This window comes from Drosophila bipectinata, chromosome XR, assembly GCF_030179905.1.
Source record: "Drosophila bipectinata strain 14024-0381.07 chromosome XR, DbipHiC1v2, whole genome shotgun sequence".
Classification (NCBI taxonomy): Eukaryota; Metazoa; Arthropoda; class Insecta; order Diptera; family Drosophilidae; genus Drosophila; species Drosophila bipectinata.
The window spans coordinates 9335516-9479694 of NC_091735.1; the positions used below are offsets into that span (position 1 = coordinate 9335516).

Sequence of the window (144179 nt, forward strand, 5' to 3'; positions counted from 1 at the left end):
CGACCTTTACCCTGCGTGCAAATAAAGGAAGGATGAATGAGAAGTTTTAAGTGGATAGCTTTAAAACTGAGAGATAAGTTTCCCAAGAAACATACAGAAATCAGACGGACTTGCTTATATCGACTTAGGAGCTTATCCTGATCAAAAATATATATATGTACTTTAGGGGAAAGGAGATGTCTCCTTTACTTCCGCTTTACTTCTCCTTTTCTTTTTTTTAATTCTTATTTATTCTTATTCAACAACTCCAAAAAACTACATTGGGATGTACATACATATGTATGTACATATGTACAAAAATACTTCCTGTATATATATCGAATTGCTTTTTTTTATATATGTAAAATACTGTTTTGATATTGTGTTATGAATATCAGAATCAATGACGACGCACTATGGGGCCAACGAACACTTTTTGAGGCCTTAAATAATATCAGTAAATCGAATAAGATTTTTAACTGAAGTTATTTTTAGTTACAGCAAAGTTACAGCTTAGGGACCTAAAAAGCTAGTATAGAAAAGTGCGCGTGTCAGCGCCCTCACCGTTCACAAAAACCACAAAAAATGGTATATTTCGGAAGTTTTGAAAACCTTTCAAATAAAATCATCAATATCCGTTTACATTACAGGCAGATAAATAAAATATTTGGAGAAAAAATATGGAGAAAAATATTAAAGCTAATGACTTAAAAATATACCAAATATTCTATTTGATATTTTAAAAATTTACAAAAAATTTTCTCTAGATAAAAACATAAAAGTTTGGATAAACATTTAAAAACATTGGATAAAAAAGTTATTCAATCAAGAATGTGCGACAACAGAGCCAAGTAAAAAAAATGTTTTTTTTGCTGTAACACTCGAGGTTGCCTCAGAAAAATGCGAATTGCTCAAAAAGTCCACAAAAGTGCAAGTGTTTTAAAAGAGGAAAAAACACTCTATAAGACAGTATAAATATTAAGGTGCAACTAGGTGAAACTTTTTTTTTCTCTATTTAAAGTTGAGGGTTCCCATTGACATTTATCCTTTAAAGGGGTACCCATATACACGATTTTTATATATACCCATATACACAGATATAATTTTTCGATTAATTTTTCGATTAAGATCTTCTATTTTCTTCGAAAAATCGCAGCTGATTCTCACATACATATATGACTTACCAAAAAAAATGTTGGGTACCAAAAAAAAGGTCATTAAATACTTCATTGCATTTTGCATTTAATGCTTTGTAATTTTCGTGGTACACTCTTTCCGAATGTCTGATCAAGTTTATAGTGCATATGCATACATAATTTTTCGTTTGGTTGTGAGAGTCGAAAAGGTTAAACTGTTTTTTCGAAAAATATGCCCTGGTCCAATAAATTTTCGAATTTGGTCAATAAACGATATTGCTGTCGAATGTTATGTATAGGTACTAATAGATAATTTTTTGGTTGGTTACCTTCCTTATACCAAAATGTGTTCAAAGAACACTGTAATATTGTTTTATTGTTTATTGTTTGTTTATTTTTATTAAATATTTTAGACATTAATTTGGTTACCTGTAACATTAACCATATCACATGTAAACTCGAAAGAACTTACTTTATAAACCTTAATTTCCTCTTTAAAATTAATGTTTACAATTTTTTCGTATATACACACAGAAGTTTGATTTCGATTATCTCAAATGAGTCAATCTTGTTACTTCTTATCCGAGTAAGTCATCACGACGCCCACAATTAAAGCAAGGACAGTAAATCCCTGTGCCGCAATTCGGGTACGCATCATTAGCTGGGACATCTTTCGATTTCCAGTGCGAAAGTTATAGAGTCCAGCTGTTAATGCTGCTGAGGTAGCCAGACACCCTAAAAGAAAAACAATAATATATTGGTTTATATAACCTACAGACGATAAAACCAAAAAGCGCCTCCCCTTACCAATGGGTACAAGAGGATTCTCCTTTATCTTGCGCTGCAACTTTTCTTTCGTAGTCTCCACCTCGGCTATTGGACCCAGGTCTTGGCGCAACTGTACCCAGTCCAGCTCCTCGTCGGACAGGGGGATATTGGTCTTTTTGGACATTTCTAGCAGAATTAAATATATGCTACGGAGCTAGAGAGGAACACGCTCATTCATTGGCATTGGATTTTTTGAAACATCGATATTTTATAGACACTATCGATGTTTTTGTCACCTCACCGGGGATGTGCCCCCGAGAAGTCGATAGCTTTAAATCAGTGGTGCCCACACAAAACATTCCAGTTAAGCCTAGTACTGAGTTGACGAAAATCCGCTGTCGAACGAGTGACATATAAAAAAAACGGTGTTAAAAAGGAAGAAGAAATTTTTGCCTCCTAGATTTTGCGGGTACTGTGTTGACGAAAATTTTTGTTATCGAATTGAATGGCGTTGCCGGATCAAAAAAAATAAACAGCTGATTTTGGGGAGTTGAAAGAACTAATTTTATTTATTTCGATAGGTAAAACATTTTGATTTTGACCCAGTTTTTTATTTCTTAATCAGCTCCTTAGCGGCGAAATACATAAACAAAACACCAACATCCAATCGTTTTGAATTCATTTTTGCTTTTTTTGTTTTTTGTTTACAAACAACAGCTGTTCAGTATTACCTTTTTTCTTAATTTTTTTGGTCACACTAGCTCGGTAGCTGAATAAAGTGCGATATCGTTATCGGATTTTCAACAGCGGATTTTCGTCAACTCAGTACTAGGCTTTAGCAATTGTAGTTTTTTTCATTGATTTTTTTTGTAGAACGATGCCAGAATATTGGTTTTTTGGCCGAACCACCCAGAGAGGATAGATTATGTCTCACTCGCTCATTTTCGCTCAACTCTCACGAGAGAATCTCTAAGAAATTTAAGCCTCTCCATCGATTCTATTTGAATTAAGGATGTAGTCTCATGTGTGAGGTTGAAAAAATCAAATTTTTTTTTTCAAATATTTCGATAGTATTGTTTATTAAGAATGTACTGTTAAAGTTTCAAATAAAAATATCAAATAATGACAGAGATACAGCCCATAATCGAGAGCGCGCCTACACCGAAAAGTATGAGTTTCTCGGTAGCCTCTAAACTTTAAACGCGTTTTTCTCGGAACGACATTTTTGTGTGCGGCGCAGGTGATTCACAAAATTCTATGGTACCGATGTAACTCAAATTTGGATATGTTGTTCTAAAAACACCTCTGTAACACCTCTGTCCCGTACTAGAATCAATTATTTTTAACGATTAGTTTTTTTTTTTATCATTAATTTAAGATAAATTTTGTAAATTAAAAAAAAATTTTTTTTTTGTGTGTTCGCCATTTTGTTGTTTATTGATGAAAATATTTCATTCTAGTACGGGACAGAGCCATAAGCTTACAAAACAATAATCTATTCTAATTTTTTGTTTCGGATGACTCTAGCAGTCGAAATCACCTGCGCCAGGGACCTACCTTTTTTTTTATATGCATACTTTGGCATGCTATAAAGTGTATTAAACTACACAAGAATAAATTAAACAAAATATTTTCAAATAGTTTATGATGCTTATAAAAACATATGTGAAAATTGAAACGATCGCATTATTTTTTATTACAAAAAAAATTTTTTGAAATAACCTCTAAAAAGTAGGCCGGAACATGAGACTACATCCTTAAGACGAAAACCAAAATGGCTATCAAAATTGAATATCCTAGGTATTTTATTTATTGATATATGTATGTACATATACAACATTTTACAAAGCTTAAACAAGTTAACGCACAAAGGGAAATGTATCATTAGCAGCCTATGCATTTAGATGCATTTTTTATTAATAAAAACGTTGCTGCCGAATATATAAAATATAATTTTAATGTTAACGAAATTCGTATTATTTTTATTCCAATTTTTTTTTTATGTATGCTTAAATATACACGTACAGTACATACAACATATTCTGTTCCAGTCCGACTTACATATGTAGATTCTATCATAAAACAATGGCCATTTTTGTTGTGATAAAAGATTTTATTTAATATTTAAGATAGATGTAGCAAGCAAAGCGCCATCTGTTGTTCACTAAAAACTAAGAACACACAAATACAATATCGTTGTTTCAGCTCTTAAAAACTTTTTGTGAGATTTTTTTAATCAAAATAATCTATAAATATATAATAATAAATGTATTTTGGTGTTTTCAACAGTCCGGCAACTTTCATTTATATTTGTTTTTCTGTCTGGCAAGGTCTAGCCAAATGGATATTTTTGACTCTCTTTGTTAAAATACAACGAAAGAGGAAAAAAAGAGAGAGCTGGGAAGTACAGTCAGACTGCGAACACAAAATGAAACATGTGTATTTATTGAGCACTCTTGTTAAAGTGCCTCTGTATGCTATGTTGGGTATGTATCGGTGTAATGTATTGATGCATATAAAAAAAATTTATGTATGTATGTATGCTTCTAAAGAAATTATGAAGGTATACATACTTAACAATGTACATATATTAGGTGCTTATGATGTACAAAAAACGTTTTTTAATATAAACTTACGGTATTGGGCCGTATAAATATCAGTAATGACATGTACAAACATACATATATGTATGTATCTATGTAATCCCTTTCAATATTTTGAATCAATCAATGAATATAGACCAAATGTGTATATAATTATTATAGAACATGTATGTACATATGCATTGAATGGTACATAAGTACGAGTGAATTAAATTTACAGTCCGAAATTCTCCTTGCCATCCTTTTCCACCACCTTTTGTATGTAGATATATACAGTGTAAATGAGAGCGAGAGAGATGCGATAGATTGCTTGCTCATAAACTGTACTCCAAATGGACTCTTTCTGGCTTTCACGCTCTGCCTTTCGCTCGCTCCGGTTTTCCTCCGTCGCTTAGCGTACACACACAACAGCCACCCGCTCCCACTCATACTCGCTCTCTCGCACACTATTGCGCATACGACGCATACAGAAGATTGCTGGGCTTGCTGGCTTACGAAGCATAGCATGGCAAAGACCAGAGACAGCAATTCAATTCAATAGCCTTTGCTTTGCATTCGTTGTTGGTACTCTGTGTGTGTGTTTTCAATCAGGCGAGCGGCGCGCGAACGAACCTCATCTTTTCCGCATTGCCACCAACAAAACACAGCGATACAATACACAGCGTTGCAGAGCTGTTTGTTTATTTTTTACTAACTAAAAACAAACGCAAAACAGATTTCTAGCTTACCCGCGTTGCTGATGTCACAAAAACCCATTCATTGCGTTACGGTTGTTTTTTTTTGCGTGTGGTGTCGTCGTAGAATCAGTGACTTTCGATTTAACGAGTGGCGTTTGCTTTAAATTGCCGTTTACTTGCATGTATATACTTACGTACAATAATCAATAAGATATACAACCTGAAAACCTAAGCTCCAGCGTACGATAAAAGTCGTAGAACAGTATTAAAGGCTGTCTGAAGAACTGGCTTGGACTGCCATTGCTTTCGTTAGTGTGTGTAGTGAAAAAAAAATAAAAATAGTGAAAACACGATTCACCACCGGATTCCAAGCAACTGAGACAGACTCTCGAAACGATCCGTACGATCGGAGTCATTCCTATCGCTTAGTAATGGAACACTTTCATCAAATTCAGGTAAGATTCGTGCAGGTATACCACTGTAGTCATATTAACGTTTTGACACAAACACAATTGCACGCACGCACACAATATAAATATGTATATGCACATACACTAGCGTGAAAGAAACACGCTGTTTGTTTCTTAGACTCATACCGCGAACTTCGCTATGTAAAATTAATATTATTTATTTAACATATTAAATACAGTATTAAATATCAAACTTAATTTATAGTGACACGAGAACTGGCCCTTCGACTCAAAATTTTGGCCGTATGCCGTATTATACAGTATAAATTTTTCCCGCCAAAGTGGCTAATAAATAACTATTCTGAAGATGAATTCAATAATTGCCATTTAAAAATTTATAAATTTATTGAACACACTCTTCTTTTATACTTTATTTTTTTTTATATATATTTTATAGAAACGAGCTAGTTGGTATATGTGTGCGCGTATGCATACAAGCAAAAGCGACGCTGTACAACCAACATTTTATTTTGCGTGCGCATCTAGGGCCGCCATTTTTTTATTAGTTTGTATGAAAAAATACATGCATAGTAATATGGATATATTGTATTGTGACAGCGCTTTTTAAGCTTTAAATTTCATTGTAACTTGTTAAATTTATAATCCATACCATTAAAAAAAATTATACATAAAGAAATCCTAAATTTTAAACGATTTTAAACAAATGAGCATTGTTAGCTTGTATGTATGTAGGCATATAAGTTTGTAAACCTTGCGTAATCTCAAATTTTATATTTTCCGCATGTGCATAAAATAAGTGTCAAATACAAATGCACATAGGTATGTACATATGTGTGTGTTGGGTGTTTAGTGGTTCTCTTATGCGACACAAATTTTTGCGAATATACGTACATATAAATACATATGTATGCATACATATTTAATATAATAGTAAAATTTTTTTTACAGTTACTGTTATTTATTCGATAACGTTATTCTATATAGCAATTCTTGTGTCAATTTTATATGCTCCTATATATTCTCGCTCGAAGCTATTGAGCTTGGCTGTTATTCGATCGTCTAACCACTCTGTGGTAGCGAGCTTTAATGTTTAAAATTAAGTATATACATATGTGATTAATTTGTTTGACAAGATAAAAACAGTGCAGTTCTTTTGTATGTATGTATGTATATGTATGCTTATTCAGTTTTTATCTCCACGCCAACAGCTGGTTGAAAGCTTTATTTGTAAACAAAAAAGTAGCCTTGCTGGATTTATCTATGAGTTTTTTTAGTTTTCTGTTGAAAAGATGTCTACACGAACAAATTCAAAGGGGTTGTAGTTATAAAAGTTTAAACTATAATATTTTTTTTATTCCTTTAAATTGTAAAATGTTAAGTTGAAAACAGATTGAAAAAAAGTATTTAATTTTATCCTATAACTTTTAAAAACACATACATATGTATATATATATTCATATATACTAGATCTCATTAATTATCTCATAATATTAATAAAATTGTTATTAAATGGAGTGTTGCTTTTATTTAATCATACCGCTAACATTATTGCAAAATATGCTATTAAAATTATTGTTAACTAAATACATATTAATGTAATAAACCAAATTATTAATTTTTAAACTCTACCACTATCAGCAGCAACTGGCTGCGCAACAACAACAGCAAGTGCAACAGCAACAACTGCAGCAACATCAAGTGGTAGTGCAGCAGAACCAGCAGCAAGCACACCAGAATAGCTCCAACACCACGGCCGGTGTTGGCACCCAGCAGCTGTTTACGTACAAAATGGCCAGCAGCTTCCCAAATCCAGCCACAACAATGGCCCAAGTAGTAGCCACCTCAAACGCCGCCGGAACCACGGGCTATGACTACCGCCTGAATATGGCACAGGCAGCAGCCGCCGCCGCCGTTCCCGGTTCCCAATGGTGGTACTCGGCTGCCAACCAAGGTCAAGTGGATGCCAACACAGCTGCACAGTTACAGCAACAACAGCAGCAACAGCAGCAGCAGCAGCAACAACAACAGCACCAGCAACAACAACAACAACAAATGCAGCAACAGCAGCAGCAACAGAACGTCATAAATTCAGCTGGGGTAAGTTATCAGATACCCATGTTGGGTACTGCAAGAACTGGATAAGTTTATTAATATCGGTTGGTTTTGGTCGACAGAGTCCAATGATCAGAGGAAAGGCAGACGCCAAGCCTAGAGGCCGCATGACCGCCTACGCTTACTTTGTACAGACTTGTAGAGAGGAGCACAAAAAGAAGCACCCCGATGAAACCGTGATATTTGCTGAGTTCTCACGAAAATGCGCTGAGCGGTGGAAGGTGAGTACGCAATTGTCCGTATTGTAATTTCCTGATTTCCTGACGTTGGATCACTTATCTTTAGACAATGGTAGATAAGGAAAAGAAACGCTTTCATGAAATGGCCGAAAAGGATAAGCAGCGCTACGAAGCGGAAATGCAAAATTATGTTCCACCTAAAGGGGCGGTCGTTGGTCGTGGCAAAAAAAGGAAACAGATTAAGGACCCAAACGCTCCAAAACGTTCATTGTGAGTTCGTAGCAAAATGAGTTACCATATTAACCTAAATGTACATACATATATAAATAGGTTCGAGAGAATACCACCATAAGTGAAATATTTCTTATTCGATTCTCTTTTTATTTTTTTATATAAAGGTCTGCGTTTTTTTGGTTCTGCAATGACGAGAGAAATAAGGTGAAGGCCCTTAATCCCGAGTTTGGTGTCGGCGACATCGCAAAAGAACTGGGACGAAAATGGTCAGACGTTGATCCCGAGGTGAAGCAAAAGTACGAGTCGATGGCAGAGCGAGATAAGGCTCGATATGAACGGGTATGTTATTTTTTTTTCGATGTCCGATGAGGAAAATTATTAAGTGTATTTTTTGGCTGTCTTAGGAAATGACCGAGTACAAGACAAGTGGGAAAATAGCTATGTCTGCACCTTCAATGCAGGCGTCGATGCAAGCACAGGCGCAAAAAGCAGCGTTACTTGCCGCCGCTGCACAGCAACAACATCAGCAGCTGGATGAACAGCACGACGACGATGACGGCGATGGCGATGATGACGAGAACCAATAGGTTTAGCAGTAATACTCTTCACTATTTATAAAAAAATGTCATTGATCATTACGATCCAGAAGGCATAAACATGGTAGCGTTGGCTGATCTATTATCAGGTTGGCAAATGTGTGTTGAATATATATACATATATATATATATATATATATATATATATATATGTAATATAAATATAATTATTTTTTTTTTCTAACAATAAGTAATCAAATTTCCATGAATTACGAAGGAGAAATCACAAAGAAACTTTTTGTAAGTTCTATGTTAAGGTGAATACTATTAAGTAAGGTTAGATTAAAGTAACGCATCTATCTGAAAACCTTATTTGTGCTTCGAGCTAAGTTTCTCCTAAAAACTAAGAATTATTTTAAAAACTGAAGAAATCCATTGTCATTCATTCTCAACAAGTACGAAAATTACCACTACATTTATAAATATTGGTACATATTTCCCATTTATTAAAGATAGATTCATATAAATGAATTATAAAAAAATGCGTTTGCTCATTCGAGTTGTCCGCCTCTAAACGACACTCGAGGAAACGTGATAAAGTCAAAAACTTAACTCAGTGGCGGGTAAAATCTCTATTTTTTCTTTCCATCTTTGCGTGTGCTTGTGTGTAACCACATCAAATCCCAAATCGGATCAAAACTAGCATTGCTTTTGATTTTATAACTATGCATAATCCAAACAGCATCTGGAGGTTCTTGCCCTTCGCCCCAATTTCTTTCCCTATTATCCACTTATTAGTTGTTGTTTTGAACTTTTATAAGCGACATTTTAATATAGCCTTGGGAAAAATGGCGGTAGTGTTTATTTGTAAATATATGCTATCAATTCTAATAGCTAAGAAATATTTACAATTTTCTGGGAGAAACGAAATTTGATTAATGAGTTGGCATAAAAAAGTATACTTACTATCATGATACAATTATATAATTATATTATTATATTAATTATATATAATTGTATCATGCTTACTATATCAGACACGGAAAAATATCTTGACTTGGCCATGTACATACAATTTGAAGTATTATTTAAAAAAGACTATCTAAAAATTAATGAGAATCGGATTGGTAATGCAACGTATTTAAAATATGTAGTCTCAGTGCCCACCTTCAGCTTCACATACTTGAAAAGTGTGGTAAGAGAGTCTGGTATTTCGTATTAGGAAAAAACAATCTTTGGCAACTACTACATGCCGTGATTCATATGCAACGTAATGATGGTGTTTATTATTTTTGACCTCCTTCCCCAAATAATTACACATGGAAAATTTAGTTTTTTTACTTACAGAATAAATCCTTAAATAGTAATCCTTAAATAACACAGTGCGACAAAAATAGAAAAGTTGGAGGAACTTTTGATTATAATCATTGTTCACTGTCCCTATGCCTCTCAGTGATTGCTAGACCATATTTTAGAGCATAGATGGGCAAGCCCATGGCTCCTCGGGCTCTCAAGGCTCCCCCCGTTATTCGTAATTTTTGGCGCCAGCAAATCGAGGCAGACGATCGAGTCGCGGGGTCAGTGAGCCGTGAAGATTTACAAAAACAATGCTACACAAATTCCGAGGCTGGTAGCGAGCCGAGTTCGACCCCGCGGTCCCGAGTTTGCAACGCACAACGCGACGACAACCATCGCGAGAGTGGTGGTTGTTGTTTTAATTTGTTGTCTGGCCGAGCTGCGGCTCCGACCGTTAGATTTCGTGCCCATCTACATATGTTTTAGACTCTAAAATTTAGAGAATGCATAGGCTTTAAATGCAAATGTTTAAAGCATAAACATTTTCGTGCAAAATTCACTTAATTAGTCGAACTCTACTATATAACATATTAAAGTGTTGATCAGTCCATCTATCTGTCTCTGCGCCAACTTTTATTGGGCTTGGATCTTTTGGGGTTTTATAATGTAAATGTATATATGTATGTCCGTCGAAATAGGCTACATCTGCATCCCAATAAATAGCCAATCAAAATGGGGCACATTTAGTCTTTGATTAGACTAGGTCAGTCCATGTGGAATATGTTTTGTTTAGACCTTTATACTTTTTAAGGATACTCTGTTTTTGAAAACTTTTTATGATAACGGAAAGGTTTTTTGATGATAGTATACACTTCTGTTCGAATCAAAGCTTTCTATTTTTATACCCTTGCAGAGGGTATTATAATTTTGGTCAAAAGTGTGCAACGCAGTGAAGGAGACATCTCCGACCCTATAAAGTATATATATTCTTGATCAGGATCACCTCCTGAGTTGATATGAGCATGTCCGTCTGTCCGTCTGTCCGTCTGTCCGTCTGTCTGTTTCTACGCGAACTAGTCTCTCAGTTTTAAAGCTATCGTCTTGAAACTTTGCACACACCCTTCTTTCCTTTGCACGCAGTATATAAGTCGGAACGACCGGGATCGGCCGACTATATCCTATAGCTGCCATATAACTGATTGATCGGAAATGGTATAACTTTGGTGTTTTTAGAGTTAGAGAGTTCAAATTTGACACTAGAGCTATTTTTGGCAAAACATTACGACATGCCAAATTTCAAAAGGATCGGCCGACTATATCTTATAGCTGCCATATTACTGAACGATCGGAAAAGACCCAACTTTCGTGTTTTTGAAGATAGAAAGCTGAAACTTAATACAGATTCAATTTTTGGCGAGTTGATCCAACCTATCAAATTTCATTAGGATCGGCCAACTATATCCTATAGCTGCCATATAACTGAACGATCGTAAATGGTACTTGGTAGTAATATCAACTTTCGTATTTTTGAAGATAGAAGCTTGCAACTTTTTTTTAGATTTTTTATTGTAATAAATTGGTTTTATTATGATGTAATCATAAGGATCGGCAAACTATATCCGATGTTTGCGATATTTATCCGGTTTTAACTGCAAGGGTATATCAACTTCGGCTCCGCCCGAAGTTAGCTTTGCTTTCTTGTTTGAATTTAATTTTATTTTAGGGTGTATAATCTAGTTAATTGTAATTTAAAACGATATATATATATATTTATTATGTATATTTGAAATATAATATATATAGTATATAAATATGTATTAATGAAATTACGTATCTAAGTACATACAATATACACCTTAAAATAAAAAAAACATGTTTACATTGTTACATTATATCTTTTCATTCATTAGTTCATAGAGAATGACTCGCCACCGAGATTATATTCATAGAAGATTCTAGTTTACATTTTTAATTTAAAAATTTCTTTAATTGATAAATCCCATAATATATTAAATGATTATGAAATTCCATATCCCCTGTGAGTTTTTTATAAGAATAAATCCATGAAATAAATTTATAAAAATAAGATTCATGTAAGAAAATTTGTGTAATCTTAAATCGGCCTGTCTAATTTATTTAATTTTTGTAATATAACTAGATTATGCCTGTATTGAAGTTTATACTGCTGTTTTCTTGTTTTCAATCTTTCTTTTTTCGTATCTCGTATTTCGTAAAAACGAAAATTACACAGGCCGACAATTTCCATTTTTTTTTCCTTCACGCATAATTTCAACTGCTTCATAACCTTTAGGCTTCCCTCAACCAAAGTCCAGAACAAACATAGTTTTCATCACCCATAGTTTTTGCGGAGAACCAATTATGAAGGCCGTGTAATTGCGTTGACCATCATTCTTATACCCTTGAAGAGGGTATTATAATTTTGTCCAAAAGTTTGCAACGCAATGAAGGAGACATCTCCGTCCCTATTAAGTATATATAGACCTTATCTACGCGAACTAGTCTCTCAGTTTTAAAGCTATCGACTTGAAACTTTGCACACACCCTTCCTTCCTTTGCATGCAGTATATAAGTCGGAACGGCCGGGATCGGCCGACTATATCCTATAGCTGCCATATAACTGATAGATCGGAAATGGTGTAACTTTAGTGTTTTTAGTGTTAAGGGGCCCATCCACAGGCGAGCATGTTGGGCGAACATGTTGTGCTCGACGAAATTTTTCGTTCGTAATGTTTCAATTATTATGCGCCCTGTCTTCAAATTTCAGGCTCTACTAAATTAAACAGTTTTTCATATGTAGAACTTTCCATTCGAAGAAAGTTTTTTAAATCCATAGGAGACTTTTCATGCCACTCTTTAAAAAGCTTCGTATGTGTGAATTTTAGCCGCTTTGCGTACCATTCCTTCATCCACATACTGTGCTTCCTTTTTATACCCTTGCAGAGGGTATTATAATTTTGTCCAAAAGTGTGCAACGGAGTGAAGGAGACATCTCCGACCCTATAAAGTATATATATTCTTGATCAGGATCACCTCCTTAGTTGATATGAGCATGTCCGTCTGTCCGTCTGTCTGTCTGTCCGTTTCTACGCGAACTAGTCTCTCAGTTTTAAAGCTATCGTCTTACTTACTCACTTATCGTCTTAAACTTTGCACACCCTTCTTTCCTTTGCACGCAGTATGTAAGTCGGAACGGCTCGGATCGGCCGACTATATCCTATAGCTGCCATATGACTGAACGATCGAAAATGACCCAACTTTCGTGTTTTTGAAGATTGAAAGCTGAAACTTAGTACAGATTCTATTTTTGGTCAGTTGATCCAACCTTCCAAATTTCATTAGGATCGGCCGACTATATCCTATAGCTGCCATATAACTGAACGATCGGAAATGGTATTTGGTAAAAATACGCAACTTAGGTATTTTTGAATATGGAAGCTTGGGACTTTTTTGTAACTTTATTGTAATAAATTTGTTATATTATGATATTATCATAAGGATCGACCAACTATATCTGATGTTTCCGGTTTTAACTGCAAGGGTATATCAACTTCGGCTTCGCCCGAAGTAAGCTTACCTTTCTTGTTTAATTTGAGTTGGTATATATTCGTTTACAAAATTATATGTTATTATACGACCTACATACATAAATTTTATAAATTTCTTTACCTAACATATGTTTCTTTTGGACTTTGGTTAAGGGGTGCCTAAAGGTTATGGAGCAGGTAAATTATGCGTGGACCATTTTTGCTGTCGGCCTGTTTTATCGAAAAAAAAATTTCCTGTTTTGTGTGTTAATTATAAGATGTTTTTCGTTGGAATTGACTAATCTGTAATAATAGTTGAAAATAAATAATATATAGCTGATGGTTTAGGCTTACAAATCTGAGGACTTCGCCCTAAATTTTGCCTAAAAGCATGCTGTATACATACTTACATACATATGTACCTACATAAGCGAGGAAAGCTGTATTTAAGTAAAATACACCCAGCGATTTACGCGCGATTGTTGGTTCTGCCACTAATCGCGTAAAAATGGTAACCGCTAACTAAATGACTAATGACTAGACTTGCAATAATTAATACACATAGAGTAATCGCAATCGCAATCGCAATCGCGTTAAAGTGAAAAATCCGCGTAAAAAAAGAAATTTGCGCTGCAAAAATAACCGCGTTAAAGTGAAATCGCGTAAAAAGAGATCGCGTAAAATAAGGACTGGGTGTATATAACCAAAGATTATAAAGTACATAGATGGGACATCAGGGCCCACAACGGTCAACTTTTTGCGTCGAGCTTGTTGGTGAGGGGGGAAACGCACATGCATACGATTCTATTTTTAGAACTCTTTACATGTACCCGCCAACAAAAATGTGAACCTATGTGTGTATGTGTGACTGCTCGCACGACGGAGTAAAAATGTTTTGGCTTCCAAATTTCAATTTCAATTTCTCGTTTCTGTTTTCGATGCGCCGATGTGGTAGTTGGTAGAACAAATAGTATTTTTGATCGCCACCGATCGAGACAGGATGGTAGCGTAATGCATAGAGTAGTTAATCTATGTGTAATTTTTCTGTGTTCAAATCCTCGTAAGGACTTTGAACTTTTTCGTTCTTTTATAATTATTATTTTTTTTTATTTTTCCTTAATTATAATATTTTTCTTTAATTTTCAAATTGTAAAATTATTTTGTACTTTATTATGTCCGGCTAATAAAATTTCAAGGGAGTCCTTCCGGCATTTTGTCATCCGAAACGTCCGTCACTTACAAAAATTGTAATAGAATTCAATTAAAAAACATAATAATAAAATAAAAAAAAAATAATAAAAAAATAAAAGTAAATATAAAAAGAATCATAAAACTAAAACTTTATCAAAATCGAAACAACCGCCCGCTAATGAAGTCGAACCCAGGACCCCATGAATAAGGACCACGCACTATCCATCTAGGCTAACCTCGAAGTTGATTTTAAGATACTTAAAATTGGTGTTAAAGGAGGCGCTAGAATCTATACCAAAAACACAGTTGACGAGTAAGGATAGTAAAAGATATTTCTGATCTCTTTACTCTTACATTGGTTCGATTACAACGTTTCAAACTTTCATCGTTCCAAAGATGTTACGATCTAAAAATAGAATTCTCTCTTTCCCTCTCTCATCTGCCAGCCGTTTGTCATGGAACCCGCTCTCAAATGTTTTCATTATTACAGCGGGTTCCACGACGGAAAAAATGAAAAAATGAAAAAATGAACCCGCTCGTTCCAGCGGGTTCCACGGCTGGAACCCGCCATAGAAAATTTTTCTTTGTATGAGATGTCCCATCTATGTACTGTATAATCTTTGATATAACAAATGTTGAGGGCCTGGGGGAAATTCCAGTACGGGGTAGGAATATAGCCCTGAGGCAAGAAATGAAATGTTAGTGAAGATTTAGTTAGTTTTAGTTTTGGTTTAGTTTACGTAATTCTAAAGGGAGGTAAGAAACTTTTTGTGGCAACGAAGATTACGTAACACACAGATTTTCGGAAACAAACAAAGAACACTTTTCGGGTATTTAAAAAACAATGAACAAACACATATGTATGTATGTATGCACGTAGTACTTATTACGTACCATATGTCCGGAATGACCACAAAGCTTTACAAAATTTTGCGTGAAGCATAATGTCAGGGAGAGCAGTGGTCGAGCCGATCCCAAACCAAATCAAGCTCGATATACTCCATATAAAAACAAGAAAGCAAAGCTAACTTCGGGCTGTAGCGGTGGTCTGAAGGGGTCACCAGAGTGGATCTCAAGGATGGTGATCATAGGTTGGGAGGGCTAAACGCGACCACATATACATCAGTGGTATCGCCTCGCTCACACTTTCGCGCTTACACACCCCTTTTCTCTCTTCGATAAAATTTGAAACTTCTTTAAATTTCTACCGGTTCAATCTTACAATTTGTTTGTCGCTAGCACGCTCAATTTCTGGTCTTTAGATTATTAATGTGTAACCCGTGCGATCCGTCCGAAGCAAGACCACCACCTCCTAAGCCGACGAGCAAGAGCCGGACACTACAGCGTGCCCAAGCAAGGACGAGTCCTTCTACACACACACCGTTACACGTTACAGTTTTTCTTATTAATAATCATAAAGAAAAGTGGCGCCCAACAGTGGAGCCTCTGTGAGTACAGTAAACACTCATAGGGACTTACGAATAGAATTTCAAATTTTATTTTTTTATTAATTTAGTTTTCCCAGAGGTTTGGCTAAAAGCCGAAGTAGTGAGGATAACAGAAAAGATGATATTAGTATAACTTTTTCTGTCCAAAGCTTAACTCGGAAAATAGCTACATATTCTTCCAATAGCCATCGGAGTTAATACAAATTATTTCGTGAATACAGATTACAAAACTGAGGTTAGTTGTCTGTCCGGCCAATAGTATCACCCATGGAAGTCTCTCCGATTCCTAATAGAGGTATCATTAGTCAACATTTTACAGGAATTTAGTGCACAAGTTCACGAGCAGTGTACTAACCTAAATTTACTAGTGAAAAATTAACTTCTAAATTCTATTTTTTCTTCTAAAAAAAATAAATAAAAATCCGATAGATACAAACTTGGTATCAAAGACTACATTTTTAGGAAAGGCATTGACCAAGTTCGTTAAAAGATTAATTCTACGAATTTTCTGAAGATTAGAGATGATTGTTCTCTAAGCAGAAATTCGAACCTATTGTAACTTTTGCGTTGAAACTTTGTGAGCGAATGAAAGCCTTCGATACGCGTGAAATTAAGCTTGAGTTCAGTTCAGATATCTTTTTATTTTCCTAGAACAATTTTTTTGTCGTTGAATCTTTAGACTTTTAATATATATAAAAATAGTTCAAAATGGGTTTGGACCGATCCCCTGATAGGACAGCCTCGGGAGATAGCTCAAAGCCTACATGTCCTCTTTGCAAGGGAGAGATAGAATCGTTAACAGAATCTTTAAAAACGCCGTGTAATCACGATTTTCATAGGCGGTGTATAGAATCCCACTTCCAGAAAAGCAGACTCTGTCCGGTGTGCAAGTACCAATGTGGTCCATCGGGAAGTAAAGCGTCAGAAGCGCGCGAAACCCGTTCCAGATCTCGGATTCAGCAGTTGGAACCTAGTAAGAGTGTAGTTGTTAGTGATCCTTATAGTCAAGGCGACAATGGCGGAAGTTCCACCGAAATAGGGCAAAACCCCAGTGCTTCGCTTTCTACCAGCTCGTTGGAAGGTGATAGGGTCGCAAACGTAATGATGTTATCGGAAATGGAGAAAAGACTCTCAGCCATCCTGTCCGAGAAACTAGAAAACATTTCAGTTGAACGAAGGCGAAAGACCAAGAGGAGAAGGTGAAATGGTTACGGAGAATAGAGACTCAATGAATCTGGGAAATATTTCCGCAAACAGGATTAGGTCAGGACCGACCATAGCGTCTCCAGGGTCACACCATAGCAGAGGTAGTGAGTTAGAGCAAAGACCCGATAAGGTAGCTCAAATCCTAAATGGTTGGAAAATAAAATACTCTGGAACCGGGGTAACAGTAGACAATTTCATATACAGAGTCGAAGCGCTGACCCACCAAACGTTAGAAGGAAATTTCGGGATACTATGCCGAAATGCAAATGTTTTGTTTGAAGGAAAAGCGAATGAATTTTACTGGAGGTTTCAAAAGTCTGTTGGGGTCGTGCGTTGGGATAGATTATGCGAAGCCCTACGAATGCAGTTTAGACAGGGAAGAGATGACGGCGACATCGAGGAATTAATACGAAACCGGAAGCAAAAACCCAATGAAAGTTTTGATAGTTTCTTTGACAGCGTATCAGTGTTGACTGATCAGTTGGAGCAACCGTGGAGTACGGCGAAATTAGTCCGAGTACTCAAAAATAATTTGAGACCGGAGATCCGCCACGAAATTTTGAACGTGGAAGTTAACACTGTTCCTGAATTAAGAGAGATATGCAGGCGTCGAGAATCCTTTTTAGAAGACGTGAAACGAACTCATGGGTACGGGAAAATTAGCCCTTTTAGAAGAGAGGTTTCCGAATTGGTGCCAAATGATGAGGGGGAACCTAATGAATCCGATGAGGAGAAGTTGGTTGAAGCCTTTACGCTTGTGTGCTGGAACTGTCAAGAAGAGGGACACCGTTACCAGGAATGTGTTTCGGAACGGCGAGTTTTTTGTTATGGTTGCGGCGCTGCCGACACTTATAAACCAAGCTGTTTAAAGTGTTCAAAAAACTTCAAAGGCAGCACTGCGAAGTCGAAGTACAAACCGAAGACTTCGAGTGCTCTGTCCAACCAGTCAACGATGACCGAGTAATAGATGGGGCATTAGAAACTGCCTCAAATAAAACACCGGATGTACAAATGAGCCCGGATTTATCCCTGTTACACAAAAAGATAGTTCGAATTTCAGAAATTAAAAGCCTGGTAAGCAATAGTACCAAACCGTTAGAACTCCTTAAAACTCGAAGTGCGGCTAGAATTAAATCATTTTGGCAAGATGTCCGAAAATATCGAAGAGGCATTAAGTATGTCTGTGAAGTATCAAAGACTTCTCGTGACCCTCGTCCGTTTCTGCCAGTGAAAGTGTTAAATCGTACAGTTTTCGGGTTGCTGGATTCAGGAGCATCTATATCCTGTTTCGGAGGAAGTTTAGCCAAAGAAATAGTTGACAGTAAGTTGGCTTACAAGTCTCTCAAGCAAAAGGCGAGTACGGCTGATGGAACAGTTCAACAGGTACTAGGGGTTATAAAGGTCGATTTGGAATTCGATAGCATAGTCAAAACATTTATAATTTACATCGTACCATCTTTAAAGCAAGATTTATATTTAGGAGTTGACTTCTGGAAATCTTACGAGTCATTTCCAAAACACTTAAATATAGCTGAAATGGAGAGAGTCCCAAATTGCAATGTCAGTGGGGTCAGTGTTAACAAACATGAGTTAACCGACACTCAAAAAGCCAGATTAGATATTGTGGTAAATTGTTTTCCGTCATTCGCTCGAGAGGGCCTTGGAAAGACCAATTTAATACACCATGAAATCGACGTAGGGGACGTCAAACCGATTAAACAGCGTCACTTTCCGGTCTCACCAGCTGTGGAAAAGTCCATGTATGCGGAGATAGACCGTATGTTGCAACTCGGAGTGATTGAGGAATCAGAGAGTTCTTGGTCCTCTCCGATAGTAATGGTAACTAAGCCCGGCAAAGTTCGGATTTGTTTGGACTGTCGGAAAGTAAATAGTTTTACCGAAAAGGACGCATACCCATTGCCGCAGATCAGTGGTATACTTAGCCGCTTGCCTAAAGCTGAATACATAACGAGTTTAGATCTGAAAGACGCATACTGGCAAGTTCATTTACATCCTGGATCCCGAGATAAGACGGCTTTCACAGTTCCTGGAAGACCGCTTTATCAATTCAAGGTTATGCCGTTTGGACTGTGTAACGCTACCAGCACTATGTCAAGATTAATGGACAAAGTAATCCCGGCTAATCTCAGAAATGAAGTTTTCATACCTAGATGACCTTTTAGTGGTTTCATCAGATTTTGAGAGACATCTGGACGTTTTAAGTGAAATATCGCTTCACATAAGGCGAGCGGGTTTAACAATTAATGTGGGGAAAAGCCATTTTTGCATGAAGAGTGTCCGATACTTAGGTCATATTATTGGAGAGGGAGGCATAAGGACAGATCCAGATAAAATCTCTGCGATAAGTAGCTTTCCTGCTCCTAAAAATCTCCGTAGTTTAAGAAGATTTATGGGCTTATGCGGATGGTATCGCAAGTTCGTGCCCAATTTTGCTTCCCTGGCTTCACCTCTTACTGATTTAATGACGACTAAAAAGCGATTCGTCTTGACCGAAGAGGCTCTTAAAGCTTTCAGCAATTTAAAACGCTGTTTGTGCGAGGCTCCTGTGCTAAGTAGCCCGGACTTTTCTAAGCCTTTCGCAATACACTGCGACGCCAGTAAGACGGGGGTAGGTGCGGTGCTAGTGCAAGATTCAGAAGAAGGAGACGAGCGTCCGATAGCTTTCGTATCTAAAAAGTTGAACAAGGCTCAACGTAACTATACGGTGACGGAGCAAGAATGTCTAGCCGCGATAGTAGCGCTTAAAGATTTTAGGGCCTACGTAGAAGGGCATGAATTCAAGTTCGTCACCGATCACGCATCTTTAAAATGGCTCATGTCCAACACCGACCTGAGTACTCGGTTAGCTCGGTGGGCACTATCTCTACAAAGATTTCGGTTCACCATAGAACACCGTAAGGGAACCCTTAACGTAGTACCTGATGTTTTGTCCCGGGTAAACGAAAATGAAATAGCTGCAATCGACCTGCGAGAGGGATTAATAGTTAATTTGAATTCTGACTGTTTTCAATCCCCAGAGTATCTGGAATTGCTGAAACAGGTGAAGGAAAACGGGAAAAACTTTCCCGATCTAAAAGTCGAAGACGGGTAACCGTAAGCAGACCGTAAAGCAGAGCATCTCACGGGCATTCAGGTCCACGACGAGTACGCCTGGAAACTATGGATTCCGAAAACCCTAGTTTCCGAAGTTCTTAGCAAAGCTCATGATAGTCCCCTTGCTTCTCATGGAGGCATTCATAAAACGATCGAAAGACTTCGGAGGTATTATTTCTGGCCTGGATTAGATTATCGTTCTCGATCACTTTTCAAAATACGTATTTTTGAGACCGGTTCGGAATATCAACGCGGGAGTGGTAGTAAAATATCTCGAAGACGATTTATTCATGTCATTTGGGGTACCGGAAACAATTGTATCCGACAATGGTTCCCAATTTCGCTCAGAAGCATTCCAAAGGTTGACCGACAAATATGAGATCAGGCACACCTTTACGGCAGTACATTCACCACAGGCCAACGCTTCTGAAAGGGTCAATCGTTCTGTCATTTCCGGAATCAGATCATATTTGAGACCCGATCAAAAGGACTGGGACGAGCACCTCAATCATATATGTTGTGCGTTACGTTCTTCGGTGCATTCGAGTATAGGTACTTCTCCGTATTACATGGTTTTTGGCCAGCACATGATCACATCAGGATCAACGTATGCGCTGCTTAGAAAATTGAATCTTCTGGATGATCGTTCTCTTCTGTTAAATAGATCTGATTCGTTTGAAATCGTGCGACAGCAGGCTTCTAGACACATGCTAAAGGCTTACGAACAAAATGCCAAAAGGTATAACCTGCGCGCTAGGCAAGTAATGTTCAAAGAAGGCCAAGAAGTTTACCGACGGAATTTTAAACAAAGTTGTTTTCAGACCGGATATAACTCTAAATTTGGACCTGCCTTTGTAAAAGCTAGAGTTCGCAAGAGGGTAGGAAACTTATATTACGAGCTTGAAGACTTACAAGGTCATTCTATAGGGAAGTATCATGCTAAAGACATCCGACAATAGCGTCCCTTCAGCTGTGTTTTCAGTCTAGGGTACGTTGTGAATATACCCTAGCCTGAATTTAGTGGGGGGGCTTTGTAGCGGTGGTCTGAAGGGGTCACCAGAGTGGATCTCAAGGATGGTGATCATAGGTTGGGAGGGCTAAACGCGACCACATATACATCAGTGGTATCGCCTCGCTCACACTTTCGCGCTTACACACCCCTTTTCTCTCTTCGATAAAATTTGAAACTTCTTTAAATTTCTACCGGTTCAATCTTACAATTTGTTTGTCGCTAGCACGCTCAATTTCTGGTCTTTAGATTATTAATGTGTAACCCGTGCGATCCGTCCGAAGCAAGACCACCACCCCCTAAGCCGACGAGCAAGAGCCGGACACTACAGCGTGCCCAAGCAAGGACGAGTCCTTCTACACACACACCGTTACACGTTACAGGGCGGAGCCGAAGTTGATATACCCTTGCAGCTAAAACCGGATATATATCGCAAACATCGGATATAGTTGGCCGATCCTTATGATTACATCATAATAAAACCAATTAATTACAATAAAAAATCTAAAAAAAAGTCCCAAGCTTCTATCTTCAAAAATACGAAAGTTGATATTTCTACCAAAAACCATTTCCGATCGTACAGTTATATGTCAGCTATAAGATATAGTCAACTGATCTTTATGAAATTTGGTAGATCGGATTAACTGACCAAAAATATAATGTGTACCAAGTGCCAGCTTTCTATCATCAAAAACACGAAAGTTGGGTCATTTCCGATCGTTCAGTTATATGGCAGCTATAGGATATAGTCGGCCGATCCTAATGAAATTTTGTAGGTCGGATTAACTGACCAAAAATATAATCTGTGCCAAGTTCCAGCTTTCTATCTTCAAAAACTCGAAAGTTGGGTCATTTCCGATCGTTCAGTTATATGGCAGCTATAGGATATAGTCGGCCGATCCTTATGAAATTTGGCATGTCGTAATATTTTGCCAAAAATAGCTTTCATGTCAAATTTGAACTCTCTAACTCCAAAAACACCAAAGTTATACCATTTCCGATCAATCAGTTATATGGCAGCTATAGGATATAGTCGGCCGATCCCGGTCGTTCCGACTTATATACTGCGTGCAAAGGAAAGAAGGGTGTGTGCAAAGTTTCAAGTCGATAGCTTTAAAACTGAGAGACTAGTTTGCGTAGAAACAGACAGACGGACATGCTCATATCAACTCAGGAGGTGATCCTGATCAAGAATATATATACTTTATAGGGTCGGAGATGTCTCCTTCACTGCGTTGCACACTTTTGGACAAAATTATAATACCCTCTGCAAGGGTATAAAAACGGTGTAAAAAAGGAAAGAAGAAATTTTTGCCTTCTAGATTTTGCGGGTACTGAGTTCACGAAAATTTTTGTTTTCGATTTTAATCGAGTTGCCGGATCAAAAAGAATAAACAGCTGCTCTCGGGGAGTTAAAAGAAATATTTGAATTTATTTTTATAGGTGTGACATGGAGGGTCAATTGACCAAACAACCGAAAAATTTCGACGCGCCAGGACAAATTAAAATTAATTTCTGCGGTCAAGACGAAGCCCATAATGTGGGATTTGACCCACAAGGGGCATTTTAATTCCATAAAATGGCATTGAAATGATTTGTGATTGATTTTGATTTTGACCCAGTTTTCTATTTCTTTATCAGCTCCTTAGCGGCGAAATACATAAACAAAACACCAACATCCAATTGATTTGAATTCATTTTGATTATTGGTTTTTTGTTTACAAACAACAGCTGTTCAGTATAACCTTATTTCTTCATTTTTTTGCTCACACTAGCTCGGTAGTTGAATAAAGTGCAAAATCGCTATCAGAATTTCAACAGCGGATTTTCGTCAACTCAATACTATGCTTAAGTTATGAGAATGAGCTAGCTACAAATAGGGGACAAATAATTTTTTTCAGAGTCAGTCCACCACAAAGTACCCAAGTCGAAAAAAATACCACAAATTTACATGGAGCTGCCAGTCGGCACCTATGAACTGCTTAAGGGGACCCATTTTCAATAAATATTTATTATATTATATAATATTTTCATCAATAAACAACAAAATGGCGAACACTCAAAAAAATTTTTTTTTAAATTTAAAGATCTTGAATTGATCTTTAAATTAATGATAAAAAAAAACTAATCATTAAAAATAAATGATTCTAGTACGGGACAGAAGTGTTACTAGAACAACATATCCAAATTTCAGCTAGATCGGTACCATAGAATTTTGTGAATCACCTGCGCCGCACACAAAAATGTCGTTCCGAGAAAAACGCGTTTAAAGTTTAGACGCTACCGAGAAACTCATACTTTTCGGTGTAGGCGCGTTCTCGATTATGGGCTGTATCTCTGTCATTATTTGATATTTTTATTTGAAACTTTAACAGTACATTCTTAATAAACAATACTATCGAAATCGATTTTTTCAACCTCACACATGAGACTACATCCTTAAATAGATCTGTAATTACACAGTGCGACAAAAAAAAAATTGGAGGAACTTTTGAAGAGACTTAGTAGGAATTGTTTATTAGATCGAATATCGTATAAAACCGTGTTTGAAATTTTTCTAACACCCTCAAATCTTGATTTATTTAGAAAAAAACGGGTTTTCGGGACGTTTTTTGCTCCTAAAAATTCCTAAGCGCGTAATTTCAAACCGATTTTAAACTTTTTGACGTTTTTTAATAGTTAAATGTTGTAGCTTTTGAAAAAAAAATAGATCTTAAATAAATTTCAACAAAAAGGATACAATTTTTACACAAGAAACTGACATTTTCGAATTTTTGGGGTGTTTTTTGGACGCCATTTTTTCGGTACATGTGTGTGAAAGCAATGAATAAGCGGAATGGAAGGGCACACTATTGCTCCGGAACGCTTGCAAGATTGGACTCACTTGTTTTGGGAAAAGCGTTATAACTTCAACAATTTTCATAATTTCCTAATGAAATTGGTCTCGTTTTATTCAGAATTAACGTTATACAAAATTAACGATAATATACATGTATATATGTACATATAAATAATATTTTATTATATTTATTTTTGACAATTTAACCCTAAAATCTGCAGCCGCTCATATCGGTGCCAAATATAGAAGTAATCGAAGCTTAGAAAGAAAAGCTCTGAGCAATAAAGTTGTATATTATTACGTGGAAAAAAGAAAAAGCGGGGGTAACACACATACGAAACGAGATAGTGTGCAGCACTTCTACGATGTCTACCAAAAGCGAATACCCTAAAAATACCAGCAAAACGCATAAGAACTGGGAGAAACAAACAAAATCGAAAATGCTAAATAAACCCGCCGGTGCTCATCCGTTTTTAAAGTCTTTTAGATTATTGAGTTTTGTCTTTGGTACCTTGGCCCAACATCCTTCTCCCGTTGAAGGCTGGCCTTTCAACAGAATACTTGAGGGGCGGCAGACACAACCTTGAAACTGCACGCTTTGTCGTTCCAACAGATGTCTTTAGTACAGCTACACGGTACACTTTGTCGCGACCAAGAATCAGCTCCAGTATCCAGGCTATAGGCCCCGTCATGGGGGAGTAGATTCTTATCCTTCGCCAGGACTATCGACCAATTGTCTGTCCGTCTGTCTGTTTCTACGCAAACTAGTCTCTCAGTTTTAAAGCTATCGACTTGAAACTTTGCACATACCCTTCTTTTATTTGCACGCAGTATATAAGTCGGAACGGCGGGATTGGCCGAGTATAATCTTAAGCTGCTATATAACTGATTGATGAGAACTCGCATTTCGCATGAGAGCTATGTTTGGAAAAATAATACGACCTACCAAATTTCATAAGGATCGGCCTTATGTATGTTGAGGTAAAATAAAAGTAAGTTGAGGTAACCAACGCTACCATCTCTTTCCTTCGATTCTATTGATTTAAAAAACTACCAAGGGTTGGTTGACCCTTTAAAAGCCTCTGCATTCTTGAAAGACTCCGTTATTGTCATAATATATTCAAAGTTTTTTTTCAGCTAAGAATTAAAACTAATAAATAAATGTTGTGAACAACATTGTGCTTAAGCTTTTTATGTGATATGGCTTAATTGCGCGAATTTCGAGAAAATATCACCATGTACGTTTTTCAGGTGCGAAGACAGGTTTCTCGTTATTCCCGCTTGTTTTAATTACTTTTGCACTTCGCTCTACCGATTTTATAAGCACATAAGCACATCTAGGTCAGCGGGATTTTCTAAAATCGAAACCACCTCATTCTTGGCACCCCCAAAATGGGTAGCATTATCCGTACCTATGTGAGTGGGCACATAGGTAGGAAATAAATCGTTTGAGCGAGTTTGAAAAGGCTCCTTGACTACTGAAGCAGATGAATAAGCTCACGTAACATTTGATGGGTCTTTTATTCCAAGACGCTGCCTTGTAGAAAAACGATCCGCAAGAATCCACACCTGTTACATCAAAGACTTGGAAACCTTCAACTCTCTGGGTCGAAAGATCAGCCATGATACTCTCCAGTAGACGAGGATTAGTGCGAAAACAGCGTATGCATTTGTTTAAAACCCTTGAAACCGTCTTCCTTCCTCCAACATACCAGTATTGGGAACGGATCTTCGCAATAACCGCCCGAGGCTCAGAGTGTAAGATGGTCTCTTGGAAGAATAATCGGATGGCGTCCATCAAAATCCAAAGCAGAGTTACGCAGTCGCCCGTCAACACGAAGAAAACCAGCATCATCTACAAAGGCAGTTTGAGGGTGGAATCAATCTGCGCGATTTTAAAAGGTTTAAACAAGCTTCCTCAAAATTAAGTCAAACAAACAAAAAACAGCTTCCTCAAACCAAAAATGGGTTCCTCCCTGGAGATATTGGATGCGGTGGCAAAATTTGTAAATGTAGGCGAACACGCGAAACGAGTTGGCAATCTGGGCGGAGCAGTCACAAATAAGGTTTTGGCGTGAAGTTCGATGGTTGCCTTTTCGGCCACAATAGTGATAGGCCAATCATCCTTTGAGGCACGAAGAAATGAGGGCCCATAGGTCCAAAGCTGGGAATCCTAAAACACTTTTTGACAGTAGATAGGCTATGTTAAATGTGGTAGGAACATAACACCATTGCATTGCTTTGGTGAGCTCCAGTATGGAAAAGACGCGATTTAAAACGAACACGTTAAGACAATCAGAACACAAGCTCCATAGCTTGTGTGAAACTTCATAACCGCTACTCGGAGAGAAGGGATTGGGGAAGGCTTTCATCGCAAGAAAAATTTTCCCAGCACAGCTTTTGCAATAAAATTATCATCCTTAGCCAGGTGGTGCATTGATGGAACGGATAGAAAAGACGCTGGCTCTGTGCCATCAGCATGGTGTCGAGCTTGAAAAACTTCACATCATCGTGGATATCATATGGAGCGAATTACACGCTGCAGTACATCATGCAAATGTCTTCCGTTAAAAAGATTATGTGAGACCTAAGGTTTCACCAAACGAGGTTTCCCTGGTGGCAACCACCTCCAGAAACTACCCATAAAAAAAAGCGTCTTGAACGAAACCCATCTTCACAAGAGGACGGCCGTCTCCTATTTGGATTTGCCCAACTGAGAGCAGACCGCTGCGCTTTGAATAAGTTCGGATCTCCCAGAACCATATTGGCAGGATGTGTCCAACCTTCCAGTTGGAGACATCTATGATCTGTTCAGGTTTTCGCTCCGGAAGTGAGGAGCCACAACTGCCTTAATGTATACAGAAAACGTGGATAGGCGAGACTTTAGGAAAAAATTAACCGATGCCCCATCCGTAGTGAATTCAGCGTCTCCAAAGCCAGTCACCGCTACAGAGCATTTGGACAGATGAAACTGAAGTTGGCTGGCCAGCCGTGATGTGATGCGATGAACTTGAAAGCCGAAATCAAGTAGCGCTAGGCGCGGCCGGCGGAGCATTAAAAAGCATGAACGATCGATCGGTCGGCTCACCAAATCCACAGTCTCAAGAGTACGGCACCTTTTTTCCAAGAACCAAACCATAGATTCCCAAGTTAGCAGGTTGTCAGCACTGCTTACTGCGAGAGAGTCTTCTTACCAGTCCTTTGTGGCTGGGTCCAGCTTTTGGAAGATGATCTGGAAGAGGAGGTATCCTTGAATTTTGTCCAAAGTCCCGGAACTCATGAGGACTCGCATGTGACCACTGAATCGGTAAGATAGTTCATATGAGCCTTGAATATTAACCTCGATTACTAAAAAGGTTGTCCAAACGATCAAAGGCAACATCATATTTAGCGTACGGTCGTCAAGGCTGACTCCCGCAGACACGAAATGAGCCGCCTGAGTTTCTCCAATTTGCTTAAGTGAGGATGGCTGTCAATCGTTTTCCTAAACAAGGCGTAGAAATCCGGCTACTCGACATAGCCGCGGATGAATGTTGGCATTGGCAACGGGGGCAATGAGGGGGCAGAATGAAGTAGGTGAAATACCAGCACCACTGGTAACATCCGAAAATCGTAGACTGGGCAGCAACTCCCATGGAGCGCTTGGCAACTTCGACGTGCACGTCCGTGGCCAACTGGAGAAGTTGCAATATAAATTACTTCCCATATAAATCACATTCGCTACAATTTAGCTACTCAAATTTCACGATAGGCTGTGATTTTGCCTTTTTCATACTTGGATATTGGTTCTTAGCGTCCCATTTTTCATTTAATGTAAAAAAAATATATGAAATTAAAAATTTAATTACAAATGTGTCGCCACACCGCCCAGCTTAATCGAAAACTAAAAATCTTTCAGCTTAACCTATTCACCTAACATATCTTGAACCAAAAAAATTGCACAGAAATTAGCGAAAGAAGACTTAGGAATGGCGTCGGAATGGAGGAGGACTCTCTGTTGAGCTCCGAGACGAAGACAGAAGTTACTGAGGTGGAGAATCTTAAGAATGTCCCTGACAACCTTGCAGATAAACCTCCACTCTACTTCGCCTAGAGTGAAGCTGATGTGGCCCTCATCCAGGAACCCTGTCTCCTTGGAGATAGGATTCTTGGGTTGGGGGCGTCGGAGTATAGGCTCCGCAAAGCCGATACAACAGGTATAAGGCGAGCCTGCATCCTCGCAAAAATGAACCTTAACCACCCAATTTCAGTAATGAAGACCTTGAAGCCGCAGCCATAGAGAGCCGTGGTGACAGCCCTGGTGAAAGACAGCAGGAAGCATAAGATCGACCTGATCATAGGTTGCGATGCCAACGCCCATCATCAGTGGGGAAGCACTGAGACGAACGAGAAGGGCAAGTCAAACTTCGATTTTATCCTAGGCTCCAATCTTTTGTAGGTAATAGTGGTTCAGAACCCACCTTCATAGTCAAGAACAGAAAGGAAGTACTTGACATTACTCTTTACTCTGACTTTCTAGCTGACAGGAAGGGCCGATCCAAGGAGACGGCACTCCACGAGATCACTACGTTAATCTAAAAGGCACTTAGTGAGAAAGAATACGCACTCATTGCTTTTCTAGACATGGAGGTGCGTTCCACAACATTCTGCCACGCTCGATAATCAATACGCTGACGAGACTAGGAATAGACGATCAATCTGTACGCCTTATGAAGCAGATGTTGGTAAACAGGGCTGTTGAGGCGTCATTAGGAGGAAAATCTATTCAAAGATACGTCAGAAGAGGCACACCCCTACTGTGGAACGTGGAGGTTAATAGCCTACTACGATTCCTAGAAGGTGGTGGTTGCAAGGTTTTTGCTTATGCGGATGATGTCGCAATTGCCTTCTCTGGAAAATTTCCGCAGACTCTATGCGATCGCATGACGAACAAACTTAAGGTTCTCTCAACATGGGCAGTTAGGAATGGACTAGGTGTAAACCCATCCAAAACCAAGTTTGTCCTCTTCACTACGAAGTACAAAATACCAAATTTAAGGCTTCCAAAACTATCAGGAAAAACACCAAGTTGGACCTACACCACTTCACGCCTAAGGGGCGAGACACATCCTACCTTAAAATATAAGGAATCTATTCCAACGAGGGAGGAATAGGCCACACAAATCCCGGGACCAGCCGGTTCCCTTCATATTTACACAGACGGTTGAAAATTAAATGGCCAGGTGGGAGCCGGTTTCCATTGCGAACGGCTGTGTCTAAATGAGTCCTTCAGACTCCCACTATAGTGTGTTCGAAGCAAAAGTAATAGATATCGGAGAAGCACTAAGATCCCCAGCACTTACTGGCAATCAAGACACAATCTGTATCTTCTCAGACAGTCAAGCGGCACTCAAAGCCCTTGACGGATTTTCATCTAACACCAGGACAGTGAATGACTGTCGCAGATCTCTTAACAAGATGTCAGAACAGTATGGATACCCGGACATAGGGACCACGAGAGAAATTGCGCCGCTGACGAGTTAGCAAGGGCAGGTACTACTAATCCTCCTCTCCCGGAAAAGGAACCATTAGGCATTCCCTTAGCTACGTGTAGGCTAAAATGCAGGGATCACTTTGACCGCGTAGCATTGAGGAAATGGAGAAATCTCCAAAACTGCAGGAACTCACGCATGATATGGCCTATCCGCTCTAGAAAAAGATGAATTATGCTTATCGCCCTCAATAGGCAGGGCTGTAGTCTGGCAGTCAAGGCCATCACGGGACATTGGTCAATAGGAGCACACGTGGCTAGATTAGCGGTGCCACACTATAATTACTGCAGGAGCAGGATTCGTAAATCTGGACGGGACCGCGAGCTGCCACAGGAAAGATAGCATAATCTTGGGCACATTATTAGATGGGAGGGGGGAGGTTCCCTTGTAGGACCTGCGGCTCAAGTGGATGGGGGTGTCAGTGACTGGCACCGCATCGCCGCCTCAACCTAACCTAACCTAGCGAAAGAAATAGCAAAGCAGAATATGCAAGGTAATGGTACTTGGCAAACGGCTCTTTACTCGCACATACTGATTAACACAAATATAAAGATGAAATTTATTTAAAAAAAAACATGCGTGCAATCAATATATGATGAACAAATCATGAAAATGCAAGCGAATTTATGTGAACCTATTCATTTGGTCGGCAGTGTATGTGTTTCCCAAAAATCTGAAATGACAAGAATTACTACTTATTTAATTAGATATATAATTTCCATCGCATGGAATTTAACAACTTGACCTTGGCAATCATTTACATTGGTTTTCTGCATTATTACAAAAAACCTGTCGAACGGGATGCAAGAATAAAATTTTTAATTTTTTCGCTAGGGACCTATAAAACTCCCCCGTAACCGTGGTAAAAAGCAAGATCACAAGGAAATTTCTCATGTGTTAAGGCTCCTGTGTGTTTGTTGTTCTGTTTTAGTTTATCTTAAATCTGGTATTATACCAGAAACTTGGTATAAGAAACGGAAAAATTTGTGGGTGAAATCTAAATTAAAAACAAAAAAAATTTACGTTTTTCGGCTCTAAGACTGGTGTTGTCGGATAACCGAAATGATTTATGGTAAATCACGACACTTGGGGGGCAAACTCTCTTTTCCCTTAGCACGCGTGCAAAGGGTCGGAAATTCGGCACACTGATAGTGTGAGCACTCTAAAACTTTTTTTAGGAGCTCTGTCATTTGCTCCCATTTTGCCTCATTTGACAGCCCAAACTTAAAAATTAATATGTTTCCACTGAGAAAAATTTTTTCAAAAATTGTGTTGGAACAAGTTTTCTCTATAGAAAATATGGATAGGGAAACGTAGCTTTTCATTTGTTTAAGAACTGTTGCTAGCAAAGTTTTCTATAAAATAAAATACACCATTTTAGTGCCCTTTCCAACTTTTAATTAACGGGATCCTCTTTTATTAACCCCCTTTATGGGATTTCCATTCATCCAATGGGTTGCATTCCCACGCAGCTTGAGGCAAGTATAATTTCAGCTCCTTATTTTGCTCTGACACACTGCTCAACTTGGTACAAAAGTTCAATCCGTGTTGCTTTGAAATTCAGAGTGACCAAGGAAAAAAAATCCAAAAATATCAAAAACAAACATCAATATTTCGATATTTAAGCCTAGTACTGAGTTCACGAAAATCCGCCGTCGCACGAGTGACAGCTGTCAAACTCCATATAAAAAAAAACGGTGTAAAAAAAGGAAGAAGAAGAAATTTTTGCCTCCTAGATTTTGCCTGATGACGAAAATTTTTGTTATCGAATTGAAAGGCGTTGCCGGATCAAAAAAAATAAACAGCTGATTTTGGGGATTTGAAAGAACTAATTTTATTTATTTCGATAGGTAAAACATGGAGGGAAAATAATGAAAAAAAAAAAAAAAAGCCCGAAAAATTTTCGGCGCGCGAGGATAAATTGAAATTAATTAGTGCGGTCTGGGCGAAGCCCATAATATAGGATTTGACCCGCAAGGGGCAAATAGAGTGCGATTTCTCTATCGGATTTTCGTCGTCACAGTACTAGGCTTTAGGCAAACAAATATTAAGCATAGTATTGAGTTGACGAAAATCCGCTGTTGAAATTCTGATAGCGATTTTGCACATTATTTAACTACCGAGCTAGTGTGACCAAAAAAATGAAGAAATAAGGTTATATTGAACAGCTGTTGTTTGTAAACAAAAAACAAATAAGCAAAAATGAATTCAAAACGATTGGATGTTGGTGTTTTGTTTATGTATTTCGCCGCTAAGGAGCTGATAAAGAAATAGAAAACTGGGTCAAAATCAAAATCAAAATCAATCACAAATCATTTCAATGCCATTTTATGGAATTAAAATGCCCCTTGTGGGTCAAATCCCACATTATGGGCTTCGTCTTGACCGCAGAAATTAATTTTAATTTGTCCTGGCGCGTCGAAAATTTTTCGGTCCGACTATTTTTTTGTTTGGTCAATTGACCCTCCATGTCACACCTATAAAAATAAATTCAAATATTTCTTTTAACTCCCCGAGAGCAGCTGTTTATTCTTTTTGATCCGGCAACTCGATTAAAATCGATAACAAAAATTTTCGTGAACTCAGTACCCGCAAAATCTAGAAGGCAAAAATTTCTTCTTCTTTCCTTTTTTACACCGTTTTTTTTATATGGAGTTTGACAGCTGTCACTCGTTGGACAGCGGATTTTCGTCAACTCAGTACTATGCTTTACGATATAAATATATCATTATAAGAAAAAAATATCGATATATTGATATTTTGATATATTATCAACAACCCTAACCCATAGATAGACATAAAAATTTACCCTATCTTCCACCCTACATCGATGTTTTATTCGAAAAATATCATAAATATATAAAAAAAAAATGGACCCTATCTTCCACCCTACATGGATGTTCTATTCGGAAAACATCGGTGGATACCGACCTCGTCAAATTTACATCACTAGTGTGAGAGTGTTACTTTAGTGTGACCAAAAAGAAAATGTCGGAAAATATATTTTAAAATAAAATCGGTATAGGATACTTTTGATTACGATACAAATATATCAGTTTCGGGGAAAATATCGATGTGAAGAAATATTTGATACATCTCTAATTGAAAATAAATAACATTCAGCAAGTAAATTGCTACTTCAATTTTGTTTGTGAATTTATTTCGATGAGAAAGCAACCAAGCCAAAACCAGGCAAGCGAATGGCCATTCGTTTCAATTTTACCTAAATAAAATCTTACTGCGCCGGCTTTCAAGTATTTTAATTGTAAAGCCTGGAGGTCGGATGCACAAATGAGTTGCTTTAGTGCGATGAACGCCCCGCTGCTGGGTGAAATGGAGCAGACCATTGGAATGCTGGAGCGGGGAACTATCGTGACCAAGTTGTATGGAAAGCAGAGACGACCAGATCGCCGCCACCTGATGCTCATTCGTGAGACGCAGCAGTTGCTATGGGCAACAGTAGCCGCACATTCACCCCGCTCTGATTATGAGGGCGCTATCCAGCTGCGTGAAATCCGTGAGATTCGAGTTGGAAAGCACTCAAAAGAATTTCGCCTATTCGCCGACGAGTGCCAACGTTTTGAAAGTAGCAAGTGCTTTGTGGTCCTGCACGGAAGCAACTTTAAGCTTAAAAGTTTCTCTGTAGTGGCGTTGTCGAAGGTTGAGGCCGAAAACTGGGTTCGTGGTCTTCGTTACATGGTTCGTAATACGTTGGCTGCACCCTACCCAATGCAAATCGAAAGGTGGCTGCGACGTGAGTACTACCAGATCGAAAATGTTAACTCGCACTCGACAAAATCGTCGGATCAGATTCCCACCCAGGTTACCATAAAAGACTTTAAACTGTTTTTAGCCAGCGTTAGTTGCAAAATGAGCACTAGCAAGTTTATGGACTGCTTTAGCGAAGACGTACGGCGCAAGCATGACTTAAAATTTGATGATTTCTCCCGTCTTTATCAGAAGCTACTGCAGCCCATTAACTTTATGAACATCTTATGCAACAGTACCGGTGTATTTCCGTACTCGCGGGACCAGCAGACGGTAGGACAATTAGAATTAAAAAAATTCCTGGAAAGGGAGCAGCGCGAATTCAATTCCAGCGACACCAGTGCCGCATCGATTGCTTCATTTATCCGCGACTTAGTCCAGGATGTGGAGCGAGACGTGCAGGAACCTCATCTTACAGTCGCCGAGTTCGTAGATTTTCTCTTCTCCAAACAAAATGATATATGGGATAGCCATTTCGACAAAGTTTTTATGGACATGACACTTCCGCTGTCTTCCTACTGGATCGCTTCCTCGCATAATACATACCTAACAGGCGACCAGTTTTCAAGTGAGTCTTCTTGCGAAGCATACGCCCGGGCGCTTCGCATGGGTTGTCGTTGCATTGAGCTAGACTGCTGGAACGGCCCCGATAACCTACCATATATTTTCCATGGCCACACAATGACCTCAAAAATAAAGTTCATGGACGTAATTAAAACTATAAAGGATCACGCATTTACTACCTCCGAATATCCGGTGATCCTTTCCATAGAACAAAATTGTTCTCTAGAGCAGCAGCGCAATATGGCGCAGGCGCTTATCGAGGTAAGTTAAGTTCCTTTAAATTATACCAGATTTTATTAAGCTTAGAGGACAGTTCTTACAAAGTGAACAAAGATATAATTTTTTTTAATGATAAGGACCCATTTGACTTACCAAAAAAGTTATAAGGAAAATGGAGAGAAACGTATATTACCCGAGATAATTGGCTGCATTTTAATTTTTAGGGGTAAATTAGCCATTTTGGCTCCCATTGGAACAGTTTGACATCGAATAATTTTCCAAAAACATTAACGAACTGGCGTGGGCTTAACAAAATTTTTACACAAACTTGATTTGCGCAGATACCATACGAGTTAAAGTTCAAAATTGGAAAGCTCTATCTCTTATAGTCTTCGAAATCCAAGAGTTCAAAATTTTAGCCCGTTTTTATGGGAAAAGGTATATTTATGGATATGTCTCCTCCAAAATCGGTCGATTCCGATGAAATTTGTTTTGCAGACTCTCGCCCTTAAAACAAAAAATCTGGTTGTAGCTCCAGTTCGTTGTTTTTGAAAAATTTGTTGATGCGAAAATGTTCCAATGGCTAATCCTAATCTACAAATCAAAAAGCATCGAAATCGGATAATTTTTAGAGGAGTTAAAGACTTTTATACTCTGTTTCCCTTTTTCCTATTATAAAAAATAGAAAAAATATAAAGCGGATGGTGTATTATTTGTCAATTGCAAATGTCATAAAGGCTTTTTTTTTACTGTAAAAGAATATAATCCATTATTGTTTCTTACATCCTCTAGGTTTTGGGGGATATGTTGCTCACCCAACCATGTGATCGGAACGAGCAGCACTTGCCTTCGCCGTTTCAATTGCGACACAAAATAATCCTAAAGCACAAGAAACTACCGCAGTTTGACGATATTGGAAATGGTATCACAGGGACCCTAACTCAAAGATCTTCCCTTGCCGGAGGTTTTGGTGGAGCTGGCGAGATTGATAGCGAAAATGTGCGAAAAGTGTTTAAGGAAGGCTTACTATACTTTAGGGACCCGGTCGACAAGTCATGGAATCTTTACCAGTTTGTTCTAACTCATCAGGAGTTGATTTATTCCTCTGAAATCAATGAGTTTCGCAATGGAAACTCCGAGGATGATGATTTTGGCGTTTCACTTTCCAGCACGTTAAAAAATAGTATGCAGCAGAAGCAAAAGGACACACCAGTTAACGATGAGCTACATTTTGGAGAAAATTGGTTCCACGGCAAACTAGAAGGTACGAATGTAGGGTTTCAGGGCCAAGTAAAGTTCTTCAAAAGATTTTTTTACATATGTCTGTACATACATATAATGCATATTTTGTGTCTTTCCTTTTCTTTTTAATGCAAATTAGGATCTTAATTTTTTTTTTAGGTGGAAGGAAAGAAGCTGATGACCTTTTAAAAAAATATAAGCACCTTGGAGACGGAACATTTCTAGTACGCGAGTCGGCCACATTTGTTGGGGATTATAGTCTATCTTTTTGGCGTCGAAACAGGCCGAACCACTGTCGAATAAAGCTAAAACACGAAAATGGAACTATCAAGTATTACTTAGTGGAAAATTTCGTATTTGATTCATTATATTCACTGATCGTTTACTACCGAAAGAACATGTTGCGCAGCTCGGAGTTTTCGATCATTCTAAAGGAACCGGTACCACAGCCAAAAAAGCACGAGGATCAAGAGTGGTTTCACCCTAACACAACTAAGGAGCAGGCCGAGCAGGGCCTGGGCCGCTTAGAAATAGGTTCATTTCTTGTCCGACCTTCGGTGCAAAGCGCGAATGCATTCGTGATCTCGTTCACAATCAATCGAAAAATCAAACACTGCCGAATTTTACAGGAAGGGCGTTTATATGGTATTGACACTATGAATTTTGAATCACTTGTCTCGCTCGTTCATTATTACACAAGGAATCCGCTTTACCGCAATGTGAAATTAAGTCATCCCATATCTCAGGAGAAATTGGGCCAAGTACTGACGGAAGGCGCCCAATGCGATCTTGCGGCCACCCGCAACGGCAATGGAGCCTCTAATTATATGGGCCCCAGCCTAGACGAGTATGTCACCTGTAAAGCTTTGTATAGTTACAAGGCGAACAAACCGGATGAATTATCTTTTCCGAAGCACGCCATTATAACGAACGTACAGCGGGATAATACCATGTGGTGGGTCGGAGACTACGGTGGTATGATAAAGAAGCATTTACCAGCAAACTACGTTAAGGTAAGAATGAGTATGGTATTTAGGAAAAAAATAAAACTCTGTTCTGATGTTCTGTATTTCAAAATACGCAGGTTATTGACTGTACTACGGAAGACTACAACTCTATGAATGACGAAGGCACCGATAGTCGTACTGACTCTATCGAGATCTTTGGAGCAGTGGCCTCACTCTTCGAATCAAATGAGCCAGGCATAATCTTTAAACTGCAGATACAAACGCCGACCATGCAAAACCCGTTTGTAATCGGTTTTGATGACCAGGAGACAGCCTACGAATGGATAAAAGCTATCCAAGAAGCGGCTCTTGTGGCCAGCCAATTGGCTACAGAGAGACGCAAAAAAGAACGCACATCCCGCGTAGCCAAGGAAATGTCTGACCTTATCATATATTTTCGTAGTGTCCCGTTCCGGGAACATTCATGGATATTTCAAGAGATGTCTAGCTTCTCAGAAACAAAAGCAGAAAAACAGTTCTTTCAAAATAACCAGCCGCTGTTTCTTTCTTATCACCGCCACCAGATTAGTAGAGTGTATCCGAAAGGCCAACGTTTGGATTCGTCCAATTTTAATCCCATGCCCTTTTGGAACGTTGGCTCGCAAATGATTGCGCTAAACTACCAAACGGGTGATAAATCTATGCAATTAAATCAGGCCAAATTCCGTAACAATGGTCAATGCGGTTATGTTCTGAAGCCATCGTTCATGCAATCTGACTCTTTTAGCCCGAACAATCCTCAGTGCAATGGACTTAGTGAGATCAAAGTTAGCCTTCGCCTAATAGCGGCACGACACCTATTTCGAGGAGGCAGGTCGAACAATCCGCAAATTGTAGTCGAGGTAGTAGGCGCCAGTTTCGATTCCGGCGTTAAGTACCGAACTAAAGTTAATGAGAACGGGTTTAACCCCGTGTGGAACGAAACCTGCGAATTTATTGTGCGCAACCCACACTTCGCCATTCTTCGGTTTGAGGTGCAGGATGAAGACATGTTTGCAGAAACTCACTTCATTGCGCAGGCATGCTATCCTCTCACATGTGTGCGCCAAGGATATCGCAGTGTGGTTTTGCGTAACAAGTTCAGCGAGGAGCTGGAGCTTTCTTCCTTATTGGTCCATATTATCATTGAAAGTGTCTCATCTAACTAGTTCCTAAGCTAGGTTATCTACATACTTATGTGTTTGTTTCCCATTTACTTGGGAAAACAAAAATTTTGAACGTTATTTGTTTTACACATTGCCTTTGTTTACTAAAAAGTTTTCAATTTCCAATTTTTTTTTTAAATTTCAGGCACCAAAATTTATAATTTTATCTTTAAGTAACATCAAAAGTACTAGTTATTCAATAACACACATGTGTATTTATTAATGTTAGCAATAAGGAAACTAAACGTTATTACCAAAAGAGCCAAACAAATATTGCTTAGGTCATCATTTTGGTTATATTTTGGATATTGTCTTACAATTTTAACTAAACATAGTCAACCGATTTAAATATACATTTAAAAACAATTTCTTTTATTATTATTTATAAAGATTACGAATAAAAAGGATTTTTAGGATTTTGATTTTTAAGCCTAGTACTGTGACGACGAAAATCCGCTGTCGAAAATCCGCTAGCGAAATCGCACTTTATTCAGCTACCGAGCTAGTGTGACCAAAAAAATTAAGGAAAAGGGTAATACTGAACAGCTGTTGTTTGTAAACAAAAAACAAATAAGCAAAACTGAATTCCAACCGATTGGATTTTGGTGTTTTTTTTATGTATTTCGCCGCTAAGGAGCTGATTAAGAAAAAGAAAACTGGGTAAAAATCAAAATCAAAATCAATCACAAATGCCATTTTATGGCATTAAAATGCCCCTTGCGGGTCAAATCCAATATTAATTAATTAATCATTTAATACTAATTAATTAATTTCAATTCATCCTCGCGCGCCGAAAATTTTTCGGGCCGACTATTTTTTCCTTTCATCAATTTCCCCTCCATGTTTTATCTATCGAAATAAATAAAATTTATTAAACCTATAAAGTATATATATTCTTGATCAGGATCACCTCCTGAGTTGATATAAGCATGTCCGTCTGTCTGTTTCTACGCAAACTAGTCTCTCAGCTTTAAAGCTATCGACTTGAAACTTTGCACACACCCTTCTTTCCTTTGCAGTCGGAACGGCCGGGATCGGCCAACTATATCCTATAGCTGCTATATAACTGATTGATCGGAAATGGTATAACTTTGGTGTTGTTAGAGTTAGAGCGTTAAAATTTGACACGAGAGCTATTTTTGCCAAAACATTACGACATGCCAAATTTCATAAGGCCGACTATATCCTATAGCTGCCATATAACTGAACGATCGAAAATGACCCAACTTTCGTGTTTTTGAAGATAGAAAGCTGAAACTTAGTACAGATTCTATTTTTGGTCAGTTGATCCAACCTTCCAAATTTCATTAGGATCGGCCGACTATATCCTATAGCTGGCATATAATTGAACGATCGGAAATGGTATTTGGTAGAAATATCAACTTTCGTATTTTTGAAGATAGAAGCTTGGGACTTTTTTTAGATTTTTTATTGAAATTAATTGGTTTTATCAAGATGTAATCATAAGGATCGGCCAACTATATCCGATGTTTGCGATATATACCAGGTTTTAACTGCAAGGGTATATCAACTTCGGCTCCGCCCGAAGTTAGCTTTGCTTTCTTGTTTATATGGAGTTTGACAGCTGTCACTCGTGCGACAGCGGATTTTCGTCGTCACAGTACTATGCTTTAAATGTAACAAGTACACAATTTTTCATATTCGTTAAGCAACGTATAATTTAAGATGTTTAACATTTAAATCCCATTAGGTGATAATTTCAAAATATTGCGTTATTTAATATAAACAAGAAAGGACGGCTATAGTCGAGTTCCCCGACTATATTTACCCAGTACTCATCTCAACCACCCACAATTTAACTAACCTTTATAGTTTGAAGTTTAAACTTTAACGGTTGAATTCTCAAAATTTTGTTGCATACTCGGGCATACTGCGGCCATACTACCAATTCAGTGGGGGGCAGACAAAAACATCGACATCGAAACATTTTCCAAAAACATGGCGTGGGCGTGATTTGCGCAGATACCATACCAGTTCAAGTTCAAATTGGATAGCTCTATCTCTTATAATCTTCAAAATCCACGCGTTCAAAATTTTAGCCCGTTTTTATGGGAAAAGGTATATTTATGGATATGTCTCCTCCAAAATCGGTCGATTCCGATGAAATTTGTTTTGCAGACTCTCGCCCTTAAAACAAAAAATCTGGTTGTAGCTCCAGTTCGTTGTTTTTGAAAAATTTATTGATGCGAAAATGTTTCAATGGCTAATCCTCTCCTACAAATCAAAAAGCATCCAAATCGGATAATTTTTAGTGGAGTTAAAGACTTTTAAGTCTGTTTCCCTATTTCCTATTATAAAAAATAGAAAAAATAAAAAGCGGATGGTGTATTATTTGTCAATTGCGAATGTCAATAAGGATTTTTTTTACTGTAAAAGAATATTATCCATTATTGTTTCTTACATCCTCTAGGTTTTGGGGGATATGTTGCTCACCCAACCATGTGATCGGAACGAGCAGCACTTGCCTTCGCCGTTTCAATTACGACACAAAATAATCCTAAAGCACAAGAAACTACCGCAGTTTGACAATATTGGAAATGGTATTGGTGTCAAAGGGACCCTAACTCAAAGATCTTCCCTTGCAGGAGGTGTTGGTGGAGCTGGCGAGATTGATCGAGCGAAAATGTGCGAAAAGTGTTTAAGGAAGGCTTACTATACTTTGGGGACCCGGTCGACAAGTCATGGAATCTTTATCAGTTTGTGCTAACTCATCAGGAGTTGATTTATTCCTCTGAAATCAATGAGTCTCGCAATGGAAACTCCGAGGATGATGATTTTGGCATTTCACTTTCCAGCACGTTGAACAATAGTATGCAGCAGAAGCAAAAGGATACACCAGTTAACGATGAGCTACATTTTGAAGAAAATTGGTTCCACAGCAAACTAGAAGGTACATTTGTAGGGTTTCAGGGCCAAGTAAAGTTCTTCAAAAGATTTTTGGAACGAAGTTTCTTAAGGCGCGGTATGAGTTTGGTGGAGGAGGGCTAGCCTAGAAAAACCGTAACGTAACGTTAAACGGCTATCTGTCTGCTTCTTCGTAGAGTGAGAGAATATAACCATTTTTCCACTCTCTCGCTCTCCACAGTCGAGCGTTTCTCCACTGCTCATGCTCATGAAAAGAAGGTTCTCGACTTCTTCGGAGATATAGTACTACAACTTTGTATGAAATTCCCCTAATTTTGGCCGGCTTTAACATCAACTTTTCTGATAAAAAATCAGAGCCACTGATTTCTCCTTGAAGAATTTGATTTAAAAATTAATAACGACCCAATAATGTCTACAACAAGATTCAATACGACTATTGATGCAGTTTTTTCGAGATGTTTGGACAAAGTTGAATATCAAATGTTTGTATCTTACTTCAGTTATCATAAGCCAATTATCACTATATTTGAATGAACTGATTAGATTTATATAACTAGAATAAATAAGTAATAAATAAAAATTATTTTTGTATAAAGTTGTAAATTGTTGTTGTAAATCATTTTTCGTTTTCATTCACTCCTGTCTCTCCTTCATTGCCAAACATTCCAAAGGAACTTCGTTCCTCACCTCTCCTTCGTTGCCAAACATTCCAAAGGAACTTCGTTCCTCACGCGTGTCCCTAGACACACACTGGTTTTTTTTATATATGTCTGTACATACATATAATGCTTATTTTGTGTCTTTCCTTTTCTTTTTAATGCAAATTAGGTTCTTAATTTTTTTTTTAGCTGGAAGGAAAGAAGCTGATGACCTTTTAAAAAAATATAAGCACCTTGGGGGCGGAACATTGCTAGTACGCGAGTCGGCCATTTGTTGGCGATTATAGTCTATCTTTTTGGCGTCGAAACAGGCCGAACCACTGTCGAATAAAGCTAAAACACGAAAATGGAACTATCAAGTATTACTTAGTGGAAAATTTCGTATTTGATTCATTTTATTCACTGATCGTTTACTACCGAAAGGAAGAGCGTTTATATGGTATTGACACTATGAATTTTAAATCACTTGTCTCGCTCGTTCATTATTACACAAGGAATCCGCTTTACCGTAATGTGAAATTAAGTCATTCCATATCTCAGGAGAAATTGGGCCAAGTACTGACGGAAGGCGCCCAATGCGATCTTGCGGCCACCCGCAACGGCAATGGAGCCTCTAATTATATGGGCCCAGCCTAGACGAGTATGTCACCTGTAAAGCTTTGTATAGTTACAAGGCGAACAAACCGGATGAATTATCTTTTCCGAAGCACGCCATTATAACGAACGTACAGCGGGATAATACCATGTGGTGGGTCGGAGACTACGGTGGTATGATAAAGAAGCATTTACCAGCAAACTACGTTAAGGTAAGAATGAGTATGGTATTTAGGAAAAAAATAAAACTCTGTTCTGATGTTCTGTATTACAAGATACGCAGGTTATTGACTGTACTACGGAAGACTACAACTCTATGAATGACGAAGGCACCGATGGTCGTACTGACTCTATCGAGATCTGTGGAGCAGTGGCCTCACTCTTCGAATCAAATGAGCCATGCATAATCTTTAAGCTGCAGATGCAAACGCCGGCCATGCAAAACCCGTTTGTGATCGGTTTTGATAAGCAGGAGACAACCTACGAATGGATAAAAGCCAGCCAATTGGCTACAAAGAGACGCAAAAAAGAACGCACATCCCGCGTAGCCAAGGAAATGTCTGACCTTATCATATATTTCCGTAGTGTCCCGTTCCGGGAACATTCATGGATATTTCAAGAGATCCAGCTTCTCAGAAAAAAAAAACAGAAAAACAGTTCTTTCATAATAACCAGCCGCTGTTTCTTTCTTATCACCGCCACCAGATTAGTAGAGTGTATCCCAAAGGCCAATGGATTTGTCCATTTTAATCCCATGCCCTTTTGGAACGTTGGCTCGCAAATGATTGCGCTAAACTACCAAACGGGTGATAAAGCTATGCAATTAAATCAGGCTAAATTCCTTAACAACGGTCTGAAGTCATCGTTCATGCAATAAGACTCTTTTAGCCCGAACAATCCTCAGTGCAATGGTCTGGTGAGATGGTGGATGATGGATCTCAATGATGAGATCAAAGCTAGCCTTCGCCTAATAGCAGCACGACACCTATTTTGAGGAGGCAGGTCGAACAACCCGCAAATTGTAGTCGCCAATTTCGACTCCGGCGTTAAGTACCGAACTAAAGTTAATGAGAACGGGTTTACCCCGTGTGGAACGAAACCTGCGAATTTATTGTGCGCAACCCACACTTCGCCATTCTTCGGTTTGAGGTGCAGGATGAAGCATGTTTGCAGAAACTCACTTCATTGCGCAGGCATGCTATCCTCTCACATGGGTGCGCCAAGGATATCGCAGTGTGGTTTTGCGTAACAAGTTCAGCGAGGAGCTGGAGCTTTCTTCCTTATTGGTCCATATTATCATTGAAAGTGTCTCATCCAACTAGTTTCTAAGCTAGGTTATCTACATACGCATGTGTTTGTTTCCCATTTACTTGGGAAAACAAAAATTTTGAACATTGTTTGTTTTACACATTGTCTTTGTTTACTAAAAAGTTTTCAATTTCCAATTTTTTTTTTAAATTTCAGGCACAAAAATTAATGATTTAATAAATGATTTTTAAGCCTAGTACTGTGACGACGAAAATCCGCTGTCGAAAATCCGCTAGCGAAATCGCACTTTATTTAACTACCGAGCTAGTGTGACCAAAAAAATTAAGGAAAAGGGTAATACTGAACAGCTGTTGTTTGTAAACAAAAAACAAATAAGAAAAAATGAATTCAAACCGATTGGATTTTGGTGTTTTTTTATGTATTTCGCCGCTAAGGAGCTGATTAAGAAAAAGAAAACTGGGTAAAAATCAAAATCAAAATCAATCACAAATGCCATTTTATGGCATTAAAATGCCCCTTGCGGGTCAAATCCAATATTAATTAATTAATCATTTAATACTAATTAATTAATTTCAATTCATCCTCGCGCGCCGAAAATTTTTCGGCCGACTATTTTTTCCTTTCATCAATTTCCCCTCCATGTTTTATCTATCGAAATAAATAAAATTTATTAAACCTATAAAGTATATATATTCTTGATCAGGATCACCTCCTGAGTTGATATAAGCATGTCCGTCTGTCTGTTTCTACGCAAACTAGTCTCTCAGCTTTAAAGCTATCGACTTGAAACTTTGCACACACCCTTCTTTCCTTTGCAGTCGGAACGGCCGGGATCGGCCGACTATATCCTATAGCTGCTATATAACTGATTGATCGGAAATGGTATAACTTTGGTGTTGTTAGAGTTAGAGCGTTAAAATTTGACACGAGAGCTATTTTTGCCAAAACATTACGACATGCCAAATTTCATAAGGCCGACTATATCCTATAGCTGCCATATAACTGAACGATCGAAAATGACCCAACTTTCGTGTTTTTGAAGATAGAAAGCTGAAACTTAGTACAGATTCTATTTTTGGTCAGTTGATCCAACCTTCCAAATTTCATTAGGATCGGCCGACTATATCCTATAGCTGGCATATAATTGAACGATCGGAAATGGTATTTGGTAGAAATATCAACTTTCGTATTTTTGAAGATAGAAGCTTGGGACTTTTTTTAGATTTTTTATTGAAATTAATTGGTTTTATCAAGATGTAATCATAAGGATCGGCCAACTATATCCGATGTTTGCGATATATACCAGGTTTTAACTGCAAGGGTATATCAACTTCGGCTCCGCCCGAAGTTAGCTTTGCTTTCTTGTTTATATGGAGTTTGACAGCTGTCACTCGTGCGACAGCGGATTTTCGTCGTCACAGTACTATGCTTTAAATGTAACAAGTACACAATTTTTCATATTCGTTAAGCAACGTATAATTTAAGATGTTTAACATTTAAATCCCATCAGGTGATAATTTGAAAATATTGCGTTATTTAATATAAAAAAGAAAGGACGGCTATAGTCGAGTTCCCCGACTATATTTACCCAGTACTCATCTCAACCACCCACAATTTAACTAACCTTTATAGTTTGAAGTTTAAACTTTAACGGTTGAATTCTCAAAATTTTGTTGCATACTCGGGCATACTGCGGCTGTTAAGATGAGCCCCTAAATAAAGGTCGTACTCCAATGAGCTCCTTATGGAAACTCATTTTATTCGGTTAAGTTCTCTTATAAGTACGGTACATAAGAATCTTAAACCTATGTGTTTAAAACTACTTATCAACGCACTGCACGTTGACATGCTATGCGACCCTTACTCAAGTGCGGATGCGCTTATGTTTGTGTTATTTATGATGCTTATGTTTGTGTTATTTATGTTAGGCTGCAGGAGATCGGTTTTAGATTATGCTGTTTGACTCATATTTCCATGGGTCCGATCCCTTGAAAGTCTAACTTAGGAATTTCTATAAAAAATAGTGTTCAATGCTTGAACATTCTGGAAAGGGCCACAAAAAGAGGCGTAAATTTAATGTGTTTTTGATTAATATTTTTTGGATAAATTTGATGTTACTTTAACCTTTTCTTCGATTATAATTTTTAGTGGACTGTATAAATGTTTGTTTTTGTATTTTGTTAATACATTTTTTTATTTTAATAATTTGTGCAAGAATTATTTAATTTGAATTTTAAATATTTTAAAATTATTTAAGCTTTTATATGTTATGGTCAACCTAAGTTTTGAACATCCTGCCAGGGGCCACAAAAGTGCCTTAGTATATATATATTTTTTTTTTTTCATTTTAGATTTACTTTGAAAAATTTATTTTTTCTTCAATTTTCTAGGGGACTGTAATTTTAAAAATTTTTTTTTTTACTGAGGGCTAATTTAAAAAAAAAAATTTTTTTTTAAATTATTATTTTTTAAATTGTAAATATTTTTTTTTTTTACCATACCATACAGTTGTTAAATTTTCTTTTTTGATGCGTGTTCCTCCTGCAGATGATGTAAAAGGATCCGCCCTTGCTGCTGCTGATGGTGTAGCTGGTTGTTTTTTCTGCCGCTGATGTTGTTCTTCTACTCGCCGGTTGTCCTGCCGCAGACGTTGGTCCGGCCGTATAAAATGCCAAAGACTTTGGCTGTCGTTGTTCCCAGGAACCCGACTTTTTCTTTTTGCTCGATATTTGGCCTCGAACACGCCGTATATTATTTTCAATATTTATGAATTTCCGGTGTTGTTCCAGAAAAACATACTTTTTTTTTTTTACACAAGTTGTGTTTTTAACTCCTTGCGCCGTATCGCTTTGGAGATCCAATGGCTGAATTCCAGCCCAAAGATTTTCAATAAATATTCCGACTTAGGCCTCGGATAGCCCTGCGCTAAACAAAAAACGCACTTATTGCTCGATGGCAATTCTCAATCTCTGTGTCCCTTACCACTTGGGGGGAAACGACAGAGGACTACGATTTTACACTGAGCTCTTTTATGCCCAGTTCGCAGCCATCTTAGCTACCATTGACTGACTGTGTCAATGCACATCTAGTCACTATTTAGGTGCCAATTTCAATAGGAGCCCCAAAATACGGTTGAGAATACTTCTTGAGCCTTTTTTTTTTGACTCATTTTTATTATATTTTTTTTTTATTTTATGCTCATTGGCATTTATATAATTTTATTCTCTGTGTCCCTTACCTTTTGGGGGGAAACAACAGAGTACTACGGTTTTTAAACTGGGCTCTTTTTTACGCAGATCGCAGCCTTATTTTTTAGCTACCTTGGGCTGAGAATTTTTATTTTTCTTTTGCCACTTATAGGTGCCAGTTCTTTAACCCTGAGTCTCTTACCGCAGGGGGGAAAACGTCAGGGTGCCCCGAAGGACCAAATGTTAAGAGGAGCCCCAAAATAAAGGTCGTACTTCAATGAGCTCCTTATGGAAACTCATTTTATTCGGTTAAGTTCTCTTATAAGTACGATACATGAGAATCTTAAACCTATGTGTTTAAAACTACTTATCAACGCACTGCACGTTGACATGCTATGCGACCCTTTCTCAAGTGCGGATGCGCTTATGTTTGTGTTATTTATGATGCTTATGTTTGTGTTATTTATGTTAGGCTGCAGGAGATCGGTTTTAGATTATGCTGTTTGACTCATATTTCCATGCGTCCGATCCCTTGAAAGTCTAACTTAGGAATTTCTATAAAAAATAGTGTTCAATGCTTGAACAGCGGCCATACTACCAATTCAGTGGGGGGCAGACAAAAACATCGACATCGAAACATTTTCCAAAAACATGGCGTGGGCGTGATTTGCGCAGATACCATACCAGTTCAAGTTCAAAATTGGATAGCTCTATCTCTTATAATCTTCAAAATCCACGCGTTCAAAATTTTAGCCCGTTTTTATGGGAAAAGGTATATTTATGGATATGTCTCCTCCAAAATCGGTCGATTCCGATGAAATTTGTTTTGCAGACTCTCGCCCTTAAAACAAAAAATCTGGTTGTAGCTCCAGTTCGTTGTTTTTGAAAAATTTATTGATGCGAAAATGTTTCAATGGCTAATCCTCTCCTACAAATCAAAAAGCATCCAAATCGGATAATTTTTAGTGGAGTTAAAGACTTTTAAGTCTGTTTCCCTATTTCCTATTATAAAAAATAGAAAAAATAAAAAGCGGATGGTGTATTATTTGTCAATTGCGAATGTCAATAAGGATTTTTTTTACTGTAAAAGAATATTATCCATTATTGTTTCTTACATCCTCTAGGTTTTGGGGGATATGTTGCTCACCCAACCATGTGATCGGAACGAGCAGCACTTGCCTTCGCCGTTTCAATTACGACACAAAATAATACTAAAGCACAAGAAACTACCGCAGTTTGACAATATTGGAAATGGTATTGGTGTCAAAGGGACCCTAACTCAAAGATCTTCCCTTGCAGGAAATGTTGGTGGAGCTGGCGAGATTGATCGAGCGAAAATGTGCGAAAAGTGTTTAAGGAAGGCTTACTATACTTTGGGGACCCGGTCGACAAGTCATGGAATCTTTATCAGTTTGTGCTAACTCATCAGGAGTTGATTTATTCCTCTGAAATCAATGAGTCTCGCAATGGAAACTCCGAGGATGATGATTTTGGCATTTCACTTTCCAGCACGTTGAACAATAGTATGCAGCAGAAGCAAAAGGATACACCAGTTAACGATGAGCTACATTTTGAAGAAAATTGGTTCCACAGCAAACTAGAAGGTACATTTGTAGGGTTTCAGGGCCAAGTAAAGTTCTTCAAAAGATTTTTGGAACGAAGTTTCTTAAGGCGCGGTATGAGTTTGGTGGAGGAGGGCTAGCCTAGAAAAACCGTAACGTAACGTTAAACGGCTATCTGTCTGCTTCTTCGTAGAGTGAGAGAATATAACCATTTTTCCACTCTCTCGCTCTCCACAGTCGAGCGTTTCTCCACTGCTCATGCTCATGAAAAGAAGGTTCTCGACTTCTTCGGAGATATAGTACTACAACTTTGTATGAAATTCCCCTAATTTTGGCCGGCTTTAACATCAACTTTTCTGATAAAAAATCAGAGCCACTGATTTCTCCTTGAAGAATTTGATTTAAAAATTAATAACGACCCAATAATGTCTACAACAAGATTCAATACGACTATTGATGCAGTTTTTTCGAGATGCTTGGACAAAGTTAAATCTCAAATGTTTGTATCTTACTTCAGTTATCATAAGCCAATTATCACTATATTTGAATGAACTGATTAGATTTATATACCTAGAATAAATAAGTAATAAATAAAAATTATTTTTGTATAAAGTTGTAAATTGTTGTTGTAAATCATTTTTCGTTTTCATTCACTCCTGTCTCTCCTTCATTGCCAAACATTCCAAAGGAACTTCGTTCCTCACCTCTCCTTCATTGCCAAACATTCCAAAGGAACTTCGTTCCTCACGCGTGTCCCTAGACACACACTGATTTTTTTATATATGTCTGTACATACATATAATGCTTATTTTGTGTCTTTCCTTTTCTTTTTAATGCAAATTAGGTTCTTAATTTTTTTTTTAGGTGGAAGGAAAGAAGCTGATGACCTTTTAAAAAAATATAAGCACCTTGGGGGCGGAACATTGCTAGTACGCGAGTCGGCCACATTTGTTGGGGATTATAGTCTATCTTTTTGGCGTCGAAACAGGCCGAACCACTGTCGAATAAAGCTAAAACACGAAAATGGAACTATCAAGTATTACTTAGTGGAAAATTTCGTATTTGATTCATTTTATTCACTGATCGTTTACTACCGAAAGGAAGAGCGTTTATATGGTATTGACACTATGAATTTTAACTCACTTGTCTCGCTCGTTCATTATTACACAAGGAATCCGCTTTACCGTAATGTGAAATTAAGTCATTCCATATCTCAGGAGAAATTGGGCCAAGTACTGACGGAAGGCGCCCAATGCGATCTTGCGGCCACCCGCAACGGCAATGGAGCCTCTAATTATATGGGCCCAGCCTAGACGAGTATGTCACCTGTAAAGCTTTGTATAGTTACAAGGCGAACAAACCGGATAAAATTATCTTTTCCGAAGCACGCCATTATAACGAACGTACAGCGGGATAATACCATGTGGTGGGTCGGAGACTACGGTGGTATGATAAAGAAGCATTTACCAGCAAACTACGTTAAGGTAAGAATGAGTATGGTATTTAGGAAAAAAATAAAACTCTGTTCTGATGTTCTGTATTACAAGATACGGAGGTTATTGACTGTACTACGGAAGACTACAACTCTATGAATGACGAAGTCACCGATGGTCGTACTGACTCTATCGAGATCTTTGGAGCAGTGGCCTCACTCTTCGAATCAAATGAGCCATGCATAATCTTTAAGCTGCAGATGCAAACGCCGACCATGCAAAACCCGTTTGTGATCGGTTTTGATAAGCAGGAGACAACCTACGAATGGATAAAAGCCAGCCAATTGGCTACAAAGAGACGCAAAAAAGAACTCACATCCCGCGTAGCCAAGGAAATGTCTGACCTTATCATATATTTCCGTAGTGTCCCGTTCCGGGAACATTCATGGATATTTCAAGAGATCCAGCTTCTCAGAAAAAAAAAACAGAAAAACAGTTCTTTCATAATAACCAGGCGCTGTTTCTTTCTTGTCACCGCCACCAGATTAGTAGAGTGTATCCCAAAGGCCAATGGATTTGTCCATTTTAATCCCATGCCCTTTTGGAACGTTGGCTCGCAAATGATTGCGCTAAACTACCAAACGGGTGATAAAGCTATGCAATTAAATCAGGCTAAATTCCTTAACAACGGTCTGAAGTCATCGTTCATGCAATAAGACTCTTTTAGCCCGAACAATCCTCAGTGCAATGGTCTGGTGAGATGGTGGATGATGGATCTCAATGGTGAGATCAAAGCTAGCCTTCGCCTAATAGCAGCACGACACCTATTTCGAGGAGGCAGGTCGAACAATCCGCAAATTGTAGTCGCCAGTTTCGACTCCGGCGTTAAGTACCGAACTAAAGTTAATGAGAACGGGTTTACCCCGTGTGGAACGAAACCTGCGAATTTATTGTGCGCAACCCACACTTCGCCATTCTTCGGTTTGAGGTGCAGGATGAAGACATGTTTGCAGAAACTCACTTCATTGCGCAGGCATGCTATCCTCTCACATGGGTGCGCCAAGGATATCGCAGTGTGGTTTTGAGTAACAAGTTCAGCGAGGAGCTGGAGCTTTCTTCCTTATTGGTCCATATTATCATTGAAAGTGTCTCATCCAACTAGTTTCTAAGCTAGGTTATCTACATACGCATGTGTTTGTTTCCCATTTACTTGGGAAAACAAAAATTTTGAACATTGTTTGTTTTACACATTGTCTTTGTTTACTAAAAAGTTTTCAATTTCCAATTTTTATACCCTTGCAGAGGGTATTATAATTTTGTCCAAAAGTGTGCAACGCAGTGAAGGAGACATTTCCGACCCTATAAAGTATATATATTCTTGATCAGGATCACCTCCTGAGTTGATATGAGCATGTCCGTCTGTCCGTCTGTCCGTCTGTCTGTTTCTACGCAAACTAGTCTCTCAGTTTTGAAGCTATCGACTTGAAACTTTGCACACACCCTTCTTTTCTTTGCACGCAGTATATAAGTCGGAACGGTCCGGATCGGCCGACTATATCCTATAGCTGCCATATAACTGATTGATCGGAAATAGTATAACTTCGGTGTTTTTAGAGTTAGAGAGATCAAATTTGACACGAGAGCTATTTTTGGCAAACCATTACGACATGCTAAATTTCATAAGGATCGGCCGACTATATCTTATAGCTGCCATATAACTGAACGATCGGAAATGACCCAACTTTCGTGTTTTTGAAGATAAAAAGCTGAAACTTAATACAGATTCTATTTTTGGCCAGTTGATCCAACCTACCAAATTTCATTAGGATCGGCCGACTATATCCTATAGCTGCCATATAACTGAACGATCGGAAATGGTACTTGGTAGAAATATCAACTTTCGTATTTTTGAAGATAGAAGTTTGGGACTTTTTTTAGATTTTTTATTTTAGTTAATTAGTTTTATTATGATTTAATCATAAGGATCAGCCAACTATATCCGATGTTTGCGATATATATCCGGTTTCAACTGCAAGGGTATGTAAACTTCGGCTCCGCCCGAAGTTAGCTTTCCTTTCTTGTTTTTTTAAATTTCAGGCACCAAAATTTAAAATTTTATCTTTAAGTAACATCAAAATTACTAGTAATTCAATAACACACATGTGTATTTATTAATGTTAGCAATAAGGAAACTAAACGTGTTTACCAAAAGAGCCAAACAAATATTGCTTAGGTCATCATTTTGGTTATATTTTGGATATTGTCTTACAATTTTAACTAAACATAGTCAACCGATTTAAATATACATTTAAAAACAATTTCTTTTATTATTATTTATAAAGATTACGAATAAAAAGGAAAAATTGATTTTTAAGCCTAGTACTGTGACGACGAAAATCCGCTGTCGAAAATCCGTTAGCGAAATCGCACTTTATTCAACTACCGAGCTAGTGTGACCAAAAAAATAAAGGAAAAGGGTAATACTGAACAGCTGTTGTTTGTAAACAAAAAACAAATAAGAAAAAATGAATTCAAACCGATTGGATTTTGGTGTTTTTTTTATGTATTTCGCCGCTAAGGAGCTGATTAAGAAAAAGAAAACTGGGTAAAAATCAAAATCGAAATCAATCACAAATGCCATTTTATGGCATTAAAATGCCCCTTGCGGGTCAAATCCAATATTAATTAATTAATCATTTAATACTAATTAATTAATTTCAATTCATCCTCGCGCGCCGAAAATTTTTCGGGCCGACTATTTTTTCCTTTCATCAATTTCCCCTCCATGTTTTATCTATCGAAATAAATAAAATTTATTAAACCTATAAAGTATATACATTCTTGATCAGGATCACCTCCTGAGTTGATATAAGCATGTCCGTCTGTCTGTTTCTACGCAAACTAGTCTCTCAGCTTTAAAGCTATCGACTTGAAACTTTGCACACACCCTTCTTTCCTTTGCAGTCGGAACGGCCGGGATCGGCCGACTATATCCTATAGCTGCTATATAACTGATTGATCGGAAATGGTATAACTTTGGTGTTTTTAGAGTTAGAGCGTTAAAATTTGACACGAGAGCTATTTTTGCCAAAACATTACGACATGCCAAATTTCATAAGGCCGACTATATCCTATAGCTGCCATATAACTGAACGATCGAAAATGACCCAACTTTCGTGTTTTTGAAGATAGAAAGCTGAAACTTAGTACAGATTCTATTTTTGGTCAGTTGATCCAACCTTCCAAATTTCATTAGGATCGGCCGACTATATCCTATAGCTGGCATATAATTGAACGATCGGAAATGGTATTTGGTAGAAATATCAACTTTCGTATTTTTGAAGATAGAAGCTTGGGACTTTTTTTAGATTTTTTATTGAAAATAATTGGTTTTATCAAGATGTAATCATAAGGATCGGCCAACTATATCCGATGTTTGCGATATATACCCGGTTTTAACTGCAAGGGTATATCAACTTCGGCTCCGCCCGAAGCTAGCTTTGCTTTCTTGTTTATATGGAGTTTGACAGCTGTCACTCGTGCGACAGCGGATTTTCGTCGTCACAGTACTATGCTTTAAATGTAACAAGTACACAATTTTTCATATTCGTTAAGCAACGTATAATTTAAGATGTTTAGCATTTAAATCCCATTAGGTGATAATTTCAAAATATTGCGTTATTTAATATAAACAAGAAAGGACGGCTATAGTCGAGTTCCCCGACTATATTTACCCAGTACTCATCTCAACCACCCACAATTTAACTAACCTTTATAGTTTGAAGTTTAAACTTTAACGGTTGAATTCTCAAAATTTTGTTGCATACTCGGGCATACTGCGGCCATACTACCAATTCAGTGGGGGGCAGACAAAAACATCGACATCGAAACATTTTCCAAAAACATGGCGTGGGCGTGATTTGCGCAGATACCATACCAGTTCAAGTTCAAAATTGGATAGCTCTATCTCTTATAATCTTCAAAATCCACGCGTTCAAAATTTTAGCCCGTTTTTATGGGAAAAGGTATATTTATGGATATGTCTCCTCCAAAATCGGTCGATTCCGATGAAATTTGTTTTGCAGACTCTCGCCCTTAAAACAAAAAATCTGGTTGTAGCTCCAGTTCGTTGTTTTTGAAAAATTTGTTGATGCGAAAATGTTTCAATGGCTAATCCTCTCCTACAAATCAAAAAGCATCCAAATCGGATAATTTTTAGAGGAGTTAAAGACTTTTAAGTCTGTTTCCCTTTTTCCTATTATAAAAAATAGAAAAAATAAAAAGCGGATGGTGTATTATTTGTCAATTGCGAATGTCAATAAGGCTTTTTTTTACTGTAAAAGAATATTATCCATTATTGTTTCTTACATCCTCTAGGTTTTGGGGGATATGTTGCTCACCCAACCATGTGATCGGAACGAGCAGCACTTGCCTTCGCCGTTTCAATTGCGACACAAAATAATCCTAAAGCACAAGAAACTACCGCAGTTTGACAATATTGGAAATGGTATTGGTGTCAAAGGGACCCTAACTCAAAGATCTTCCCTTGCAGGAGGTGTTGGTGGAGCTGGCGAGATTGATCGAGCAAAAATGTGCGAAAAGTGTTTAAGGAAGGCTTACTATACTTTAGGGACCCGGTCGACAAGTCATGGAATCTTTATCAGTTTGTGCTAACTCATCAGGAGTTGATTTATTCCTCTGAAATCAATGAGTCTCGCAATGGAAACTCCGAGGATGATGATTTTGGCATTTCACTTTCCAGCACGTTGAACAATAGTATGCAGCAGAAGCAAAAGGACACACCAGTTAACGATGAGCTACATTTTGAAGAAAGTTGGTTCCACAGCAAACTAGAAGGTACATTTGTAGGGTTTCAGGGCCAAGTAAAGTTCTTCAAAAGATTTTTGGAACGAAGTTTCTTAAGGCGCGGTATGAGTTTGGTGGAGGAGGGCTAGCCTAGAAAAACCGTAACGTAACGTTAAACGGCTATCTGTCTGCTTCTTCTTCGTAGAGTGAGAGAATATAACCATTTTTCCACTCTCTCGCTCTCCACAGTCGAGCGTTTCTCCACTGCTCATGCTCATGAAAAGAAGGTTCTCGACTTCTTCGGAGATATAGTACTACAACTTTGTATGAAATTCCCCTAATTTTGGCCGGCTTTAACATCAACTTTTCTGATAAAAAAATCAGAGCCACTGACACAATTTCTCCTTGAAGAATTTGATTTAAAAATTAATAACGACCCAATAATGTCTACAACAAGATTCAATACGACTATTGATGCAGTTTTTTCGAGATGCTTGGACAAAGTTGAATCTCAAATGTTTGTATCTTACTTCAGTTATCATAAGCCAATTATCACTATATTTGAATGAACTGATTAGATTTATATACCTAGAATAAATAAGTAATAAATAAAAATTATTTTTGTATAAAGTTGTAAATTGTTGTTGTAAATCATTTTTCGTTTTCATTCACTCCTGTCTCTCCTTCATTGCCAAACATTCCAAAGGAACTTCGTTCCTCACCTCTCCTTCATTGCCAAACATTCCAAAGGAACTTCGTTCCTCACGCGTGTCCCTAGACACACACTGATTTTTTTATATATGTCTGTACATACATATAATGCTTATTTTGTGTCTTTCCTTTTCTTTTTAATGCAAGTTAGGTTCTTAATTTTTTTTTAGGTGGAAGGAAAGAAGCTGATGACCTTTTAAAAAAATATAAGCACCTTGGGGGCGGAACATTGCTAGTACGCGAGTCGGCCACATTTGTTGGGGATTATAGTCTATCTTTTTGGCGTCGAAACAGGCCGAACCACAGTCGGAAGACTATGACGAAGGCACCGATGGTCGTACTGACTCTATCGAGATCTTTGGAGCAGTGGCCTCACTCTTCGAATCAAATGAGCCATGCATAATCTTTAAGCTGCAGATACAAACGCCGACCATGCAAAACCCGTTTGTGATCGGTTTTGATAAGCAGGAGACAGCCTACGTATGGATAAAAGCCAGCCAATTGGCTACAAAGAGACGCAAAAAAGAACTCACATCCCGCGTAGCCAAGGAAATGTCTGACCTTATCATATATTTCCGTAGTGTCCCGTTCCGGGAACATTCATGGATATTTCAAGAGATCCAGCTTCTCAGAAAAAAAAAACAGAAAAACAGTTCTTTCATAATAACCAGCCGCTGTTTCTTTCTTATCACCGCCACCAGATTAGTAGAGTGTATTCCAAAGGCCAATGGATTTGTCCATTTTAATCCCATGCCCTTTTGGAACGTTGGCTCGCAAATGATTGCGCTAAACTACCAAACGGGTGATAAAGCTATGCAATTAAATCAGGCTAAATTCCTTAACAACGGTCTGAAGTCATCGTTCATGCAATAAGACTCTTTTAGCCCGAACAATCCTCAGTGCAATGGTCTGGTGAGATGGTGGATAATGGATCTCAATGGTGAGATCAAAGCTAGCCTTCGCCTAATAGCAGCACGACACCTATTTCGAGGAGGCAGGTCGAACAATCCGCAAATTGTAGTCGCCAGTTTCGACTCCGGCGTTAAGTACCGAACTAAAGTTAATGAGAACGGGTTTACCCCGTGTGGACGTTTATAGACGTTTTATAAAAAATTTCGCCGACTATTCACGGCACATAACAAGATTATGTAAAAAGAATGTTCCTTTTAAATGGACGGATGAGTGTGAAAATGCATTCCAATACTTAAAAACAAAACTTATGGAACCTACCTTGCTACAATACCCAGATTTCACTAAAGAATTCTTCATAATAACAGATGCAAGTAAGCAAGCATGTGGAGCGGTTTTAACTCAAAATCATAATGGTCTCCAACTTCCCATTGCATACGCATCAAGAGCATTTACAAGAGGTGAAAGTAACAAATGTACTACTGAGCAGGAATTAGCTGCAATTCACTGGGCGATATTATATTTTAGACCATATATATATGGAACACATTTCTTAATAAGGACAGACCATAGACCTTTAATATACCTTTTCTCAATGACCAACCCCAGTTCTAAACTGACACGTATGAGGCTCGAACTAAAAGAATACGACTTTACAGTCGAATATTTAAAGGGAAAAGATAATCATGTAGCTGATGCGTTATCAAGAATAACCATCAAAGATCTACAAAATATAACTAGAAATGTATTAAAAGTCACTACTAGATATCAAAGTAGACAAAAATTCCGCGCGGAAAATCAAGAACAAGAATTGCCAAGGCAATCTTTAAATAAAGCTTCTAAGCCCAACGTATACGAAGTCATAAACAATGATGAAGTACGTAAAGTAGTGACCTTGCAGATAAAAAATATGTTATGTTTATTTAAACAAGGCAGAAAAATTACTGCAAGATACGATGTTAGCGATTTATATACTAATGGAGTTATTGATTTAGATCAATTTTTCCAAAGGCTTGAAATGCAAGCCGGTATACATAAAATCAGCCAACTCAAAGTGGCACCGTGGAAAAATATCTTTGAATATACTTCAATAGATAAATTTAAATTAATGGCCAATAAAATCTTGAAAACATTAAGAGTAGCGCTACTCAACCCGGTGACCCAAATAACAAATTTAAAAGAAAAAGAAGCAATTTTGTCTACATTTCATGATGATCCAATTCCAACCTCCATACTGGCATATCAAAAACTTTGGCCAAAGTAAAAAGACACTATTACTGGAAAAGCATGTCTAAAGATATAACTGAGTACGTAAGAAAATGTCAAAAATGCCAGAAATCAAAAATAACTAAACACACAAAGACCCCTTTAACAATTACAGACACACCAATAAATGCTTTCGACAGAGTGATAGTGGACACTATTGGTCCACTGCCAAAATCAGAAAATGGCAATGAGTATGCAGTCACTTTAATATGTGATTTAACTAAGTATTTAGTTGCCATACCTGTTCCGAATAAATACGCCAATACTGTCGCTAAAGCAATATTTGAATCTTTTATCCTGAAATACGGTCCAATGAAGACGTTCATTACGGACATGGGAACAGAATATAAGAATTCAATTATAGACGATTTGTGCAAATATTTAAATATTGAAACTGGCCGTCAGCCAACGGGTACAACAGGGGGACCTACGCGCAAGCAATTGCGTGCCGTAACAGTGTACACCGCTGGTAGTGCGACTATACTCTCCACGTGAGGGCGGCTGGTAACAGGTCCCGGTAAGGTCATGTCTCTGCCGAGGATGCTGGCTAATGGTAGTCGGGCGGGGAGAAGAACACTCCCTTCCTTAAATTACCCCAATCCAAGGTGGAACAGCATATGCCGAAGGATGCGTGTCCGAGGGGGGGCTCGGACGCTAATATGCGAACTCTGGGGGACAGGCCGACCTCCCAGTTTTAACCAGGCTTATCGTGACAAGCGGGCTATGTCATGATGGACGAACCCCTTCCCGCCTACTCGTGGGACCAAAACATGAAGAACACTTTACCTAATAAAAACCAAAGCGGAGAGCGGAACTCCCTAAAAAAGACCGGAAATGGGGCCAACGGCCCGTCAAACTCCAAGGCCCTCAAGAGCCAAGGAGTTGCTGAGATGGAGAAGTCCCCCACAGAGGGACAACATCTGGAGGCGGGACGCGCCGGTGCGGTGGAGGTTGCCAAGGCAACTTCTTCCAAAGCGGGGCTAGCTATGGGACCACCGAACGGTGTGGAGAGGAAGACCCCAGGGTCAACCTCTAAACCAACCGGCGGAGCCCCTAAGGCGAACCCTGGTCCGGAAGCGTCTCACTCGACGCAGCGTAAAGGATCCTACAAGGACAGAAGAAGAGCAGCCTTCATTCTGATGAGGGCGGACCCATCGGCCGAAGCCAACCCGGACCAGGCCGAGATTATTAAGTGGGCAAGGGAGATCCTACCCGACTTCAATCCGGAAAAGGCGGTAGAAAGGCTGGATCCGAAGAGACGCACTGGGTCAGACCCTGCCAAGGAGGCCGCGCAAAGCGCGAAGAGGCAGAGGTCCACAGAGGGAGAAGCCCCCCAGGCCAAGAAGAGGAAGGCCCAGCCGCAGCCGCCCAACCGCTCGTTCGCTGAGGTGACGAAGGGAAGAACCCTAATTGGAGTCCTGGACAAGGGCTCCAAGGATGGGCTCATCCCCAAGGAACTCTGGCGACGAGTGGTAAACGAGTTGCATGGGCGCTTCGTGGAGGAGATGCTGCGAAGTGGAGGACCCCCACCAGAATGCGAAGACGCAGGATGGTACCAGGGTAGCGTCAAGGTAATTGCTTGCCAAGACGCGCGATCGGTAGAGACTTACAAGCGGATGGTTGCATCGCTTGGAGAGGTCTACCCTGGAGCTAAGTTGGTGGCGGTTGACTGGGACGAGATCCCCAGCAAACCGAGGGCGCGAGTGTGGCTCACAGAAAAGCCAGCCGACCCTAAGACCATCCTGACAATGCTTAGGATGTGCAACCCGACGCTCCCCACGGCGAACTGGAGAGTCGCCAAGGTCGAGGAGGCGGTGGGACTGCGGAGGCAGGTCGTCCTCACACTAAATGAGGAGACCGTAAAAGCCCTGGAGAGGACGGAGCACCGGCTAAAGTACGGATTCGAGCATGTCTCGGTCCGTATCTATAAATCTGATGCGAAGGCCATCCAGGAGGTATAGCTCTGGAGGCAGACACACAAGAGCCAGACTTGGAGGAGCCGACCGAAGAGGGGCACCCGGAGGGAATGTCGGATGAGGAGGAGGACATTCTAGAAGGGTACACCTCGGAGGAAAGCGACTTGGCAAGGGCGCTTGGTGGTGTCGGAATGGAGGAGGACTCTCTGCTGGAGGACTTCTCCACCTCGCCGAGAGTGGAGCAGATGTGGCCCTCATCCAGGAACCCTGGATCCTAGGAGACAGGATTCTTGGGCTGGGGGCGTCGGAGTTCAGGCTCTGTAAAGCCAACACTACAGGTAAAAGGCGAGCCTGCATCCTCGCAAAAAAGAACCTTAACCTCTTTTTGCTACCCAATTTCAGCAATGAAGACCACGTAGCCGCAGCCGTAGAGAGCCCAAATGGCCCTCTAAGGATATGTTCGGCGTATATGGGCCACGACCAGGAGGCCCTTCCCCCGCACCCGCTGATCAAACAGCTGGTGGAAGACAGCAGGAAGCACAAGATCGACCTGATCATAGGTTGCGATGCTAACGCCCATCATCATCAGTGGGGCAGCACTGACACAAACGAGAGGGGTGAGTCAATTTTTGATTTTATCCTAGGATCCAATCTTTTGGTGGGTAACAGGAGTACCGAACCCACCTTCATAGTCAAGAACAGAAGAGAAGTACTTGACGTCACTCTTTACTCTGAATCACTAGCAGACAGGATTGTTAGATGGGGAGTCTTAGAGAAACACTCATTCTCAGACCACCGCTACATAGAATTAGTGGTCAACTTCGAGAACTTTAATCGACTAACGGTACGCAACCCAAGAAAAGCGAACTGGGAGTTATATAGAAAGAAGCTAGATAGTTCCTTGGGAAATCCTCCAACAGGGAATGTTGATAGTAGGGCAGCCCTGGATGCCATGGTGGACACGCTCACGGCAGCGTGCGCCTGGGCATTAAATAAAGCTTGTCCCAAAATCAGATCGGGCAAAAGCAAGTCTAAGAAACCACCATGGTGGTCGCAAACACTTGAGCCCTTTAAAACCAAGGCCCGCAAGGCCTTCAATTTTGCCAGAAAAACAAACTCCGAGACAGCCTGGGAGTCGTACAAAGCGGACCTCAGGCGATATAACAAAGAGCTTCGCAAGGCAAAAAGGAATGCCTGGGCCGAGTTCTGCACGAACATTCAGCAAACATCAGAGGCCTCTCGACTCAGGAAGGTCCTTGCAACTACTGCACCAAATGTAGGATACATTAAAACCTCAGAGGGCAATTGGACATCGTCCAGCAAAGAAACCCTAGAGGCTCTCATAGAGACACATTTCCCGGGATGCTCTCGAGAAGATACAACCCTGGAAATGCAGACACAGGGGAATAGCCCACCCACCACTAATCCACTTGAATACCTATTGAATGATAGATATCTCAGCTGGGCAATAAATAGCTTCAAGCCCTTCAAATCCCCGGGCCCAGATGGCATTGTTCCGGCTCAACTAATTAAAGCTGGTCCCAACCTGAAATCTTGGGTCAAGATAGCTTTCTCAGCAATTTTCAGGATGGGCATCGTACCCCAAATGTGGTTGCGGACGAAAGTCGTATTTATACCCAAGGCGGGAAAACCATCTCACTGCGCCCCCAAGGACTTCAGACCAATAAGCCTGTCGTCCTTCCTTCTCAAGACAATGGAGAGACTAATCAGCCTCCATATTAATCTTACTATAAACCCAGATGATATCTCGGGATCACAACATGCGTATAGGAAGGGCCGATCCACGGAAACGGCACTCCACGAAATCACTACTTTTGTCGAGAAGGCACTTAGTGATAAGGAATACGCACTCATTGCTTTTCTAGACATAGAAGGTGCGTTCAACAACATCCTACCAAGCTCGATAACCAATGCACTGACAGGACTAGGAATAGACGATCAATCCATACGCCTTATAGAGCAGATCCTGGTAAACAGGACTGTTGAGGCGTCACTAGGAGGAGAATCTATTCATAGATACGTCAGAAGAGGCACCCCGCAAGAAGGCGTACTCTCACCCCTACTCTGGAACGTGGCGGTTAATAGCCTACTGCGATCCCTAGAAGGGGGTGGTTGCAAAGTTATCGCTTACGCGGATGATGTCGCAATTGCCTTCTCAGGAAAATTTCCCCAGACTCTATGTGACCGCATGACGGACAAACTTAGGGTCCTCTCAACGTGGGCAGCTAGAAATGGACTAGGTGTGAACCCATCCAAAACAGAGCTCGTCCTCTTCACCAGGAAGTACAAAATACCAAACTTAAGGCTTCCAAAACTATTAGGAGAAACACTATCTCTTAGCGATAGCGCCAAGTACCTAGGGATTACGCTAGACAGGAAACTGGACTGGAAATCAAACACTATGGATAGAGCCAACAAAGCTACAATCGCGCTCTATACTTGCAAAAAAGCCATTGGTCTTAAATGGGGAATGTCACCAAAAATAGTAAGATGGCTTTATACAGCGGTCATAAGACCCATCCTCTTCTACGGGGTGGTGGTATGGTGGCCTGCTCTCACCAACTCCACAATCAGGGAGAAGCTCAGAAAAACGCAAAGGATGGCGGAGGTCTCTATCACGGGCAGCCTACGTACCACTCCTACGGACGCACTTGACTTCATACTCGACCTATTACCGGTAGAGATAGTGGGAGTCAAGATGGCTACGCTATCGGCAATCAGGCTACGAGAGACGGGCGCATGGAAAAGGACTGACTACGGACATACCAAGTTAGATCTGCACCACTGCACGCCAACGGGGTTTACAGACTACTGCATACCTGTCGATAATCCCACCTTAAAATACAAGGTCTACATTCCAACAAGGGAGGAATGGGACACACAAATCCCGGGACCAGCCGGTTCCCTCCATATTTACACAGACGGCTCAAAATTGAATGGCCAGGTGGGAGGCGGTTTCCATTGCGAACAGCTGTGTTTAAATGAGTCCTTCAGACTCCCAGACCACTGTAGTGTTTTCCAAGCAGAAGTAATAGCTATCGGAGAAGCACTCAGATCCCCAGCACTTATTGGTAATCAGGACACAATCTGTATATTTTCAGACAGTCAAGCGGCACTCAAAGCCCTTGACGGTCTTTCATCCAACTCCAGGACAGTGAATGACTGTCGCAGATCTCTTAACGAGATGGCAGAGCAGCATGACATACACCTCATATGGGTGCCCGGGCATAGGGACCACGAGGGTAACTGCGCCGCCGACGAACTAGCAAGAGCAGGTACTACCAATCCTCTCCTACCGGAGAAGGAACCAGTAGGTATCCCATTAGCTACGTGTAGGCTAAAATGCAGGGATCACTTTGACCGCGCATCACTGAGGAAATGGAGAAATCTCCAAAACTGCAGGAACTCCCGCATGATATGACCCATCCGATCTAGGAAGAGGTCAATGATGCTTATCGCCCTGAATAGGCAGGACTGTAGTCTGGCGATCAAGGCCACTACGGAGCATTGGTTAATAGGAGCACACGCGGCTAGACTAGCGGTGCCACATTATGACTACTGCAGGAGCTGTGGAGACGAAGAAGAGGAAGAGACAGTCGCACACCTCCTGTGTCAATGCCCTGCGCTGGGGCGCATCCGACTCAAATTCTTGGGCGCAGCAATACTTACAGACCTTACAGACCTCGCGGAGGTCGCTCCACACAGACTCGTAGCCTTCATCCGTAAATCTGGATGGGACCGCGAGCCGCTTCAAGAAGGATAGAGCACCCTTGGGCACATAAGTAGTGGGAAGGGAGAGGTCCTTTTGTAGGATCCTTGCCTGTGCGGTATCACAAGGAGCCCCAACGGCTCAAGTGGATGGGGGTCAGAACCGGCCCTCATCGCCGCCTCAACCTAACCTAATCAAATATTGAAAATATTACATCCACAGCACACCACCACCAGACAGTTGGAACAATAGAAAGAAGTCATACAACTTTCAATGAATACATACGATCTTACATATTGGCTGATAAAACTGATTGGGACGTATGGCTTCAATATTTTCTCTTCTGTTTCAACACGACCCCCTCTATGGCACATACTTATTGTCCATATGAGCTAGTATTCGGTAAAACAAGTAATTTGTCAAAACATTTTAATAGCATAGATAGTGTAGAAGCACTATATAATATAGATGACTATGCTAAGGAGAGTAAGTATAGATTAGAAGTAGCCTATAAAAGAGCTAGAGTTATGTTAGAAGCAAATAAGAATAGAAATAAACTACTATACGATCATAAAGTAAGGGATATAGATATATCAGTAGGTGACAAAGTTTTATTAAAAAACGAGACAGGTCATAAGTTAGATCCTAAATATACAGGTCCGTATATAGTAACGGAAATAGGAGATAGAGATAACATAGTAATAAAAAATGATAAATATAAAAAACAAACAGTTCATAAGGATAGATTAAAAATCTTTATTTCATAAATTGCACTTAGTATGGCCATACAAAGACACACATACATAGATAAATAAATACACATATTCTTTTAATAATTTCATTTTCTATGATTCTAACAACATAAAAAAAAAACAAATAAATAAAAAAAAAAATGTATTAATTAGAAATTTTTATTATACAAATAACTTCATTATATTACGTTATTTTTCAAAAGGAGGGAGATGTAGTATGCACATATATTGAATACCCACTGTACCGAGAGTACTTAAAGGGTGCGCACTGTAACACTTTGTTGCAGTGTTTACATTATCCAAAGTCCCGGTCATAAACCCTAAGTGGCCGAAATATGAACCGATCGTTATGGCTTAGCCCGCACACAGAAAGTGCTAGTGTCAGCATAATCGTAACCAACGGTCAGCATATGCATACCCCTCGCGCCTCCACTTGGGAGCGCATAACAACGTATATTATTATATTCCTTTATATATAAGTACATAGCCGTCTCTCTGCCGCCGCCTGCGAGCAGCGCTGCTACGAGACTTAGCCTTATTTAGACTTAAGAAATATTGTAAAAGAATAGAGACACTTTGATCGTTGGAGCGGCACCTCAGCTGCTCCTTCTAAATAAAAATCCAACTAAAACTCATCCCCTGGAGTTATCCTATGACAACAATTTCTTTTATTATTATTTATAAAGATTACGAAAAATAAGGAAAAATTGATTTTTAAATGTAAGAAGTACACAATTTTTCATATTCGCTAAGCAACGTATAATTTAAGATGTTTAACATTTAAATCCCATTAGGTGATAATTTGAAAATATTGCGTTATTTAATATAAAAAAGAAAGGACGGCTATAGTCGAGTTCCCCGACTATATTTACCCAGTACTCATCTCAACCACCCACAATTTAACTAACCTTTATAGTTTGAAGTTTAAACTTTAACGGTTGAATTCTCAAAATTGTGTTGCATACTCGGGCATACTGCGGCCATACTACCAATTCAGTGGGGGGCAGACAAAAAACATCGACATCGAAACATTTTCCAAAAACATGGCGTGGGCGTGATTTGCGCAGATACCATACCAGTTCAAGTTCAAAATTGGATAGCTCTATCTCTTATAATCTTCAAAATCCACGCGTTCAAAATTTTAGCCCGTTTTTATGGGAAAAGGTATATTTATGGATAAGTCTCCTCCAAAATCGGTCGATTCCGATGAAATTTGTTTTGCAGACTCTCGCCCTTAAAACAAGAAATCTGGTTGTAGCTCCAGATCGTTGTTTTTGAAAAATTTGTTGATGCGAAAATGTTTCAATGGCTAATCCTCTCCTACAAATCAAAAAGCATCCAAATCGGATAATTTTTAGTGGAGTTAAAGACTTTTAAGTCTGTTTCCCTATTTCCTATTATAAAAAATAGAAAAAATAAAAAGCGGATGGTGTATTATTTGTCAATTGCGAATGTCAATAAGGCTTTTTTTTACTGTAAAAGAATATTATCCATTATTGTTTCTTACATCCTCTAGGTTTTGGGGGATATGTTGCTCACCCAACCATGTGATCGGAATGAGCAGCACTTGCCTTCGCCGTTTCAATTGCGACACAAAATAATCCTATAGCACAAGAAACTACCGCAGTTTGACAATATTGGAAATGGTATTGGTGTCAAAGGGACCCTAACTCAAAGATCTTCCCTTGCAGGAGGTGTTGGTGGAGCTGGCGAGATTGATCGAGCGAAAATGTGCGAAAAGTGTTTAAGGAAGGCTTACTATACTTTGGGGACCCGGTCGACAAGTCATGGAATCTTTATCAGTTTGTGCTAACTCATCAGGAGTTGATTTATTCCTCTGAAATCAATGAGTCTCGCAATGGAAACTCCGAGGATGATGATTTTGGCATTTCACTTTCCAGCACGTTGCAAAAGCAGAAGCAAAAGGACACACCAGTTAACGATGAGCTACATTTTGAAGAAAATTGGTTCCACAGCAAACTAGAAGGTACATTTGTAGGGTTTCAGGGCCAAGTAAAGTTCTTCAAAAGATTTTTGGAACGAAGTTTCTTAAGGCGCGGTATGAGTTTGGTGGAGGAGGGCTAGCCTAGAAAAACCGTAACGGAACGTTAAACGGCTATCTGTCTGCTTCTTCTTCGTAGAGTGAGAGAATATAACCATTTTTCCACTCTCTCGCTCTCCACAGTCGAGCGTTTCTCCACTGCTCATGCTCATGAAAAGAAGGTTCTCGACTTCTTCGGAGATATAGTACTACAACTTTGTATGAAATTCCCCTAATTTTGGCCGGCTTTAACATCAACTTTTCTGATAAAAAAATCAGAGCCACTGACACAATTTCTCCTTGAAGAATTTGATTTAAAAATTAATAACGACCCAATAATGTCTACAACAAGATTCAATACGACTATTGATGCAGTTTTTTCGAGATGCTTGGACAAAGTTGAATCTCAAATGTTTGTATCTTACTTCAGTTATCATAAGCCAATTATCACTATATTTGAATGAACTGATTAGATTTATATACCTAGAATAAATAAGTAATAAATAAAAATTATTTTTGTATATAGTTGTAAATTGTTGTTGTAAATCATTTTTCGCCTTCATTCACTCCTGTCTCTTCTTCATCGCCAAACATTCCAAAGGAACTTCGTTCCTCACGCGTGTCCCTAGACACAAACTGATTTTTTTATATATGTCTGTACATACATATAATGCTTATTTTGTGTCTTTCCTTTTCTTTTTAATGCAAATTAGGTTCTTAATTTTTTTTTTAGGTGGAAGGAAAGAAGCTGATGACCTTTTAAAAAAATATAAGCACCTTGGGGACGGAACATTGCTAGTACGCGAGTCGGCCACATTTGTTGGGGATTATAGTCTATCTTTTTGGCGTCGAAACAGGCCGAACCACTGTCGAATAAAGCTAAAACACGAAAATGGAACTATCAAGTATTACTTAGTGGAAAATTTCGTATTTGATTCATTTTATTCACTGATCGTTTACTACCGAAAGAACGTGTTGCGCAGCTCGGAGTTTTCGATCATTCTAAAGGAACCAGTACCACAGCCAAAAAAGCACGAGGATCAAGAGTGGTTTCACCCTAACACAACTAAGGAGCAGACCGAGCAGGGCCTAGGCCGCTTAGAATTAGGTTCTTTTATTTATTTCGCCAACGGACAAATCCTTACATGGCTACATAATAACAACTTACAACTAATAAATAATACTAACAAAAACTTAATTAATGCCTGATTAACTTGCGTTTTAACACACCCTTATCAGAGCCCCACTCAATTCGGAGGCTAGGCGGCAAAGAATTAAAATAAGAAAGAGCCCGCTCTATCGGCTCATTTAAAAGATAATTGGCCCTATGACACTTGACCCGAAAGGGGGCAAAGGTACTAAGATCCCTTTGAGGAACATTAAAATTAACGAGTCCCAACAAAAAAGGACAATCAATGTTATCAACGATTAAATTATTCAAAAAAGATAACGCTGATAACGCAAACATTCAGAAGAAGGCAACGGCTCTGGTATGAAGGAACAGGATCCTGAAACCTTAGAGGCAGAAGTGCAAATTTTAAAAATTTTTTCTGGAGTCGCTCAATTCTGTTGGAACAAACTTTACAATCCGGATTCCAAATGATTGAGGCATACCCCAGCCTCGACCGAATAAAAGCAGCATAGACGCTGAGGCTCGAGTATGGACTTTTGAACTGGTTCACGTGCCTCTTAAAAAAGACCAGCATAGCATACGCTTTAGGTAAAATATAGTCTAAGTGACCAGAAAATTTAAATTTGCTGTCGAATAAGCTGTCGGTCTAACACCTCTTCTTTAGCTGCCAAATTATAATTACTGATGGAATAATCCGTACAGATTTCAAGAGACCGCCTACTGTAACGGGAAAACATACACTTAGATAAGTTTAATGGAAGAAGATTGCGGGAGCACTATGAGTAAACTCTGGATATATCCTCCTGAAACAAGTAACTGTCACTAATGCAGCTAATCGCTTTATAGATTTTAAGGTCATCCGCATACAATAAAAAGTACGAATGACGAAAGCATGACGAGATGTCAGTAATGAAAATGATAAATAGAAGAGGTCCAAGAGAGCTGCCTTGTGGAAGACCAGAGGAGGTGACAAATGGACTTGAGAGACGCTATCCAATAGTAACGTGGCAAGGTCGGTCAGCCAGATAAAACTCGAACCAACTTAATAGGCAGGAATGAAAACCTAATTTATATGATTTGGCCAGAAGGGCAGCATGACACACTTCGTCGAAGGCTTTGGAGAAGTCGGTGTAAATGGCATCAACCTGAAATCGGTTTTTAAAAGCTTCAAAGCAGTGCTTAGAGAAGACCACTAAATTAGTGGTAGTAGACCTCCCAGGCAAAAAACCATGCTGGTTGGGGGATGTAAAATTGCGAGCCAGAAAAGTTAATTTTTTAGTTACTATCCGCTCCAGTATCTTAGCGACGTTGCAAATTTTGGCTATAGGTCGATAGTTGGTAAAATCACACTTACTGCCACCTTTGTGAATAGGCGTTATAGAAGTAATCTTCCACCGGTGGGGGAATCTACCAGAAGAGAGCGAAAAGGAGAACAGCAGTTGAAGGGGAGTAGAAAGAGAAGCGATACTCCTCTTAAGAAAGAATGGGGAGATACCGTCCACGTCAGGTGAGAGCGACTCGGTCAAATGTCCAGTGGCTTCAACTAGGTCACCGTCCAAAACGTCCATGTTACTTACATTAAGAAAAGGCTCAATGCTAAGAAGAGTTTCATGATCACTCCAAGGAACCTTCGGCTCCAAGTTAGAGGCAAAGTATTTTGCAAAAAGTTCAGAAACGCCCTGATCCGAGTCGGCTGCTAAATAACCATAACATATGGATGAAGGTATGTCCGATTTTGACTTTTTGCTGTTAACAAACCGCCAAAAAGCTTTAGGATTGGATCGATGGCTAGCTTCGACATCGGATATATACTGATTGTAGAGGAACTTATTAAGGAAATCAAATTCCAGCTTAAATTGCCGGTACAGCTCTCCTGCTCGAGTCTCACCTGTCATTATAAATCGTTTGTAGTGCTTATCCCTTCTATTCTTTAAGTTTTTTAAACCTTTTGTATACCAGGGAAGCCTATAGGATCTTCGTACCCTCACAGGGGCATAAGTATCAATAATATTAAAAAGGGCAACCAAGAACTTAGTATAACAATCATCGATTGAGCCATCCGAAAAAAGGGAAACCCAATCAAAGGCTGAAATAGAGGCGTTAATAAGTGACAAGTAAGTATCATTCAGATGATAATATGGAATGGAGGAAGCAGAAGGCAAAAAACTATAAAACTCAATATTAATTACCAACGGCTTGTGGTGCATATCACAAGGACTTAATGGTACATTGCATAATTCTACTTTACTATTAACCAAATTATTTAAAAATATAAGATCAAGAATTTTGGATAAATCACTAAAAATATTATTTACTTGGGAGAGGCCCAGACTAAAAATATCATCTAAAACTACAATTTCATGACTCTGGTGAACGTTGCTAGGTAGCATGCAAGGAGACTCCGAGACCAGACAATGGAGCTCAGGTTGAAATCGCCAGCTACCATCAAAGCGGTAGGGTCCGACGTTCTAGCACAGACACTAGTGATGTTTTCCATATGCGCTTGATATATACTAAATGCGCTGTTCGGAGGGATGTATGATGCAATGATGACGAACGGGCCACGGACGCCCTGGATTGAGACCGCAAGCTGATCCAGTAAAGGGTCGGCCACCGGAAGGCGCAGTGGTGTAGCCTGAAGAGATCGACGGATCCACCTCGCTCACACTGGGTACTGAATGCATCTTGGTCCTTTCGAAATACATGGTACAAATTAGGCTCGAAGAACTCAGAGGAGCTGAATTTGTCATTGAGCCACGTTTCCACAAGGATGATTACATCAAAATCGCAGGCAGAAGAATTGAGGAATCCGGGTCTTGGTTCTCATTCCCGAAATATTTTGGAATAGAACTTTTAGGCTTTTATTAGGGTCCGAGGACGACGAGTAGCTACAGTCCAAACTGGGAATTGGACGGCAAGGCGGTGATGATGAAAGTGCACTCCTGGTACTGGTGCATGTGCAATACGCATAGCTTGCAAAATAGCCGACAAGGACACATAGAAATTTCTATTAGACTCATCAGTAGACCTGCGAGAGTCCAGTAGCAAGGCAGATTCCGTGCCAGGTGAAAACATTGAGCGTTCATAGTCAGGCACATCCAAACGCAGCAAAGATCCACCCACACGTCCAAAACGTAAATAAACATCTTCCATCGGCGAAAAGAAAGCACCAGCGAGTGGCCCAGCGAAAAGAGATAAGATAAGCGATGCGCTGCAACGTCTCGTCTTGTTGTTGCTGGGCATCCACAAGTGAAGATAAGAAATAAACAACTCGCCTTGAAAAAAGTTGTTGTTGTTGAAGAATATCGATCAGCAAACGAAGCCAATTATTGGAGGAATTAAAGACAGCGTCAACCGTTACCATGAACGCCCACGCCGATTGTTGTTGGTAGCGCAGCAGAGAGCAATCGGGGTGACGAACTGCAGCTTGAGAAGAATAAGATGTAACGGCGCCAGCGGCGCCGCTTTCTGAGGGTTTTTTGAAGATTGCGAATGCGGTAAAGGTAGAATCGCCGGGAGGTCAATAACCTTAGCCGGCTCTCTATGAACAAACCGGCTGACTTTTACCGACATAGGCCAAAAATCGTCATTGAAGACTGTTGGGAAATTTTGCTCCGGAACTCCCAATTTAAAATTGACGAACTTGAGGGCGTTGATGTCAGCATCCTTTTTGATCAGCCTAGCACAGACTAAATCATTGGGCTCCACGTTCAGCTTATCTGCGACAAATTTGCACAGTGCATCCGGTTGGGTAGACGTCGCGAATTTACCCACATGAAGGTATTTCAAGGTGGGAAGCACTTGAAATTGAGCGCAACTGGGTGCTTGTCCCACAATGCGCCTATTAAGGTTGATCCGCTTCTTCTTCGGGACAGCCCCCTTAGATGCCGTTGGGGCCTGCCCCAGAGTAGCCTTTATGCTCCCAGTGCTGGTGGGCATAGCAGGGAGAGCAACAACATGCACCCCAGCCGAGGAGGCGCGTCCAGCGGGCACAGCCGCTCCATTTACCAGGGCAAGGTCAACTTTGGCATTAAGGCTTTCGAAGTGGGACTCCAGATCTATAAGTTTATGATTTAGCTCATCAATTTTGGAATGCGAATCATTTCCAATGACGCAGCTATCACATTGCCACATTAAGTTCGGAATGTTAATAAGTAGAATTATAGCCTCCGAGGGCAAATCAACACAAGCGGCACGCCGGCAGATCGACGCGCACCGAACGGCCTCACACCCACGAAGTTGGGTACCAGTAACTTCTGCACTGCACTCGGTGCAAACGAGAGGCGACATGAGCGAAAAAGGAGACGTCCGAACTCAACCAATGCTAGATGAAGACTGATTGGTTCATGAAGACTGGTTCATTTCTTGTCCGACCTTCGGTGCAAAGCGCGAATGCATTCGTGATCTCGTTCACAATCAATCGAAAAATCAAACACTGCCGAATTTTACAGGAAGAGCGTTTATATGGTATTGACACTATGAATTTTAAATCACTTGTCTCGCTCGTTCATTATTACACAAGGAATCCGCTTTACCGCAATGTGAAATTAAGTCATCCCATATCTCAGGAGAAATTGGGCCAAGTACTGACGTAAGCCGCCCAATGTGATCTTGCGGCCACCCGCAACGGCAATGGAGCCTCTAATTCAGAGGTCGGCACCCCAATACATTGATATGATTTTACCGCATTAGTGTTAGTAACGTATAGCAGAAAGTAGGCTTTGAGCATGACGTTTCACACATTTATACTGTGTGTGTGTGGCAGAGCTCGGGCAGAGAAATTTCCTATGCCCCCGAGATAGGGCCGTGCCGACCTCTGCTCTAATTATATGGGCCCAGCCTAGACGAGTATGTCACCTGTAAAGCTTTGTATAGTTACAAGGTGAACAAACCGGATGAATTATCTTTTCCGAAGCACGCCATTATAACGAACGTACAGCGGGATAATACCATGTGGTGGGTCGGAGACTACGGTGGTATGATAAAGAAGCATTTACCAGCAAACTACGTTAAGGTAAGAATGAGTATGGTATTTAGGATTGACTAAGTTATTGACTGTACTACGGAAGACTACAACTCTATGAATGACGAAGGCACCGATGGTCGTACTGACTCTATCGAGATCTTTGGAGCAGTGGCCTCACTCTTCGAATCAAATGAGCCATGCATAATCTTTAAACTGCAGATACAAACGCCGACCATGCAAAACCCGTTTGTGATCGGTTTTGATAAGCAGGAGACAGCCTACGAATGGATAAAAGCCAGCCAATTGGCTACAAAGAGACGCAAAAAAGAACGCGCATCCCGCGTAGCCAAGGAAATGTCTGACCTTATCATATATTTCCGTAGTGTCCCGTTCCGGGAACATTCATGGATATTTCAAGAGATCCAGCTTCTCAGAAAAAAAAAACAGAAAAACAGTTCTTTCATAATAACCAGCCGCTGTTTCTTTCTTATCACCGCCACCAGATTAGTAGAGTGTATCCCAAAGGCCAATGGATTTGTCCATTTTAATCCCATGCCCTTTTGGAACGTTGGCTCGCAAATGATTGCGATAAACTACCAAACGGGTGATAAAGCTATGCAATTAAATCAGGCTAAATTCCTTAACAACGGTCTGAAGTCATCGTTCATGCAATAAGACTCTTTTAGCCCGAACAATCCTCAGTGCAATGGTCTGGTGAGATGGTGGATGATGGATCTCAATGGTGAGATCAAAGCTAGCCTTCGCCTAATAGCAGCACGACACCTATTTCGAGGAGGCAGGTCGAACAATCCGCAGAAACTCACTTCATTGCGCAGGCATGCTATCCTCTCACATGGGTGCGCCAAGGATATCGCAGTGTGGTTTTGCGTAACAAGTTCAGCGAGGAGCTAGATATATATTCTTGATCAGGATCACCTCCTGAGTTGATATGAGCATGTCCGTCTGTCCGTCTGTCCGTCTGTCTGTTTCTACGCAAACTAGTCTCTCAGTTTTGAAGCTATCGACTTGAAACTTTGCACACACCCTTCTTTCCTTTGCACGCAGTATATAAGTCGGAACGGTCCGGATCGGCCGACTATATCCTATAGCTGCCATATAACTGATTGATCGGAAATAGTATAACTTCGGTGTTTTTAGAGTTAGAGAGATCAAATTTGACACGAGAGCTATTTTTGGCAAACCATTACGATATATATATCTTATAGCTGCCATATAACTGAACGATCGGAAATGACCCAACTTTCGTGTTTTTGAAGATAAAAAGCTGAAACTTAATACAGATTCTATTTTTGGCCAGTTGATCCAACCTACCAAATTTCATTAGGATCGGCCGACTATATCCTATAGCTGCCATATAACTGAACGATCGGAAATGGTACTTGGTAGAAATATCAACTTTCGTATTTTTGAAGATAGAAGTTTGGGACTTTTTTTAGATTTTTTATTTTAGTTAATTAGTTTTATTATGATGTAATCATAAGGATCAGCCAACTATATCCGATGTTTGCGATATATATCCGGTTTTAGCTGCAAGGGTATGTAAACTTCGGCTCCGCCCGAAGTTAGCTTTCCTTTCTTGTTTTTTTAAATTTCAGGCACCAAAATTTTATTTTAAGTAACATCAAAATTACTAGTAATTCAATAACACACATGTGTATTTATTAATGTTAGCAATAAGGAAACTAAACGTGTTTACCAAAAGAGCCAAACAAATATTGCTTAGGTCATCATTTTGGTTATATTTTGGATATTGTCTTACAATTTTAACTAAACATAGTCAACCGATTTAAATATACATTTAAAAACAATTTCTTTTATTATTATTTATAAAGATTACGAATAAAAAGGAAAAATTGATTTTTAAGCCTAGTACTGTGACGACGAAAATCCGCTGTCGAAAATCCGCTAGCGAAATCGCACTTTATTCAACTACCGAGCTAGTGTGACCAAAAAAATTAAGGAAAAGGGTAATACTGAACAGCTGTTGTTTGCAAACAAAAAACAAATAAGAAAAAATGAATTCAAACCGATTGGATTTTGGTGTTTTTTTTATGTATTTCGCCGCTAAGGAGCTGATTAAGAAAAAGAAAACTGGGTAAAAATCAAAATCAAAATCAATCACAAATGCCATTTTATGGCATTAAAATGCCCCTTGCGGGTCAAATCCAATATTAATTAATTAATCATTTAATACTAATTAATTAATTTCAATTCATCCTCGCGCGCCGAAAATTTTTCGGGCCGACTATTTTTTCCTTTCATCAATTTCCCCTCCATGTTTTATCTATCGAAATAAATAAAATTTATTAAACCTATAAAGTATATATATTCTTGATCAGGATCACCTCCTGAGTTGATATAAGCATGTCCGTCTGTCTGTTTCTACGCAAACTAGTCTCTCAGCTTTAAAGCTATCGACTTGAAACTTTGCACACACCCTTCTTTCCTTTGCAGTCGGAACGGCCGGGATCGGCCGACTATATCCTATAGCTGCTATATAACTGATTGATCGGAAATGGTATAACTTTGGTGTTGTTAGAGTTAGAGCGTTAAAATTTGACACGAGAGCTATTTTTGCCAAAACATTACGACATGCCAAATTTCATAAGGCCGACTATATCCTATAGCTGCCATATAACTGAACGATCGAAAATGACCCAACTTTCGTGTTTTTGAAGATAGAAAGCTGAAACTTAGTACAGATTCTATTTTTGGTCAGTTGATCCAACCTTCCAAATTTCATTAGGATCGGCCGACTATATCCTATAGCTGGCATATAATTGAACGATCGGAAATGGTATTTGGTAGAAATATCAACTTTCGTATTTTTGAAGATAGAAGCTTGGGACTTTTTTTAGATTTTTTATTGAAATTAATTGGTTTTATCAAGATGTAATCATAAGGATCGGCCAACTATATCCGATGTTTGCGATATATACCAGGTTTTAACTGAAAGGGTATATCAACTTCGGCTTCGCCCGAAGCTAGCTTTGCTTTCTTGTTTATATGGAGTTTGACAGCTGTCACTCGTGCGACAGCGGATTTTCGTCGTCACAGTACTATGCTTTAAATGTAACAAGTACACAATTTTTCATATTCGTTAAGCAACGTATAATTTAAGATGTTTAACATTTAAATCCCATCAGGTGATAATTTGAAAATATTGCGTTATTTAATATAAAAAAGAAAGGACGGCTATAGTCGAGTTCCCCGACTATATTTACCCAGTACTCATCTCAACCACCCACAATTTAACTAACCTTTATAGTTTGAAGTTTAAACTTTAACGGTTGAATTCTCAAAATTTTGTTGCATACTCGGGCATACTGCGGCCATACTACCATTCAGTGGGGGGGGCAGACTAAAAACATTGAACATTGAAACATTTTCCAAAAACATGGCGTGGGCGTGATTTGCGCAGATACCATAAAAACTTGATTTGCGCAGATCCCATACCAGTTCAAGTTCAAAATTGGATAGCTCTATCTCTTATAGTCTTCGAAATCCACGCGTTCAAAATTTTAGCCCGTTTTTATGGGAAAAGGTATATTTATGGATATGTCTCCTCCAAAATCGGTCGATTCCGATGAAATTTGTTTTGCAGACTCTCGCCCTTAAAACAAGAAATCTGGTTGTAGCTCCAGTTCGTTAATGTTTTTGAAAAATTTGTTGATGCGAAAATGTTTCAATGGCTAATCCTCACCTACAAATCAAAAAGCATCGAAATCGGATAATTTTTAGAAGAGTTAAAGACTTTTAATTCTGTTTCCCTTTTTCCTATTATAAAAAATAGAAAAAATAAAAAGCGGATGGTGTATTATTTGTCAATTGCGAATGTCAATAAGGCTTTTTTTTACTGTAAAAGAATATTATCCATTATTGTTTCTTACATCCTCTAGGTTTTGGGGGATATGTTGCTCACCCAACCATGTGATCGGAATGAGCAGCACTTGCCTTCGCCGTTTCAATTGCGACACAAAATAATCCTATAGCACAAGAAACTACCGCAGTTTGACAATATTGGAAATGGTATTGGTGTCAAAGGGACCCTAACTCAAAGATCTTCCCTTGCAGGAGGTGTTGGTGGAGCTGGCGAGATTGATCGAGCGAAAATGTGCGAAAAGTGTTTAAGGAAGGCTTACTATACTTTGGGGACCCGGTCGACAAGTCATGGAATCTTTATCAGTTTGTGCTAACTCATCAGGAGTTGATTTATTCCTCTGAAATCAATGAGTCTCGCAATGGAAACTCCGAGGATGATGATTTTGGCATTTCACTTTCCAGCACGTTGCAAAAGCAGAAGCAAAAGGACACACCAGTTAACGATGAGCTACATTTTGAAGAAAATTGGTTCCACAGCAAACTAGAAGGTACATTTGTAGGGTTTCAGGGCCAAGTAAAGTTCTTCAAAAGATTTTTGGAACGAAGTTTCTTAAGGCGCGGTATGAGTTTGGTGGAGGAGGGCTAGCCTAGAAAAACCGTAACGGAACGTTAAACGGCTATCTGTCTGCTTCTTCTTCGTAGAGTGAGAGAATATAACCATTTTTCCACTCTCTCGCTCTCCACAGTCGAGCGTTTCTCCACTGCTCATGCTCATGAAAAGAAGGTTCTCGACTTCTTCGGAGATATAGTACTACAACTTTGTATGAAATTCCCCTAATTTTGGCCGGCTTTAACATCAACTTTTCTGATAAAAAAATCAGAGCCACTGACACAATTTCTCCTTGAAGAATTTGATTTAAAAATTAATAACGACCCAATAATGTCTACAACAAGATTCAATACGACTATTGATGCAGTTTTTTCGAGATGCTTGGACAAAGTTGAATCTCAAATGTTTGTATCTTACTTCAGTTATCATAAGCCAATTATCACTATATTTGAATGAACTGATTAGATTTATATACCTAGAATAAATAAGTAATAAATAAAAATTATTTTTGTATAAAGTTGTAAATTGTTGTTGTAAATCATTTTTCGCCTTCATTCACTCCTGTCTCTTCTTCATCGCCAAACATTCCAAAGGAACTTCGTTCCTCACGCGTGTCCCTAGACACAAACTGATTTTTTTATATATGTCTGTACATACATATAATGCTTATTTTGTGTCTTTCCTTTTCTTTTTAATGCAAATTAGGTTCTTAATTTTTTTTTAGGTGGAAGGAAAGAAGCTGATGACCTTTTAAAAAAATATAAGCACCTTGGGGGCGGAACATTGCTAGTACGCGAGTCGGCCACATTTGTTGGGGATTATAGTCTATCTTTTTGGCGTCGAAACAGGCCGAACCACTGTCGAATAAAGCTAAAACACGAAAATGGAACTATCAAGTATTACTTAGTGGAAAATTTCGTATTTGATTCATTTTATTCACTGATCGTTTACTACCGAAAGGAAGAGCGTTTATATGGTATTGACACTATGAATTTTAAATCACTTGTCTCGCTCGTTCATTATTACACAAGGAATCCGCTTTACCGTAATGTGAAATTAAGTCATTCCATATCTCAGGAGAAATTGGGCCAAGTACTGACGGAAGGCGCCCAATGCGATCTTGCGGCCACCCGCAACGGCAATGGAGCCTCTAATTATATGGGCCCAGCCTAGACGAGTATGTCACCTGTAAAGCTTTGTATAGTTACAAGGCGAACAAACCGGATGAATTATCTTTTCCGAAGCACGCCATTATAACGAACGTACAGCGGGATAATACCATGTGGTGGGTCGGAGACTACGGTGGTATGATAAAGAAGCATTTACCAGCAAACTACGTTAAGGTAAGAATGAGTATGGTATTTAGGAAAAAAATAAAACTCTGTTCTGATGTTCTGTATTACAAGATACGCAGGTTATTGACTGTACTACGGAAGACTACAACTCTATGAATGACGAAGGCACCGATGGTCGTACTGACTCTATCGAGATCTGTGGAGCAGTGGCCTCACTCTTCGAATCAAATGAGCCATGCATAATCTTTAAGCTGCAGATGCAAACGCCGGCCATGCAAAACCCGTTTGTGATCGGTTTTGATAAGCAGGAGACAACCTACGAATGGATAAAAGCCAGCCAATTGGCTACAAAGAGACGCAAAAAAGAACGCACATCCCGCGTAGCCAAGGAAATGTCTGACCTTATCATATATTTCCGTAGTGTCCCGTTCCGGGAACATTCATGGATATTTCAAGAGATCCAGCTTCTCAGAAAAAAAAACAGAAAAACAGTTCTTTCATAATAACCAGCCGCTGTTTCTTTCTTATCACCGCCACCAGATTAGTAGAGTGTATCCCAAAGGCCAATGGATTTGTCCATTTTAATCCCATGCCCTTTTGGAACGTTGGCTCGCAAATGATTGCGATAAACTACCAAACGGGTGATAAAGCTATGCAATTAAATCAGGCTAAATTCCTTAACAACGGTCTGAAGTCATCGTTCATGCAATAAGACTCTTTTAGCCCGAACAATCCTCAGTGCAATGGTCTGGTGAGATGGTGGATGATGGATCTCAATGGTGAGATCAAAGCTAGCCTTCGCCTAATAGCAGCACGACACCTATTTCGAGGAGGCAGGTCGAACAACCCGCAAATTGTAGTCGCCAATTTCGACTCCGGCGTTAAGTACCGAACTAAAGTTAATGAGAACGGGTTTACCCCGTGTGGAACGAAACCTGCGAATTTATTGTGCGCAACCCACACTTCGCCATTCTTCGGTTTGAGGTGCAGGATGAAGCATGTTTGCAGAAACTCACTTCATTGCGCAGGCATGCTATCCTCTCACATGGGTGCGCCAAGGATATCGCAGTGTGGTTTTGCGTAACAAGTTCAGCGAGGAGCTGGAGCTTTCTTCCTTATTGGTCCATATTATCATTGAAAGTGTCTCATCCAACTAGTTTCTAAGCTAGGTTATCTACATACGCATGTGTTTGTTTCCCATTTACTTGGGAAAACAAAAATTTTGAACATTGTTTGTTTTACACATTGTCTTTGTTTACTAAAAAGTTTTCAATTTCCAATTTTTTTTTTAAATTTCAGGCACAAAAATTAATGATTTAATAAATGATTTTTAAGCCTAGTACTGTGACGACGAAAATCCGCTGTCGAAAATCCGCTAGCGAAATCGCACTTTATTTAACTACCGAGCTAGTGTGACCAAAAAAATTAAGGAAAAGGGTAATACTGAACAGCTGTTGTTTGTAAACAAAAAACAAATAAGAAAAAATGAATTCAAACCGATTGGATTTTGGTGTTTTTTTATGTATTTCGCCGCTAAGGAGCTGATTAAGAAAAAGAAAACTGGGTAAAAATCAAAATCAAAATCAATCACAAATGCCATTTTATGGCATTAAAATGCCCCTTGCGGGTCAAATCCAATATTAATTAATTAATCATTTAATACTAATTAATTAATTTCAATTCATCCTCGCGCGCCGAAAATTTTTCGGGCCGACTATTTTTTCCTTTCATCAATTTCCCCTCCATGTTTTATCTATCGAAATAAATAAAATTTATTAAACCTATAAAGTATATACATTCTTGATCAGGATCACCTCCTGAGTTGATATAAGCATGTCCGTCTGTCTGTTTCTACGCAAACTAGTCTCTCAGCTTTAAAGCTATCGACTTGAAACTTTGCACACACCCTTCTTTCCTTTGCAGTCGGAACGGCCGGGATCGGCCGACTATATCCTATAGCTGCTATATAACTGATTGATCGGAAATGGTATAACTTTGGTGTTTTTAGAGTTAGAGCGTTAAAATTTGACACGAGAGCTATTTTTGCCAAAACATTACTTGAAACTTGAAACTTTGCACACACCCTTCTTTCCTTTGCAGTCGGAACGGCCGGGATCGGCCGACTATATCCTATAGCTGCTATATAACTGATTGATCGGAAATGGTATAACTTTGGTGTTTTTAGAGTTAGAGCGTTAAAATTTGACACGAGAGCTATTTTTGCCAAAACATTACGACATGCCAAATTTCATAAGGCCGACTATATCCTATAGCTGCCATATAACTGAACGATCGAAAATGACCCAACTTTCGTGTTTTTGAAGATAGAAAGCTGAAACTTAGTACAGATTCTATTTTTGGTCAGTTGATCCAACCTTCCAAATTTCATTAGGATCGGCCGACTATATCCTATAGCTGGCATATAATTGAACGATCGGAAATGGTATTTGGTAGAAATATCAACTTTCGTATTTTTGAAGATAGAAGCTTGGGACTTTTTTTAGATTTTTTATTGAAAATAATTGGTTTTATCAAGATGTAATCATAAGGATCGGCCAACTATATCCGATGTTTGCGATATATACCCGGTTTTAACTGCAAGGGTATATCAACTTCGGCTCCGCCCGAAGCTAGCTTTGCTTTCTTGTTTATATGGAGTTTGACAGCTGTCACTCGTGCGACAGCGGATTTTCGTCGTCACAGTACTATGCTTTAAATGTAACAAGTACACAATTTTTCATATTCGTTAAGCAACGTATAATTTAAGATGTTTAGCATTTAAATCCCATTAGGTGATAATTTCAAAATATTGCGTTATTTAATATAAACAAGAAAGGACGGCTATAGTCGAGTTCCCCGACTATATTTACCCAGTACTCATCTCAACCACCCACAATTTAACTAACCTTTATAGTTTGAAGTTTAAACTTTAACGGTTGAATTCTCAAAATTTTGTTGCATACTCGGGCATACTGCGGCCATACTACCAATTCAGTGGGGGGCAGACAAAAACATCGACATCGAAACATTTTCCAAAAACATGGCGTGGGCGTGATTTGCGCAGATACCATACCAGTTCAAGTTCAAAATTGGATAGCTCTATCTCTTATAATCTTCAAAATCCACGCGTTCAAAATTTTAGCCCGTTTTTATGGGAAAAGGTATATTTATGGATATGTCTCCTCCAAAATCGGTCGATTCCGATGAAATTTGTTTTGCAGACTCTCGCCCTTAAAACAAAAAATCTGGTTGTAGCTCCAGTTCGTTGTTTTTGAAAAATTTGTTGATGCGAAAATGTTTCAATGGCTAATCCTCTCCTACAAATCAAAAAGCATCCAAATCGGATAATTTTTAGAGGAGTTAAAGACTTTTAAGTCTGTTTCCCTTTTTCCTATTATAAAAAATAGAAAAAATAAAAAGCGGATGGTGTATTATTTGTCAATTGCGAATGTCAATAAGGCTTTTTTTTACTGTAAAAGAATATTATCCATTATTGTTTCTTACATCCTCTAGGTTTTGGGGGATATGTTGCTCACCCAACCATGTGATCGGAACGAGCAGCACTTGCCTTCGCCGTTTCAATTGCGACACAAAATAATCCTAAAGCACAAGAAACTACCGCAGTTTGACAATATTGGAAATGGTATTGGTGTCAAAGGGACCCTAACTCAAAGATCTTCCCTTGCAGGAGGTGTTGGTGGAGCTGGCGAGATTGATCGAGCAAAAATGTGCGAAAAGTGTTTAAGGAAGGCTTACTATACTTTAGGGACCCGGTCGACAAGTCATGGAATCTTTACCAGTTTGTGCTAACTCATCAGGAGTTGATTTATTTAGGATGATGATTAGGATGATTAGGATGATTTATTAGGATGATGATTTTGGCGTTTCACTTTCCAGCACGTTAAAAAATAGTTTGCAGCAGAAGCAAAAGGACACACCAGTTAACGATGAGCTACATTTTGAAGAAAATTGGTTTCACGACAAACTAGAAGGTACGTTTGTAGGGTTTCAGGGCCAAGTAAAGTTCTTCAAAAGATTTTTGGAACGAAGTTTCTAATGGCGCGGTATGAGTTTGGTGGAGGAGGGCTAGCCGAGAAAAACCGTAACGCAACGTTAAACGGCTATCTGTCTGCTTCTTCTACGTAGAGTGAGAGAATATAACCATTTTTCCACTCTCTCGCTCTCCACAGTCGAGCGTTTCTCCACTGCTCATGCTCATGAAAAGAAGGTTCTTGACTTCTTCGGAGATATAGTACTACAAATTTGTATGAAATTCCCCTAATTTTGGCCGGTGACTTTAACATCAACTTTTCTGATAAAAAATCAGAGCCACTGACACAATTTCTCCTTGAAGAATTTGATTTAAAAATTAATAACGACCCAACAATGTCTACAACAAGATTCAATACGACTATTGATGCCGTTTTTCCGAGATGCTTGGACAAAGTTGAATCTCAAATGTTTGTATCTTACTTTAGTTATCATAAGCCAATTATCACTTTATTTGAATGAACTGATTCGATTTTTTTTAACTGATTTTTTTATATATGTCTGTACATACATATTTTTTTTTTTTTTAACGTTGCTTTTATTTCTTGAATATTCTCTTTGCGAGACTAACAAGAGCTGTATCATTAATTTAACTTAACTTAATTTAACTTTTTAACTTAACTAACAGTCATATTGACTGAAACGGAGTTAGACGGCCCTAAAAATCGATTGCTGGATTGGGAGGTCGTTGCGTCTAAGGCGGGATACGCTAGTAACCCGAGTCAATCGCCGAGCGAGAAAATTGGGGTGCGAAGACAGTTTTACTTTGTATGACTCTTTTTGCTTCTGGATTTCGTCTTTCACTGCGAGGATGCCCAGATCCCGGTGGATGTTTTCGTTGCGAATATACCAAGGTGCCCCTGTGATAGTTCTCAAGATTTTTGATTGTTCGCGCTGTATGATGTCTATGTTGCTGCTGCTCGCGTTCCCCCACAGCTGGGAGCCATACGTCCAGATTGGTTTTAGGACTGAATTGTACAATAGTAACTTGTAGTCCAAGCACAGTGGCGATCGTGAGTTTTGATCCAGTGGAGGCTGCTGGCTTTCAGTTTTAGGTGCATCTTTTTGCATTCGATGTGCTTGCGCCAGGTAAGTCGTCTATCAAGGTGAACGCCAAGGTACGTTACGTCATTAGCTTGAGGGATCTGCATACCGTTTAGTAAAAGCGGAGGGCATGTTTGTCTATTAAGAGTAAACGTTATATGTTTACACTTTTGTTCGTTTATTTTAATGCGCCAGTCGGACAGCCACCTTTCCACTATTGTGAGATGATTAGCCAGTTGGGTTGTTGCCTGCGTTGGGCATCTGGAGCGACTAAGGATAGCGGGATCGTCGGCGAACGTTGAGGTTGTTAGTTGTGCGCTCGTAGGAATATCCGCAGTATACAAAACATATAGACACGGGCCGAGTGCGCTTCCTTGTGGAACTCCAGCTTCGATGGTGTAGTCGCCCGAAGTAGCTGCGTTGCATCTCACTAAGAATACCCTATTGTAGAGGTATGATTCCAGTAGCTTGTGGGTGTATGTTGGCAAATACGTTTTGATTTTGTGCATGAGTCCGATGAGCCAAACTCGGTCGAAAGCTTGAGATACGTCGAGGAAAATAGCGCTGCAGTATTCTCGCTGTTCGAAGGCTGAGCGTATTTCGGATGTTAATCTGTTCACTTGTTCGATGGTTTCATGGTTTCTTCGAAAGCCAAATTGGTGTGCCGGGATAATATTGCAAGCTTCCAGATGTGGTTTTATGCGAGTTAACAAGCATTTATCAAACAATTTAGACAAACAAGATAGAAGGCTTATTGGTCTGTATGATGACGGAATTGTGTGGTCTTTTCCAGGCTTCGGTATCATTTCAATGATGGATTTCTTCCCCTATTTTGGGAAATAGCCAAGATTAATGATTCCATTAAATAGTTTGCAGACGACCTCTATAGCGCATTTTGGAAGTTTGATCAGCATCTTTGGGGTCAATAGGTCACCACCGGGAGCCTTTTTTGGTTTTAGCCCTCTTATGACTTTTCGATTTCGTTCGGCCGGAATAAAGGTGCGGCTGGCTGAGGGGAGGACTCTGGCTGAATTTCTGGCAGGAGGAATGAATTTGAGGCTGGGTTTGGCTGGAAGACACTTTGGAGATGTGTGGCGAATGTTTCAGCTCGGTCTTCGTCGGTGCGAGCCCAGCATCCCGAAGAGTTTCTTATCGGGGTGGTCGTTTCAATTTGGGCGCTAAGATTTGGGTGGGCTCTCTACAGGGGGTACTTTGTGCTTGTTGGCGAGAGATTCTGGATGTACCTCAGCTGTGCATTTTCTTCCTGTTGGTGAAGAGCGTGGTCGAGTGATCGGGTTGCTTCCTTAAGGCGTTGTTTTGAAGCTGGTGATCTGCTGTTTTGCCAATCACGACGCGTGCGCCTCTTTTTTCGCACGAGCTGTTCGATTTGCTGATTAGATTTGAAGTATTTGTTTCGATCTACTTCTTTCCCATGAGGAGTAGAGATTTCAGCTGCTGCAACGAGTACTTCTTCCAGGGCGCTCGTAGTGTAGTCGATGTCCGATTCCATGTTAAATTCCGGGGCGAGTTCTATGTGGGCTGAAAGGGCTGAAGGGGTGTTTGGTTATTTCTGAGCTTTGAAGAAGCGTTAAAAGCACTGGCGAGTGGTCTGATGATATGTCCGAGACTGCTTTGGAACTTATTAGATTTCGAGGTATGTTTTTTGTCACTGCAAAATCAATAAGGTCTGGGAGCTTTCGTGAGTCTGTTGGCCAGTATGTGGGATTTCCAGGGGAAACGTAGTCCAGTTTATTTTTCACATTTAATATTGCATTGTACAATTGTCTTCCTTTGGGAGTCACTAGACGTGATCCCCAGTGCGTATGTTTGGCGTTGTAGTCTCCTGCGGCTATAATCGATACAAGTGAATTGTAGAAGTCCATAAATTGTCCTTCCGAGATTGAGAAACGAGGAGGGCAGTAAACGGCAGCGATTGAAAGGATTCCGTTGCTTGACTGAATTTGCATCGATGTGGCCTGCAAAAAGTTTGTTGCAACCCTTTTGTGAAAGTGGTGTTTAATGCGTTCTCTGCTTAGAACTCCAGTCCCGCCGTGGGCTTTCCCATCTGGATGATATGTGCGGTAGATTGTGTAGCCTCTTATATGAAAGTTGTATTTGCTTGTAAGATGCGTTTCAAACAGTAGCATAACGTCAATATGGTTTTCGGTTAAGAATTGTGATAATTCTAGTTTATGCCGTGAGACACCATTGGCGTTCCACATTGATATTCATAGCGCGTGAGACACCATTGACGTTCCACATTGATATTCGTAGCGCCTGCATAGATTATTTAGACTGTTGTGCTACGAGCAGCTGTATCACCATGTTCTAGTTTTGAACAAGCGTTTGCATGGTTGTTTTCATGAATGACATAAGCTCCATCATACTTTGTTGGAGGGTAACCATCATAGTATCATAGCATCATGGGGCCTGTTGAGCGCATTGAGAGTTAGGCTGAATTGGAATTTCCCTTCCAGATCGTTGAGCATCGGCGTAGGAGAAGCCGTTGGTGGTGTTTAGTGGACAGAATGAGGATCTCGCAGCTTTGGCGAAGAAGACGTCTGGCGTAGTTTTTGGTCGCGTTGCGGTCGCTTGACGCATGCGACACTTTAACTCCTTATACACCATGCCTCCGCAGTTTCCACATTTTTTCACGGTACTGTCCTTGTTTGTAGTGCAGCAAGCGGACTTGTAGGCGTCCCCGCAGACTACACAGATAGCCCGAAGTGTGCAGTAAGACCTTGTGTGTCCATACTCTTGACAGTTAGTGCATTGCACTGGACCGTTGCGTTTATGTGGCTCTTCAACAGTGATTTTCCGATGCAAAAGATATTGCAGGTTGTAGATTGGGTGGACTTCGTTCTTCTTCAGCGACCTGATTTCTGGCTCGAGCTCTACCTTGAAGAGGGGTTGTGGCTTTTTATCTTTATTTAGAATGTTAATAACATTCTTAGCGGCGAAGCCCTTTTCTTTAAGGGCGGTAACATACATACATATAATGCTTATTTTGTGTCTTTCCTTTTCTTTTTAATGCAAATTAGGATCTTAATTTTTTTTTTAGGTGGAAGGAAAGAAGCTGATGACCTTTTAAAAAAATATAAGCACCTTGGGGACGGAACATTGCTAGTACGCGAGTCGGCCACATTTGTTGGGGATTATAGTCTATCTTTTTGGCGTCGAAACAGGCCGAACCACTGTCGAATAAAGCTAAAACACGAAAATGGAACTATCAAGTATTACTTAGTGGAAAATTTCGTATATGATTCATTATATTCACTGATCGTTTACTACCGAAAGAACATGTTGCGCAGCTCGGAGTTTTCGATCATTCTAAAGGAACCGGTACCACAGCCAAAAAAGCACGAGGATCAAGAGTGGTTTCACCCCAACACAACTAAGGAGCAGGCCGAGCAGGGCCTGGGCCGCTCAGAAATAGGTTCATTTCTTGTCCGACCTTCGGTGCAAAGCGCGGATGCATTCGTGATCTGACACTTGACACTATGAATTTTGAATCACTTGTCCCGCTCGTTCATTATTACACAAGGAATCCGCTTTACTGCAATGTGAAATTAAGTCATCCCAGATCTCAGGAGACATTGGGCCAAGTACTGACGTAAGCCGCCCAATGTGATCTTGCGGCCACCCGCAACGGCAATGGAGCCTCTAATTATATGGGCCCAGCCTAGACGAGTATGTCACCTGTAAAGCTTTGTATAGTTACAAGGCGAACAAACCGGATGAACTATCTTTTCCGAAGCACGCCATTATAACGAACGTACAGCGGGGTAATACCATGTGGTGGGTCGGAGACTACGGTGGTATGATAAAGAAGCATTTACCAGCAAACTACGTTAAGGTAAGAGTGAGTTTGGTATTTAGGAAAAAAATAAAACTCTGTTCTGATGTTCTGTATTACAAAGTACGCAGGTTATTAACTGTACTACGGAAGACTACAACTCTATGAATGACGAAGGCACCAATGGTCGTACTGACTCTATCAAGATCTTTGGAGCAGTGGCCTCACTCTTCGAATCAAATGAGCCAGGCATAATCTTTAAGCTGCAGATACAAACGCCGACCATGCAAAACGCGTTTGTGATCGGTTTTGATAACCAGGAGACAGCCTATGAATGGATAAAAGCTATCCAAGAAGCGGCTCTTGTGGCCAGCCAATTGGCTACAGAGAGACGCAAAAAAGAACGCACATAGCCCGCGTAGCCAAGGAAATGTCTGACCTTATCATATATTTCCGTAGTGTCCCGTTCCGGGAACATTCATGGATATTTCAAGGGATACAGCTTCTCAGAAACAAAAGCAGAAAAACAGTTCTTTCAAAATAACCAGCCGCTGTTTCTTTCTTATCACCGCCACCAGATTAGAAGAGTGTATTCCAAAGGCCAATGGATTCGTCCTATTTTAATCCCATGCCCTTTTGGAACGTTGGCTCGCAAATGATCGCGCTAAACTATCAAACGGGTGATAAAGCTATGCAATTAAATCAGGCTAAATTCCTTAACAACGGTCTGAAGCCATCGTTCATTCAATAAGACTCTTTTAGCCCGAACAATCCTCAGTGCAATGGTCTTAGTGTGATCAAAGTTAGGCTTCGCCTAATAGCGGCACGACACCTATTTCGAGGAGGCAGGTCGAACAATCCGCAAATTGTAGTCGCCAGTTTCGATTCCGGCGTTAAGTACCGAACTAAAGTTAACGAGAACGGGTTTAACCCCGTGTGGAACGAAACCTGCGAATTTATTGTGCACACTTGGCCATTCTTCGGTTCGGGTGTAGGATGAAGACATGTTTGCAGAAGCTCACTTCATTGCGCAGGCATGCTATACTCTCACATGGGTGCGCCAAGGATATCGCAGTGTGGTTTTGCGTAACAAGTTCAGCGAGGAGCTGGAGCTTTCTTCCTTATTGGTCCATATTATCATTGAAAGTGTCTCATCCAACTAGTTCCTAAGCTAGGTTATCTACATACTTATGTGTTTGTTTCACATTTACTTGGGAAAACAAAAATTTTGAACATTATTTGTTTTACACATTGTCTTTACTAAAAAGTTTTCAATTTCCAATTTTTTTTTTAAATTTCAGGCACCGAAATTTATAATTTTATCTTTAAGTAACATCAAAAGTACTAGTTATTCAATAACACACATGTGTATTTATTAATGTTAGCAATAAGGAAACTAAACGTTATTACCAAAAGAGCCAAACAAATATTGCTTAGGTCATCATTTTGGTTATATTTTAGATGTTGTCTTATAATTTTAGCTGAACATAGTCAACCGATTCAAATCGTTTAAAGACAATTTCTTTTATTATTTTGAAAGATTACGAAATTATTATTTATAAAGTTTTCCGACTTATATACTGCGTGCAAAGGAAAGAAGGATGTGTGCAATGTTTCAAGTCGATAGCTTTAAAACTGAGAGACTAGTTTGCGTAGAAACAGTCAGATGGACATGCTTATCAACTCAGGAGATGATCCTGATCAAGAATATATATACCTTATAGGGTCGGAGATGTCTCCTTCACTGCGTTGCACATTTTTGGACAAAATTATAATACCCTCTGCAAGGGTATAAAAAGGATTACTCACTCACTGTTTCTGAGTAAATTTTAGGATTTTCTATTTATTTTCTGTTGCTGACTGCTACTAAAACTAATTTGGAATCCTTAATATGTGATAAGTCGGATGTAATATATTTTATTTTTTATATTATAGTGTAATATTTTTTATTTAAAAAATTTTTAAGTTTTATTGTTCGGACATCGGCTCTTGACCAATTGGGCATTGAATCCCGATTAATAAAAGGATTAAATACATTTTAAGTCATATAGAAAAATCGTTTCTGGTTTTATTTTGTTATAATATTTATTGGACAATTGGTGAATGTGAAAATTACGATTTTTTTTTCTAAAATTCGCGTCTATGGTATTTGTCTGGATCAAAGTACGAAGTAACAACGACACGATCGCTAAATTTTCTTCCAGTAAGTGCTTGCTGAGCCTTTTGACAGTCGAGAACCGAGTTGAACTCGACAAAAACTTTGCCGCAGCCTGGGACTTCAACGCCTTCTATAGGTCGCGGTATTTCAACACTGCGCACAACTCCATACTTCGTGCATTCTTCTTTAATGTCCTCCAGAATATCTTCGTATTCCTCTTCATCGCGAAGTTCGTCAGGAGTCACCATGTTAAGCAAGCACAGAACCTCTGTCGGCGGCCCGGAAGTTACAACTGTGGACAAACCAGGAACTTGCAACATAACTGATTGAGTGGTGTTTGAAGCGTTTTGGGCATTCTTTGCACCCACACTAGCACGTTGAACAATGAGTTTTTTATCGCCCAACTGCATTCCATTTAGTCCTGCAATTGACTTAAAAAATAAAATTATTAACAATAAGCATTTAATATTAAGAAGATTCAGATATTATTAAAATTATTTATAAATAAAGGTTTTTTTTTTAATTTATGTTTACCTGGTCCGTAATGCTAAGATCTACGTATTCGCAAAAAGCGTACCCCTTACTTAGTCCAGTTGCTGCATCCTTGACAAGGTTAAATGCGCGTAGCTTGCCAAAGGACAGTAACAGTTCCTTAACCTTAAATAAAAAAAAATAAAAATGAATTTTAGGTGGCTTATTTATAAAGTTGAATAATCTTTTCTGCCGTTACATATTTTGAATGTATAGTTAAAACGGAAATTAGTGTAATACCTGATCGTCATTTAAATAGTTTGGCAGACCACCAATAAAAATTTTGTGCGGCGAATCTGGAACCACCGTTGAGATTACTCCACTGGAAACTACAAAGCCGTTTTATGAATTAATATAGTAGATAACTCCTGTAAAGAACTTACCAACAGCCGGTTTAATTGCTGGTGTATCTGTGATTCCTGGCATAGGTTGATAATCATGTGGCCGTCTTATCTTCAAGCTCTGACCCTTTAAGTTAATGCCGTCAAATGCCATGGCCTGGGTGGTTTCATCAATGGACCTGAACTCAAGGAAAGCGAAGTTCTTGTCAAGGTTTATTTGACAGGCCAGAACTGGACTGCCTGCTGCCTGTGCCAAGCCAACTAAATGCATTTGCTGGTTAAAGAACTCCATCATCTCCTCCTCTGTGACGCCGAACGGAATGTTTCCGACGTAGAGACGACGGGCTTGACGGGTGATTGTCGATCCGACTACCGGCACCGCTGTCTGAGGAGTATCTGGTACAACACTGGCTGGTATTTGTCCAGACGCCTGCATAGCTTTATACTGCATTGGAGTAATATGTTCGAAACCCGGTGGCGGCACATCCCAGTACAGTGAAGGCTTGCGCCTTGAGTTTCGATGGTGACGACGGTCCCTCGATCGTTCGCGATGCCGGTCCCGGGAACGTGAACGGTGACGGCGTCTCTCCCTATCACGCTCTCTATCTAAAATAAATTAAAATGAACATGTATTTTCTTGCAAATCACTGTACAAAACACACAAATTGAATTATTTGTCGTATAATTTTCCATGCAGAATCCATTCAATACAAATTTTGTTAAATAAACCATATTTATAAGCGAAAACGACGCTTTCTTGTTAAGCTTAGCAACTTTTCACACAAATGCGCAAGTTTACATGTATATATGTACATATGTATATGAATGATGTACATATATGTACATACAAACATGCCGCCCTAATGGAATTAGCCGCTCATATTTTTAGAAGGCCCGTTTTGCTTAAGCAACACTGGGGTTATGGGTTTAATTAAAAGGTTATCTTAAAATCTTTAAGGACCGTTTTTTGACTAAAAAATATTTTATATCTTTTTCACAATACAAGCACAAATGTACATACGCATATTAGTACATACATATGCGGGAACGAACCAATTATTTTCTGTTTAAAAAAAAAAACATAGATGTTCTTTTCTTATATTTTCTGTTTTTAATTTTATCCTTACCATCATATCCCATTTTTATGTTTTGAAAAAATCAGTTCCTTAAACGAATTTAAATTTTACTATAAAAATTGCCGATGAAAAGTGTATCCCTTTAATGCGTATTTTATAGAGGTGGAAAAACATCGATACCAAGTAGTGTTGCCATTGTAGCTATTTTATTGTAAGATCTATCTGTTTAAAGATTATACGTTCTATCGGGAAAATCATTTTACTGAAGTAATATTAATAACTAAAAATCTAGCTGTTTTAATGGTTTATAGAAAAAAAGTTGGATGAACACGCAACTGCATAAAATTGTTTATGACTTCAAATATATGGACAGGCAATTAAAAAATGTGATAAAAGTTTCTTTTACCATAAATTGTATATCTAACGGCTTCCAAAAATAAATTCAAAATTTTTGCCAAAGATTTTCTTCAACTTATTTTTTAAGTTGAATGTGGAGATAGCAAATATTTTATTGTTACCGTAATATAATAGATTGATAAAATATTTAAGAACAGTTATCTTATATTATTACTCATAAACGCACATTATTTTTAGTTCTAGTAAGCTCAGAAGGTCACCATTTTTGTATTATTCAATTTTGTAAATTTAGCTTTTCTAGCACAAAAAATTCTGGTAGCACCGCTCAATTTTGGCAAATTGAATAGTTAATTTATTATTCGTTTTTCCTCAGTTATCAAAAAGCAAAACTAATAATTAATATTATCGATAAAAAACTTATCGGCATGAAAACCTTATAAGGTGTCCAAAGACTAACAATCAATTTGTTTTTTGGAAAAAATTGTGAATATTTATTTAAGACAATTTACGAATCTACAAAACATTTTTTGAATTTAATAGTGAGATTAACTATCATCCTAACACTCAAAAAAACTATTGTTCGAATTCTTAGCAAAAATGACGTGAACATTTTTATACCACCTTCTGATGCCTTCTGCGATTGTTATTTGGTTTTGTCTTGAAGATTTGGTGCTGGTTAACAATGAGCATTAAAATATATCTTCCGACCCAATATTTTTATTTTAAAAAGGCAATTAATCTTTATGGTCAAGTAAAAATCAGCAAAGACGATGTTATTGTATATTATATTGTTGAGTCCACATTTGATTTTAAGCCCAGTGCCAATGTAATGGATATTGAACCACGCCATTTACGCTTCTTGGGTTGCATTTGTAGTTTTAAATCATGTGACGAACAAAACCAATGCAAAAAATTTAATATGCGACTTTGTTTTACATTTGACGAAAACAAGGAAAATATATCTTTAACATATGTAGGAATAATACCTGAAACCTTAAAGCACGCTAAAATAATTCTATATGAAAATAATATAAGAAAATTATTTGTAACCGGAAAAAATGTTGACCATAAATGTGAGGAGTGTGATTATTTCGAGTTGTCCAGATTGGTTGATTTAACTCTTAAATCTCAAAAACATGAAAACAATGCTAAGAAGATCATATTAAATATAGGACATTTTTTGACGGGATCTCCATTTGTATTCTTTCAATATCTTTTTGAAAACATTTTGGTCAATAAACTTATTGAGCATACAACAGTTTACAAAAACTTTAAGGAATGGAAACAAACTTACGGAAAGGGGTAATACATTTGTTTGCGTTATAAATGATAAATGTAATGATTATATTTTTTCTCTGATTATAATTTACAGATCCAGACAACCGAATATAATACTTGATCGTGTTATAGGTATGCTATTAATGGTAGTGCTGTTTTCTTTAGCTATACAGCCAGGAGATTTTCTCATTAAAGTTTCTCACGTACGTAAGCTATACAACATTAAAATATAATATTAAATTTTTTCTCTCTATATAAGGCCATTATTGGAAATGTGTACAGTCTTCTGAACGTATTAGAAGGAAGTCCCATTGGGTTGAAACTTAATATTCATTTAAATAATTTTTTTCTGGACTGCTTTAAATATCACATTGCTTTATGGTCTACATTTTTAGGTATGTAAAGTGAAATATATATTTTAGCAACTCCATAAATACTTATGTGGGTAATTTTTCAAAAAGATTAATCGCAGTCAATGAACGTATTTTTTTCAAATGTAAATAATAATAAACCAGTGTTTTAATTAATCAAAACATAATTCGAAATATTAATGCAAAGTCACAATGAACAAAAGCCCACCCAAAAGTGTGCAACGCAGTGAAGGAGACATCTCCGACCCTATAATATATACTTTATTCTTGATCAGGATCACCTCCTGAGTTGATATGAGCTTGTCCGTCTATAACTGATTGATCGGAAATGACCCAACCTTCGTGTTATTGAAGATAGAAACTTAGCTGGAACTTAGTACAGATTATATTTTTAGTCAGTTGACCCGACCTACCAAATTTCATAACGATCGGCCGACAATATCTTATAGATAACTGAACGATCGGAAATGGTATTTGGTAGAAATACCAACTTTGGTATTTTTAAAGATAGAAGCTTGGAACTTTTTCTTTAAATATTTTATTGTAATTAAATAATTTTATTATGATATTCTCATAAGGATCGTCCAATTATATCCGATATTAGCGATATAAATCTGGTTTTAACTGCAAGGGTGTATTAACTTCGGCTCCGCCCGAAGTTAGCTTTCCTTTCTTGTTTAAAATTGAGGTTGGGTTACCTTTTCGTATATTGCAAGCCGCACGGCACCTTACGGCACTGGAACTAAAATTTCTTATATTTATTTATTTATATATTTATTTCGGCAACGGAAAAATCCTTGCATGGCTACAACATAACAACTTACAAACTAATAAATAATAGTACAATACTAATACAAACTTAAAAGGTTTCTGATTAACAAGCGTTTGAAGACAACCTTATCAGAGCCCCACTTAATTCGGAGGATAGGCGGTACAGATTTTAAATAAGAAAGAGCCCGCTCAATCGGCTCGTTTTAAAGATAATTGGCCTGTGACACTTGATCCGAAAGGGGGCAAAGGTACGAAGATCCCTTTGAGGAACATTAAAATTAATGAGTCCCAATAAAAAAGGACAATCAATGTTATCAGCGACTACATTGTTGAGATAAGTTAAAGCTGCCAATTTACGCCGATCCTCCAACGTGCAAACATTGTAAAGAAGGTAGCGGCTCTGGTACGAAGGTAGATGATCCTGAAACCTTAGAGGCACAAGAGCAAATTTTAAAAATTTTTTCTGGAGTCGCTCAATTCTGTTGGAACGAACTTTACAATCCAGATTCCTAATGATTAAGGCATATTCCAGCCTCGACCGAATAAATGCAGCTTAGACCCTGAGGCTCGAGTATGGACTTTTGAATTTTTTCACGAGCCTCTTATTAAAGCCCAGCATAGCATACGCTTTAGGCAGAATATAGTCTAAGTGACCAGAAAATTTAAATTTGCTGTCGAATAAGACACCAAGGTCTAACACCTCTTCTTTAGCTGCCAAATTATAATTACTGATGAAATAACCCGTGCAGATTTCAAGAGACCGCCTACTGTAACGGGTAAACATACACTTAGATAAGTTTAATGGAAGAAGATTACGGGAGAACGATGATTAGACTCTGGATACTCCTGTAACAAGTAGCTTTCACTAATATTGCTAATAGTTTTATAGATTTTAAGGTCATCCGCATACATTAAGAAAAAGGAATGACGAAAGCGTTACGAGATGTCATTAATGAAAATAATAAATAGAAGAGGTCCAAGAGAGCTGCCTTGTGGAAGACCAGAGGAGGTGACAAATGGACTTGAGAAAGCGTCTCAAATAGAAACGTGGCAAGGTCGGACAGGCTTAAAATGCTTAAGAATATTATACAAAACAAGAAAGGAAAGCTAACTTCGGGCGGAGCCGAAGTTGATATACCCTTGCAGCTAAAACCCGATATATATCGCAAACAACGGATATAGCTGGCCGATCCTTATGAGATTATCATAATTAAACCAAGTAATTAAAATAAAATATCTAAAAAAAAAGTCCCAAGCTTCTATCTTCAAAAATACCAAAGTTGGTATTTCTACCAAATACCATTTCCGATCGTTCAGTTATATGGCATCTATAAGATATAGTCGGATTAACTGACCAAAAATATAATCTGTACTAAGTTCCAGCTAAGTTTCTATCTTCAATAACAGTAAATTTGGGTCATTTCCGATCATGGCAGCTATAAGATATAGTCGGCCGATCCCGACTTTCTGCAAAGGAAAGAAGGGTGTGGGTAAAGTTTCAAGTCGATAGCTTTAAAATTGAGAGACTAGTTCCCGTAGAAACGGAAAGACAGACGGACATGCTCATATCAACTCAGGAGGTGATCCTGATCAAGAGTATATATACTTTATAGGGTCGGAGAAGTCTCCTTCACTGCGTTGCACACTTTTGGACAAAATTATAATACCCTGTGCAAGGGTATAAAGATGTGTTAATGCCAAAGAGTGCAATCACAACTAAAACTAGCCAAACACAGAAAAGACAAATTAAGAACGTTCACAATTATGTACTGAATACAATAATGATTTACATAAAACACAACACATCCTACTACTACACATATACTTTTTGTTGTAAAAAGAAAGTTAATCAGGCATGCTCCGGTTTTCACTTTCGGTTTTGGTTTTCGTTTTGGGACCAAAACCGAGATTTTCGTTTTTAGGTGCTCCGGTTTTCACAAGTTTTTAGTTATCGTTTTGCTATCGAAACGTATCATTTCTCATAACTTTTTGCTGCCGAAACAGCTGATTTGAGGTTTGGTCAGCAGCAAACAACGTGAAAAAAAGCCTGTTTATATTCAATTGCATCTTTAGTAGCCAAAAGAATTAAGGGGAAAAGCCAGAGAAGCCAAGTTAAGGGGCTTCTCTGGCTAAGGAAATCTTCTAGAGGTCTTAAAATAACGACAATAAACCAATAAGTCAACTACTTCTTTTCCTTTTGCAAATAAGATCCGATTTAATATAGAAAAAGGCATTTACTTTTCATTTAAGCCTAGTACTGAGTTGACGAAAATCCGCTGTCGAAAATCCGATAACGAAATCGCACTTTATTCATCTACCGAGCTACGCACGTTGCTTACGCTGCCATACACAATGAATATCATGCTATCTCTTTCGATGCTATTCTTGAAGAGGACAGGTACAGCAAAAAAACAAGAAAGGAAAGCTAACTTCGGGCGGAGCCGAAGTTTATATACCCTTGCAGTTAAAACCGGATATATATCGCAAACATCGGATATAGTTGGCCGATCCTTATGAGAATATGATAATATTACCCAATTTATTATAATACAAAAACCAAACCTAAAAATGTCCCAAACTTCTATCTTCAAAAACACAAAAGTTGTGTCATTTCCGATCGTTCAGTTATATGGCAGCTATGGGATATAGTCGGCCGATCCTAATGAAATTTGGTAGGTTGGATCATCTGGCCAAAAATATAATCTGTATTAAGTTTCAGCTTCCTATCTTCAAAAACACGAAAGTTGGGTCATTTCCGATCGTTCAGTTATATGGCAGCTATAAGATATAGTCGGCCGATCCTTATGAAATTTGGCATGTCGTAATGGTTTGCCAAAAATAGCTCTCTTGTCAAATTTGAACTCTCTAACTCTAAAAACACCAAAGTTATACCATTTCCGATCAATCAGTTATATGGCAGCTATATGATATAGTCGGCCGATCTGGGCCGTTCCGACTTATATACTGCGTGCAAAAGAAAGAAGGGTGTGTGCAAAGTTTCAAGACGATAGCTTCAAAACTGAGAGACTAGTTCGCGTAGAAACGGACAGACAGACAGACGGACAGACAGACGGACAGACGGACAGACGGACATGCTCATATCAACTCAGGAGGTGATCCTTATCAAGAATATATATACTTTATAGGGTCGGAGATGTCTCCTTCACTGCGTTGCACACTTTTGGACAAAATTATAATACCCTCTGCAAGGGTATAAAAATGAATAGATTCAAATAGCTAGACAAATTATAAATAAGAATAAGAACATTTAAAGCAGTGGTCGGCACCCCAATACATTGATATGATTTTACCGCATTAGTGTTAGTAACGAATAGCAGAAAGTAGGCTGTGAGCATGACGTTTCACACATTTATACTGTGTGTGTGTGGCAGAGCTCGGGCAGAGAAATTTCCTATGCCCCCGAGATAGGGCCGTGCCGACCTCTGATTTAAAGACAAAATTTTGAATTTGTTTTTTTTTTGGCCTACAGGCGCACTATAGGAAATATGACCACTTTTTCTGGCCAAAAATAATATCTCAATAACGAAACAAGATATTTAAGTTCTGATTTTTGATTTGAGTTCAAATGGTCAATAGATTTAAGGTTTAAAAAAAATGTGGGCGTGGCACCGCCCACATTTCAAGAAACACATTCTAACTCAAAAACTAAGCAAGATATTTAGATTTTGATTTGATTTGAGTTTAAGTATATGGTCAAAAGAACTTATATTTGAAAAAATTGTGAGCGTAGAACCGCGCCCTATTTAAAAATAACATGCTTATTGTAGAACTAAGAAAGATATTTCAATTTGGTTCTTTTTTAGTGTTTTATAAAGCCATAGTCTTCTTTTGGAAAAGTAGGTAGGTTTTAAAGTAGGAAAAGTAGGTAGAATATTATACAAAACAAGAAAGGAAAGCTAACTTCGGGCGGAGCCGAAGTTGATATACCCTTGCAGCCATTTGGGTCATTTCCGATCATGGCAGCTATAGGATATAGTCGGCCGATCCCGACTTTCTGCAAAGGAAAGAAGGGTGTGGGTAAAGTTTCAAGTCGATAGCTTTAAAATTGAGAGACTAGTTCCCGTAGAAACGGACAGATAGACGGACAGACGGACATGCTCATATCAACCCAGGAGGTGATCCTGATCAAGAATATATGTACTTTATAGGGTCGGAGAAGTCTCCTTCACTGCGTTTCACACTTTTGGACAAAATTATGATACCCTGTGCAAGGGTATAAAGATTTGTTAATGCCAAAGAGTGCAATCACAACTAAAACTAGCCAAACACAGAAAAGACAAACTAAGAACGTTCACAATTATGTACTGAATACAATAATGATTTACATAAAACACAACACATACTACTACTACACATATACTTTTTGTTGTAAAAAGAAAGTTAATCAGGCATGCTCCGGTTTTTACTTTCGGTTTTCGTTTTCGTTTGGGACCTATCGTTTTGCTATCGAAACGTATCATTTCTCATAACTTTTTGCTGCCGAAACAGCTGATTTGAGGTTTGGTCAGCAGCAAACAACGTGAAAAAAGCCTGTTTATATTCAATTGCATCTTTAGTAGCCAAAAGAATTAAGGGGAAAAGCCAAGTTAAGGGGATACCACCTTTTCAATGGATTTCATTTTCATTTCATTCCGGTGTTTTCAACAATTTTTTATACACTTTTAGCTCATAACTAATTAAATTAAATTTATTAATTTTTAAAAAACATATTTTACCCAATTTCAACAAATTTATCGCCATCCTTTTGATTATCCAAGTATTTTTAACTTGCTTTTTCATTCTATCAAAAGTATGGCAGCTTAGGCGATAACTCATGGTGTCGGACTTATCGGTCGTTCACCAAAACGAAAATTGTTGTTGCCGACGGCAAAATTTGATATCCAAATTTGAGGTGGGGTGAGAAATTACTCGTTTTAAAAATAATTACAAGCCTAATTGATCTTCTAGAGGTCTTAAAAGAACGACAATAAGCCAATAAGTCAACTACTTCTTTTCCTTTTGCAAATAAGATCCGATTTAACATAGAAAAAGGCATTTACTTTTCATTTAAGCCTAGTACTGAGTTGACGAAAATCCGCTGTCGAAAATCCGATAACGAAATCGCACTTTATTCATCTACCGAGCTACGCACGTCATGCTATCTCTTTCGATGCTGTTCTTGAAGAGGACAGGTACAGCAAAAAAAAAAAAAAGTGAATAGATTCAAACAGCTAGACCAATTATAAATAAGAATTGGTACATTTAAAGTCAAAATTTTGAATTTGGTTTTTTTTTTTTGGCCTACGGGCGCACTATAGGAAATATGACCACTTTTTCTGGCCAAAAAGAATATCTCAATAACGAAACAAGATATTTAAGTTCTGATTTTTGATTTGAGTTCAAATGGTCAATAGATTTAAGATTTAAAAAAAATGTGGGCGTGGCACCGCCCACATTTCAAGAAACACATTCTAACTCAAAAACTAAGCAAGATATTTAGATTTTGATTTGATTTGAGTTTAAGTATATGGTCAAAAAAACTTATATTTGAAAAAATTGTGAGCGTGGAACCGCGCCCTATTTAAAAATAACATGCTTATTGTAGAACTAAGAAAGATATTTCAATTTGGTTCTTTTTTAGTGTTTTATAAAGCCATAGTCTTCTTTTGGAAAAGTAGGTAGGTTTTTTTTTTTTAATAAATTTTTTTTTTTTAATTTTTAATTAGAAGAGGTCCAAGAGAGCTGCCTTGTGGAAGACCAGAGAAGGTGACAAATGGACTTGAGATAGCGTCTCAAATAGAAACGTGACAAGGTCGGACAGGCTTAAAATGCTAAAGAATATTATACAAAACAAGAAAGGAAAGCTAACTTCGGGCAGAGCCGAAGTTGATATACCCTTGCAGCTAAAACCCGATATATATCGCAAGCAACGGATATAGCTGGCCGATCCTTATGAGAATATCATAATTAAACCAAGTAATTAAAATAAAATATCTAAAAAAAAGTCCCAAGCTTCTATCTTCAAAAATACCAAAGTTGGTATTTCTACCAAATACCATTTCCGATCGTTCAGTTATATGGCATCTATAAGATATAGTCGGCCGATCGTTATGAAATTTGGTAGGTCGGATTAACTGAACAAAAATATAATCTGTACTAAGTTCCAGCTAAGTTTCTATCTTCAATAACACGAAATTTGGGTCATTTCCGATCAATCAGTTATATGGCAGTTATAGGATATAGTCAGCCGATCCCGACTTCCTGCAAAGGAAAGAAGGGTGTGGGTAAAGTTTCAAGTCGATAGCTTTAAAATTGAGAGACTAGTTCCCGGAGAAACGGACAGATAGACGGACAGACGGACATGCTCATATCAACTCAGGAGGTGATCCTGATCAAGAATATATATACTTTATAGGGTCGGAGAAGTCTCCTTAACTGCGTTTCACTCTTTTGGACAAAATTATAATACCCTGTGCAAGGGTATAAAGATTTGTTAATGCCAAAGAGTGCAATCACAACTAAAACTAGCCAAACACAGAAAAGACAAACTAAGAACGTTCACAATTATGTACTGAATACAACAATGATTTACATAAAACACAACACATACTACTACTACACATATACTTTTTGTTGTAAAAAAAAAGTTAATCAGGCATGCTCCGGTTTTCACTTTCGGTTTTGGTTTTCGTTTGGGACCTATCGTTTTGCTATCGAAACGTATCATTTCTCATAACTTTTTGCTGCCGAAACAGCTGATTTGAGGTTTGGTCAGCAGCAAACAACGTGAAAAAAAGCCTGTTTATATTCAATTGCATCTTTAGTAGCCAAAAGAATTAAGGGGAAAAGCCAAGTTAAGGGGATGCCACCTTTTCAATGGATTTCATTTTCATTTCATTCCGGTGTTTTCAACAATTTTTTATACACTTTTAGTTCATAACTAATTAAATTAAATTTATTAATTTTTAAAAAACATATTTTATCCAATTTCAACAAATTTATCGCCATCCTTTTGATTATCCAAGTATTTTTAACTTGCTTTTTCATTCTATCAAAAGTATGGCAGCTTAGGCGATAACTCATGGTGTCGGACTTATCGGTCGTTCACCAAAACGAAAATTGTTGTTGCCGACGGCAAAATTTGATATCCAAATTTGAGGTGGGGTCAGAAATTACTCGTTTTAAAAATAACTACAAGCCTAATTGATCTTCTAGAGGTTTTGCAAATAAGATCCGATTTAATATAGAAAAGGCATTTACTTTTCATTTAAGCCTAGTACTGAGTTGACGAAAATCCGCTGTCGAAAATCCGATAACGAAATCGCACTTTATTCAGCTACCGAGCTACGCACGTTGCTTACGCTGCCATACACAATGAACATCATGCTCTTTCGATGCTATTCTTGAAGAGGACAGGTACAGCAAAAAAAAAAAAATGAATAGATTCAAATAGCTAGACCAATTATAAATAAGAATTGGTACATTTAAGCCTAGTACTCTGACGACGACAATCCGCCGTGTGACAGCTTGACAGGTTTGAAAAAAGGAAGAAGAAGAAATTTTTGCCTCCTAGATTTTGCCGGTACTCTGACGACGAAAATTATGGCTATCAAATTGAATGGCGTTGCCGGATCAAAAAAAAAAATAAACAGCTGATTTTGGGGTGTAAAAAGAATTCATTTGATTTCTTTTGATAGCCAAAACATGGAGCGAAAATTAAAAGAAAAAAATTGTCGGACCGAAAAATTTTCGGCACTTGAGGATAAAGTGAAGTTAATTAGTGCGGTCAGGGTACTGGGTGTGGGTAAAGTTTCAAGTCGATAGCTTTAAAATTGGGACTGTAGAACTAAGCAAAATATTTCAATTTGGTTCTTTTTTAGTGTTTTATAAAGCCATAGTCTTCTTTTGGAAAAGTAGGTAGGTTTGTTTTTTTTAATTAAAAATCTTGTATTTATTATACCCTTGCAGAGGGTATTATAATTTTGTCCAAAAGTGTGCAACGCAGTGAAGGAGACATCTCCGACCCTATAAAGTATATATATTCTTGATCAGGATCACCTCCTGAGTTGATATGAGCATGTCCGTCTGTCCGTCTGTCTGTTTCTACGCAAACTAGTCTCTCAGTTTTAAAGCTATCGACTTGAAACTTTGCATACACTCTTCTTTCCTTTGCACGCAGTATATAAGTCGGAACGGCAGGGATCGGCCGACTATATCCTATAGCTGCCATATAACTGATTGATCGGAAATGGTATAACTTTGGTGTTTTTAGAGTTAGAGAGTTCAAAATTGACATGAGAGCTATTTTTGGCAACACATTCCGTCATGCCAAATTTAGGATCGGCCGACTATATCCTATAGCTGCCATATAACTGAACGATCGGAAATGGTATTTGGTAGATATATCAACTTTCGTATTTTTGAAGATAGAAGCTTGGGAGGTTTTTTTTAGATTTTTTATTGTAATTAATTGGTTTTATTATGATGTAATCATAAGAATCGGCCAACTATATCCGATGTTTGCGATATATATCCGGTTTTAGCTGCAAGGGTATATCAACTTCGGCTCCGCCCGAAGTTAGCTTTGCTTTCTTGTTTTTTATTTAAATCAATTTTTTATTAGTATTACAGCTAACTGATTCACATTCAAGGTTTTGAGGTTGCCTCCTGAAATTATGAATTTCTTCGAAAGTGCATAGAAGTTCATATTCATATTTCACTCATATGACTAAAATTAAACAACCTACAACATAGAATAAATTACAATGTTCGACTCGGTTCGACTTAGTTAAATCTCTTTTTAAAAATCAGATTTAGTTCTAAAAATTCCTTTGCTAGACTACATACATTTTCATTTTATTGAAAAGACAACACAAGTTTTTTGGACACTTCACATATAGAAACACATAATGCAAACCACATTAAAAAGTATTCATTTCAAAACTTGATTTTTTTCATAAAATTTTCGTAAAAAAATCGTAAATTCTAAGCTACATGAGCTCAATATGTCAATAGCTTTTTTTAACAGCTGATTTTTTCGCAGTGGCGCCATCTATGAATTTCCAACTTCTGGTATGCAATAGAGGCCTGCATGATTGCACTCAAAATTTTCGGTTATTTGAGTACAATAAGTTTAAGTCGCAATTGAGCGTGCCAAACCGTTTCAACAAAGTGAACTGCGGATTGGTAAGGGCATTCTTCTCATTCATTGCAGTTAAAGCAGAAGCTAAAACTAGTTGCACAATTTTTTGTATACCTGCAAGCAGCTCGGCAAGCAGGTAGCAAGCAGCTACCTGCAAAGAGCCTTTGCAGATGCTAGAAATTTAATTTCTGAAAAGCGATGTATTATTGCTAACAATGCAGATACAATAAAAAAAATTATGTTTTTGCATTCTGTTATGAAAAATTAAATAAATGACATACATACATATGTATATATAATAATTAATCCATGCATTTCTATTTTTCTATTTCTTGTATTGAAAAGCAACACAAAAACAAAAAAAATAAATTTGACGTCACAAATGCGACGCACAACTAACCGAGTACTCGGTTACAAAACTCATTTGGTTATTGCGTCGCCGTTCGGATAGAGTAAATTTTTTACTCATGCCTTTACCACATTTGCCAAATCCGTTTTACTCAATGTCTCACTCAGTCAGTCAGAACTTTGAGTGAGAGTGCCAAATGCTGCTTTGACTGTATTCATGCAGACCTCTAGTATGCAACATTAAAAATTAATCTATTGTGAATGATACGCAGTTAAAATTATTAAAATCCTTTAACTTTCAAAAAATGGTTTTTGGCCAGAAAAAGTGGTCAAATTTCCTATAGTGGAGCGGGACTACTGTGCCACGGTCATATTTCCGATTCAATAGGAAAGCAGACTTAAAAGTCTAGGTATAACTCCTCTAAAAAGTATCTGATTTGGCTGGTTTTTGATTTGTAGGTGTAGATTAACCATTGGAACAGTTTGGAATTAAAATATTTTCCAAAAACATTAACGAACTGGCGCTAGTATCAGATTTCTGTTTCGAGGGCTGGAGTGGGCGTGGCAAATTTCGACACAAACTTGATCTGATCTGCGCGGATATCATACGATCCCAAGTTGCAATCTGATTCTATCTCTTATTGTTTTCGTAATCCACGCGTTGACAATTTCCCGTTTGTATGGGAATTGGTATATATCATATATTGGTATGTCTCCTCCAAAAACCGGCAGATTTAAATGAAATTTGTTTTTCAGATATATATTACCTATTATTTTTCTACTTTAATAGACTTTATCGAGCCTTTTGAACGTCAAGTATATTTCGTCATTGCATTCTTCGGATTTTTGGGATTTACGTTTCAAATTGCTTTACTGGCGGACTTAGTATCAGTTATTGGATTACATTCACATTGTTTCTACATTTACACTAAAGTGTAAGTTTCGCCTAAAATTAATTAATTACAATAATTTAAGAGTATATTATTTCAGCCTTTATAATGTGGAAAACAAAGGATTGTCTGTACTATGGCAAGTGGTTCGTGGCAACCGATATAATGTATTAAAAGGTTTTTATATCTTTGACAAAAAAGGATTTTTATTAATACACTATTCATTTAGGACGCATTGAATCCCATAATTATATGAATAGACAGTTATACCTTGCCACAATATTCTTTTCGGCGATTTTATTTCTATACCCAACTACCTTCGTATATTATATAGTTTTTGGGACGGTAAATTTTTACAATATATGTACATTTTATTTTCAATTAATAAAAAAATAAAAATTTATACAGCTTAAGGTGCTTACCTCTGGCATGCTAACTTTATTTGACAACTTTCGACGAAATTTCATGTGTCTTCCCATTGAAAGTATCATGATATGGTTTGTCAAAGGATTTTGTAAATTAGGTATTCAGTTAACCCTTAAAAATATTTGCAATAAATATCCATTTTTTCTTTTCAGATTGCCTTAAAATCAAGAGCAATTTTCCCGTAGATAAAGAATTTTTTATTGATGAACATCATAAGGTTGACGTTTCAGTGTTTAAAATTGAAACCTGAGAATACAAAAAATTTACTTTCGTAGTTAGTAAATAAAGTTAGTTTCTTTCGACGTGATAAATAAACTACAATGTTGTTTTATTAGTTATATACATAATAGTATTTCGATAAAAAATACAGACAGTTTTAATAATTCCAGTTTTAATAAAATACAGTTTTAATAATTATTTTGTAATTTTTTTATTGTATAATATGAAGTTTATATTATATTGTATTGATAGATTTTCCTTCACAAGAATAGTTAGGTTAGACTAGATAGGAATAGAATTTGTATTAAATTCCAGCCCGATCCATAAGGATCGGCCGACTATATCCTATAGCTGCCATATAACTGAACGATCGGAAATGACCCAACTTTTGTGTTTTTCAAGATAGAAAGCTGGAACTTGGTACAGATTATATTTTTGGTCAGTTGATCCAACCTACCAAATTTCAGGAGGAATTAAGGATCGGCCAACTATATCCGATGTTTGCGATATATATCCGGTTTTAGCTGCAAGGGTATATAAACTTCGGCTCCGCCCGAAGTTAGCTTTCCTTTCTTGTTTAGTATGAGTTAGTCTACATACATTTCAAAAATGATTTGTGCTAAAAACGACGATGGTCAAAGCAATTATATGACCTAACTAATTCAATATATGAAAAAAATTGATCAATTTCTTCTCTGAGGTGTACCGCAGAAACTGTGGGTGATGAAACCTATGTTTGCTCTGGCTTTTGGTTTAGGGGATTGTAAAGGTTATGGAGCAGCTGAAATTATGCGTGGCGTGACAACGCCTGAAACCAAATTGATGGTCTGGAATCAAGCCAGCCTCGTCTAATACAGTCTGAAATCTGCGCAGAAATACTCTCTTAAGTAACTTGGATAGTACTGATAATAAGCTTATCGGCCTGTAAGAGGCAAGATCAGCTTCAGGCTTTCCTGGCTTCGGAATGAGTATGACCTCTGCCTTTTTCCAGTCAGAGGGGAAGTGGCCGATCTCCAAGCACGTATTGAATATGCTCGTAAGCTTTTGGATACCTAATGGAGGGAGATGTTTAATGGCAAGTGCTTCAAGGCCATCCGCACCCGGGGATTTTTTGGTGTTGAGGCCAGCGACCTCCTCTTGAACTTCCTCTTCCGAGACTGGCTCCCATTCACAGAAATCCGTGCAGGGTAGAAACAGGAACCTCTCAGTCTCAGCTTGGTCCACCTCCGAGCATCTATTGAATGGAGTGAAGGCGTCCTCCAAATGAGTAGCAAATGCGTCCGCCCTCTCCTGATCGGAGCGGCACCACTCACCGTCGGGTTTCATAACCTGAGCCACCCTTTTCTTTGGACGCTTGATGTGACTTGTCAGTTGCCACAAGTTGGGCTTGGGGTCGCCGGGCTCAACCAGACGTAGGTATTCTTCAAAAGCACAAGTCCGCAACCTCTGGAGCAGCTTCGTGAGTCTTTTGGTCCCACGATTGAGAGCTGTTTTGTCGCTGGGATACCTAGTTCGGAACCAGATCCTTCTAAGCCGTAGAGCCGTAGAGCCGTAGCAGTAGAGTTACATCTGGAGACCACAAATGTAGGTGCCTTTGAAGGATTTTGTTATTGCATGGAGCCCTTGGTGTTGCGACTAAGGCAGCATTGTGCATCTCCTGAATGAGGTTGACCACGGCATTGTCAATATCAAATCCTGTGTTGAGGTCCGGCTGAGTATTGCCTAGGGCGTTATTTAGCCACCCTGTGTAGGTTTCGATGTTGGTACGTGATCTTATCATCCGGGAACTGGTGACCTTCTCAACAGGGGTATTAATGTGGAGCTCCACCGCGCTGTGATCCGAAAGGAGATCTGCATTTGACGAGCAGGCAATGGAGTCCGGATGAATTCCGTGAGATATAGCAAAGTCCAGTAGGTCCGGCCGTTTTTGGGGGTCAGTGGGCCAGTACGTAGGCTCTCCGGTTGAATGGCAGTTGAAGGCTCTACGCTGAATACACCTGAATAGCGTAGATCCTCTAGGGTTAGTCACCCTCGAGCCCCACCATGGGTGCTTGGCATTGAAATCACCATCAAGTATGAATTTGTCGCCCATGTCATTCAGCAGTAAATCAAATTGGTTATCGGAAACTCTCTGTCTAGGAGGAATATAAGCGGAACCGATCATAATTTTCCCCCCAGGGGTGGAGAGCAAAACTCTCTCCAGGAGGCTTTCCACTCTCGACGTAAAGGCTGCCAACTGGTCGGCTTGTGGCATCTTGGGTGGCATCTCTTAGGGGCCATGCTGGTCTTGGCTTTCTTATATGCTGGGCAGCCTTTGTAGGAGGCAGGATGGGGTCCATGGCAGTGCACGCATTTTGTCGCCTCTTTTCGATTTTTCCTGCACTCGCTTGTGCTGTGTTGCTCACCACATTTGACACAACGATGCTGAAATTTACAGTATCGCTGGCTATGACCAAATCCTTGGCAGCGATAGCACTGCGGCACGTCATGGAATTTGCGTGGGGCTTTCACCTTACCCACAGAGTGGCAGATTCTATTCACGCTAAATACCTTTGTTGTTGCTAGACGGCTCTCCATTAAGAAAAAAATATAGGTAGTGGATTCTTGGTTATGTTCCCTATGGCATTGTGCACATCACGGACTGCATGTCCTTGAAACTGAAAGTCCTCCTTAATCTCGTCTTTATCGGTGGTGTGGTGGAGTCCCTTTACTACGATTCTGTAGGCTCTATCTTCCTTGGGCTGGAATGTGTAATATCTTTTCCCGGCGCTATCAAGGTGGGATTTGAGGGCAGAGTACGACTCCTTATCCGGCATCATAATCCTCACTTGATTGTCTCACTTGATTTGTAGGAGAAGTCCTTCTTTTTGCCAACGATGTCCTCGATGCAGGAAATTAGAGCAGCAATGTTAGAGACATCTGGGATAAAAATCGGTGGTGGCTTGATTTCCTTCTTCTTGGGGGACTTAGAAGTCATAAGTACCTCTTCATCATCGGCCGCTTCCATGCCGTTGTCTAAAACTTCATCTTCAAGATCAGATAGAATAGCATAATAATTACTTTCAATATTAGCCTTCAATGCCGCTCTTGCTGGTTGTTGGTTCGTCTTCCCTGACGGGTTTTTTAGCCGACTTGCGTTTCATTTCTCCAGGCTCGGAGTCGCTGGAGTCGACATCTTGAAAGTTAGAATAGGGCTTCTTTTTAGAAGGCGGCTTGATTTTGATGGAACTGGGGGGTCTTGCCAGTCCATTGTGTTGGTTATGCCCGAAATTGGCCGAAAGATTAAGTAAATAACAGTGGTTTTATATTTGTTTGGTTTTTGGAAAAATTTTTTTGATAAAAACGATACGTTAGGTTCACAGCAAACTATAAAAACAAATTGAGCTACAAATGTGGCGTAGTTATTTCATAAAAAAAATTTTTGGAATGGCTGACAATTTCGAAATCCTTTACAATTGGCAGCGTATGATTTTTTCCATTTTTTGTGCAGTGGAATAATGTAAGATTCTGTTTACATGAGAGGAAATATCGAAGTTTCCAGAGACAGGTTAAAGAGGTTTAGGAGAGGTTTCCACAGGGCCTCGGTCCAGTTGGTACTCCGCCAGTGCCTGGCGCATAAACGGGTTTAACCTTAAGAAGGTCCTATAACAAACCTTCATAAAAAAATGAGAAAAAAATAAGGTTGGCTTGGATACTACAAAAGTAAGGCTGAGCCGGAATGGTGGAAGGTTGTTAGGTGTCGATAGTCGCTGGCAAGCGATGACATGACGGGGCTAGAGATGGCATATCGGAGCAAATTGAATGGACCCGAGAAAGAAGAAGTCAGGACGAACCGGGCGGGATCCAACCGCTGTGATTGAAAGGAAAGCAGGGATCAAGGAGACACAAAAGAAAAAAAAAGGAAAGAAAACGGCAACAGGAGGAGGACACGTGGAAAAAAACTAATCAAAAATTCCCAATAATTTTCTACGGAGCTCTAACGTAAGTACGAAGAAAAAATAAAATCGGAAACAGTAAATTATAACGATTCATTAATCTTCAGTATATTTCGAAGAAAGAAGACTTGGAGCTCGTCAACCAACTGGAGCCACCCGAAGGCGAAAATTTCTACACAAAAGGAAATTGGTCACCCTTCCCGGGTGGCCCACAGGTTTTTTTTTGAAAATTAAAATTTGAAAAGTACCGAAAACCCTGTCCGTATCCTAGCGTAGATTATATACTTATTTATTTAAATTAGTTATTTGCTATTTATTTTTTTGTAATTAATCTATTATCTGTATGCAGTGCATACAGGTGCCCAAGGTCTGTCCAAGGTGCCTTGGTTAGGTGTTAGGTTAATCCATGTTTAATATTTAAGAGTAATATTAACTGAAAGCATAAAAGATGAAATAATAAATATTGAATTAAAATGAAATTTGAGTGAGAAAATACAAAAGGGGGGAAAGTGAAAACGTGTAATTCAAAATGTGAGAGTGCAGATCGATAAAGGGGAGTTTAGGGAAGGCCGGTGATGATCCCACGGATCCAGGTTTTGGACCAAGGATGGGAAGCCTTCGTGGTGCCCAATACCGTAGGTTCTCGTGTACGCTGTGTTTTTGTTTTGCTTGTTTGGAATCTATATATATCAAAATGCTCTGTTCGTATCTACTTCCTTTATAGACTTGAAAAGTTCTAAACCGTTTAAGCCCAAATTTTGACACAACATGTGTTGAGGTTTCAGCTCGGTTATTGTCTTCTTTTGATGTTGATAGCTTATCTGCGTTTGCGAATATATCAGTTTTTTCCGCGTTACCCCATGCTCCTACTGGCAGCCAGCTAAGAAGAAAATGTCAAAATGTCAGTTAGAAACGAAGTCATTAGAAACAAAGTCATGCCACCCAAAAAGAATTTGGTCGAATTTGGGTCGACATACTCGTAATACAGAAGCAAAAAGACGTAACATTTCGAATATGACTGACGATGAGCGGGCCTCCATCCGAGAGAATGAGCGGCTGAGAGCAATGCGGATGTACAACGCGGAATAAGCAGAAACGCGAGCAGCTGGGCTTGAGCGAACACGATTGCGAGCAGAAGGCAGTCGCGTTCTGCAGTAATCGATTTGATTCGGTCTCAAAATAATGAACGCGACAGGGCAAGGATAGCTGAAGCGCGTTTACAGCTTGCAACAGATCGAAACCTGCAATACAATCTTCTTGCATTCCTATATAATCCAACTGTTATTGGCCCGATGCATCAGGTCTGCACACACTGTCAGGCTCTCAAATTCAACAACGAACCAAAAGGATTGTGTTGCGCTTCCGGGAAAGTGAAATTGCCTCAACTTTAAGCACAACCATAGCCTCTGCACTCTCTATTCGCTTGATCTACTGCTGAATCGAAGCATTTCCTGTCGAACATTAGGAATTACAACTCTTGCTTCCAAATGACGTCATTTGGGGCGGTAATTATAACTGCGCAATTCATGCCAACTTTTAAAATCAAAGGACAAATCTATCACAAAGCCGGTTCCCTGCTTTCGTTCTCAGACAGGGAACACAAATTTCTTCAAATGTACTTCATTGGTGATGATGGAGCTGAAGTCGATGCACGTTATGGAATCAATACCTCCATGAAGAAGCCCTTGTTCAAAACAGCAATCGATATGATGCCTTCGGATACCCATAAAATTGTCATTCATCCAGACAAAACGTGTGCTGGAGAACATATCAGGAGATATAATGCTCCAACTATAGACGAAGTGGCAATTGTCATAGTCGGGGATCAGTTCCAACCTCGAGATATTGTTCTCCATCTACGAAACGATCGATTGGTAAACGTCGCAGAAACTCACCGTTGTTACGATGCTTTGCAGTATTCACTCATCTTCTGGGATGGTGCCGATGGATATCATTTCAATGTGAGGATGGTAGATCCAGTCAATGGTGTAGAAACGAATAAAAAGTGCAGCGCGATGAACTTTTCCTCATACCGATTAATGGTTCGGAGGACCGATGACAATCATATATTGAACTGTCGTCAGTTGTTTCATCAGTACATTGTCGATATGTATGCAAATATTGAAGCAGAACGTTTGCTGTTCCTCCGATTGAATCAGACAAAACTTCGGTCCGAGGAATATATCCATTTGCGGGATGCTGTGATGAATGACCGTATTACAACCAACGTTGGAAAGCTCACTATTTTGCCACCCTCTTACATAGGTAGTCCACGCCACATGCAGGAATATGCTCAAGATGCCATGGCATATGTTCGTTGCTACGGCCGTCCAGAATTATTTTCGCCTTCACATGTAACCCAGCTTGGGACGAGATAGTGCAGCTGTTATTTCCTGGACAATCGTCTACGGATAGGCATGACATCACAGCCCGTGTTTTCAGACAAAAGCTCAATTAAGTGATGGATTTCATTGTGAAACATGGAGTTTTTGGATCTGTGCGGTGCTGGATGTATTCAGTAGAATGGCAGGAGAAAGGATTGCCGCATGCGCACATACTGATCTGGCTGTATGATAAAATTACTCCAGACGAAATCGACGATGTGATATGCGCTGATATTCCACGGACCGAGGTTGATACGGATTTGCATGCAGTTGTCATCTAGAACATGATCCATGGCCCATCCAACCCAAGTTAACCATGCATGGTAGACGGGAAGTGTTCCAAGCGATATCCTCGAGCATAGGAAGTAGAGGTCTGCATGATTGCACTCAAAATTTTCGGTTATTTGAGTACAATAAGTTTAAGTCGCAATTGAGCGTGCCAAACCGTTTCAACAAAGTGAACTGCGGATTGGTAAGGGTTGTTTTCGTTGTATGCGAAATGAGTGAATTTCAAACCACTGTGGAATGGATAGAATGAGTGAATGCAGAGTAAATGCTTCGAGTACTCGGATAAAATTTTGGCATTCTTCTCATTCATTGCAGTTAGAGCAGAAGCTAAAACTAGTAGCACAATTTTTTGTATACCTGCAAGCAGCTCGGCAAGCAGGTAGCAAGCAGCTACCTGCAAAGAGCCTTTGCAGATTCTAGAAATTTAATTTCTGAAAAGCGATGTATTATTGCTAACAATGCAGATACAATAAAAAAAATTATGTTTTTGCATTCTGTTATGAAAAATTAAATAAATGACATACATACATATGTATATATAATAATTAATCCATGCATTTCTATTTTTCTATTTCTTGTATTGAAAAGCAACACAAAAACAAAAAAAATAAATTTGACGTCACAAATGCGACGCACAACTAACCGAGTACTCGGTTACAAAACTCATTTGGTTATTGCGTCGCCGTTCGGATAGAGTAAATTTTTTACTCATGCCTTTACCACATTTGCCAAATCCGTTTTACTCAATGTCTCACTCAGTCAGTCAGAACTTTGAGTGAGAGTGCCAAATGCTGCTTTGACTGTATTTATGCAGACCTCTAATAGGAAGTTAAGCAGTTAATTACCCTACAGAGTTTCTACACTCACTTGATCTTCCTGGAATGCCACCACCTATATTGAAATAAAAAATAGGTGTGCTGATTATCATGCTCCGGAATATGAATCAGCCGAAACTCTGCAACGGTACGCGACTCGCAGTCAAGAAATTGATGAACAACGTTGTAGAAGCAACGATCATATATGGTCCTTTTAAAGGTGAAGATGTCCTCATTTCTAGGATTCCTATGTTCCCGACTGATACACCGTTCCAGTTCAAGAGATTACAGTTTCCCATTCGTGTTCCCGTGTCGGAAAACCAATTAATCTTGTGAGGAGAATTAGCCTCCTCACACGCTAAGACAGCAATGGCCAATCAGTTTAGGGGGGCCGCGGGAGATAGGCCGAGGACCAATACGAACGGGGAGTGGTAGGGTTTCACCATCAAGTACGAAGACGGAATCAACGTGGAACGTAACGGTTCCCGGAGCAGCAGCAGACGAATGGGAAGACCAGGTTACATCGCCCAGTGGGAAGACGGAATCAACGTGGAACGTAACGGTTCCCGGAGCACCAGCAGACAAATGGAAATGCAAGGTTACATCGCCCAGTGGGAAGACAGAATCGACGTGGAACGTAACGGTCCCCGGAGCACCAGTGGACGAATGGAAAGGCAGCGAGGGCAGTGAGGGGCAGAGCTCCATCATCGAGTGGGAAGACGGAGTCAACGTGGAACGTAACGGCTCCCGAGGCAACGGTGAGCACTATGAGCCCGCCGCGCAGCAGAGTTCAGGATGAGCGACAAGACTGGGGGCAGCAAAGGAGCAAGGAGCAACAGGAGAGGCGAAGGAGGCCAGCGGCACGTCGCATAGCAACATCAGGGGTCAGCGGCCGAATGGAAAGGGGCAACGGCCGCACGGATGGCAGCCCGCCAACGGGAAAGTGGCGTGATCTTGGAAGCAGGAGTAACGGCAGCCCGCCAACGGGAAAGTGGCGTGATTCTGGAAGCAGGATTAACGGCAGGAGCAGAATCCAGGAGGATTAACGGGCGCTCCAGTCAGTATAAAAGGAGGCCCATTGGAGCGGCTCGGGACGAGTCTTTTTAGGAAGCTTGTAGCGTTGAGTTGGAGGACCGCCTGTGGAGAGTCCGCCAGTCAAGTGTTAGAGCGTTTCTAAAAAGGATTCGGTTGTTTGAGTTGAAGGACCGCCTTTGGAGAGTCCAACTGCCAAACGTAAGGAGAACGAACGAGACAAGGAAAGAACAGTACGAGGACAGTTACGTGGAACGACCTAGGCGACAGGAGACGAGTTGGACCAGTTCCTGGCCACGGCAGGTAGCCTTGCTAGGAAGTGCAGAAAGGATAAGTCTGGCGCACGCCACTCGGACTCCTGACTCACAGCCAACAGGCGTGGTCCTGCACCGGAAAGGAAAGGCCAACTCAGGATCCCGAGCCCGGTTTCGCTCCGGAGGACGAGAAGGACAGGACGAGAGAGGATCGGCGTCGGTTGGTTTCCTCGAAAGCTACAGGGTAACAGAGTCGTGTGTGGGCTATTCCAAGTCAAAGCAGGTAGCCTTGCAAGGAAGTGAGGAAAGAACAAGTCTGGCGTACGCGGTTTCTTGACTCGCAACCAACAGGCGTGGTCCTGCAGGACGCGGATAAGCCGACTCGGGAACTCACGCCCGCTTTGGAACGCGATCGGAGAGGCTCCGATCACCCACCGAGCAGCTCTTGACCCGGGCCCATTGGCGCGTACGCGCGGTGGTCACCCGGCCGAAAGGGAGGCGTGACGTACGGTCCTGGACAGGCGACTTCCGACCCCGTCGGAAACTGACAAGACTTCGGCGACTCCCAATCCAGGCCCGCCGGTGCGAAAAGGCACGGCGTCTCCTGGCGTAGAGGAGCCGGCTGTAGACAGCAAACTCTGAACCAGGGCCGCTGGTGCTCATGCACAGCGTGTTGCGGGGACGACCACCAGTAGCCATCTCCCAAACCGGACTCGCCGGTGCGAAAAGCACGGCGTGCTCCTGGCGTAGCGGAGCCTACTGCAGGCCGCACATCCCGAACCAGGTCCGCCGGTGCGCATGCACGGCGCATCTCCCTGGTGGTGCAGAGGCTACAGCCCGCCAACTCCCGACCCCGGCGGTACAGCGCGTAGGCGCGTATCCCCGACGGCGTAGTGGAGGCTTTTCAGTGCATAGCCGAAGGCCAGACCAAGTCAAAGAGGTGGAAGGCTTGACGACGGATCAACGAAGAGGCACCCTGGCAACGAGAACAACAGCGGAAACACCAGCAACGGAGGAGATCACCAGGACGGATACACCAAGGGTCACCAAGGATACACCAAGGGTCATTCCCGGGAACCGTAAGCGTAAATCACCATTGTCAGCAGAGAGAGCAGAGAATAAAGAGACTGCACAACGGAAAGCTATTTGTATTATTTTCTGGGCTTGGGCAATCACGTCGAATCTATAAATTCGGTGGAACGGATTCGCGAAACTCTGTGAGCTAGCCGCGGCGAATTGTGGCGAGCGGAAGCAGAAATAACAGTTCGTTACAATCTTTATATTTACGCGGAGAATGGAGAAACAAAGAATTTTGTATACCCACAAGTATAACAGAATTAAATGAATTTGAAAACTATTCTTTTTTGTTTGACTTATTTCTTATGTGGCAACCAAAATATGCCACAGCGAAACGTGGCAGGGTACTGCAAGTCTATTTATATATTTATTTTTTTTGAATTAGTTTATTATTATTTATTCACTTTATTTAGTTTTTTAGTGTTCACTTTATTTAGTGTCTTTTGAGTTTTTTCGGGGGTTCCCATCCCTTAACGCGTGCTAGCCGGCGAAGTGGAAAAATCCCAATAAAAAAAGAAATAGGCAGACCCTTACAAGATGAATATGTTGTTTAAAACAAAACTGTGGAAAAAAAGCGGCAGTTGCCTGATCGGTATTTGTATGTTTTTGTTTAGTGCCTAGATGGGCATGAAATATAACGGTCGGAGCCGCAGCTCGGCCAGACAACAAATTACAATAACCACCACCCTCGCGATGGTTGTCGTCGCGTTGTGCGCAAACGCACCCTTTAGAATTGTTGTTGCAAACTCGGGACCGCGCGGTCGGGCCCGCTACCTGCCTCGGAATTTGTGTAGCATTGTTTTTGTAAATCTTCACGGCTCGCTGACCGCGCGACTCGATCGTCTGCTTCGATTTGCTGGCGCCAAAAATTACGAATAACGGGGGGAGCCTTGAGAGCGCGAGGAGCCATGGGCTTGCCCATCTATGGTTTAGTGTTTACAATGTTATAAAACTGCTTCGGATCCTAAGTAAACTGAATCCGTAAGCGGCCAATTCAACAAATGAATTTACAAGTTAACGGCTGTGCCAAAGATTGGTTTTATGGTGCTTTTTATTGTATGAGACTCTGACACAAACTGAAACTTAAAGCTAACAATAAGTATTTCATAGCGGCCACGCAAATGTGCAGTGCTTGCCGCTATGCATGGGCTTCCGGCCAGACGCTATGTCAGCAGTTTGGCCAGAGCGAGCTCTTAAATAATCGGACATTGCCGCTGCCTGGTTAACTTCAGTTAACTACTCCCCCCTCAAGAATGAGGCCGCCCTCGGCCGACCCTATTTGGGCAATCATCTCCTTCAACTGGGCCGCAGTTTTTCGGGCCTGAGTGACCCGCCGATAGGTCAAGCCGATGCAATTTAAAGCGCAGCATATTGCTCCCGCTATGAACACCAACTGATGTAGTCGCTGGTGATTAATCTCCTTCCCGAACTCTTTGATGTGCTCCAGATTACGTTCACTCAGTCGGTGAAGGTATGGAAGGCTAAGAACGTCACGTTCCATGGTGATGTTCAGGGAAGGTGAGCTGGCCACTCCTGGAGCCCTCTTCTGGGCTGTGTCATGATTGACCAATCGGGTTTCGTTGACCATGGCACTCTTTTCAAACGTGATGAGATATGTGCCTTTTATATGGGCACAGGTGCCATTGTCCACATACACGTGAGCCGAGCGATCATTCACAATTACTATTTCTTCATCAACATAAGTGATGGGGTGTAAGTCGCTTTGCTGGATCTCGCAATGCGCCGTGCCTCCAGCGTGAAGCTCTTGGGCGCATGATCTTCTGCGAGCCAATCGGCAAAATGTAGCTCCTGATGTCGGGAAGCACTTTTCCACGGTGTGGATCTCACTGTTGCATTCGGCAATGACGTTATCTTCCAGCCTGAGCATGGTGTCGTTATGTGACACTGGGAAAACGGTAATCTTGCTGCAGGCCGACTTTATCTTTGGAAACTTAATAATAAAATGTAATATGTTATCGGACTGTAAGATCTTAACGGACGATACGGACAAAACATCTCTAATCGCCGTCTCGGTGGGCTCTTCCATCCACACACATTCCAGGTCTGCATGATCTAGGATGCTGGGGCTAACAATATTAACTTTAGCAAGTACCACTGCTAGCATCAAACCCTATAGCTCCATTGCTATCATCCTATTTCGAGTTAAAAGCATCTCGAATAGGTGCCCAGTATCAATTTGGGACTTTTTTGCTGACCTCAGAAGTTGGTTGACGGTAGCGGAAATTTTATTGATTTGAATTTGTACTTTGTTGTTAATATTAATCTGCCTATTGTTTGCATTTGCTAATTGGAATTCTTTAAGTTTAATTCTGTCAAAATCTTCTGCGTCCGGCGTTCCTGCCACCACCTTTAGCGCAGTCCCTAAGAAGTCTAAACTTCTTGCTACCCTATGATGGACGCTCAAAGAGTCGAGCATGTCGCGTAGGTGGGCGACGTCAACAACCAGGAGTTTCTGCATGTGGGATTGCGGGAACATGACGGTCATCCCAATAGTTTCTTCGATGACGCGCCTATATTCCGAGAGATTTGCTGAGTGCTTTACAGAGGCAAATTCCTCCCATATCAGGATTTGACCATCAGTGATGGGAATGTATTTGGCTTTGGAATAGTCAAAGACGCGTGCCGATGTTGCGGCCAAAAGGAAAATCAGGGTTATGGTTGAAAACCTGTGATTTGGATGTGTTGTGAATTCAATTGAAACTGGGTAGCCCACCATTAAAGCATGATTAAAATAATAATGGAAGCGAAAGCTTATGCCAAGTGGCTAGGAAAAAGACAATAAAAAAAGATGAAAAATTATTAGGCGGGCGATAGTTGAGTTACCTAAGGTTGTTACCTCGGCCTACCTAAGGTTGTCTTTGTGGACCACCCTCCCCTTAATGAGGACTGTGGTCCCCATGTCCGCTTCAAAAGTGACAGTTTGTTGCTCAGTCGCCTGCTAGACTACACTAGGATCTTTTCGCCAACTTCGAAAACCCTGTTTTGCCGGGAAGCATTTCTCTTGTCGCGGAACTTATTTTGGGCGTGTTTAATCGTATTCTGTATCGCGTATTGCGGGTCATTCGATTCCGTTTGAACCCCGTCTGCTGGCCTCTTGTCGTTGGCCGACGTGTAGCAGGGATATTCCCTTAAAAAATTAATGACGTCCGAATCATAATCTTGAATGACGTCGTCGTCAATTTCCTGAGCCGTGCTCGAAGCTGCGGCTGTATATTTCTCCCCGGTTCCGCCTGCGCTCTGCGCGATGTGGTTAACCTTCTGCTTGTTGTGTAGGCCCGATCGATCGGACACGGTTGGCTCCCTGTTTTGGTATGACGGGGCCTGAGATGGATTAAGAAACTTGGACCGCGATGGGTCGATGTCCATGGGTTCATGGGTATTTGCACTGCGTGGAGCAGAGTGTACCTGCGCCTTGCGTTGTTTGGCGCAGTACGGATTTTTGTCTTTGTCCTCCTGGCTTTTAGCAAATGAAGCCGCGAAGGAGTATCTCTCGTGGTTAGATTCCACTTCTTGTGCCAAAGCGAGAGCTGAAGGCATATCTTTCGGCTTTGCCGAGAAAAGGACATCCGTGAGGCTGCGCTTAAGCCCCGAGATAAATACTCGGAGTGCGTCATCCCGGAATTTGTCACACAAAACTTTTGCCGCCGAGGCTTCGTACGACATGGTAGCTTTGTTGGTGAGCAAGGTGAGTTTTTTCTCGACCTCGTCGTAGTATTGCAGGAGGGTTAGATTTCCCTGCCTGAGAGTACCCATTTCTTGCTCGATAACGTGAATCTGACGCTTATCACTGTACGTAAAGTCGAGTCGATTTATAATCGCGTCGAAATTTAGTACAGTGCCAAACGAAGACAGTACGGCATCGGCAGGGCCCCTTATTTTATTCCTAATAATAATAACTGCCTGATAATGGTGCGAGCTATTTACATAATTCCTGAAAATATAGTATGCGGCTACTGCCGCTTGTCTCCAGGAGACGTATGCGTCCTGTGCTCGGGCAGGCACTTGACGGCATCAAGGGGCTCGTCACATTTGACGTCGTCCCTACTTTCTATAGGTTTATAGGCTTTGATTTGGGGAGCTTCCGCTTGGGCGAGAGCGATTTGTGTTGCGTCGACCCGTTCGGTCAGTTGTTGTATAGCTAGACGTAGCTCATTTTGTCTATGCTGGCTTTCAGTATTGGCTTCCCGAAAGACATGGTTAACGGCCGCCTGTATAGTGGCTGTCATTTGTTCCATGCTGAATGCCATATTTGCGACTTCGGACTCAGAGTCGCTAGAGAATTGTCTTATACTCCTTTAGTGGTGAAAAGGGCTGCTCATGTGGAGCTGTACCCATAATATCGCCCAAAAGAATTAATGCATGCTCGAATTGCATGTCTATAGAGACATTTGGGCTTGTGTGGGGGTCGCGAAAGCTGAGCCGCCGCTTCAGTTATGTGTGCGAGCTCGTCGAACTGCGCTGTTGCCTTGCCAAACAGAGACAAGGTGAGGGGTGCGCGGGGACTTTTGTGTTACTGCCCCGTTGTCACGGCCCTTGAGGCGCGGTGACCAATTCAACAAATGAATTTACAAGTTAACGGCAGTGCCGGAGATTGGTTTTTTGGTGCTCTTTATTGTATGAAACTCTGACACAAACTGAAACTTAAAGCTAACAAAAAGTATTTCATAGCGCCCACGCAAATGTGCAGTGCTTGCCGCTATGCATGGGCTTCGCTCTGGCCAAACTGCTGACACAGCGTCTGGCCGGATGTCCATGCATAGCGGCAAGCACTGAACATTTGCGTGGCCGCTATGAAATACTTTTTGTTAGCTTTAAGTTTTAGGTCACTTGAATTGGTCACCGCGCCTCAAGGGCCGTGACAACGGAGCAAGTGCTCCCATCGTATCTCTCGTCGTAAAAGGGATTTCCCTCGGCAACCGCCAGGGATCTAAACATCGCTCGTCACCTGCAAGGGAGAGCAACACCATCGCAACCGCCAGGAATCCAAACCACTACCTAACATATCTCCAGTGTCTGGGACATCACTGACTGCAGCGAGGGATAATCAACAAAAACATTAATATACCAAACCCATTTATATTTACTTACCATATATATAACACGTTGTACAGTCAGTTTTTTAATCTTTATTTAAGAGTCTAATTTTAATGTTCTTAAAATTTTATATATGTCTTGAATACCGAGGCGGATTTGTTAAAACGGATACTTCCTAAAAATTAATAAAGATGGAGAATTATCAACATTAGACCACTTTGGTTTTGGGATATTAAAGTCACCCAGAGGTACCAGCTGGCCACAATCGGAAATAAGATTAGTAACGAATTGTATAATAGACAAGTGATGCCAGTATGTGGGCGGATCGAACGAAGGTGGCATATACTAACAGGTAATATATAAATATTGACCGGACTCTTGTGATTTTACCTCTTCAGATGCAAGATTGGAGTCTACCGAAATGCGAAATGCAAGAAACCCGAGTCAATCCCCGAGCGAGAAAATTTGGGTGCGAAGACAGTTTTTCTTTGTATGACTCTTTTTGCTTCTGGATTTCGTCTTTCACTGCGAGGATGCCCAGATCCCGGTGGATGTTTTCGTTGCGAACATACCAAGGTGCCCATGTGATATTTCTCAAAATTTTTGATTGTGCGCGCTGTATGATGTCTATGTTGCTGCTGCTCGCGTTTCCCCACAGCTGGGAGCCATACGTCCAGATTGGCTTTAGGACTGAATTGTACAGTAGTAACTTGTAGTCCAGGCACAGTGGCGATCGTGAGTTTATGGTCCAGTGGAGGCTGATGACTTTCAGTTTTAGGTGCATCTTTTTGCATTCGATGTGCTTACGCCAGGTAAGTCTTCGATGAAGGTGGACGCCAAGGTACGTTACTTCGTTAGCTTGAGGGATCTGCATACCGTTTAGTAAAAGCGGAGGGCATGTTTGTCTATTAAGAGTAAACGTTATATGTTTACACTTTTGTTCGTTTATTTTAATGCGCCAGTCGGACAGCCACCTTTCCACTATTATGAGATGATTAGCTAGTTGGGTTGTTGCCTGCGTTAGGCATCTGGAGCGACTAAGGATAGCGGTATCGTCGACGAACGTTGAGGTTGTTAGTTGTGGGCTCGTAGGAATTTCCGCAGTATACAAAACATATAGACACGGGACGAGTGCGCTTCCTTGTGGAACTCCAGCTTCGATGGTGTAGTCGCCCGAAGTAGCTTCGTTGCATCTCACTGAGTGTTCAACCATTGAACACTATTTTATGTAGAAATTCTTAAGTTAGAGTTTCAAGGGATCGGACCCATAAAAATATGAGATAAACAGCATAATCTAAAACCGATCCCCTGCAGCCTAACATAAATAACACAAAAATATGAGGTGCGCTTATCGCACTTGAGAAAGGGTCGCATAGCATTGATGCGTTGATGAGTAGTTTTAAATAGATTTAAGATTTTCATATATCTTACTTATAAGAGAATTGTACAGAATAAAATCAGTTTCTAAACGGAATTCATTGGAGTAAGGGGCTCTTCTGAACAGCTTCCAAAAGGAGCTCATTGGAGTAAGACCTATTTATTTGGGGCTCCTCTTAACACTGAGAATACCCTATTATAGAGGTATGATTGTGGGTGTATGTTGGCAAATACGTTTTAATTTTGTGCAAGAGTCCGATGAGCCAAACTCGGTCGAAAGATTGAGATACGTCGAGGAAAATGGCGCTGCAGTATTCTAGCTGTTCGAAGGCTGAGCGTATTTCGGATATTAATCTGTTCACTTGTTCGATGGTTCCATGGTTTCTTCGGAAGCCAAATTGGTGTGCCGGAATAATATTGCAAGCTTCTAGATGTGGTATTAGATGTGCGAGTTAAAAAGCATTTTTCAAACAAGAAAGAAGGCTTATTGGTCTGTATGATGACGGAATTGTGTGGTCTTTTCCAGGCTTCGGTATCATTATAATGATGGATTACTTCCCCTTTTTTGGGAAATAGCCAAGATTAATGATTCCATTGAATAGTTTGCAGACGACCTCTATAGAGCATTTTGGAAGTTCGATCAGCATCTTTGGGGTCAATAGGTCACCACCGGCTGGCTGGCTGGGGGGAGGACTCTGGCTGAATTTCTGGCAGGAGGAATGAATTTGAGGCTGGGTTTGGCTGGAAGACACTTTAGAGATGTGTGGCGAATGTGTCAGCTCGGTCTTCGTCGCTGCGAGCCCAGCATCCCGAAGAGTTTCTTATCGGGGTGGTCGTTTCAATTGGGGCGCTAAGATTTGGGTGGGCTCTCTACAGGGGGTACTTTGTGCTTGTTGGCGAGAGATTCTGGATGTACCTCAGCTGTGCATTTTCTTCCTGTTGGTGAAGAGCGTGGTCGAGTGATCGGGTTGCTTCCTTAAGGCGTTGTTTTGAAGCTGGTGATCTGCTGTTTTGCCAATCACGACGCGTGCGCCTCTTTTTTCGCACGAGCTGTTCGATTTGCTGATTAGATTTGAAGTATTTGTTTCGATCTACTTCTTTCCCATGGAGAGTAGAGATTTCAGCTGCTGCAACGAGTACTTCTTCCAGGGCGCTCGTAGTGTAGTCGATGTCCGATTCCATGTTAAATTCCGGGGCGAGTTCTATGTGGGCTGAAAGGGCTGAAGGGGTGTTTGGTTATTTCTGAGCTTTGAAGAAGCGTTAAAAGCACTGGCGAGTGGTCTGATGATATATCCGAGACTGCTTTGGAACTTATTAGATTTCGAGGTATGTTTTTTGTCACTGCAAAATCAATAAGGTCTGGGAGCTTTCGTGAGTCTGTTGGCCAGTATGTGGGATTTCCAGGGGAAACGTAGTCCAGTTTATTTTTCACATTTAATATTGCATTGTACAATTGTCTTCCTTTGGGAGTCACTAGACGTGATCCCCAGTGCGTATGTTTGGCGTTGTAGTCTCCTGCGGCTATAATCGATACAAGTGAATTGCAGAAGTCCATAAATTGTCCTTCCGAGATTGAGAAATGAGGAGGGCAGTAAACGGCAGCGATTGAAAGGATTCCGTTGCTTGACTGAATTTGCATCGATGTGGCCTGCAAAAAGTTTGTTGCAACCCTTTTGTGAAAGTGGTGTTTAATGCGTTCTCTGCTTAGAACTCCAGTCCCGCCGTGGGCTTTCCCATCTGGATGATATGTGCGGTAGATTGTGTAGCCTCTTATATGAAAGTTGTATTTGCTTGTAAGATGCGTTTCAAACAGTAGCATAACGTCAATATGGTTTTCGGTTAAGAATTGTGATAATTCTAGTTTATGCCGTGAGACACCATTGGCGTTCCACATTGATATTGGTAGCGCCTGCATAGGTTATTTAGACTGTTGTGCTACGAGCAGCTGTATCACCATGTTCTGGTTTTGAACAAGCGTTTGCATGGTCGTTTTCATGAATGACATAAGCTCCATCATACTTTGTTGGAGGGTAAGCATCATAGTTTTCATTTTGCTGTGTGGCTGTTCTGGGGCCTGTTAAGCGCTTTGAGAGTTAGGCTGAATTGGAATTTCGAAGAAGACGTCTTTGGCGAAGAAGACGTCTGGCGTAGTTTTTGACGCAATGTACGCATTCTGTGGATTTTGGTTGCGCGTTGCGGTCGCTTGACGCATGCGACTCTTTAACTCCTTATACACAATACATCCTCTATAGTTTGCTGTATGGCTGCCTCCGCAGTTTCCACATTTCTTCATGGTACTGTCCTTGTTTGTAGTGCAGCAAGCGGACTTGTGGGCGTCCCCGCAGACTACACAGACAGCCCGAAGTGTGCAGTAAGACCTTGTGTGTCCATACTCTTGATAGTTAGTGCATTGCACTGGACCGTTGCGTTTATGTGGCTCTTCAACAGTGATTTTCCGATGCAAAAGATATTGCAGGTTGTAGATTGGGTGGACTTAGTTCTTCTTCAGCGACCTGCTTTCTGGCTCGAGCTCGACCTTGAAGGGCGGTTTTTATTTCCTCGGCGGTAACATCAGGTTCTATTCCCTTTACTACCCCTTGTAGGCCCTTACTGCTTTTCAGCTGGTACGTGTAATAGTTTTTCTGTACAGTGTCCAGATATTTGGACACGATTCGGAAGTGCTCTTCAGTCTTGGTTTGCACCTTTGTTTCATGGATGTTCCCTATGATAAGCGGAACAACATGAAAGTTGTCACCGTTCCCGATCAACGACGCAATTTTGTTGACCAGGGCACTTGAGCTTTTTTCCCTAATATAGATTGGAGGGGGCTTGGGTTTTTTTGCGGTGTCTTGGGCTGGTTGGTTTTCTTCAGCCTCCGCCAGTAGGGCAAATCTGTTAGTAGTGGATCTGTCTGGTTCTTTATCGATATTCAGGACACGGTTAATTTTTGTTTTGTTGCCTGCCGGATTACTCTGCGGGCTAAGCTTGCGTTAGTTTGGATGTAGCGATCCATTCCAGTCTGTGTGGCCGTTACCGCTTTGGCACTTTCCGAGGTTGTTGTTTTTGTATTCGCTGTAGTCGTTGACGTCGTGGTACTTTGAGTTGCAGAGGTTTTTGCTGTTGTTGCAGAAGTTGTAGCGCTGCTAGTTGTTGGTGCGAAATTTGTTTCCGATATTGGAGGGGGGGTTTTACACTGCGAACTCCATAACGCGGGAGTCAGAGTGAGCAGTGCGGGTGAGCAAGACCGTGCCCTTTGGATTTCAACGGTCAGTAAAGCCGGGTTGCTTATAATCACCGATTTTTCCACTTCGGTATCGCGGGTTGAAAAGTAAGAGTAGAAGCCGTTTCTTTGGTTCACTGAACTTCTACGCTCGTTCTTTTGATCGTTGCTAAATGAGCTCATTGCGTGGCTCTTACTTTTTTTTTGAACAATGCACTAGTTTTGGTTTAGCACATCACAACTGTTATAAAAAGCTTGTCTGTCGCTTTTAGTAAATTGTAGTTCAGCGTCTTTTCGCTTATATTGGGTTACCCCAGTTTTTTTTGGTTAGCTGTATTATGGTGCAGTTTTCCCGGAGCTCGGACAAAGCACGTCCACTCAGTTCGGTAGTTCGTATACCAATCACGTCTGCAAGTGGTGTTCTTTTATTAAAAAAAAACTTCAAAGACCTCCTTTAAGGGGGGACATCTGAGTAACAGGCCAAAAAAAAACGGTTTTTCTCGAATTTTTTTTTGCCAAATCAAAACAGCTAATAGAAAATTTGTAAATGGGGTTTTTTTATATTATATTTAAACTACACAAAAAAATTTTTTTTTAATAAATCGAAAACAAAATGGCGGCCCTGCAGCCCTTATTCGTAGGCCCTATTTTTTTAAAGGGGGTCCATGGCCGAACACCTAACGTCCTTAATTTTTGATCTAGAACAAAAAATCAAGTTTGGTTAGTTTCTTTATCTCAACGGCTATCGACACACGTAGGATTTTTTCGATATATTGATTTTTTCCAAAATGGCAAGTGATTGAACAAAATTTTCCATTTTCACTAACAAAAAACGTCACAAAATTGTTAATAAAAAAAAAAGTAAGCAAAATAAAAAAAAAATCCTACGTGTGTCGATAGACATAGGTATTCTGAGTATACTGTCAAAATTTTAGATCGATAGGTTAAGAGTTGTTCGAGTTAGGTGTTCGGCCAACCCAAAAAAAGTGGTTTCGAGAAAAACGCGTTTAAAGTTTTAAGTACTGTGGGATATACCTGTGAAGCATCGCCGCAGAATGGAAAATTTCGACACTTAGACACTTTTGCCGGACTCTATCTTTTGATATGTCATTTTTAAGACCCTAAAGAATTTTTTAAGCGAAAAAAAAAATTTTCGATTTTTTCAAAATTCTACTCAGATGTCCCCCCTTAACTAAATTTCTGTAAATACTATAATGTAGGATGCAAAGAAAGAAGTATCAGAATTCAGTTTAGGGAGTTGGCTTCATAACTCCGTAGTGTTCTGATAAATTAATTATAGATAACACAGTGCGGCAGTGATTTGGAACTTTTGAAGAGACCTAGTAGGAAGTGTTCATTAGGTCGAAGATCGTATAAAACCGTGTTTGAAATTTTTCTAACACCCTCAAAATCTTGATTTATTTAGAAAAAACGGTTTTTCGGGTCTTTTTTGCTCTTAAAAATTCAAAAGCACGTAATTTTAAACCGATTTTAAGTCCAATCTTGCTAGCGCTTCGGAGTAATAGTTTGCCCTTCCATTTTGCTTATTCCGTTCTTTTACACACTTTTACTCCGAAGCGCTAGTAAACTTGCAATGACTTGTTTTGGGACAAGCGTTATAACTTCAACAATTTTCATAATTTCCTAATAAAATTGGTCTTGTTTTATTCAGAATTAACGAGACAATATTTTTTCTTTACGGTGCTTGGCTGATCTTCTTAGATGAAAATGTTCCCTGGCCAAAAACCGTGTGAACAAATCGTCTTGAACATTAGAATTATTCTCAGTTCCAGCCCTTGAGATACTCAGAGATATGAGCGGCTGCGTAATTGGAGCAGGCGGAAGCGGATCGGCTTTTTTAATCCGCTCTTCGTCTCATTTTGTGCTGGACAGCACCAACATTATCGCAGCAATAATAGAGACCAGACCAACGGGAAAGGGTATCGGAAACTGAGGCAGTGAACCCAGCACACTTGGGGTGTAAAACGTTTTCACATAGCCAGCAGTGGTTGTTAGGCTGGGATGCAGAGATTTTCTTAGTGCAAGACTTAATTGAGCTGATAAATTCAAATTCCATACTAATATCAAGAGCAACACTGTATCAAATAGAGACAATATGAGAGTGATTGGAGTAGGCAACGGAAAATGTAGAAATAAAGATAAGAACCTTTTTTTTATAGTTATTGGCGGAACCACTTTTGGAGTTTAGATTGGATATACATACATATCGGTCTGTCTTTTTCTACGCAAACTAGTCTTTCAGTTTTAAAGCTATCGACTTGAAACTTTGCACACACCCTTCTTTCCTTTGCACGCAGTATATAAGTCGGAACGGCCGACTATATCCTATAGCTGCCATATAACTGATTGATCGGAAATGGTATAATTTTGATGTTTTTAGAAATAGAGAATTCAAATTTTACAAGAGATCTATTTTTGCCAAAATATTACGACATATCAAATTTCATAAGGATCGGCCGACTATATCCTATAGCTGCTATATAACTGAACGATCGGAAGTGACCCAACTTTTGTGTTTTTAAAGATAGAAAGCTGGAACTTGGTACAGATTTTAGTTTTGGTCAGTTAATCCGACCTACCATAATTGCATAACGATCGGTCGACTATATCTTATAGCTGGCATATAACTAAACGATTGGTAGAAATACCAACTTTGGTATTTTTGAATATAGGAGCTTGGGACTTTTTTTTAGATATTTTATTGTAATTAATTGGTGTTATTATGATATTTTCATATGGATCGGCCAAATATATGCGTTGACGCAGTGTCTGCGGACATTCTCGGCATTCAACGAACCTTCAAAAAGCCAACAAGAAAGGAATCAGTTGAAAGGGCGGAACCTACTTTTAAATTAACTGCTTTTGACGCAAAACAAGCAATTATGGCGATGTAGGACTTATACGGTGGCCTACCACTAATTTTCAATGTAGTATCAATAGGGCCACAAAAATCAACACCACATATGGAGAATGGGCGGAGAGAATAAATTCTGTTTAAGGGTAAATCTCTCTTTATTTGAGTCATTAGACGAGGATTGCATTTAAAGCAGCGTATGCATTACCGTACTATCTGACTGTAGACTTCGTGCGCATTTATGATCCATATGCGCTGTCGCAAAAGACTTACAAGTGCTCGTGGACCCACATAAAAATTCGAATCGTGCAAGTGTCGGACGTAGCTCTGAACAAATTGAGAGCGTTTGTTCAAAAATACTGGTTGGCATCGTACAATATAGGAGCATTAGCTAGTCGCGGATTTAATCCGACCCCTTTTTTTTGCTTCCATCTGTAGAAGTTTTGGTGACAAATTAAACTGGGCTCATCGGCCACTTAACCTCCAGTTCCTTTAAAACCGATGGACCTATACACCAGATCGATTTATAGTGTCCTTTATTTTTCCACTTCTGGACACTATATCTGCCGGGTTCTGTTTGGTTGGTACATGCCGCCACTTGCTATCATCTGACCACTGTTGAATTTATGCAACTCTATATGATACGAACGTTGACAACGATAATGAATGGGAACGAGCGGATTACTTAGTCTAAGCAGAACTAAGCAGATTGCCTTGTTGCAATTAGAGGACATCTCAATTCCGAGATTCGTGTTCACTGAGCCGATACTACCTATTCAAATTCAAAACCTATTCAAATTCATGCCTTTTCTGACGCATCGATCAGAGGCTATGGAGCCTGCGTCTATATTCATTGCCAGTCTGCAGAAGGTATTAAAATTTCGTTTTTGATTGCAAACTCTAAAGTAGAGCCGCCCAAGACAGAGACGCTCCCCCGTATTGAGTGCCCCTCACCTTCTCGCAGCAATCTATGCCGCAAGATAAAGCTTCTAACCAAAGTTCCGATCGAACGAAGTGTATTTTAGTGGGATTCAGAAGTTAATCTTCATTGGAGTTTCCTCAGACTTAATTGTTTTGTGAGGAGAGTTAGTCTCCCCACACGCTAAGACAGATTGCCGGGGGCAAATGGGGGGCCGAGGAGGCGTGAAAGCGGAAAAAGGGGGTCAACCACCGGTCATCAACCTGGCAGCCAAATGAAATGTCGCCAGGATCAGTACGGGGGGTTTGGGGGAAATGTGACAGCCAGTTATTGTGGGTTCCGGCGAAGGGCGAAGCCCACCTGGAAGCCCACCGGTGCACCACATACCAGCAGCAGAGATTCGTGGCCGGGGGAAACGAGGGGCCACGGGCAGCGACCCGCCAACGGGAAAGTGGCGTGATTCTGGAAGCAGGATTAACGGCGGGAGCTCCAGTCAGTATAAAAGGAGGCCCATTGGAGCGGCTCGGGACGAGTCTTTTTAGGAAGCTTGTAGCGTTGAGTTGGAGGACCGCCTGTGGAGAGTCCGCCATTCAAGTGTTAGAGCGTTTCTAAAAAGGATTCGGTTTTGTTTGAGTTAAAGGACCGCCTTTGGAGAGTCCCACAGCCAGTGGCGGATTTAAGGAAAAAGGCCCAGTGGGCAAAATTTGTTCAGGGCCCCCCCTGTCACCCCATACCCCTAAGCACCCCCCCCCCCCCATAGAAAATTATGTTTTGTCAGGTATTCCGTGGAAAGTGAAAGCTATATATTTTAAGAATTCAACAAATATAAACATTTTTCCATTTATTCATCGGGCATTATAAAAGTTGTTTACTTTTTTACATCGAGAAAATTTACATATTTTTTTTGTGCACATTGGTTCTTGCCGTCGAGGTGCTTTTCCTATCGGAAAACCTTACAAAACGTTTAATACGACGCCGTAATATGGGAAAAAATTACATATAACTGATTCTGATAACAGGGGGCCCCTAAATAAAAATTGAACTTCTGCTGTCCACAAGAGACTCACCAAAACATTTTTTCAACAAAATAATAAAAAAAAGAAATCAAAGGTGTAACTTTCAGCAAGAGGGGCCCTGAAAGCCTTTCGTCGGGGGGGCCCAGTGGGCAAGCGCGCTTTTGCCCACCTCTTAAATCCGCCACTGCCCACAGCCAAACGCAAGGAGAGCGAGTAGACAAATAAGGAAAGGATCCATTGCTGGACTTTCCTCTAAAAACCCAGGGTCGTGTAGTCGAGTTGGTCCATTCCCAAACACGCCAGGTAGCCTTGCAAGGAAGTGAGGAAAGGATACGTCTGTCATACGCCTTACCGACTCCTGAAATCGCAACCAACAGGCGTGGTCCTGCGAAACAAAGGATAGACCGAATCGGGATCGCACGCCCGGTGTACGCCTGGCGTAAGGATAAGTCTGGCGTATGCCTTACCGACTCCTGAAATCACAACCAACAGGCGTGGTCCTGCGAAACAAGGAGGTCGACTTGGTATCACACGCCCGGTAGTCACGGGACGTACAGGACAAGGACCCGTTGCTGGACGATTTCCTCTACGGGCCCGGGGCGTCAGAGTCGAGTAGGGCCATTCCCGAACACGGCAGGTAGCCTTGCATCGAAGTGAAGAAAGGATAAGTCTGGTACGCCTTACCGATTCCTGGAATCGCAACCAACAGGCGTGGTCCTACGAAACAAGGATCGGCCGACTCGAGAACTCGCGCCCTCGTCACACGGCAACTTTCAAACCTGGCATCGGAGCGTATGCACGGTGGCACCGGAGCGTATGCACGGTGTCCCGGTGTAGCGGAGGCGACAGTCCGCAGTCAACCTCTAATCCCGGCCAGCCAGCGCGTATGCACGGAGGTTCTCGGGAGTAGGGGGGCGAAAGATCACTGCCAATTGTCTGACTAGTCGTAGTCGACCCAAGGGGTTGTTTTCAAGGCAAAAGGGCGGAGGGTAGCGGAATCGCCAGCAGCGCGGCAACAGGAGCACCATCGGCGACGGAGTAACGGCGGCGTATCCTGAACAACCCGCAGAGGACGCCGACGACGGAGACGGCAGAAACGAAAGGAGCAACGAGGAAGAGAGAAAGAAAACCTTTTGTAGTGAAAAGAGGTCTCGAAATAAAGAGTGTGGAAACTTCAAGCTATTTGTATGCTTGGCGGTACCAGATTCAAGAATGGGAGGGAGTATAGAGCCGCAATCAAGAAAGTATGTTCCGGCCACGGTGGATTACGCCAAAGTGGTCAGACAGGTGCGATAATGGTCGTTTCGTTTGGACGGCACAGACCCGTTAGAGTTCCTCGATCGAGTGACGTGGTCCGCAAAGACATATGGATTGGACATAAACACGATCCCCAGAGCCATGCCAAAACTACTGCAGGGCACGGCCCAAAGATGGTTCATCATGAACGACGAAGAATGGCCAACATGGGCGAGGTTCAAGGCAAGCTTCGAGAATTTTTTCCTGCCGAAAGGATACTTCGTATAGTTGGCGGACCAAGTTCGTCAGCGGAAGCAGTGTCGTGGAGAGCCCTTCAAAGAGTACATGGTGGACCTTCAGTCACTAACGAAACCATTAGGAAAAACCACGAAAGAAGTAATCGAGAGGCTCGTCGAAAACTGCATGCCAAGGATGAAGATGTTCATAAGGCCATACGCCTGCACGTCTGGAGAAGAGGTGATGGGCCTGGCAGCGGAGTTTGAGGAATTAGCGCAGGAGGAAGAGGCCTTTAACAGGCAAGTCGCCACAGAACAAAGGTGGAGCCACAGTCAGCCGGCCGTAAACGAGAGGTGGCAGAGAGAAAAAACGCAGCATATTGAAGCGGCAAGGTACCAGAGGGACCAATGGACCCAGAAAGGGCAACGGGACGAGTTCCGACACAAGGCCAAAACACACAATGGGCACTAAGGTGGCAAAGAGAGGAACCGCGCCAAGGCCCGCCGGAGCGGCAGAACATAACGAGTCCAAGTTGGATGCCAAGATGGCAGCCTGAGACCCAGCATAGGTCGGCTCCGCAACAACCTAATCAGCAGTGGACAGCAGGGCCAAGGCAGGGTCCTGTCGAGAACCCAGTACAAGCGTGCAACAGATGCGGTGGAATGGGCCATTGTGCCAGCGGATGCAGGAACCCAAGGTTGTTGATCTGCAAGATGTGCTGCGCGACAGGAGTTAGAAGCACAGAATGCTGCCAGAGGTCGGGAAATGCGCAGCGGTCCCAGAAACAGGGAGGAGAGCAGGGATCGCACGGTGCTGCCTCTCAAAACTAATAGGAGGACTATCCGGAGAAGAGCAGCAGTTGACGGCAACCATCGAGGTCGAGGGCACGGAGGTGAAAGCCATGCTGAATATAGAAGCGACGGCGAGTTTTATGCCAGAGAAACTAGCAGAGAAGCCATACGGAAACACGCGCCGCATCCCAGGCTCAAATAAGCTTCGGCAACAGAACGAAGACCCTGAACCTGCTGGTGATGCCAGGCATGGAGGACAGTCTGGTGCCGGGATGGGATTTCCTCAGCTAGTTTGGCGCAACAGTGACATGCGCAGGCCACCGCGTTACCATACCCAAAAGGGAGAGATGGGGCGGCTGTCTGGAGGACAGACTGTCCGTAGCAGTGGCCGGATGCCCAGAGGTATGGGAAGACGAACGCAATAAGAGGTTTATCGAGAGAGAGCTAGAAGCGTTCACCGGCCAAAGAGGATGCTCGGACATAACGCAGCACAGGATCACAATGAAGGACGACATTACCATAAAACAGCGATATTACCTCAAAAACCCGAAAATACAGGGGGAAATAAACGCAAAAGTGGAGGAGCTGTTGGAAAAGGGATGCATTGAGCCCTCGAATAGCGCATACAGCTCACCCGTTGTGATGGTGAAGAAAAAGACGGGTCAATGGAGAATGTGCGGGGACTTCCGGCAAATCAACGCAAAATCAGTAAAAGATGCGTACCCAATGCCACGAATAAATTTCATATTGGAGCAACTGAGGGAGGCAAGATTCTTCAGCAGCCTCGACTTGAAGGACGGATATTGGCAGATCCCTCTAGAGAAAGGAAGCAGAAAGTACACCGCCTTCACCGTTCCAGGGATGGGTTTGTACCAATGGAAAGTGATGCCGTTCGGGTTGCACTCAGCCTCGGCAACATTCCCAAGAGCCCTTGACCAGGTCATAGGGCCGGACATGGCTCCACATGCCTTTGCATATCAGGACGATATCATCGTGATCGGACGCACCAAGGAAGAACACATAGCGAACCTAAGAGAGGTGTTCAGAAGGTGGAAAGCAGCAAACCTGCGGATAAACACGGACAAATGTCATTTTTTCAGGCAGGAACTGCTATACTTGGGACACAGAATAACGAGCCAAGGGATCGGCATGGATCCGGGGAACGCTGCCATTACAGAACTGCAACCCCCGACAAACGTCAAGGGAGTACGCCAAATTATAGGAATGGCGTCATGGTATCGGCGATTCGTCCCAGATTTCGCGGGAATCGCAAAGCCCTTGAACGATCTGCTTCGGAAAGGAATAAAATGGGAGTGGACACCCAAGCACCAGGAGGCGTTTGAGACACTAAAATCACGGCTTGCCGAGGATCCAGTACTGGCGTGCCCAGACTTCGACAAAAAATTTGTACTGCAAACTAACGCCAGCGACTACGGCGTCGGGGCGGTCCTGACCCAGGAGACCGAGGAGGGCGAAAGAGTGATCACGTACGCCAGTCGGACGTTGATTGGGGCTGAGAAGAATTACTCGGCAACGGAGAAGGCGTGCCTAGCCATAGTATGAGCGATCAGGGAAATGAGGCCCTACCTGGACATATATCAGTTCGACGTAATCACGGACCATATACCATATACCGGAAGGGTAAGCTGAACGTGGTCGCCGACGCGCTGTCTCGCCAGCCAGTGTTGGAAAAGTTAAGAAGATCCGTGGATCTGGAAGTCAAAGAGTGCATGTGGATAGGCGCATTAAAGAAAAAAATGAAGGCAAGCCCGCAAAAATTCCCGGATTACGTCGAAGAGGGCAGCTTGATGTACCGCCACGTCCCGCATAGAGCAGGAAGCGAGGAAGTGGCGTCCTGGAAGTTGTGCATGCCCACGAAGCCGAGGCAGCAGGTCCTCAAAGAGAACCATGACGCACCGGCGGCAGGACAACTAGGCTTGAGGAAGACGATAGCCAGAGTGGCCGCCAGGTACTTCTGGCCAGGGATGCAAAGGGACATCCGTAAGTACGTCAGGAGATGCGAAACTTGTTTAAAGTATAAGCCGTGCCAGATGCAGGCAGCAGGACAAATGCTGACACAGGTTCAGGAAGAGCCATGGGCAACAGTGTGCGCGGACTTCGTGGGTCCATTGCCAAGATCGAAACATGGAAATACAATGGTATTGGTAATAATGGACCGGTTTTCGAATTGGACGGAGATAGTGCCGCTGCGAAAAGCTACTACAGAGGCACTGCAAAAAGCAATCAGAGAAACGATTGTCGCTCGGTACAGAGTACCGAAGATAATGGTAACGGACAATGGCGTACAATTCACCAGCCGCAGCTTTAAGAAGTTCCTCGGGGAGCTCGGCGTGCGTCACCAGTACACCGCACCATATACGCCGCAAGAAAATCCAACAGAGAGAGCGAATAGAACAGTCAAAGCGATGATCGCCCAGTTCGCTGGGAAGGACCAGAGAACGTGGGACGAGCACTGGCCAGAGCTAATGCTGCTAATGAACTCGACAGTATCGGAGTCGACGGGATATTGGACATGCTTTATAACGCAAGGCAGGGAAGCAAGGATGCCGCGGGCCTTGTTCGACGAAAACGCTTTAGGCACAGGAGTTGGGCAAGGAACGCCCACGGAGAACGCGACGAAGCTGAAGGAAGTCTTCGAAATAGTGCAGAGGAACATGGAGCGGGCGGCCCAGGACCAGGCGAGGCATTATAGCTTACAGAGGAGGAAGTGGAGCCCAAAGGTTATTTCTGCATGCAGATGAAACTGGATGATCCGCAGATAGACCAGCTTATGGTGCATGCAAGGACGAAAATAATATACAAAGAGAGGGCGGCCCGACAAGTCACCTCGAGCTAAAGCTTTCGAAAGTGGAGAGGGCGGCCCGACCTAGACATTGCCGAGCTAAAACTCTCTAAAGAAAGAATCCGTTGATTCGAGCGGCCGAGAGAGAGTCGGCTTGCGATCAACTAGCTTTTGTATAAACTTAAGCCTAATAAATAAACATTACCAAACATTACGCTAACATATTTAAACATTAAATTTACACCGGTGGGCTGCTGCCTGACCCGACAATCTATATATATAAAAGAAAGTCGTGTTCGTTACACCACTTATAACTCAAGAACGGCAAAACAGATTTGGCTGAAAATTGGTAGGGAGGTGGCTTAGAGCCAGGAGACGGACATAGGATACTTTTTATCCCGTTCGAAAACGGGAATTATACTCCTCCGAAATGGCTGCTTTTATAGTAATGAATAACAATAAGTAGGCTGTGAGCGTAACGTATTGTACATTTATGTGTGTGTCATATGCCCCTGAAATAGGGGTCCGCCGATTACTTATCTACAGTCACCAATGCCAAGAAAACGCAATTGGGCCAATTTTAGTCATCAAACAGTCAACTCTAGAGCTGCGCGAGATAGAAGAAAACGAGATCAGGAGAAAAAATTTATAAAGGTAATGAAAAGGCGCGTGTAAGCATGGCACAGTTACGTGAATCACAATCGAAAGATGCACGAGATGAACATAATCAACAAAGACCACTTTTCAAAGAAGAGAAGCGCACAGATTAATAGTTAGAAGAAGAATTAACTAACAACGGCAACAAGTTTATCGAGGATTCACATCTGGGCAATTTCTTCGACTAGCATTCCAGTAAGAGCCTGATGTTGAAAATTCTGCTTATTCCAAAGTGATTATTGTGAACATTCAAAGTGAAAGTTCCAAAGTGAACATTCCTTATTTCCTTATTCCTTATTTTCTTCCTGCCGAGTTACGATTAAAAAAAAATGGCAACGCATTGGCCATTGCATCTTCTGGCGTTGCAGCAACCTTATTAGAAGGAGGCATAACAGCTCATTCAGCACTTAAGCTGTCATTGAACATTCAAAATAATCCAGATGCAGTATGCAACATAAAAACAATCGTCTATGGGCATAGTGCCCATATTTTGGATGAATGAACTATAGGACGTAAAAATTCGCTTGGGGAATTGGATTGGTCATTTAGGGATATAAGGAACAATGATAAACTATTTTACGGCCCTTTGTTACTCCTTTCAGGTGTTCACGGTTAACGTACGCTGATGAATTCAATGCTTGCTTAAAATCATCGCAACTGTGGCGTAATGTTGAAAAAGAACTGACCAAGAATATGCGCGATCAAATGCTTCAGGATCCATCCTTTCTCTAAACAACTGTTAGATATTGGCGAGGGGAATTTTGTTGTACGTGAAAATACTGGATGTACTTGAAATACTGAAAAACATTTATTAACCAAAATAAATGAAGAAAAAAACAGCTAGCCCTTATAGAAAACAAAAAAGGCCAAAACAACGTTTGCCGGGGTCGCTAGTATATATATATATGTATATCAGAGAACGGCAGCTTGCCACTCGCACAATGAGTGCACACAAAAAACACCGGGTATTTTAGGCACTCGGGTGTCTTGCATGCACGAAGTTTTGTGCATGAGTATTTACCATGCACGAAACTTCGGGTGTTTGGAAACACCCATAATTTCGGGTGCTTGCCTTTTTTTTACCCAGTAAGTTTCTTGTGGGTGGATCGCAGGCACAAACAAAAAACGGATGGGTGGATCGCAGGCACAAACAAAATACGGATGGGTGGATCGCAGGCACACACAAAAAACGGATGGGTGGAAGAAAGGCACAAAAAAGATCATAAAACGATCGTAGGAAAGGGTTTTGTTGTTTTTACTTTTGTATGTTCTAGGTACCCGTGCACGAAGTCTAGACGCTTAGGTAGTTAGAAAAGGACAGAAAGGAAAGAAAAGGAAAAGGACAAAATCTTTAACGATCATTTTTTTTACCATTTTTCTCTTTCCCCTTTTTTTTTAGGGTGGTTGGTATGATCCGAACAAGCGACCGAAAAACACTCGGGTGTTTTGCGGGTCAAGACACATAGGCACAAAATCATGGGTGCAAGAAAGGCAATAGGCACAAAATCATGGGTGCAAGAAAGGCAATAGGCACAAAATCATGGGTGCAAGAAAGGCAATAAACACTTTGTACTCATCCAAAAATTGTGTGTGTCGGTATTGCCTTTTTTGTTTTGTGTGGCGAGTGGTACTCGCACACAAATGTTTATGGGTATGCATAGGGTGTCGAAAAGTGTCACCCGTGCCGTTCTCTGATGTATAAGTTAACAAGCAACTCTCTCAAAGATTACACGAACTGCCCTCGCATGCGCAGGCCAGCAAGTTTTGTAGCGACCCGCGCGCATAAGGTTTCATGTGTCGCAATGACTGTTTGTGCCGCAATATGCTGAGCAAGCAGCGACGGATTTGTAAGAGGAGCTGCTTGCCAGTACTTTTCCACTGGGCATTCTTAGGTTTAGCTTTAAAAGGTTTATTGGATAAGTTTCAGTTTTGTTCTACCCATCAGCCTTGACTGTTTGAATAAATCTCCGGCATTTGCCGTCATCCAATCGAATCTTTATTTGATAAAACTTCATAGAGCCACAAGGCCTATGATTAAAGAGGAACAGTTTCCTCCGTCGTATATCCGGTAAAACGGTGTGTCGGATTTCGTCAACAACGAAATCTCACAACTACTGGAAGGCGGTATCATCAGACCGTCAAAATCCGCGTACAACAGCCCAGCTTGGGTTGTCGACAAAAAAGGGTTCGATTCCGAAGGCAACAAAAACAAACGACTCGTAATTGACTTTAGGAAGTTAAACGATCGAACTGTTGCCGACCGCTACCCTGTGATAGGATAACTCCAGGGGATTGGTTTTAGTTGGTCTTTATTTGAAAGGAGCAGCAAAGGTGCCGCTCCATCATTTAGATGGAGCAGCTGAGGTGCCGCTCCAACGATCAAAATGTCTCTGTTCTTTTACAATATTTCTTAAGTCTAAGTAAGACTAAGTCTCGTAGCAGCGCTGCTCGCAGGCGGCGGCAGAGAGACGGCTATGTACTTATATATAAAGGAATATAATAATATATGTTGTTATGCGCTCTCAAGTGGAGGCGCGAGGGGTATGCATATGCTGACCGTTTGTTACGATTATGCTGACACTAGCACTTTCTGTGTGCGGGCTAAGGCATAACGATCGGTTCATATTTCGGCCACTTAGGGTTTATGACCGGGACTTTGGATTATGTAAACACTGCAACAAAGTGTTACAGTGCGCACCCTTTAAGTACTCTCGGTACAGTGGGTATTCAATATATGTGCATACTACATCTCCCTCCTTTTGAAAAATAACGTAATATAATGAAGTTATTTTTATAATAAAAATTTTTAATTAATACATTTTTTTTATTTATTTGTTTTGTTTTATGTGGTTAGAATCATAGAAAATGAAATTATTAAAAGAATGTGTGTATTTATTTATCTATGTATGTGTGTCTTTGTATGGCCATACTAAGTGCAATTTATGAAATAAAGACTTTTAATCTATCCTTATGAACTTTTTGTTTTTTATGTTTATTATTTGCTATTACTATGTTATCTCTATCTCCTATTTCCGTTACTATATACGGACCTGTATATTTAGGATCTAACTTATGACCTGTCTCGTTATACCCTTGAAGAGGGTATTATAATTTTGGTCAAAAGTGTGCAACGCAGTGAAGGAGACATCTCAGACCCTATAAAGTATATATATTCTTGATCAGAATATATATTCGTCTGTATATTCGGACAGATATTCGTCTGTCCGTCTGTCCGTCTGTCTGTCCGTCTGTCTGTCCGTCTGTCTGTCCGTCTGTCTGTTTCTACGCAAACTAGTCTCTCAGTTTTAAAGCTATCGTCTTGAAACTTTGCACACACCCTTCTATTCTTTGCACGCAGTATATAAGTCGGAACGGCCCGGATCGGCCGACTATATCCTATAGCTGCCATATAACTGATTGATCGGAAATGGTATAACTTTGGTGTTTTTAGAGTTAGAGAGTTCAAATTTGACATGAGAGCTATTTTTGGCAAAACATTACGACGTGCCAAATTTCATAAGGATCGGCCGACTATATTCTATAGCTGCCATATAACTGATTGATCGGAAATGACCCAACTTTCGTGTTTTTGAAGATAGAGAGCTGGAACTTGGTACAGATTATATATTTGGTCAGTTGATCCGACCTACCAAATTTCATTAGGATCGGCCGACTATATCCTATAGCTGCCATATAACTGAACGATCGGAAATGGTATTTGGTAGAAATATCAACTTTCGTATTTTTGAAGATAGAAGTTTGGGACTTTTTTTAGATTTTGTATTGTAATAAATTGGAAATTATATTCCTATTCCCATAAGGATCGGCCAACTATATCCGATGTTTGCGATATATATCCGGTTTTAACTGCAAGGGTATATCCACTTCGGCTCCGCCCGAAGTTAGCTTTGCTTTCTTGTTTTTTAATAAAACTTTGTCACCTACTGATATATCTATATCCCTTACTTTATGATCGTATAGTAGTTTATTTCTATTCTTATTTGCTTCTAACATAGCTCTAGCTCTTTTATAGGCTACTTCTAATCTATACTTACTCTCCTTAGCATAGTCATCTATATTATATAGTGCTTCTACACTATCTATGCTATTAAAATGTTTTGGCAAATTACTTGTTTTACCGAATACTAGCTCATATGGACAATAAGTATGTGCCATAGAGGGGGTCGTGTTGAAACAGAAGACAAAATATTGAAGCCATACGTCCCAATCAGTTTTATCAGCCGATATGTAAGATCGTATGTATTCATTGAAAGTTCTATGACTTCTTTCTATTGTTCCAACTGTCTGGTGGTGGTGTGCTGTGGATGTAATATTTTCAATATTTAAATATTCGCACAAATCGTCTATAATTGAATTCTTATATTCTGTTCCCATGTCCGTAATGAACGTCTTCATTGGACCGTACTTCAGGATAAAAGATTCAAATATTGCTTTAGCGACAGTATTGGCGTTTTTATTCGGAACAGGTATGGCAACTAAATACTTAGTTAAATCACATATTAAAGTGACTGCATACTCATTGCCATTTTCTGATTTTGGCAGTGGACCAATAGTGTCCACTATCACTCTGTCGAAAGCATTTATTGGTGTGTCTGTAATTGTTAAAGGGGTCTTTGTGTGTTTAGTTATTTTTGATTTCTGGCATTTTTGACATTTTCTTACGTACTCAGTTATATCTTTAGACATGCTTTTCCAGTAATAGTGTCTTTTTACTTTGGCCAAAGTTTTTGATATGCCAGTATGACCTCCTTGAATTGGATCATCATGAAATGTAGACAAAATTGCTTCTTTTTCTTTTAAATTTGTTATTTGGGTCACCGGGTTGAGTAGCGCTACTCTTAATGTTTTCAATATTTTATTGCCCATTAATTTAAATTTATCTATTGAAGTATATTCAAAGATATTTTCCCACGGTGCCACTTTGAGTTGGCTGATTTTATGTATACCGGCTTGCATTTCAAGCCTTTGGAAGAATTGATCTAAATCAATAACTCCATTAGTATATAAATCGCTAACATCATATCTTGCAGTAATTTTTCTGCCTTGTTTAAATAAACATAACATATTTTTTATCTGCAAGGTCACTACTTTACGTACTTCATCATTGTTTATGACGTCGTATACGTTGGGCTTAGAAGCTTTATTTAAAGATTGCCTTGGCAATTCTTGTTCTTGATTTTCCGCGCGGAATTTTTGTCTACTTTGATATCTAGTAGTGACTTTTAATACATTTCTAGTTATATTTTGTAGATCTTTGATGGTTATTCTTGATAACGCATCAGCTACATGATTATCTTTTCCCTTTAAATATTCGACTGTAAAGTCGTATTCTTCTAGTTCGAGCCTCATACGTGTCAGTTTAGAACTGGGATTGGTCATTGAGAAAAGGTATATTAAAGGTCTATGGTCTGTTCTTATTAAGAAATGTGTTCCATATATATATGGTCTAAAATATAATATCGCCCAGTGAATTGCAGCTAATTCCTGCTCAGAAGTACATTTGTTACTTTCACCTTTTGTAAATGCTCTTGATGCGTATGCAATGGGAAGTTGGAGACCATTATGATTTTGAGTTAAAACCGCTCCACATGCTTGCTTACTTGCATCTGTTATTATGCAAAATTCTTTAGTGAAATCTGGGTATTGTAGCAAGGTAGGATCCATAAGTTTTGTTTTTAAGTATTGGAATGCATTTTCACACCCATCCGTCCATTTAAAAGGAACATTCTTTTTACATAATCTTGTTATGTGCCGTGAATAATCGGCGAAATTTTTTATAAAGCGTCTATAATAGTTACAGAATGCTACAAAACGTCTAGCACTGTCCGCGTCGTGCGGAACTGGGTAGTTCATAATGACATCGTATTTCTTGTCATCTGGAAGTATTCCTTTATCAGTGCATTTATGACCTAGAAAAGTCACTTAATGCATAAAAAATGAACACTTTTCTGGATGTAGCTTTAGGTTGAATTTCCTACATTTCTCAAAAACATCTGTTAAGTTTTTAAGCATATGTTTTTCGGAACAACCGATTACTATTAAGTCATCCATATAAAGGAACGCTTGAGAAGGTTCTAGACCAGAGAACGCAATAGTCATCATTCTCTGAAACGAATTAGGAGCTATTTTTAATCCGAAGGGTAATCGCGTGAAGCGATATGAGCCGTTGCTCGTTGAAAAAGACGTTATATCTCTTGAACCTTTTTCTAGTTCAATTTGATGGAATCCTGACATTAAGTCAAGACATGAAAAGTATTTTGCTCGGCCTAGTTGATCTAAAATATCATCAATTCTAGGTAATGGGAATTTATCAGATAGTAATTTTTTATTAACCTGGCGATAGTCAATTACTAATCGCCATTTTTTTGCATTTGATCCGGGGGATGATTTCTTAGGAACAAGTAACAATGGGCTATTATATTCGGATACTGACGGTTCGACAATCCCGTCTGAGATTAATTTTTCTACTTGTTTTTGTATTTCATTCACCTGACTATGTGGGCTTCGATAGTTTTTTATATAAACTGGTTCATCATCTTTTAATCTCAGTTTTTGTTTATAAAAATTATTTGTGGTTATTGATTCGGTTTCCAATCCGAATATATCGCTATACTTGGTGCATAGGCTAGTAAGCTGAGACTTGAACTGTGGAGGGAAGTTTTTTGACAGTTGTGATAGTACGGATTTTTTTCTATTGTCTGGATTTGTGTTGACTACATCGTAGTTCGAAAGTGATTCATATATTAGATTATCTGTACTCACTACTTGGTCGTTATTTGTTGTGTTTAATAATCTTATGAAGGCATTATTGGATGTTGCTATGGTATTTGCAACGTAAATACCATGTTGAATTTCCTGATTTGGAATTAATACACTGTCTGCTGTTGAATTAAGTTCAATTTTCCGAATAACTTGGGATCTTGCTGGCAGAAGTATTGAATTATTGCCAGAACTATGAGCTATTGGTACTTTAATTGGGAATTTTAAATTATTGGGTCTAATTATAAGCCAATCTTCAGATGGCTTGAAGTCTAATTGACAGTTGTATTTTTTGATAAAGTCGATGCCTATTATTCCATCGCATGGATTTGGGAAATGTGAATTTAAGATATGAAAATCGTGTGGAATTATGTAATTGGTGGTCTGTATCTCTATAGAAACTAAACCTTGGGATTTTATTATTTCTTGACTTATTCCTTTTATGTCTATGATGTAATCATTTTGGATGTTTTGAAAATTATCCAAAGTTTCTTTTAGAATGGAAATGTCTGCACCTGTGTCTATTAAAAATACAAGTTCTTTCCCAGTAGCTACATTAAAAAATGAAACGAATATATTTTGGCTGAGATTAATAGTGTGAACTCTTACTTCATTTATTGTTGAATATTTAAAGGGTTTTGGGAGTTTTCCGATGTGTTTTGATTATTATTTTGTGTCAATCTTACATTGCCTTGGTTATTGCTATTGTGGCCTCGGTTTGAGTTACCACTGCCTCTATAATTTCCTCTATATGGGCCTCGCCCTCTATTGTTATTCTGATAATTGTTGTTATAATTACCGTTGTTGTAGTTATTGTGATTACCACGAAAACTACCTCTATAACTGCCACGTCCGCGATTTGAGCCGCGCTGTGGATAATTCTTATAATATAGGACAGTGTTTGACTGCCCAGTTGCTTCAGTGCAACTATTAACGAATTTGGAAACGGCTTCGTTCATCGTACTGAATGTTCCAGCTTGCATGATAAGTTTTACCTTATCGATTGTGCAGTTTTTAGTCATTGCTTTGACTGCATGCTGCATGGAATAATTCCTGGCTAGCTCTAAAGATAAACCATCTGATATATATGCACCTTCTAAGGCTTTCGTCATCTGCTCAATTTCTTGTGTGTATTGGTTAGCAGTTTTATTGCGCTGCTGTAGATTCATCAGCTTCGCTGATAATACCTCAACAGTTTCGCCTTTGACGTTGCTTCTTAGTCTAGCAATCACCTCAGTAATTGTTGTTTCATTACCGATTAGATTCCTGGCGACACCTTTTAGCTTTGTTTTAATGATGGAAATAGCTAATTCTTCGTGCTCGCCTTTTATTGATTGTATTATTTGTTAAGCATCAATGAAACTTGTTAAATTTTCAGCCTTACCATCAAAAACTGGTATAAGCTTAGATGCTGTATTAATAAAATCAATATTTGATTGTGCCATTGTGATGGATGTACCTATTTTGTTTTCTATTACACTCGAAGTATCTGAATCTGTAAAATTATCCAGATCAGTGTGTACCACCGGAATAGTAAGATTATTCAAATCTTCATCTATTTTGGAGTTTACTTTTGGGCTCTTCTGACTCAGATTCGTTCGTTTCTGTTGATTCCGAGTCAGGTGCAGTGTCAACTGCTATTGGAGTGTTTAGAACGGTTGGTAATGATATTTCTAAGCTGAACTATTGTTTAATAAATATTAAATGAGATCGTAGTCGTATCAAAAGTTTTGATACCTTTGACCAATGATCTTGATTTAATCTTTCCTTATGGTCATGTATTAGCATACGCGCTTCATTAAAGCACTCTTCTATTATTTCAACGTACATCCTAACCGTGTTCTTTTGAATGGGTCTATTCTGAGTTAGAGACTTGTACGATCTGTCAAAATTATTTTTAATTATAGATAACTCCTCGTACAATTTGTTCCAATTCATGCCTTTAGTTTAGCCATACTTTTGTAAAGAGAATTACGTAATATATTTTAATATTTATTTTCTGTTATTTCATTTTCTTTGATTTTAGGTGTTTACATTTGTGTATAATAATTTTTGTTTTTTCTGGGTTTTTTTTTTTTAGATTTTTTCCAGGTCATTTGCTTGACTCTGGAATTTTTTCTTCAAACATTTGTTGTGTAATTTATACAATTTTAGTAATACGCTTGCTAACATTATAATAACGATTATCATAAACAATATTGTAATTGTTTGAAGATCGATTTTTTCGGATTCAATTTTATTAACGACATTTGCCGTGCAATCTACAACTTTTGTGTCTACTAAACCCATTTTAGATATTGTATATATTTTTATTTTTTCAATTTCTATTTTATTTTTCCCTGAGTTATTATACAACGAAAAATTATTATGAAAAATTATGCAACGCAATGCATGGATAAAAAAAATATTCTGCTCAGTTGGTTTCCTTTTTTTTTTCTCCACGTCGTCGCTGGTCGTCGCCGGTTTGGCTACGCTGACGTTCCCTCGGTGGCGCAGGAGGTGGCGTATTCCCGCACTCTATTTGCTGCTTCTGCTGTCCGGGGCCTTTTGGACTCAGGCTTTACCGGTGCCGGTCCTTGCACAGGTGTGGTTGCAGTGGGGGCTGTCCAGTGGTCCAGGGCAATCCTTCGGGCACGTCTTTTTAAGATTCGGTAATGGCTTGGGTGATGGAGGTTTTGTTTTTATTATTTTTTCATTAATTTTCCTTATCGGTAATGAGTGAGTGGCGGCAATTTTTGGGCATTTATTTTTGTTGCTTACTAATTTTTCTTTCCGAAAATCTAGTTCTGATTGAAGTTTTTGGGCTGTAGCCCACGCGGGAGGTGGAGTTCACTCTACTCACTCTGATTTTTTTGTCGATCTATTTTTCATTTTCCAGTAATTTTTCAGTGATTTTCTGATTATACGTATCCTCCTGGTTTAATCCCTCGATGTCCTTCCATCGCTGTCACGGTCGCCATGTGATAAAGGATATCTCCAAGGGTTAAGTTTGGTTGGTTTTTTATTTGGAAGGAGCAGCAAAGGTGCCGCTCCAACATTTAGATGGAGCAGATGTGGTGCCGCTCCAACGATCAAAATGTCTCTGTTCTTTTACAATATTTCTTAAGTCTAAATAAGGCTAAGTCTCGTAGCAGCGCTGCTCGCAGGCGGCGGCAGAGAGACGGCTATGTACTTATGTATAAAGGAATATAATAATATACGTTGTTATGCGCTATCAAGTGGAGGCGCGAGGGGTATGCATATGCTGACCGTTTGTTACGGTTATGCTGACACTAGCACTTTC

At 40.0% G+C, this 144179-nt stretch overlaps 5 protein-coding genes and 5 pseudogenes across 7 annotated transcripts; 8 read left to right on the top strand and 2 right to left on the bottom strand.

Annotated features, from left to right (window-relative positions):
• Window positions 1-1481: 1481 nt before the first annotated feature.
• On the bottom strand, window positions 1482-2137 carry LOC108125710 (HIG1 domain family member 2A, mitochondrial). The gene is made up of 2 exons (XM_017242018.3): window positions 1923-2137; window positions 1482-1850 (listed from the first exon to the last, which is right to left on the bottom strand). Exons 1-2 carry the CDS (start codon window positions 2065-2067, stop codon window positions 1687-1689), a joined length of 309 nt encoding a protein of 102 aa, XP_017097507.2. The 5' UTR covers window positions 2068-2137; the 3' UTR covers window positions 1482-1686.
• Window positions 2138-4342: 2205 nt separating this feature from the next.
• Dsp1 (Dorsal switch protein 1) lies at window positions 4343-10252 on the top strand. Of its 3 annotated transcripts, none has more exons than XM_017241978.3 (6): window positions 4343-4369; window positions 7233-7691; window positions 7769-7927; window positions 7992-8155; window positions 8284-8458; window positions 8524-10252. In XM_017241978.3, the coding sequence occupies exons 1-6, from the start codon at window positions 4358-4360 to the stop codon at window positions 8704-8706; spliced, it is 1152 nt and encodes a 383-aa protein (XP_017097467.1). In that variant the 5' UTR covers window positions 4343-4357; the 3' UTR covers window positions 8707-10252. The 3 variants fall into 3 exon arrangements, with proteins under 3 accessions (XP_017097467.1, XP_017097457.1, XP_017097448.1); XM_017241968.3 differs by lacking the exon at window positions 4343-4369 and adding an exon at window positions 4896-5618 and having other exon boundaries at window positions 7236-7691; XM_017241959.3 differs by lacking the exon at window positions 4343-4369 and adding an exon at window positions 4901-5618.
• Window positions 10253-32870: 22618 nt separating this feature from the next.
• sl (small wing phospholipase C gamma 1) lies at window positions 32871-38145 on the top strand. The gene is made up of 4 exons (XM_043211237.2): window positions 32871-34427; window positions 35178-35649; window positions 35787-36640; window positions 36712-38145. The coding sequence occupies exons 1-4, from the start codon at window positions 33126-33128 to the stop codon at window positions 37780-37782; spliced, it is 3699 nt and encodes a 1232-aa protein (XP_043067172.1). The 5' UTR covers window positions 32871-33125; the 3' UTR covers window positions 37783-38145.
• Window positions 38146-39350: 1205 nt separating this feature from the next.
• Window positions 39351-43376, top strand: LOC122321403 (1-phosphatidylinositol 4,5-bisphosphate phosphodiesterase gamma-1-like; annotated as a pseudogene).
• Window positions 43377-44557: 1181 nt separating this feature from the next.
• LOC122320953 (1-phosphatidylinositol 4,5-bisphosphate phosphodiesterase gamma-1-like) lies at window positions 44558-50648 on the top strand (annotated as a pseudogene).
• Window positions 50649-64503: 13855 nt separating this feature from the next.
• LOC108133460 (1-phosphatidylinositol 4,5-bisphosphate phosphodiesterase gamma-1-like) lies at window positions 64504-71931 on the top strand (annotated as a pseudogene).
• A 2695-nt stretch (window positions 71932-74626) lies between these two features.
• LOC138925508 (1-phosphatidylinositol 4,5-bisphosphate phosphodiesterase gamma-1-like) lies at window positions 74627-78564 on the top strand (annotated as a pseudogene).
• Window positions 78565-79999: 1435 nt separating this feature from the next.
• LOC108133461 (1-phosphatidylinositol 4,5-bisphosphate phosphodiesterase gamma-1-like) lies at window positions 80000-87472 on the top strand (annotated as a pseudogene).
• Window positions 87473-88269: 797 nt separating this feature from the next.
• Window positions 88270-90553, bottom strand: U2af50 (U2 small nuclear riboprotein auxiliary factor 50). Its single transcript, XM_017253398.3, has 5 exons — window positions 90395-90553; window positions 89310-89873; window positions 89167-89255; window positions 88930-89052; window positions 88270-88826 (listed from the first exon to the last, which is right to left on the bottom strand). Exons 1-5 carry the CDS (start codon window positions 90405-90407, stop codon window positions 88365-88367), a joined length of 1251 nt encoding a protein of 416 aa, XP_017108887.1. The 5' UTR covers window positions 90408-90553; the 3' UTR covers window positions 88270-88364.
• Window positions 90554-91123: 570 nt separating this feature from the next.
• On the top strand, window positions 91124-104241 carry PIG-Q (phosphatidylinositol glycan anchor biosynthesis class Q). The gene is made up of 8 exons (XM_043211236.2): window positions 91124-92002; window positions 92073-92181; window positions 92238-92373; window positions 103401-103545; window positions 103601-103677; window positions 103730-103845; window positions 103909-104023; window positions 104079-104241. The coding sequence occupies exons 1-8, from the start codon at window positions 91383-91385 to the stop codon at window positions 104174-104176; spliced, it is 1416 nt and encodes a 471-aa protein (XP_043067171.1). The 5' UTR covers window positions 91124-91382; the 3' UTR covers window positions 104177-104241.
• The last annotated feature ends 39938 nt before the right edge of the window (window positions 104242-144179 follow it).

Excerpts from the sequence above, each read along its gene's own strand:
- PIG-Q (XM_043211236.2), top strand. The coding sequence starts at position 91,383 with ATGAGCATTAAAATATATCTTCCGACCCAATATTTTTATTTTAAAAAG. Across the intron at positions 92,374-103,400 it reads TTTATGGTCTACATTTTTAG|ACTTTATCGAGCCTTTTGAA; the intron begins GTATGTAAAGTG and ends CTACTTTAATAG. Across the intron at positions 103,678-103,729 it reads CCGATATAATGTATTAAAAG|GACGCATTGAATCCCATAAT; the intron begins GTTTTTATATCT and ends CTATTCATTTAG.
- sl (XM_043211237.2), top strand. The coding sequence starts at position 33,126 with ATGAGTTGCTTTAGTGCGATGAACGCCCCGCTGCTGGGTGAAATGGAG. Across the intron at positions 34,428-35,177 it reads TGGCGCAGGCGCTTATCGAG|GTTTTGGGGGATATGTTGCT; the intron begins GTAAGTTAAGTT and ends TACATCCTCTAG. Across the intron at positions 35,650-35,786 it reads GTTCCACGGCAAACTAGAAG|GTGGAAGGAAAGAAGCTGAT; the intron begins GTACGAATGTAG and ends TTTTTTTTTTAG.
- LOC108125710 (XM_017242018.3), bottom strand. The coding sequence starts at position 2,067 with ATGTCCAAAAAGACCAATATCCCCCTGTCCGACGAGGAGCTGGACTGG. Across the intron at positions 1,851-1,922 it reads GAATCCTCTTGTACCCATTG|GGTGTCTGGCTACCTCAGCA; the intron begins GTAAGGGGAGGC and ends TTTTTCTTTTAG.
- U2af50 (XM_017253398.3), bottom strand. Across the intron at positions 89,053-89,166 it reads ACTATTTAAATGACGATCAG|GTTAAGGAACTGTTACTGTC; the intron begins GTATTACACTAA and ends TTTTTATTTAAG. Across the intron at positions 88,827-88,929 it reads ATCTTAGCATTACGGACCAG|TCAATTGCAGGACTAAATGG; the intron begins GTAAACATAAAT and ends TTATTTTTTAAG.
- Dsp1 (XM_017241959.3), top strand. The coding sequence starts at position 5,595 with ATGGAACACTTTCATCAAATTCAG. Across the intron at positions 5,619-7,232 it reads AACACTTTCATCAAATTCAG|CAGCAACTGGCTGCGCAACA; the intron begins GTAAGATTCGTG and ends TACCACTATCAG. Across the intron at positions 7,692-7,768 it reads ACGTCATAAATTCAGCTGGG|AGTCCAATGATCAGAGGAAA; the intron begins GTAAGTTATCAG and ends TTTGGTCGACAG.